The sequence below is a fragment of the Mirounga angustirostris genome, unplaced genomic scaffold (genome assembly GCF_029215605.1).
Source record: "Mirounga angustirostris isolate CCGP_5_RB_7025 unplaced genomic scaffold, mMirAng1.0.hap1 SCAF_7, whole genome shotgun sequence".
Classification (NCBI taxonomy): domain Eukaryota; kingdom Metazoa; phylum Chordata; class Mammalia; order Carnivora; family Phocidae; genus Mirounga; species Mirounga angustirostris.
The window spans coordinates 64,169,751-64,313,929 of NW_026991715.1; the positions used below are offsets into that span (position 1 = coordinate 64,169,751).

A 144,179-nucleotide genomic window follows, 5' to 3' on the forward strand; every position below is an offset into this window, starting at 1 on the left:
ATGTACATGCATACATTGTCCTCTTTTAATATTAATGCATCTGAAATTTCCCAGATATGCTTCGATAAAAGAAATGATCTGCTTTTATTTACAATATTTTCTCTAGATAATGTATGGATATAATTATGGTTTCATGGGCTTCCAATTGTTCTTATACCTTCCACACATGTAACTCTATATCTATAGAGTAAATTTATTAGAATTATTACAGAGCTTTCAATGCAACCACAATCAATTCAGGAAACAGATTTATTTACTCATGTTCATGGGAGGAAAATCTACATAAAAACATTGATGAAAGCATACCAGCTATGTCATACTTGGATTCTTATATTAAAGCCCATTTATTAGAATTCATTGTAAAACAATGGGAAACCATGAAATGTAATTTGAATACAAATATTGGTCCCTGCAGGGTCTCAACAGTCATAAAAATATAGGAAAACAGAACTTTATTTAATATTGGAGCTGCTAATGTCTAAAGTTGTTTTTCTGAAGCTGGCTTTACCCTTTCATTTAAAGCCCTGAAGATTTTAGTGTAAACTCTTTGATGGGAGCTTCTGCATTTCATTTAAGCCTAATGATGACCGGCAAGGAAAGTGACATCATTGACCGCATTTTCTATATGGAGGGAGGTTTAGAACGACTTTGTTCACTCATTTGCCCTCACACAGGCACCAGTTGGGCTTTCTAGTAGATATACAAAGAAGAGTAATGGGAATTTTGAAAGTTGGGTCTGTATTTCTTGGTTAGGCAAGTGTATAGTTATCCATTCCTTTTGTGATTTAAATTTTTTTCATGGAAGGTAAATAAGAAGGAAATATTAAATAGTTTAAAGTTATTTTTATAGGACAATATATTTCATAGGCTAACATAAAATCAAGCTGCTAAATTTTACAATTTTTCTGTCCAGCAGTTTATCTATATAACTGCCCTGAGTAGATGCTAATGCTGCTTAGCAGACGGCCCTTAGAATTTAAATATAACTCAGTAAAGCTACTCAAAAGATTTAACGATTCTTCTCAGGTATGTGTCATTTCAATTAAAAGAAGATTGGAGTCTCTCATTGGTTAAATATTATCTGCGTATTCACGTTTCATACTTCATATAAATGGGGTTATTAAGGAGTTTTAACTGTGCTTGTTACTATGCATTGGAGTCCATATGAATTTATTTATTTATTTTTGGTCAAAAAGGCAGGATTTTAAAGACTAAAACGTTCTGTTTATTGGAGTCTTGAAATAATACCTTTTAGAAAAGTGTAGATTGTTCCCTTGTGAAACTGAGTTTCGTGCAACCTCTCAGAATCTCAGTTTATGTAAAGAAGCCTGTATTTCAAATCCGTTGCTCTAATTTGTAGATTGTAGTGCATTTCAAAATTGTACAAATGTGTAAAATTTGTGCTTGTGGAAACTGCTGCTCTGAGTAGCTGTACTTTCCTTAATTTAATCCTCGCAATCCTCAAGCTATTGCATGCCCCGTTCATGAAAGGATACTTCACTGGGAACAATGTAGCCTAAACAATTGGGCTCTAAAACCTCCTTATCTAGCGCTTCCCTTAAAATTATATTAATTTATAATATATATTGAATGATAGCTTTACAAAAACAAATTCATGAATTGGTCTTTATGAAAATGACTCTTTCCAGTAAGTAAAAAAGGGTTATCACAGTTTTGGTAACTTGCATGAGTTCGTGTTGAAAAAAAACGAAAAACAAACAAAAAACACAAAAAACCCCTTTCACATGTTCTTAATGACTTTAAAACTGATGTGCTCTAGGGGCACGCTCAGTTGTATGCTCTGAAGCAGTAGACACCGTACAGCTTATGCTTTTTATCTGGGAACCCCACGAAGCGCACGGCAGCCTCGGTGGGACTGCAGCGTCTCCTCGGCCTCGAGATGGGGTAGCGGACACTGCCATCCGCCAGCCAGCCCGCATCGCAGCGGTCGTATCCTAGAAGTTTCCAGGCGGCGAAGATCTGGCCCACTTTTGCGATCTGAGCACCATCGTTGAGACAAGCCTGCACCGCTTCGTCGTAGGTCAGCTTGGTGGGATGGATCAGGTAGTAAAACCGGCCTGTGGAGAGAAGCAGAGAGAGTCAGGGGGCCTGTCTGCCCCTGAGCAGCCCAGAGATGGAAGGAGCCCAAACGGAAGTGTTTCTCAGGGAAGGGGGAGATGCAGTGTCTGTCAAGTTCGGGGAACATAGGGTTGTCAGTTAAACCTAGCGCCCCTCGGTCATTCTCCCATTTTCCTTGCCCCTTAGTATGTGTTCAGACATGCCCTTTTATAGCTTTGAAACCGAGAAGGGAAATGACAGATGCGGTTTCTGTTAGCTAATTAGTGACTAAAAGGGCCCTTCTGTAGTACCAGAGAAGACAGAATTCCATGTTAAAAGCAAGAGCTATTTAAATTCTAGCTGTAGCAAGACTGAACCCTAGCACAAGTTTCTGGAGAGGCAAAATTTGAATGTGAAAAGATCAAAAAACATTCCTGACATAAAAGTCCATTTAAAAAAAATCAAAAGCCCTCAAGTCCTTTTCATTACAGGTATCAATAAGACATTATTCTGATTCAAAGACTACAGTATGAAAATGCAAAAAATACAGGAAGTCACTTGCCATAAGTAATGCAGACCCAGAATGTGAACCCAGTCTGTTCAGTTACTAGCAAAGGGGATGAATTTATTTATTCAGTGGGAGCCCTGACACCTAACCATTTCTTGATTGCACAAGAAAGAGCAAATGAGTCTTAACCACTCACTGAATAAAGTTAATTCCTGACATACCTTCCATGTATATTAAAGATGCAGACAGTGTATAAAGTATGGCATCAACTGGCTGAAGTGCTCTGAAGATTTCCTCAGACTTGAGTCTCAGGTAGACTATCATCAGACTCTCTTACCTGATTACACATTGTAATGGGATGTCTCCTCGCCCTCCATTACATATAGTATAATGACTGAAGTATAAGTTAATGCTGGCCAGTTCTTTCTGGCAAGACTAAGACAATGTGATTTGGAGGATCGGTAGAGGCCACTGGGAACATGAGTTAGAAGGTTGGCTCTATCGTCCATACCAGAGGTCCACAAACTACAGCACAGGGGTCCCCAGAAGTTTTGTTAAAACACAGCCGTAGCCATCCGTTTAATACAGTCTGTGGCTGTTTTGCATTACAACATACAGAGCTGCATTGAGTAGTTGCGACAGAGACCGCGTGGCCCACAAAGCCAAAGACACTTATCATCTGGCCCTTTACAGAAAGTTGGTTCATCCCTGATCCCTTGCTATTTTTCCCAAAGCATGTCGCCAGGGGAGTGAAATAAAAAATGATGGGGCCGGGGTTTGCTTTGTGGGCGTGTGACCTGGGCAGTTGCACAGGGCCCCGCGTGTGTTGAATGTGCCACTGTCACCATCTTAAAATTCATAGTTTTTGGACAAGGAACTCATGTTTTCATCCTGCACTGGGCCCCACAAGTTGTGTGGCTGGTTCTGGTTGGGGCAAGACAGGGTTGGGAGTTACACTGAAGGCAACAGATCAGTCGTCAACATGGAGGCAACCTGGATCTCTTTTCTTCTGCTTCCATCTCCGGTGTTATTGCTACTTATTTATTTATTTTTTTTTTGCAAAGTTGTCTTTACTACTCTGAGCTTTCTCTTTATTTGAGTTTTGCTGATCAGCTATGAACATAATCGACTTTGTAATTTAGAGAAGGAGAGCGTGACATAGAGACTACTCTCACTTCCATTAAGAGATCTGTATCCCAGGGCACGCATCTCTATCACACACAGCGGCAGCATCATCTTCGTCAATAAGAAACAGACCCCATAGAATATCTCAGTTTAAACTATTTTCTAACTATAATCGGATGCAATAACACCTAGGAATAGTGGAAATACGCACTTTTGCTCACGTGGGTATTTTTGAAACTTATGACGTTAAAGAACATTGCTTCTTCTCAAACTAAGGGCGATACATCAAAGCCGTGTCCTTTTCTTTTTTAAGTAGATAAGATTAAAAACGGAGTGTGGTGTTACAGCACGTATTGGTCCCCAGGACAGGAAAGAAGGCGGTACCGTTAACAGCTTACCATTGAAGTTAGATGTAAAACAGAAAACATCGTATCTGCTTTTGTCTTTATCCCAAAACCCGTAGTTCCTGACACCGGGCACCGTGTTCTGGCCTCCGCAAGGCTCTCTGGGCTTTGTGATGGGATACTGCACAGACCCGTCACTGAGCCAGCCGGCATTGCACCAGTCCAGCCCGCCCCGCCAGGCATTGTAGAGCTGGTCGAAGGAGGCAATCACAGCATCCTGGTCCAGACAAGCCTGCTGTGCCTCGTGGAAGTTGAGATTGTAGCGCCCCAGTCGTGGAAAGTAAGGGAATACCACACCTGTGCAAAGGAGAGACCGAGGGATTAGTGGTACAGAAAGTACCAACTGTGAGCAAATGTTGCTTGACTGGTGAAAACAGAATCTCCAGCAGAAGAAGTTGCAGGTTCTGGTCAACTTGCAGTGGTTTCTTGTGGTCCCTTTCCCCTACAAACAGCCTCTGGGCTCTGAGCATCTCACAGTGAGATAGGCGGTTTGATGACTTCAGTGATTTACCTTTTCGCTAAGAGTTCAATACAAGCCTTAAAATTCTCCTTTCTGGAATGATTCACCCATAGATTATCTTTTTCAAATAGCCTCCTTGAGAATTTACCTTCTGCTACTTCTGTTAATAACCTTAAAATGGATTACTACTGAGTCCTTTTCAGCTAGGAAAAAGTCAATATTGAATACTAATAGTGGTAGAGGATGTAGAAACAGTGCTCAGAGAGAAGGTATTTATCAGGATTCTCCATGTTTTTTCTTAGTAGTTATTCTTATATAATTAGTAATTAGCTTAGGATAGCCTTCATTTTTTATCTGTTTTTTAAAAGACTTTATTTATTTATTTAGAGAGACAGTACCATGGGTGGGGGAGCAAAAGGAGAGGGGGAGAGAGAATCTCAAGCAGACTCCATGGTGCAGAGCATAGTGCAGACTCAGGGCTTGATCCCAAGACCCTGAGATCATGACTTGAGCCAAAATTAAGAGTTGGATGCTTAACCAACTGAGCCACATAGGTGCCCCACTTAGGATAGCCTTTTAAATGTATAAACAAATATGGTAACAAATGATTCAAATGTAGATACATATTTTCTTTTACATATGCTCCTAAAAACTTACTTGTCTAAGTAACTTTCACTTAGGAGGTTTCTTTTTTTTTTTTTTTTTTAAAGATTTTATTTATTCATTTTGACAGAGAGAGAGAGAGAGAGAGACAGCGAGAGAGGGAACACAAGCAGGGGGAGTGGGAGAGGGAGAAGCAGGCTTCCTGCGGAGCAGAGAGCCCGATGCGGGGCTCGATCCCAGGACCCTGGGATCATGACCTGAGCCGAAGGCAGGCGCTTAATGACTGAGCCACCCAGGTGCCCCCACTTAGGAGGTTTCTTACTTGGAGAAACTCCAAAGTGAGTTTACATATCTAACAGAAACCTAATTAAGCAGCCTTATTTCATATTAATAAGCCAGTTCTTTACAGTGGGGGCATACCTCACTCCATATTCCATTAAGGGTATCCTGGCTCTGTTATCCATTTCAACTTTTAAGGGTAGCCCTTAATCTTATTTTTTTTCTGTCCTTGAACAGCACAAACAAAATGAGAGCTTTCATTTAAAAATAATTCTTCAGCTTCCATATTCATATGTTGCCAATTGAAACCAGCTTTTAAAAACATTTTTATTACAAAAAAAAAAAAAACCTTCCCAAAGCTTGTCCTATACAAGGTGGATACAGCATAAACATCAGTTGAGTTAATGCCAAAGAATTAAGTTAACTATTTGGGCAAAAACCCTTAACAAATGTGAACAGTGTGACTTGGCACTTGACTTTGCCTGGGAAGATGCAATGGCTTCCCCAAAGCGTTCTTTTTGGTCAAATAATCACTGGAGGTGACTGAGCCACCTCCTGACTTTTGGGCGCATTTTCTTGAACCACTAAGAATTACATCAACAGAAAGCAAACTTGTATCATTTGCTGGACTTTCAGAAGGACCCCTGCATCAAAATGTCTCCCCGTAAAAGACAATTAATTCAGAGTGGTTAGTCAAGGCCTTGCCTTGGATTTTTGGTTATAATTAGAAATAATTAATACTTTAGCTTGTGGAATATAAACAGTTGTCCCACTGACACAGTAATTTGGTGGGTTATATCGCAAGTGCTGTTTTATGAGACCGCAGACCCTATTCAAGATGAATGGACAATTCACTCATCGTGTAACCAGGACACAGGAAATGTTTTCTTTTATAAATTGTCCTGGAAGACTCTACCAGAAGAAATTTCAATAGCCTAAATCAAGTCGTGTTCCCCCAAGGCCTCCGCAGGACACGTTTGTCCCTCTGGGGTAGTCCAGCTGGCACGGTTCCGTAAGAGGCAGGGATCCAGGAAGGCTTCCTGATCTCATCCTGCCTTCTCAGGTTCTTGGCTGAAGGATCTGTAAGCTGAATCAGTGCCACAAGGAAGGAGGAAAAGACTCTCTCAGTTGCCACTGCCCCCTGCAGTGATGGGGGTGGAGGGGAGCCTGAGATGGTTCTATCTAAGAAGAGCTATTTCCAGGCATCCAGCTAAGAACCCAGTTAGCACTGGGAAGGAACTGCTATAGCTCTCCCTGTCCCCTCGTGCCTTTCATCCTCTTTCCTCAGAACCCCAGCAATGCCAATGAAAATAAAAATATTTAATTTATCCAATTGAGATTTCCTTGGCAGCTAGACCCTAAGTGAGAGAAAAATCTCAAAGTGTTTCAGTCTGGAGAGAGAAACCATTTGGGTTGGATTCCGTTTCCCAAATGTCTCAAGAAGGGAACAGTGGAGACTGCAGGATATTTTAATTTACAATGATTTTCAAGACCTAGACAGCCTTTCTGGTTTGAACTCACTGTGGTGTTATTTGGTGGACTCTCATGGGCATTAGGAAAAAATTTTCTTGAGTAGTTGGTTCTTGATTAACCATTGAATGTTACTGAACCATGATTGATTCAGTTCCAAATTCAGTGTAATGTATTTTTAAGTTCCTTTCAAATTTAACATATTTTCATGCAAACATTTCTTAAAGTCACAGTGAAACCCAGTACTGAAACTTCATTATTTTTCAATTGTAGAAATAAATGGTCAACTTATCATTATATTAATTCAAAATATTTACTTGAATTTTAATTAATGTTTGATGATTATGGAAAGAATACATCCCAAGTAAATCGAGGTCATTTTCTGTGTCTCAGCCAAAGTTGTAAAAGTTTCACTGTATTGTGCACATTTGGTGCACAGATTTCAATAATCAGATGTTTCTTACAAGCAGGGGCATTTCTGGAACTGCATGTTTGTTAGTATTTTATTTATTTACTTATTTTACTTTCAGCGAGTTAAGATTTCAACATCTAAGACTATAATCGCAGAAACCTGTCTCAGTGGAAAAACGTGCACTTCCTGCAGCTGAATTATGGAGCGGATGTTTATTGCTTTCATCCAGTATTACAAAAATACAAGTTAAACTTCCATCGGTGAAAACGAAGGACATGTGATTATTTTCCAAGTATGATTATTTTATACTCCTATGTCAAAATGTAATCAAAAGTTGTTTCTTTTCCCATGAAGAGCTGGTATGCATCACGACAAAGGGAATTAATAAGGATGATCTATTGTATGGAAAAGAATGTGAGTAGTTTAGTCAGTAGAAATATGTTTTGAAAACACGCTCTTTAATATTTATAATTGCACAGTCAGTTCATCCTAGTTGTTGGCAAATATCAATTTGTTAGACATCTAAAAGATGTCCATACCGTAGCCCATGTAAAGCTAACGTAAATTTCAGGAACTTGAGTAATAGAAAGACAGACACCATGGAGTATAATTTTACCTTCTTCAGTGCCCCTTCTATTGCCTATCAGTGCTATACACATATCTGATTTTTTTTCTATTTCTAAAACCTCTCAGACTATATTTTTGTGTATCTAGCCCCATTTTCACCAGCAGAAAACCAGTACAATGGGAGATTGGAAAAAAAGTATCACGTTTTTCATATCCTTATTTATTTGTTAATTGCTGGAATGAATTCTGTAGACCAAGCTACTCATTAATTTCCAGTGACCTGAATCTCTTCGTTATAGTCACATAAGGCTAGTCTTGTTGGGTGTTGTTTCTAGCAGTGTGGGTAATTGGTAGTAATCAGAGGGTGTTACCCTATCGGAGATTCTATATGAAAAAATTGTTTCTGCAGCTAACTCCAACTCAGTCTTTCAAAAAATCTTACAATTTTTTTTATCAGTATGATTCAAAAAAAAAAAAAGAAACAATTCTTAAGTCACAGCTAAGAGTAAGGCACTGTGCTGGGTGCTCTAGAATACAGGTTTGGGGTGTGGCCTGTTCCTTCAAAGGGCCCATAATTTGATATGCAAACTATACATATATATGTATATATATATATATATATTAGTTTGAATCCAAGACAGAATAAATCTTGTACTATAAATACAAACCATATAATTTGGACATCTTAAAGAAGAATGATTTTTTTCCTAATTGGAAAAATTCTTTGGAGAACATAGCATTTAGCATGTTATTAAAGGACCAATATAATTTAAAACATTGTACAAGTACAGCTGAAAAACCATCATCATGACATTTAAAATGATATGCTTCCCTGGCCTTATTTATGTACATTAGAAGATTGACAAGGAGTTTGAGTGAAACTTGCCTGATGGTCACATGTAAGAATGTAACTGATAATGAAAAAAAGTAAAAAACTGGGTTGAAGGTATTAAGGGATAACCACAAAATCTCTTTTGCCACATAGCCCTTAAACTCTTAGGTATATAATCACTGCACCTTGCTCATCTGTCTCAGACTATGTGGAAATTACCAAGTCACTTTCAATGTTTATCCTCAGGTTAGCAACCAAGCTTCTTCAAATGCTATTCTACAGTGACTATCTTAAATTTTTTTTTTTGCAATTTCATTTAAAAATGAGTCCTTATCTCATATTGCAGCATATGTAGAGAAAATAATAGGCTGAGTTTTTCTTGAACATTATTCAGTGCAATTGGGATTATATAAAGCAAGATAAAATAAGGTGTCTTTATCATGATAACTTTTGAGCTGGACAATGGTATACGGGGATTCAGTATATGAGTCTATTTTTCCAAATGCTTGAAATTGGCTATGATAACAATTTTTATCTTATCCTATTGCCAAGCTGAGAGCCTTAAACCAGTCCATGTGGATGCAGACTCTCTATGGCATCTGTTGTTCACATTTTTTCCCTTTGAGAAATTTCTCTCAACCCCACGATGTCCTGTCTCTTGCTTTTTCATGCCCTCTACCTTTGGAAGGACCAGGTTTACCTTCCGTGGCCCCAATCAAGTGTTCCTTCCTTTGCGGGCCTTTCCATAGCCTCTCCATGGTGTGCATGCTTTTTTTGTGTATTCGAAAGTTTTAACCCGTTGTATCCAACATTCAATCACTTGTAAGCTCTTTGCTGAGTACTAACTTTGTTCTTGGCCCCTGACTGCCTTCGAGTAGATTGTAGTTAACGGGTGGAGAAGGCAAGTTGGCAAACCTTTACAAAACAAAGTGTGATGAGAGCTATAATGGAAATCTCTGTAAGGGGCTTGGAGAGCATCACAGCTGTGGAGCGGAACTCAGATCTTACTCTTTGAAGATTTGTATTTTATTCAGTTGTTCAGAAACGGATTTGTGTGTATAGTGCTACATGTTAAAATGTTAGCTATTTCAAGGCAGGCCCTCTGGCTAATGGCTGCTTCTACACTTTCTGCAGCACAGAAGAAAGACGGAAATGCACGACCTGCAGGGAGGGGAATGGAAGCGCTACCATGAGCGCACCAGTTAATGCCGTGTGACCAAAAGACAGCCTGTAGGTTGTCACCCAAGTCCCTGTGGGGCCGTTAAGAATCCCCTGCAGCTGGTGGCTGCCCTTCTGCCTGTTCGAGGTCTCTGGTCTTCTCTCCACCGGAGAATCCTTCCCGTGAGCCCCCAGATCACAGTGGATAAAAGCGTAGGCTTCTTCCAGTGTCCTTGGTATCAGATTCCAGTTCTAGCTCTTACTACTGGCCATGTTGCCTTAGAAAAGAAGTCCTCCCTGAGTCTCATCTGTCGGGGGCGGGGGGGGGAGGTTCCTGAAAGTGAGCCAAGCACAGCGCATGGGATTATAGCAACTGCTTTGTACCCGCTTACTTTATAACCAAATTCTACCTCATTTACTTTATTTATTGTATCTGAAGTGTAGTTGACCTACAAGATAATAATTTCTGCCTTATTTTAAGATTCTTACTCTTGAAAGTATATTAGAATCTTTAGTAGCCTGTCAGACTATTGAATGAAAAAAACCAAGATTTGGAAATCTTCACATCTCCTGGCACTGAAACAGTACTTATAAAAATATTTATCAGTTCAATTGGTTTCTTGGACACATTTCCTTGGCTCATATGCTAATGGGTTATATGGTAGGGAAGTGTACCAATAGCATGGAAAGCGTGGTGATTTGGGATGGTGAAGGGCCTAGGCAGGAAAAAAATTACTCTTTATAGTTTCTCTTCAACACCTCTAATTATATCTGGAATGCAGTTTGACCTTGGAGTGCATCATCCTCTGACACATTGTAAATCTCCTTTTTAAACAAAGGTATAGCAGGCTCCATGCTTAAAGCTATTAGCAAGCAGGTATCCAGGTGGAATATGGAAGTATTTTTATATTCGTTGTATTTATTTTTATGGTTCCCTTCTATTTCTGGCAAGTCCTACTGCTTTCTATTCACTTAAAATTTCATTTTAAAATAAATGTAGGGAGACAGTAAATATGGCAGGTGAATTACTTAGGTTTAGGAAATACATGGTATATAAACAGAACTTTAGATGAAAAAGTAACTGAACAGGTAATATCATTCAACCTGTTATTCATAGTTGAGGAAGCCAGGTATAAGGATTAAATAACTTGCACCAGTTACAAAACTCATACTGGTAGAGTTGGTACTAACATAAAAGTCTTGGTTGGTACTACTAGCTTGAGGGTCTGTCCACTGCCTGATGCCCCTTCAATCAGGAAAATCGGCTGTCATTAATATTTGATAATTAACTGTTTTCTCTAAGGCCATCACTTCTTTCATCTTGAATAATGCCAATGTTTATGGATATTCACGTGACTCAATAAAAACTGAAAGTACAAGGTGGTATGTAATCAGGAGCCAAGAACTACAACTAAGAGAGACAAAAGAAAAAAGGAGAGACAGGAGAAGGTCACAAAAATGTATTTTATGACATCGTGCAATTTATTAGATACATAAAGCTAATAAGTCTCCATACGTGTGATGGGATTCTGTGGGATTCAGAAGGTCAACTCTTCAGTGATACTCCAGTGGACCAAACAGAGTCTTTCCCAAAGGCACAAATCTGTCCTAGGATGTGAAAGGAGCGTCTAGCAAACACACACCTATAGTTTATGTGCATAAGGAAGGAAAGTATTCTATCAATGTAGCCAAAAAAATTCATCCTTCAGTGTAGAGAAACACTGAAATTCGTGAACATAAGATGTTTTGAGATGCGTGAGAAACAGAGAAGAGTTTCCCTCTTGGTGGGGCATATAGAGGGTGGGCTTTGGGCAGCGAGCACACTTTATTGTTTAGCATTCTCTACATTTTAGTTTTTGGACCTACTGAGTAGATTACATACTTAAAAAATAATTCTCCCAGAATGCCTATATTGTTTGGTATTTGGTGTCTAAAAGACTCTGGAGCATTAAAAGAGTTTACTTCTTACTTATTTAAATAAACTTGGAGGGCACTTTTTTGTTAAGATTTCACAGTTACTTTATAGAATACAATTACACGTATTTTAGTTAGCAGATGTCCTTCACAAAAGTTGCCATTATTTTGAAACTGAGATAATTTTAGAAGCATAATAAAAATGCATCCTATCTGAATTTCTCCATAACCATGTCATAAGATTTAAATTTTGAATAGCATAAGGCCATTTCCAAATATTAGTAATTCAGTTCCACTGCACGTTTCTCCTACTTGCAAATAGCTTCAATTTTGTGTATAACCATTGTGTGTACATTTCAAATATGAAAGCTGGAATCATTGACAGACTGCAAAATACAAAAGAAAAGAAACCCGCTATGCATGGACTTCTGATTTCTCACATCACTATGGTAGCCACTAGACATTACTTGTCGTGAAAAATGATTAATTATCATTTCCAAGTTTAAAATGATTTATAGATACCTACCTTGTAAATCTAATGCTACCACAGCAGTGTCATCTTCCAATCCTTCAATCACCTCACACTTATATTTCCCATAGTCCTCCAGGGTGAGGTCTGCGATCACCAGAGAAGCATCGTTATCACTGCCTCCCTTCAGAAACGCTCTACCCTGGTAGCCTCCATAGGCTTTCTTGTGATATCCCATGGAAACAAAAACGTCCACTTCCTTGAGGTAATCTGAAGTTAGCTTGGTCCACTTAATTCGGATCTTGTGGGTTCCTGAGCCAAATGCTGTAGGGTCTCGGTAAAATTTACATGGCAGTGTAACATTGCCACCTCTGTATGAGAACACCCTGGCTTGTTCTGCTTCCACGAGTAGACGGGGGCCATTTTCTGCTATAATTAAAAAAGAAGAAGAAGAAGAACCATTAATATGCTTTTAGGCTTTTTTTTTTAATAAAATGAAATATGCTACCTATACAGGGTATCTGACAAAGAGTAGCATTGGGTGATAAGCTTCTCTGCATTCTTGTACAGTAATATTTTTTGAACCACATAGAAAGGTAACCTCTAATACCTAGAGGGCACCTACAAGGTAGTCATGTCTTGTAAACCACTGATAAAAAGAAGGATGTTGGGCGCCTGGGTGGCTCAGTTGGTTAAGCGACTGCCTTCGGCTCAGGTCATGATCCTGGAGTCCCAGGATCGAGTCCCGCATCGGGCTCCCTGCTCGGCAGGGAGTCTGCTTCGTCCTCTGACCCTATCCCCTCTCATGTGTTCTCTCTCTCTCATTTTCTCTCAAATAAATAAAATCTTTAAAAAAAAAAAAAAGAAGGATGTTAATTACAATAACTGAAGATTACTGAATATAAAACTCCACAGTCATCAAAGTTTGATAACTTAACAACAAATTCTGTTTTATCCTACATTTAAATATCAAAAATGTGGAATCAAGACCAAGTGAAATGACATAGGTTATGATGAATTTCATCAATACAAACCAAAAAATTTCAAGGTAGGCAAATTTCTCTTCCCACTTGAGCTTTCTAATACGATAAATCTCTATTTTATTTACAGCAAAATTATAAAGCAACATGATCAATTTTCATCCTATTCTGGCCAAAGAACTTAGAGTATCCTCACATTTGTGGTTTCAATTCAAATATACACTTGTGATATGTCATTCTGGAGCAATTCAAGCAGTATGTATGTATTTTATTTTCACACAAAGAGTAGACATCAGAAAGGTATTTTTAGCCAATGCTTAAAAAAAACCAAAACAACAGGGCGCCTGGGTGGCACAGATGGTTAAGCGTCTGCCTTCGGCTCAGGTCATGATCCCAGGGTCCTGGGATCGAGTCCCACATCAGGCTCCCTGCTCCTTGGGAGCCTGCTTCTCCCTCTGCCTCTCTCTCTCTCTCTCTCTCTCTGTCTCTCATGAATAAATAAATAAAATCTTAAAAAAAAAACAACAACCAAGAACAACTCCAGGTTTTGAAATATATTCCTCAAAACTTAATTGCTGAAAGTATATCCAAAGTTATATTTATTTCCTGATTAACCACATAATTATTTGTTTCTTTGTTCCCTTAAGTCTCTTTCTACCCCTTCTTGTCTTTGCTTTCCGCTACATCTTGTTTTATAGTCTATCTTCTCGCTCCCACCTTTCTCTTCCTTGCCCTTTCGTTTCCCTCCTCCCTCCTCCAAGAATGAGCTAGCTTTCCAGAGAGCACTGCAATAGTCCAATCCTGCCAAGTCAGCGGGGCTGCCGTTCTCCAGGGAGCCAGCTCTACTTGTCACATCTTAGCTTTCTCTGGGGTTTCCCCTGGTTAGCTTACTGTGCTTTTGACCTTGACAGGGTCTCCTGGGGATGTGCAAGATTTGAAAATGAGAAAGCAATATAAAAACTCCCGGACACAGACACATCTTCGCATCTACACACAGCTTTCGAAGCTTGCCAAAAGCTGCCTTTCATGAAGCCCTGCAGCCCTTCCTGCATGGGGCAGGTAGGAACTGAGTGAATCTTGGCCGTGAATCATTTAGGATACACAGCTCAGGAAGAGCTCCGGACAGATCCCATAACTTAACTTAGTTAACGGCGTACACAGAATTCAGATTTTAAAATAAGAAGTGTCCAAAAATAGACAAGTGGTTATATTTTTAACATACGGCAATCAGAATGAGTATTTTAAAATGGCCATATTTCATTTATAAGTCAGCCCCAATCCTCAGAAACTGAAAAGTTTAACAAAGCCATTAATGCCCCCTCTTGGAATAGATAATAAAATAAGAGGATAATGGCTTAATTAAAATGAATCATAAATCCAGCTCATTAGGCATCTCCTTTATATTTTATTCTTTATCTTTTTATTTAGGATCATAGAATCCTAAGGGATGAAAGGTAAATCTCTCCAACTCTACCCTACCTGTTATCTTCCCCCTTCAATATCCCTAATGACTGCATCCACGTGTCCTCTTTCCAGGAGGAGGAAAGTGCTGTAGACTGCTCAGTAATGCTTGAAGGTTGTAGGGAACAGCTTCTACCTCGTACCTGGAAGGACACTTCCAAGGCTTGAGCTGAGACCCGACACAGAGCTTCAGGAGGTTGTGGTTTCATGATTCTCACAAGATTTTTACTTTAAAGTCAAAACTAATGTCCAAATCCACAGGGATAAGGGGTATTATAGTAGTTAGGAACAAGGGTTGCAATGTGACACCTTGTTATAACCTCACCTCCTCAATTTACTAGCTCTGTAGCCTTGAGCAAGTTGTGCAACCTCTAAGCTCCAATTTCTTTATCTGTGAATTAGGGGTAGGAGCATCTATCATATATAGCTGACCTCATAGACACAGAGAGCACTTAGAATCATATCTGATCAAAAGCTGAGCATGCACTCCTGGCTAACTGTTCCTACTGTATAGATCTTCCAGTTTTTCTCAAATATGATACTGCCTGATAACGAGGATAGTTTTGGCATACGTTAACCTTCTACTTTCTTATAAAGCTTTGAATCCTGCGGGGTGAAAAATACATAAAATGCCACCTGTGTTATAAAGGAGATGTAGAAATTATTCGGTGGTTTCACATAATCATAAGGTGTTCCAGAATGAATACAAGGTCTGAGTGTTTCATAAATTAAAGAGTTAAAGCAAAGATCAAAAGTCTTGTACAAGGCACTGGGACTTCTAATTTTTTTTCTGTGGTTTACTGTACCTCATCTTGTAGTATTTTAGTAGTGTAGGCTTCTGGTTTTTTTAGGTGATTTTTTTTTATGAGTAGATGATGACTTACGTGGTATAATATTGAGAATAGAGCAGATACCAAAAATCCACTGATTTCCCACAAAATAACTTTTCTAACAAGCCTGCCAGAATGTATAAAATTCTACCATTCTTATTTGGGGGGGCGGTGGGGGGCGGGGCTGTGGCGTGGAAGTAATCAATGCCAGAAGTGCATGGCTGAAAGCCTAAGAAAGATGTGTAATGTGTAACACATCGAGTGACTGAGCGCCATCAGTGTTCATTAATCTAAACCACCAGCATGGTTTTGAGAACAATGTTTTTTGTTGGTTTGCTTGTTTTTAGAAGATTGACACTGCAGATCATACAACACTGAGTATTTTGGCGAGCGTGGCCTGTTGCAGAACAAAAAAGACATAGGAGGGAGCACTGGTCAGTGAGTCAGGATCTTTGGGTGTTTCACTGACTGGTCTGCCTCATGGAAACATTGACTTTGGAATTTGTGTCAAGCTCCCCATGGCGGGTAGTCATGATGGGGATGAACCAGGAAACACATCAGCTGGAGAGGGGAGAGCACAGGGACAAAGAGCAGAAAAGGGAACTGAGCATGAATGCTGATGACCAACTTTGCACCCGGCTTGCCTAGAGTAAGTCTCAAATCTCATCTCTGGATGCAAAAACTTAAGCAGTTTGAAAGTAATGTTTAAATCAACCTGTTTGATCAATAGGCAGTTGCAAAGCAAATAAAATGCAAAAGATAAAAATACAACTCGATCATCAGAATGAGCACTGCTTGTTTTCCTGTTTTTTTAAACAAAAAATATAAAAGAATAAATAAAACTAGGCAGCATACATATGCTCATTTTGGAAGGACTGGATTTTTTATTTTTTATTTTTTTTACTGTTTTTTTTATTACATTATGTTAATCACCATACATTAATCATTAGTTTTTGTAGTGTTCCATGATTCATTGTTTGCGTATAACACCCAGTGCTCCATGCAGAACGTGCCCTCTTTAATACCCATCACCAGGCTAACCCGTCCCCCCACCCCTCCCCTCTAGAACTCTCAGTTTGTTTCTCAGAGTCCATAGTCTCTCATGGTTTGTCTCCCCCTCCGATTTCCCCCCCTTCATTTTTCCCTTCCTGCTATCTTCTTCTTTTTTTTTTAAATGATTTTTTTTAAAGATTTTATTTATTTATTCATGAGAGACAGGAGAGAGACAGAGGCAGAGGGAGAAGCAGGCTCCCCGCGGAGCAGGGAGCCCGATGCGGGACTTGATCCCAGGACCCCGGGATCATGACCTGAGCCGAAGGCAGACGCTTAACCGACTGAGCCACCCAGGCGTCCCCTTCTTTTTTTTTTAAAGGACTGGATTTTTTAAAAGTTTAATTTGTAAGTCACAGAAATTTCATATTTCTATTAGTGAGTGTCAGTGACCATGACTTGAAAGATTTGATACCCTTCAAAGACCATAGTTGTCTCCAGGGGAAACAGCAGGGCCTCATTATTATTTTACAAATTCTGCTGTGAAATCCAGAGGACATCACTCAATTTCACCAAATTATGAAAGCAACTGCATGACCAAACAACTCATCTTTGTATTGCTGTGTCATTTAGATGAACTCTTTCAGACAATAGGATACAAGTAATTAGCTGCAGAAAAACAATGTAGAAATATGGTATTGGACTATGATCTATTGTTCTTAATTCTTTTAAAAGTATAATCATTTTTTATGGCAGTTCATGGCCAAAGAAATACACGTGATGGAAAAAAGAGAAGGTGTTATGGATTGAAGTTTGTCTTTTTACAGTGAATTGTGGACTGTGCAAAATAACCAGTGTTAGTGTTGGTTACTTTCTCATTGGGGTATGGATGAATTAGGGTCAAGATTTTTGAATTTCCTAAACTAATGTAAAACGCAAAAAAAAGAAAAGTGGGCAATATATTTTAGATGGCTAAACAAGGACATTAAAAATACTCCTCTCCTGGGGCTCCTGGGTGGCTCAGTCATTAAGTGTCTGCCTTCAGCTCGGGTCATGATCCCAGGGTCCTGGGATTGAGCCCCGCATTGGGCTCCCTGCTCAGCGGGAAGCCCGCTTCTCCCTCTCACACTCCCCCTGCTTGTGTTCCCTCTCTCGCTGTGTCTCTCTCTGTCGAATAAATAAATGAAATCTTTAAAAAAAAATACTCCTCTCCTAAGAAAAAAACTCTGCCAACATCATTTGAATTCTTTTTATTGTGGTAAAAATGTACATAACATGAAATTTGCCATTTTAACCATTTTTAAGTGTAGAATTCAGTGGCATTAATTACTTTCACAGTGTTGAGAAACTACCAAAATTTTTTCATCACTCTGAAGAAAAAGCTAATTCCTTCCTGACATTCCAAACTGGTAGGCAGAGACTCAATTGTCAGCTTCATGATGAGTCATTTGAGAAAACTGCACCAGGTTTAAAAATGGTTCCTTATTTTTGTGGTATTTGTTGCCACATGGCGGGTTTGGATGTGTAAGACACACTGTGGAAGGTGCTAGTTTCCTGCGGGTAGACAGACTGGTGCTAGGGGGTTTTCACTGGAGCCTTGCTTGCCAGCAGGCATTTTTGCGGCAAATCTTTAGCTGCATAAATAATTGGCCATAAGGCAATTTTGCCATAAAAGATAAGACAAGACAAAACACAACAAAACAACTGGTTGCCCATTTGGTTTGATAGTTTGTTGGTTTTGTCAATTGGTGGACAGTTTGGTTTCATTTCTCCATTGACGCAATATTTCCATTTTATGTCATATAAATCTTAGCCTTCGTACAGCGACACAGAGTTTGAACCCATGTTTCCCATAGAACTTTGGAATGTCTATTAAGGGACAGGTAACAATATGCCAAGAACTAACAACAATGTAGCAGGCTTTTACAATGCAACACAAAGCTCGGTTACAGGGCCGCCTGTATGGCTCAGTTGGTTAAGCGGCTGACTCTTGATTTTGGCTCAGGTCATGATCCCAGGGTCGTGGGATAGAGGCCCTTGTGGGGCTCCGTGCTCAGCAGGGAATCTGCTCGTGTACTCTCTCTCTCTCTATATATATAAAATAAATAAGTCTTTAGAAAAAAAACACCTAAGTTACAAATATGCATCCAAGTATTTGGAAACTGGTCAGTCTCTTAATGAAGGAAGACATTTTATCGAAGAAAGAAAAAGTAAGATGCTGAACAAGGAAATGGACCAAGAGCAAAATACATACATACATACATACATACATACATACATACATACATACCACACACACAAAAAGGCATAATACCATGAATGAAAGACTCTGAAGATGAGTGCTTAGGTGTAATCCACAGAATAAAATCAGTTCTTTGCTCAGATTTGCCATGACTCTACACACATTTTAAATGTATTCAAATATTTTGTATTTCATAATAAAATCTTTTAAATTTAGTATTCATATTTCATGTTTCATTATATCCTTTTAAATGAATGTCCCTTTTTAAAAAAGATTTTATTTATTTATTTGATAGAGGGGGAGAGAGAATGCGCACAAGCTGGGGCAGAGGGAGAAGCAGGCTCCCCACTGAGCAGGGACCTGATGCAGGGATTTGATCCCAGGACCCCGGTATCATGACCTGAGCTGAAGGCAGATGCTTAACGGACTGAGCCACCCAGGCACCCCATGAATGTCCCTTTAAAACATTTTTTTTTGTGATTTTATCTTTTATGGCACAATTGCCTTACCACCAATCAGACCATGAAAATGTTTGCAGCAAAAATGCTTGTGGTGAAGACACTCACGGCATGCTCTTGGGTATTGACCATATCCATCTGCCTTCCTTGCCTTAGAGCTAAATTGATTCTGTAATGGGAAACTGCCTAACACCAAACTATAGTATTGTTTTGAGTGATGTTTATCATGAATGTGGACCATGTTATTTTATCCAAGTTTCATAGTAAAAAATAAGGATAAATGTTATCATTGTTTCGGAGCCTCAAGGTTGATCTATGGCACTGTTTGGAAAAAAAAAGATTTTTTTTTTTTTTTCTGGGATGGTAGAACTTTTTCTTCCCACAGGATGTCTTAGACAAAAATTTGCCACATAAATCTGATAAAAGGTGAGCTTCTTTGCTTGAAACAAGCACTGGGAGCCTCCAAGCAGCTTTAGGGGATCTACTGTTTAAAATTCTTTGTTCTCAGAGGTAAACCTGAAGCTGTGTTAGTATCCTGAAAGATTTTCCGTCTCTTCTTCAACTTTTTTTTTCTAGCAGGAAGAAGTAAAGTGTGATGAGGGTGTTTAACTCTGTCTGCTAAGTTCTTTGTGGGTTTTGTTTTTCCACGTTCATGATTCTTTCATCTGTTTTTTTGGCAGTTATAATTTACTGGTTAAGCTTATGGACTCTCGAACTGTGTTATTTAACCTTTCTGTGACTCAGTTTCCTCATGAGTAAAATGGAGTTAAGCCACCTTCTGCCTAGGTTTCTTATGAGAGTTAAGTGAGGTGATTCATTGAGAACTTAGCATCGTGCCTGGCACACCGTGAGTTCCCAGTGGCTCTTACTGCCCAACATTTACAGAGGTCCAGAGTGTGGCAGGTACGCGAACCGGCTTCTATCTTCGACATTGACTTCTTTCCTGTGCTCTTTCTGAAGTCAGTTCCTAGAAGGCATTGGTTCCTGAGAAATCCACATCTCATCAACTTTTGATGATTCTTCTAACCTACTAGTGCTTAACAGGACAGGAGTGACTTTAGGAACACCATCTTGAAGACTTTTCAAAAAACCCCAAATCTATATCTGTATAATCCAACTTCTTCATGTCTCCTCCATTTCCCTGGGGGTTCCAGATAGTCTTCATTTGCGGATAGGGATGGCATGTATTCATTTGCAGTCACCACCCCACCTTGCTCCTCTAACTCCTAAGAATCACCACGGTGGTCAGGTTTCTCCAAGAAATAGGAATGGTTCTTGGGGCGCCTGGCTGGCTCAGTCAGTTAAGTGTCTGCCTTCGGTCATGTATCTTCATACACAACACAGAATCCAGGCAAATTGTCTCACTTGAATTGTAAGACCAACTACTCACAAAGTAGCAGAAGAAAGGTGCTGTATGGGGCGCTAAAAGACAACAGAATTTAGGGGCGCCTGGGTGGCTCAGTCGGTTAAGCATCTGCCTTTGGCTCAGGTCATGATCCCAGGGTCCTGGGATTGACCCGGCGTTGGGCTCCCTGCTTAGTGGGAAGCCTGCTTCTCCCTCTCCCTCTCCCCCTGCTTGTGCAATCGCTCTTGCTCTCTCTCCCTCTCTCTCTCAAATAAATAACTAAAATCTTAAAAAAAAAAAAAGAAATAGGAATACCTGTCATAAGAATAGTTTCTCCAGGGGCACCTGGGTGGCTCAGTCGTTAAGTGTCTGCCTTTAGCTCAGGTCATGATCCCAGGGTCCTGGGATCGAGCCCCGCATCAGGCTCCCTGCTCCACGGGAGGCCTGCTTCTCCCTCTCCCACTCCCCTTGCTTGTGTTCCCTCTCTCACTGTCTCTCTCTCTGTCAAATAAATAAAATCTTAAAAAAAAAAAAAAAGAATAGTTTCTCCAAGGTCCAATACTGAACTTTTTTTTTTATAGTGATTTGATTTCTTCTGAGACATATTTATATCAATTGAATGGAATAAAATGAGAGCCATTTTTACCCACTGATTGACTCAACAGTCTCTAAGAAAAGGCTTAGGCGGAAGCTGTATTAGGAACATGAGAATCAGCCTGCTTGAGTTTGAATCTCAGCTTTCCACTTAATAACCATATGAGTAGGGGCAAGCTTTGAACCTCTCTCAACTTCAGTGGGGATAACCACCTTCATACAGAACTGTAGTGGGGACTAAATGAGATGACCTAGGTAGGGCATTTTCTCTTGGGCATCACACATAGTGGTTTTAAGTGTTAATATTCACTAATTAATATTATTGCCATTGCTAAGTCCAGTATAACTTGCCCCAGAACTAGAGACAGTATTGTTGTCAACTCAGGGTTATCTGCTCTGGTTAATAGTTTTCAGAGTTTAAATTTATCTATGTTATCAAAGACTTATGCATAAAAAATAGTAATTAATTCTTATAATTTTAGACTAAAAAACCAAATTGGATTATCACAGTGATAGATTAAGGAATATGTTACAGGAAAAAAATGAAAAATAAAATTTGAATATTTCACTAATATGGTCAATGGCATTCTTAATATAAACACACTTTCCAAGATTTTAATTGTAATACAGGTTTCTTTCAAAGGGTATGGGGAAACCAAAACATTCGCATGAGTCATTCTTCTTCATTTGGCTGTAATTAACCACACACTCTTTAATTATTGGAAATGTGTCTTTATGTGGTAAAGGGCTAGAGCTCAGATCTACTTGACTCTGCTCAGACCACTTCCACTTTGTGGTGAGATGTAAGGTCCAGTTATCCATAATTTGCAGAAAAGACATTGTTGGTTTTATACACTGGTATGGTTAATGTCTTCACTCAGTATGCAAGACATCAAGATAATACTATCACAGAATCAATCGTGGAGGCAAAAGGGATCTTTTGCTTCTTAATAAACAATGAAATTGATAACCTATAATGTGTCAAGTGTTGAGAACCGAAACAAATGAAAGCTAAATTGAACGCAAATACCCAGGTGGGCAGCAGGGCTGAGGGAAGTGACGGATGCACCACGGGGCTGAGAACGCCAGGGAGTGGAACAGACCATGCCAGTGCTGTGCACACATGCTCTGTTCTGAAGGGGAGCAGGGTATTGGTTCCCGCTGATGTTGTCCAATGCGAATGCCGGTGGAAAAATAGCAGGTCTTTGGACTTTACAACAGATGCCAGAAATGCAGATTTTCATGCAAATGTCTCCTATTTTTAAATGCTTGCAATTAATTTAGATTTTTTTAAAAAATTACGTGAGAAAAAATAAATATGTGACCTCTGCATCCTCTTTTCACCTTACCTGTTGGTGCTAAGGGTCTCCAAAGCTCAGACCAGGCTAGCTTCTTATCTCTACCTTCATTTCCTCCTTCTCCAGATGTTCTCAGCTGGTCTATGGCCAAAAATAGCACTGTGTGCTGATGATTCCAAAACTTTCTAGCAGTGTACTTTTCCCTGAGTACCAAATGAGTAAATCCATCTACCTGCTGGGCATATGTTGGATGCCGAAGGGACAACTTGAGTCCCTCTTCCCCTGCCCAGACCTGTCCTTTCCCCGATCTTCCTCAATTTATTTATGCCTCCATCATCCATGCATTTGTTCAAGGCAAAATCTAGAAGGTGTGTTTGATATATCCCTTTCCCTTAACCTCTATATCCAGTCTGTCAGCACGTGCTGCCATCTCTACCTCCTTTTTCTTTGTCCCCCTAATTGGTTGATCTCCATCTGTCTCTACCACCCATCTCTACTGCTAGCATCCTGGTCCACACCACTATGATTTCTCACCTAAACTACCTCAAAACCCTCTGAAAGATCTCACCTTTGCTCTTGGCGCACCATAATCCAGTAGTCATGTAGTCTTTTGTATTCGTAAATCATCTTACAGCACTCTCTTGCTCAAAATCTTTAACCATTTTTCAATGTTTTTAGAATAAAATCTGACCTCTGTACTATAGACCAAATATAAAGTACTATGGTCTCCTCCTGCTTACTCTTTCCACCTCATCTTAAACCATACTCTTGTCACGGTGAGACTGCAGTACCCCCAGCTTCTTTCCAGCTTGAAAACACCATGTTTACTCCCATCTCAGAGAATTTTCATTTCTCACTCACTACCTGGAGAGCTTTGTCCCTAGCTTTTGATGTGACTGGTTCCTGCTTACTATTCAGATCTCACCTCACAGAACCCCTCCTGACTCCCCTCTAAAGCGATTCATCCCATGACCCTTTGGGGCCCCCCTCATAACATTTTTTCCCTTAAAAACACTTTTATATTAATTGTTTATGAGTTCATTTGTTTCACTGATTTAATTAGTATACAGGCCAATATTAAATAGATATAAGAAAAGTTTAAGAAGCTTGGTCTTGAAGCAAGGTTGATCTTAATATATTGTGGGCAGTCTATAAAAACCTGTTACTTTATTCATCTTTTAGGATAAGGTGTTTTTTTTACATGAAAATAATTTCAGCGAAGTACAGTACTAATCATCTAATCAGCTTTTCAGTACTTTAAGCCATAAGACCCTTTGTTAATGATTATGCCATAAAAGACAAAGCAAAGTGAGAATTAAAAATATTCATATGCAGGTTTTGGAGATTTAAAGCCTGTCAGCATAATTTATGACACTTTTCAAGAGAAAGTAAGAATTACTCATAACCCACATTACACTAGGGAAGAAAATTTTAAAATTTACCCCTCGCCTCTTAAAAAAAAAGCAAAAAACCAGAAAAAAAGAGACCCTTGTGTGAAAATGTTAATTATTTTTCCTAGTAACATTATTAGTCACAGATAATCATAAATCCATAGTGACAAAATACAGTCATATAACTAAGAACGTAAGACATTTACGTAATGCCTATTGCGACTTGTAAAGACACCTATCTTTAACTGCCGTATCTCTCGTTCACCTGTGCCTTCACCAGCATTCAGTAACTCTGGGCCAAATACACAAACATCATTCCCAGTGCCCTCTAGGAACAAGGCAAAGCAAGGAGGCAAAGCGAGCACCATTACAAATAGAATCATCTAGAAGTGGGAATCTGCTCACTTCAAGGATATGTTTTCAACGGTATTCTTATTTTAAATTTATAGTCTCTTTTAGAAACAAGGTAAGACACTCCTCTTTTTCCCACCTTCTTCACCTAATCGACACACTTGACTGTAGTGAACGCTCCCTGTTCTAAGACGCCTTGTTAATGCGATGGACTGTGGACTTGCTGTGTTTTTACCTGTAATGTCCCTGTCCCTTTTGAGTTGACAGTGTTTGGAAAGGTAGGGAGAATTCTTGTTTAAGTTGTTCAGTAAACTTCACAGAGTAATCTGTAAGTGTGGGAAAACATGCTGCTCAGAACTCACACATGTGTTAATTAGTCACGGAGTCAACGCTGAAGTCAAGTAACCAACATGTGTAATTAAAACAAGATTAAAATGGCTACTATTTGTATTGGCTACTTGATAATCATTTTGGGGGGCACACATGTTTATTGCTACTACAACACACAAAAAATATTTTTGAAGAAGTTTCATAGAACTTTTAGATTTCTTATGTTTTCAGTGTCTTCATTTTGAAATAAAAATATTTCCAAACCAAGATTTATCCCCCCTGTGTATCATCACTTTGATAACCTCTTAATTGAATATTTTAACTTAGCATTTTGGTAGATTTTCCTATGCCAGAAGACTTTCCTGAAACAGTAATTTTCCACTTTATGTTTAAAATAAAGAGCCAAAGCAATAAAGAAATCTAAATCTATTTTTTTCTTGATATCTAGTAAAGTCAGAGAAACAGCATGTTAAAATTAACGTTAAGCCATTAAGCTGTAAGTCAGTGCTTTAGCTGAGTCAACATTGGTTCTTGCAAAGTTGCAACCAAAGGGAAAGGCTTCTCTGTTTAATGGATTTTCTGGGTACTTGGGAAAGTTTCCAAATAATTATTGGCTTCCTGCATGATTTGCCCATTTCAGCACCCAGAATGGAACAGAGAAAGCAATAGCTGGTAGTATGAATTTTTACCCGAAGAGATTATTAAATGTAGGTTTTTATACCTGGAAATAGTATAATAGTCTAAAATGTATTGCTTTAATATGCTTTATAGCATAACACAGAATCAGCGTTCTAGGGTACTCAATAACAAGTTTAGAAATGTTCTTAAGATGTATTTTATGGATTTAAATCTACGTGATAAAAAAGTTCAGTGAGTATGGATATAAAGTTCTAAATAGTAAGAGTTTTTTTGTTTAGTAGCTGTTTACTACATATTTTACTCCTTTTTGTCACCTTTTTCTTGTGCTGATACTCTTGTCAGCAAGCTCACTGAGGAGATGGTCTGTCCTTCCTCAGAGAGTAACCCAATGCTTTGCATGAAAGAGGCCAATGTTTATTAAGTGACTGCAGATTTTCTCAAAAGGACACACAAATGCAGGGAAGACTAGGGCAGGGCTAGCAGATGCAAAGTTGGTATGAAAATATACATATTTCTGAATCCAGATGAAGGAATTTAGAGAAATTGTATATTAATCTATAATCATTTCATTCCTTGCCTTTTCTATTTATAACCATTATGTATGCATATATATATATACACATATGTTTATATATGGGTGTGTATCTAATGTAGCAACTATGTAGTTGAAGAAAGGTATTGTCATGTTTGACTTATATCTATGGTTTAAAGAAACTGATATTTTGTATGTTTCTGTTTAAAAAAAAAGTAATAACAAGATAATGCTGTCTTCTCTCTGTAGCATTCCATAATTTTCCATCAGTTATCATAGTCAGTAGTTCCATATTCCTAGTAATGTCTGTCTCTCACTAGATTAAAAGCTGCATGAAGACAAAGACCAGGTGTTTTTTCATCATTCTACCCCCAGTGCCTAATGGAGGAGGAGCTTGCTGTAGCCTGAATGTTTGTATTCCTTCAAAATTCATATGTGGAATGGTGATCCCCATGTCATGGTTTTTAGAGGCAGAGCCTTTGGTATGTGATTAGTTCATGAGGGTGAAACCCTCATGAATGGGATTAGTGCCCTTATAAAAAAAAGACCCAGGAGGGGTCCCTTGTTCTTTCCCATCATGTGAGTTCACAGAGAAAAGACAGCCATCTGTGCACCAGGAAGCTAGCTCTCATCAGACACCAAATCTGTCACAGCTATGATTCTGGACTTCTCACCCTCCAGAACTGTGAGAAATAAATTTCTGTTGTTTATAAGCCACTTCAGTCTATGGTATTGTCTCATAGCAGCCCAAATAAATGTATATAGGTATGTGTGCAGTGTATGAGTATTTTTACATATGTATGTGTATGCCTATATATACTTTGCCTGCATCAGGGGACTCATCTATTATATTCATATGGTGATATTCTTAGTTTGATCAAATGATAAGCCTGTGTTTAATATAATTGGTTCTTATTATCGTATTTGGCTTTATGTCCTGTCATAAACTAGTAGATTTTAGAAAGGTCATCTAATACTTAATGATGTTGCTAATTTTTATAATCTCATGATTAAGTTAGTTGATATTATATAGCCAATAATTTCTAGATTGAATTATTAATATTAATTACTAATAGTGTATATGTTCTAAATGCAGTTTGGAAAATATACTTGATCTTTGTGGATTTTGCATTTGTGGCGAATAGCATTACCCTGCCTCAAAAATATAAAAATGAATTAATTTAACTTTTCAAAACAGACTCAGAGTCCAAATGAGTTTTAAGTGGAAGAGAGAAAATTAAGCTGGAGTAACACTTATCTAGTTCTCACATGAAATTTTGGCTCTGTGGATCATTTGTGATCATACATTATTAAATTCACTCCACCCTCTTTGATCTACTCTGCACCACCAGATCCCGACTCTGCGGATAATACAAGGAACAGGATAGCATTGCAGTGGCCATTTGTAAATTGGATACTCTTCAAAGCTTCATGCACACATCAGGAAGATTGCTGCCTCCTGCCCTGGGTGGACTCTCATGGAGTGTAAGATGCTATGTGCAGTGTGAGAACCATGCATACAACCGAATTTGCTACCAAACTCATAATCCTCTTCCTCATCTCATTCCATGAACTAGAAAGACATCTCTGAGCTTTGGAATTCTGACTAGGACTTGATTAGGAAAAGTACCTGGATTTTGGTCCTGGATTTATTCAACAAACATGTATCGACCACCTACTATGTGCCAGGTCATCGTTTAGGTGACTGGGACACAGACAAAGATCCCTACCTACCCTTGTGGAGGTGAGGGACACACGTGGCAGAGATGGATACAATTACATAAAAATAAGTGGAATAGATAACCCCAGTGCTGTAGAGAAAAGGAAAGGAAGGTATGAGAGAGATTGGGGTGCCAGAGGAGGGGCAGAATGCAGTTGACAGGGAGAATTCATTAAGAAAGTGGGAAATGACCCCAGATTTGAAGAAGGGGAGGAGATTAGCAGAGAGAAACTTCCCCTCATCAGCCATGCCACCTGGAACAAGCAACATAAAAGCTGTGGGTCTTGATTTCCTCATTGGTATGGTGGGATATTGATTTAGATGATCTACACTAGTTCTTTTAAGTTCTTAAATCCCATAAATGATGATTTAACTTATGCCAACGTTACAGAATGGAAGCAGTCATACAATGTTCATCCAGCCCTTACCATGTGTCACTAAATGCTGTGAATGCCACAGGATTTCAGAAGTCCTCATTATGATAGTACTCATTACACTCATTCATTTTTCGACAAACATGTTAAGCACCTACTGTATGCCAAGCACTACTATACAGTTGGGGTGTTCCAAAGCGCACAGTGTGATGAGGCAAGGGAGGTGTGTTAGCATAAAGGGACACATGTTACACTGGAACAGAGGGGTTTTTTGGGACACACACTGGTTGGAGGGGCTAACCACACTGAGTGGGAGTGTCCACTTCCCGCGGGGCTTCCAGATATACATTATTTTTTCCTCTTATTATTCTTTCAAAAAATTTAAAGTAGCTTATATGTGTTCACCTTAAATATTAAGTTTGGAAAGCGTCAGTTTCCACAAGGAAAGTAAAAATGATCAGATGAGGGGAAATCTTAAATTGTGAAATTAAAGAGGACAAAGAAGGCAACTTAGAGAATATTTACTTCCTTAGAACTAAGGTAATGATATGGTTCTGTTAACAAATGAATTTGACAAGTTGACATCTTTTCACCAGTATTTGGTCTCCCTTTTATGTTTAGAAGTCATTTTTTTGTTGCTGTATTATTTTCATTAATATTTTCCCCATGTTTTTATTTAAATTCTAGTTAGTTAAAATATGGTGCAATGTTAGTTTCAGATGTGGAATTTAGTGAACACTTGCACACAGCACCCAGCTCTCATCACAAGGGCCCTCCTTAATCCCCATCACCCATTTAACCCATCCCCCCCAAGCCCATAAAAGTCAGTTTTCCATGATGGTTAGGAAGTAATAAGCATGACAACAACAACTATTATCTACCAGGAGCTTATTGTTTGCCAGGCTCAGTACTAGGCACTTTTCTATGTATTATCTAATTTAATTCTCACAATGCTCTGTGGAATCTGTGATCATGCCCAGTTTTCTAGATGTGGTAACTGAGACTTGAGGAGATGAAGTTAGTTGTCCAAGGTCTAAAACCAGTAAGTGGCAGTAAGGCTAACAACCTTGAACTTGCCATCAGAACCCCTTTTCTTGAACACCAGAGGCAGGAAGTGCTGGCTCTCCAATCTGGGTAAGGTCAAGCACTTCAATATTCAGTGTAACTGTAACTACTTTGCTTTTCACATTGGTTAATGGGCAAGTGGTCATAACATTTCTCTGTTGTCTTAAGACTTGTATTTTGAAAAGTATATTCATCATCTCTGAATTTCTATTGGAAATTGAAAGTCTACACAAAGTGTTTTTGGACCCGATCCAAATATTTAAAAAATTGTGCTTTTGTGTGATTTGGCACTCCATACAAAATTCTTCCTAATGATCTCAAGTTTCAAAGGATTTAGAAGTTGTTTGACGAGGCACCTTATGAAATGAGGAGTCTAATCCATTAGTTGAGAGTGTTACGGAGAAGACATTAGCGAAAGCTATCTCTTCCTGTAGAAGTAATTGAGGAAATTACCCTTCCCTACACTGAGGACAGTGTATGGTATACAAGTGAATATACTGACTACGCATTTTCAACAGACTTCATGGACAAGTGGAATTTGCTTTCTCGTGTAACCAAATTGATTGAACAACAACAACAAAAAAAATAAAGGGAATGAATTAGTACTCATGCAATTTTATTTAAACCTGTGTTTTTCCCCATGGGAAGATGGGAGGGTTCTCATCACAAGAAAATGCTTTTCACTAGAAACACTTTGCACAGGGACCCCCACTTGCTGTTTTTTCCCCCCTCTAACCTGACCTTTTTATTTTTATTTTTTAACCCAGATTAAGATTCTTGTGCCTCTATCTCTGTGAAAGCTCCCACAACAAAACTGGGAGGAAGCCCTCAGAAAAATAATTAGGTAACTCTTACGCATGTGACTCAAGAATGTCTTAAAGTGTTGAACATCTTTATCATGGCAGCCAAGGAGAATTCGAGGATGATGGGCATTATTCCTCTGGTATTATTTAGGCCTGGAGAACTTATAGTACAAAAATAGAAATTTAAACAGGAGCTAGAAAAATTGTTTTTGTAGTAACATGAATTTTGAACAATTTCTTATCACTGAGAGAAGCTCATACTGCTTATCAGTCCAATTCAGGAATTTGAGATTTAGATTACTAATTTAATCTTCTGACTGTAAAATTCATATAAAAATTTAGGAGGATTTCAGCTCCCTTAAATTCCTTCTGGGCCAAGTTTGATAAATAACAGTTTTAAATGTGAGAAAATAATATAGTATTTCAGTACGTAGTAAAGGTCATCCGCTTCAGTGATTATTTACTGTGCTCTATGGTTCACTTTTGCATTGTAAAAGACAACTGAAAGTATGGCAGACCACTTGGGCGTATTTTTCTGAAGGACTGAAGAATATGAAAGTTCAATCTGAATGCAATCATGAAGGAGAAAGAAAACTTTTTATTGAATAAAAAAAACGATGATGGGTATTTAGAGCAATTTTAAAATAAATTCCGACTCATGGACGTAGCATCATGATCTTGTCCCAAATCACATTTCAGTATCAACTTCCACAAGCAGGGTATAGGCCTTGTAGTTTTATTACTTGAAAGCCGGGAGTAACTTTCTAAGCATATGAATTTACAATTAAAATGAAGTGGACTATTAAGTCACTTAAAAAAATTGTGTAGTATATGCAAATGATCTGGATAATTATGATCACTTGTGTCAGAAATGCCTTTGCACTAAATTTCAGCAGAGTATATGGGGCTGGAAAGGCTGGAGCAACAGAACTTTTCCTCACTGAGAACACTTGAGTCTGACTTACAGACTGCCCAGGAGTATTTTAAAAATGGTATTTTCATACTCTGGGTGCAACGTAGACTAAATGTTTTATACATGGTTAATAATGTAACAGGAATTTAATAATTACTTGAAACCACAGCCAAAATTTATTTTACAGAGGATTTAAAACTGCTATTGTTAATGAGTAGGTATTACTATTTTGGCTGAATTGAATTCTGCGATTAGATGTTAAAGGATGTTATCCCTCCTCAAGAAATCTTTTTGTGTAAATACCGTAAAGCCTTTGGGAGACCGCTTGGATTCTACTATACACATTAAAAGAGATAGCTGAGTCAGCAGCTTGCATAGTAAAATTTATGATTATATAATTCCTTTTCACGGTCCGACATTGGAAAACATAAAGCTGTGGGAAGCAAAGAGAACTGTAAGAGAGATGTCTAAAATAGCTAGACAGTGTCAAATTCAGAATTCTATTTGTGTAGTCATAATGTAGGCAGGAAAATACTTCTAGCAAGACTCACACTATCATTTGACCTTCACAAATCATACTTTCCAACAGTGGATGGCAGTTTTCTGAGAGTACACTTTTGACCTTGAAGATATAACTTAATGTTTTATGTCTCTTGGCAAACTTAGAATGCCTCTTGTCCCCAAACTGAGTTCATCTAAAATTAATATCATCATATGTTTAAGCTGTTATGGTCTATAATTCTTATTTGAATTATTCAGCATCCAAGGGCAAAGAGAGACGCGACAAAACTCTCTTTTTCTTATTGCATAAGTCTCTCAGTTTTCTTAATGCAGGATGTCCCTCATCTGAAGCTGGGACTGAGGAGACAGCTGCATTTTACTGCAGCCTCAAATCTTGCTACAGCTCTCAGGCTTAGCATTCAGCTGAGCTGAAAAGAAATAAACAATGGATCGTGGATCACCACATCAAAAACTAATGATGTATTGTATGGTGACTAACATAACATAACAAAATTTAAAAAAAAGAAAAAGAAAAAGAAAAAGAAAAAAAAAACCCAAAAAACAACAAAAAAAGAAATATGCAGGAGCAATATACTGGATCGGAAACTAAAGCTTTAGCAGAGGAGAGTGTCAGAAAGTGAGTTAATCTCTCTTGAACCTTAGCTTGTCTGACTTTCGTTTTCACATTGTTTTTCTTAATGATCACTCTCACAGAATAACCTTACATCCTAAGTTTCACTTCCTCTGTCTCCCCCCTCTCGCTTACATTTAAATAAATTGATGCCCTGCATTCTACTTAGAAGACAGCAACTGTACTACAAAGCCTTGAACAATGGCATCAACCCGCCTGCAGCTGGACATTCATAAGCCATTCCACTTTAATCATCCTCAATTCTCAACCCTACTGTAATGCAATAGCAGTCAAAAGCTGGAGAGCATGTTCACCAATTAACAGAAAGGAAAAGAAAAAGTCAATGCAGCAGAACTAAAATTCAGAAGCACCAACCAAACATCCGAACTCCAAGTGACTTGAAATTAATTTGACTTTCATAAGAGAACCTGTGTTTTCTTACCTTGGATGTGAATAACTCTGTCATGATCTAGAGTATAGTTGTCTGAATGATCATCAGCCCAGCAGATTGAAATCAGCACCAGAAGAAGTAGACTCTTCATCTTTATAACCCAGGGAGTCTTCTTCACTGTGAGAGCATCACATACAAAGAGGCTTGTGAGATTTGGAACCCTTTGGAGTATTGCACTGCACTACCTATTACCGCCTTATCATCATAGAATGTGTCTGTAAAAATATTTAACCCAATCTGTTCAGAAAGTTACTGTAGCTGTCTTTGGGAGCTGAAGACTGCAGCTTTGAAAAATTCCAGTTTCCCTTATGTAGCCAGAGTCCAAACAGTGTTTAACTCTATATCTGCAGAATTGTAAATCTAGAAATTTAAATCAGTATTGTTTTGATATAAAGAGTTATAGTTGGTTACAAAAAGCTATGGCAATGATATAGAAAGACTTTATAAAAAATATTTAAATCTCTGAATTTGAAGTATTACTTGACAGAACAACCGTTTGATGTATCTATAGGGGAGTGATCCCCAGTCGAATTAGAATCTTCAATCGGGGCAAATAAAGAATACGTGCTTGAAAGTTGACATCATCATTCATTTTACATGTAGCTTCCTGAGCAGGTTAGATTTGCTTGTTCTGAATAAAAAAAGAAGACCAAAAAAAAAAAAAAAATCCCTGGTGAAGCAAAAGCAACACATTTATTACAGATTCACTTACCATCTTAAACCTTGCTTGGGTCCATGGTGAAGAGTTGAAAATGAGGGACAAACTAGGTTCGGGTTGTGCATGCTACCACTGCAGTCATCCTGATTGATTTTTCATTCATTTCTACCTGAAATGCTGACGCACCAACTCCGAGCGCCAGGTAGGGTCTCTGCAGAGGGCCGAGGCACGGCCGGCTGCAGGCAACGTCCCTGCCAGCCTCCTGGGGCAATGAGGCGGATGGAGAGCAGAACCGGACAGCAAAGCGCAGCTCTGGTCGTAAGTGAAAGAGGCAGGGCCATCGCTGGGTTGTCCTTTATTGCAAGACCAATTTGAGGAAAAGGGACATGGTCCCCCCAAACTTTGTCATCTGAAGGACTAAAAAGTGACTCCAAGGGATACAAGCCTCATGACCTTGGCCGTATTTGCCAGGCAAGAATTTCAGGGTCGCTCCTCCGTTTTAATGTGAAAGCTGAGGCAAATATTAACAAGGGCTTTCTTTTTCTCTCGTTACATAGCAGCCCTAACAACACTTGGCTATTTTTAAAACTGAAATTGCACAGTACTGGCTTCTCACACTAATTTGTTTTTTCCAGGAAAGCTTGACTCCCTGGAATACTTATTAAAGAGCTTTGAGTCTGTTCCTGGAGGTCCTTGTAGGCCAGCCTCGACTCCGGAGCGTGATGATAACACGAGTCACGGGTGTCCCCTGTCTCTCCTGGGACAGAGCCACCTCCCTGCATTCTTCCCTCTAAAACTCAGCATCGCTGGGATGCCTACGGCTTCAGTCATTCGTGTTAGCTTTATTCCTTTTCTTTCTCTTCCTTATGTCACAGAAAGAAGATGATGGATGCACAAATTAAGAAACTTACTTTTCTAGGAAGCTCAGAGTGTCACCTTCAAAATTCTACCTGAGTTGCTAATCTTATTTTCTGAAGTTCACTTGCTTGTTCCTCTGAGGGTTTTTGGGAAATAATGATTTTTTTGAAGCTACAGATGTTTGTCCATAGAAATATTACTTACAAATATTATCAGTTTTCAGCCCAAAATTGCACTTTGGGTGAATAAACATAATAAAGGTGATCTCCTGGAATTTGGGATATCATTGGGGCAATTATATACACAAACATAAAACAATGAGCAAACCAGCACAAGAGGTATCGGGGGCTCTCTGCTTGCCACAGGAATCAAAGGAAAGGAAAATGTAGAAGAGAGTGTGAGGAAAGCATACAATTTCAGCAGTTAAAGGAGAAATTCGAAAAGTGAGGGATCAGAGGAACAGAGGCAGAGAAGTTGCTATATTAATTTTCCCATTTGTGTGGTCATTTACAGTATAATTTACACACACACACACACACACACACTTTTAGACTTGTGCATCATATCACTACAGTCATCCTGATTTTTATTCACTTTTCCTCAAAATATATTACACACAAATTTATATATCTCCTTTAATTCCATACCATAGTATTAAAAGTTATATCACCAAGAGTTCATCTCATTGAATTAACATACTAACTGTCCAAGGACTCGGTTTTTAATTGCAAACATCCCAAGTGGTGTGGGGGTGATAAATAATAATTCTGACAGCAATTCCTTTTTTTTTTTAAAAGATTTTATTTATTTATTTGACAGAGAGAGACATAGCGAGAGAGGGAACACAAGCAGGGGGAGTGGGAAAGGAAGGAGCAGGCTTCCGGTTGAGCAGGGAGCCCGATGCGGGGCTCGATCCCAGGACCCTGGGATCATGACCTGAGCCGAAGGCAGACGCTTAACGACTGAGCCACCCAGATGCCCCTAACAGCAATTCCTTTTAACTGAAAGTCTATTTGCCAAGTGCTATGCTAAGCATGGTACCGACAATGGTTCATGGAATGCTTGAGCTCATGAGACCAAAACTTCCGTATTTGCTGATTCAGACAGTTACCTTGCTGAAGGTCCCATATCTAGTAAGGAGTAAAGTTTGTATTTGCTTTCAAGCCAAAGCAACACCTACTATAAAAAGTTGCACTTACTTTTGTGAAAGTGAAGCTTAATGTGTTGTTTAATTGCCTTGTTTATTCAGGCTCTTTAACTTGAACCTACTATGGTCTTAAATCCTTAACTTGTGTTATATGTGAATATACACTTTTTGCCCCAAGACTTACATGGGAGAAGTTAGATGGTATTTTCTTTAACATGACTGTGCTCTGCCTCATTTCTATTCATTTATAATACCATCGGGTGTCATGAACACTTCCTTGGTGGCTCACATGCGTACACACACACACACACACACCCCATCATCATCTTCAATTTAAAAAGGATGTTGCACATCTTCAGTGATTTGTGATTAGAAGAGAGGCGCATGTCAGTGAGCGCTTCTGAGTGCCCACCAGGCATTCAGACACTCCTGGTAGGAGAGGGTGGGAGTTATCTTTGCTACCCCAGCAGCGTAACGACTGTCTTACCAAAAGAGGTGAAACTAGACAAACACACACTAGGGACACGATCTTCAGTGTTCAAGCAAACAGCAGTACAACATGAGGTACTGCACACCGGATGGAGGTCCTTGAGGACAAGGGCTGTGCCCGTTGTCTGAGCTGAGCGCTGGGCCTCAATGAGGGATGCCTCAGGCATAGCGGGTGGTCTTGCGAGTGAATGAAAGGACTCCTGTTTGTTTGCACTTTGTAACAATGTTTTCTCCGGGTATCCAGCTACGTTAGGTAAAAATTTTTCATTTTTGATATGAGTAGAACTTGGGAAATTTGGGGGACTTTTATACAACCTGTTATTACCAGCCTTGAACTAGCGCTCAGTTTAGCTGCAACTCACACATCAATGGTCTCTTTTTACAGCCTCCCAAACCTTGCCGCCCGATGCCACAACGAGTTTCAAGAGGAGTTCACGTGGAAATATCTGTGTTCTTGGTCAAAGACCTATGATAGGACTGTAATATTACAGTTCTGCTTGGGTGATAACTAAACCACTATTCAGAAGCAAGATACTGTGGCCAACATAAAAGTCTAATAGTTTGATAGAAATAAAGATAAACTAATACCAACAGTCTAATACCAAAGTGGCCAATTGCTAGTCCTTAAACTACTGTGTTAAAATTAGTGTTAGTGGGGCGCCTGGGTGGCTCAGTCGTTACACATCTCCCTTCGGCTCAGGTCATGATCCCAGGGTCCTGGGATCGAGCCCCGCATCGGGCTCCCTGCTCAGCGGGAAGCCTGCTTCTCCCTCTCCCGCTCCCCCTGCTTGTGTTCCCGCTCTAGCTGTCTCTCTGTGTCAAATAAATAAATAAAAACCTTTAAAAAAATTAGTGTTAGGATGGTAGCTACACTTGTGAACACAAGGTAACGTATAGACTTGTCAAATCACAATATTGTACCCCTTAAACTAATGTAACATTGCCTGTCAACTATACTTCAATTAAAAAATAAAATAATAAAATTACTGTATTAGGTAGTGGGGAACTAAGCCAGTCGGAAGGCATGCATGCTGTTTGCTGTGCCACGAGAGCTAGGCCACATATTTCCTGAGCAACTGCTATATGCTAGCCACTGCCCTGGGAACCTCACCCATTTAATCACTATTTCTCAAAACAACCCAATTGAAGAAGGATGTTATTTTTTTTAAAGATTTTATTTATTTATTTATTTATTTGAGAGAGGGGGAGGGAGGGAGGGAGGGAGAGCACAAGCAGGGTGAGGGGCAGAGGGAGAAGCAGACTCCCCACTGAGCAGGGAACCAGATGTGGGACTCAATCCCGGGACCCCGGCATCATGACTTGAGCTGAAGGCAGACGCCCAACTGACTGAGCCACCCAGGCGCCCCAAAGAAGTATGTTATTATACACATTTTGTAATTCCTGCAATAGAGTCAGTGTGGTGGAGTCCCAAGCATGCAGAGCGAGGTCCTGGGGATCTGGGCACTCTGACCCCAGAACTTGCACTCTCCAGCACCATCCATGGGGTCCTGTGTGCCCTGAGGAACACTTTCAGCTGTCCTAGCTGGTTCTCTCAGATCTCTTACAGTTCACACAAGTCAGAATGCTGTCCCTCATCCCTCTCTCACTGGGTTATAGGAGTAGCACTTATCACAGCCCTCTTTGCACAAGGCATGTTTGAGTGCAAAGTCTCAATGCTCTCCTCACTGTGTGCCCAAGACCCAGGACCTCCGTGTGCCAAGAGAAAGAATGAATGGAAAACTGGACCTGGGAGAAACAGCTATAAGGACTAAAGCAGCCAAGACTGAGGAGAGTTTAACACTATTTCAAGAGTTACCTGTATTATTATATGGAGGATGGTGAGAGTTACTTTTTTCCTCCACTGAGGACATAATGAACTAAACCAGGTTTCAATTTAGCACTTGAAATGTAGTTTAAAAATTATAAGAATCAATGCAAAGGTTGCTAAAGATTGAATAAGAATCTCATTTAACAGAATTACATTGAAATAGACTGAATCTTTTCCTCCTTGGTATCTTTTAAATCTGATCCAGTTATAGGCAGAAGAGGGTTCATGATCAGTGTTTCTTAAAAATTGGTCAGCGGTGCAGTGAAATGAAAAAAAAATACAAAAGAAAGAAAAGAAAGAAAGAGAAGGGACTGCTAAAGTGCACTTCTTCATTAGGTTACATTAATTCATTTAAAATTGGGGGTTTTTGTGAAGTAACTTTTTTTTTTTTTACCTTATTGCTGTTAGAATGGCCTCTATTTCATGGAATTAAAAATTGTAGGCTTCTCAAACTGTATATTTTTTTCATGTTTAACGATTTAAAAAAATGATAACCTTATGCTGGCTCCTCAGGTGTTCTGCTGTTGTTGGTCGGCTTTGGTTTCTGCTTCGACTCTCCAGGTGTGTGCAATCCCGAGGTCAGACCTCTGACCCAAAGGATAGCTAAAGAATTCAGACTAATGATGTATTTGAATTGTTCAGTGTGTGGAGGGACAATTGGTTCTTTACCTAAGCCCCAGGATTTATCGCACACAATGGGGTAATGCAGAACTGCTTGGAATATACCCAATGCTCAAGAGAGAAGCCATAACTAAAAAAAAAAAAAAAAAAAATCTCTGTTGAATGATACAACTCCCCTCAGGGAGTGAGTCTATATAAACTTCAAGTGAACATAGTTTTTCCCTATTATCTTGCATTGTTCTACGAAAGCACAAGCTACTGAAGAAGCTAAAGAGCGTTTATGATGCCCTGAATTAGATGGCCAGCCATGGGCCCTTTCTAATCTGGTCGTGCTCAGTCTTTGCTTTCTAGGATCCTCATGACTCTCAGAATAATCTGCATCTTAAAATTTATGGGTTATTTCTTTTTCTGTTCTTCTTCTGTATTTTGAAATCACCTACTTTACCTCCATTTTTCCTCTAAATTTTCCATCGTTTTATCTTTTCTTGTTTTTCTTCTCTCCTTCTATTTCTCCATTCATTGCGTACAAATCTCACCCAACCTCTCCATTTTTCTCTCCACTTTTCTCCTCTTCCTATGTTTTATAATATTTATCACATTATTTGATATCTGACACAATTGTATGATTTATCATCCGAACCAGGGCGCGGAGTGAACACGAGAACTATTTCTAGCTCGATGGAAAGCCAGTAGCATGTCCATTGGAGCTCTCCTAGGCCAGGTGGGGAGATATGGTGTTAAGTGTAAAGGAAGAAAGGGAAAATTTTGTTTCAGTCCTGGCTCTGCTATTTTCTAGTTGTGTCATCCTGACAGAAGTCATCCGGCTGCTTTTGGGTCATGTGTTTTTAGCCATCAATTGGAATAGTCAATGACAAATGTCACTGTCTTATACACGGTAGTTAATTAGTTACTATTGTTATTATGTGATGTTTTTCTTACTGGAGAGTTCAGGCCCTCCATTCTACTCATATCGCATTTTAGGACTGTCCTCAGCAAATAAATTCATGGATTCTAAAGGGATAATATCAGTAATGCTTGTTGAAATAGCAATTCAATTCACTTGCTGCTTTGGGCTGGTTGTTCTTTGCCATCTCTCTCTCTCGGAGAATACTGAAGGAGTTAGGGACAAACTCAGCATCCCTTCCTTTAATCAAAGTGCATTTGTTCATTAACCCATCTGAAACTGCTTTAAATAATTCTTGAGATGAGAGTTAGACTTCTCCCAAACCAGTTTTATGAAAGGATTCTGCAGTGGTTTTGTTTATAGGTTTTCCAAAACAAATTGAAAAAAGGCATACATGAATAAAAGTACAACTTGTATTTGGTGTTCCATATAGTATTCGATTCTGCAAGTTTTTGTTGAATACCTAGGGTGTGGGGGGGAAGCAGTGCGGACACATATTAACAAGTGTAGGGCCTTTTCTTGTTTCCAAGTAACAGTCTGGCATTGCTGGTTGAATAAATGAATAAAGCACATACAGTAGGATTCTGACACTTCTAGGTTGTAAACTATGTAAAACCCTAACCTTAAAGTGATGCTCAAAAGTTGCAAACATTTCATTCAAAATTTATTTGCATGCAATACCTTCAGTTGGAATTGTGTTCTCTATCCCATCTCACACTGAGGTTGGGGATGCATTTATAGGTATAATAAAGATAGTATTATGTACTTATTTTACATCTTATTTGACTCATTTTTTCTACTATTAAAACAGTAAGCAGAGTACACTAGGCCTCTCCAATTTTGTGGTGTGGCCTTTTCAGCCAGGAATCTCTTAAAATGGGTTAATACCACTGGACAGGTAGTTTCAAAATTCACTCCTATGACAGGAAGGAGAGAATATAAGTTGTAACTCTAGTAAAAGAGGACTTTCTTGTCATTGTGTGCTCTTAGTGACCTTTGCGTGTAGCCACATCATACAGGTGGGATGGCAAGTGTACTCAGACACACCAACTCATTCTGACATTACATACTTAAAAACGTCTGTTTCCCTGTGCATTTACATGGGCAGTCAGCAAGACTCTCCTCTCTGGTGGCTCAGAGGTTATCACAGACTTGCTCTCAATATATTCCAATATTCTAATTCTAACTCTAGTGGATAATTCACAATATGTTGGAGAAAGAACTGGTACATCAGGTGGACAAGAAGACCTATGGTTTCCAAGTTCTTGAGGGTAGTAGAAATGACTCCAGCAGTTTTGGCATGTTGTGGCCAGCTCTGTCTAGATATCATCCGTGGGCTTCTCACCATCTACTCAAAAGCTTTTCAGTTACATGAGATTTCTAAGTTTTCAGGGTTGGGCGGGAACATGTCTTCTATAATTAATAGTTTTTTCTTAACCAGATAGTTGTCAGTAGAGGAAGTCAATAAATACATTGTTAATGTATTAACAATAAATGCATTTTGATGATGACAGTAATATTAAAAGAAAATCAACCTCTTCCCTTCTATTTATCTTTGGAGAATGCAGCCTACATTTGGTGCCCTGAAAACCATAATTTTACCATAGAACATTAAAAATTAGACTGTAATCAATACGAATCTTATATTGCTATGCTCTTATAAGTGCATCCTTCATGGAATACAGAAGAAAATATTCATTTTCTATCATTACACATAAAGAAAATGGTAAAAAAAATCAAACCACGTCATGAAAAATTCTTAAAAGAGAACTAAATCTGTCAGCATAGAAATTAACATTGCTACCCCTTCTCAGGCTATCTCAGAGTTTCTTTATATTTTAATGTGCTCAATGCCGACACAGCGTGTTGGCATTATAACAATGACTGGATTATGGAACTAATAATTACTTCTATGTAGTAGAAGTAATTTTGACTAAAATAAAAGTTTCACTAAAATTTTCTTCATTTCTTCTGGCCAAGAGTAATTTCCTCCAAAACCAACAATAAAGCATATACATATGTTAGCGTCATTCTGGGGGAAAAAAAAAAGTTTTCTCTAAAAGTGAATAAGCGTACTCTAAAGACTATTCTTGCTAGGCATACTTGTGTAAGAAAGACCTTATTTTATAATTTATTCTTTGATTCCATGATCAGAAATCTCAGTAGTGTCAACAACAAGGCATTATATTGAGTAATATAAAATTAAACTTCAAAATTTTTTTCTTAATGTAAAAAATCAAATGACTTATTGTCATTATCAGTAACAATAAATGATTTCTGAACACTGAACAAGGAATTTGGCCCTACATTAAGAACTCCGCAGAGGTAGACATATTTCCTAGTGAATTGCAATTCAAATAGAACTTAAGCACAGGCATTTAAAAGAGATCGAAAGGCCCCCTTTAACCAAAAATGTAGAGTAAACAGGTTTTTCTGAAACACTCTAATAGAATGAATATATATATATATATATATAAAAGAATATTAAGAGCTTAGATTGTTAACTCATTGTTTCCCTTACAAATAACAAATCCAAAAACAGACTATAGCAAATAAAATAAAACAACTTCCATTTTTTTATTACTCATTGGCATCATTTTAAAACCATGGAAAATAACTCTCTTCTTTATATTTTAATGTGCAAATATCAATAAAATTGACAAGTGAGAGGACTGCTTTTAAATGTGGGTCATGTAAAAATGAATTTAGAATCGAGCTCACATGCCTCCAACTAAATGAATGGAAACCTCTACAGGCCCTTATAATTTGAAACAAAAGTTTTTAAGTAAAATATTTAGAAGTAGGGTTTATATGAGTAGAAAACTGATCATAACATCACTTTTAATTAACCTGTTTTTGAAAGTATTTCTAATTGAGCCAGCAAAACAGTATTTTTAAGACTGTTTCACTCACATGGGCGCCCGGGTGGCCCAGTCGTTAAGCGTCTGCCTTCGGCTCAGGTCATGATCCCAGAGTCCTGGGATCGAGTCCCACATTGGGTTCCCCGCTCAGCGGGAAGCCTGCTTCTCCCTCTCCCACTCCCCCTGCTTGTGTTCCTGCTCTCGTTGCCTCTGTCAAATAAATAAATAAAATCTTTAAGACTGTTTCACTCACAATTTTAGCATTTCTTAAAAAGTTCCAAATTCCAACAGCTCTCAGGTAAACCTTATATGAATACTGGATCTAAAAATACAACTGCAAACCATCTACAAGATAGCTTTGTGGCATCACAGATGCAAGAGTAACAAGCTTTCTACATAACACAAAATCCAACTCTCAACTCACCACTGAACCCCCCATGTAATTCTAAACTAGTTGACAAAAAATAAGAATCAGGTAACTCACATATATTTTATACGGTGATCAGACTCTGAGAAGGTGTAGAAAGATTTTAAATATATATCAGTTCTGATTTTTTTACAAAATACAAGGAAGAGTTTTATGATCGATGATTTACTGAGGTATCTGATTGTACTAAGTCAGGATAAAAACAAAAAAAATCCATTAATGTTCAGTAGCAGCAGAAACTTCTGTCTCCTCTGGGCTTGATGCAATCTCCACCTCTTTTGGCTGCCACTTTTAAGGTCTCTTCCAAGACCCTGAAGCAAGTTTACTATTGGTTCACATCCTACGTCAAAGCATGATCCTCATCAGAATTCAGTTCATTGGCTTAAGAGTAACAAAGCCTGTTCCAGTCCAAAAGGCTGTGTCTACACAGCACAAAGAGGGAGAATACAATACTCTCCAATTAACTTGGCAAATATCAACAGCTAAGCTCATTAAATTAAGTTTCCAAATTGGTTTTATGAAGTGAGATACAGCCCAAGAATTCACATTGGTAGCTTTTTAAGAGACAGTGATCTTTGAAAGTGTTTAAGAAGCTTTTAAAACTAAATAATCCTCGTTTACATCTTTAGCTGAGGCATTTGTTCATTCTGAAAACAACCAATACCATTTAACCAACCTTCTTTATAGGCACAGAAGCACTGATTTACTTAGTCACTTAGAACTGACTACTCTAGATCCAAAGATATCTACATAATTTATAACTTTCTTTCATAAATAACAATGCCATTTAATACTTTTGAGATACATAAGTATTAGGCTCATCTTTGACTCAGAACCAAATAACCATCTACGAGTACAAAACGTAAAAATATGGACAGCATTCTCCCAAGAAGTAGGGACAGTATGTACACCTAAACCTCAAAGGTTTTTCAATCCGCGAATACCATGAAATGACCACCCCCACCCTCCCCACAGACCCTTCCTTTCAACCTGGCTCCAAGTTCCCACCCCTAGAGTTACCAACACTAAGTCGCCAAGGTCTTTTCCATTTCAGACGTGACCATGGCTTTGTAAATTTTCAAGGAGAGTCTCAAGTCCATGCCAGTGAGAGCAGTGAGAGGAAACACTGTACCTGGTTGGGTTCTGTCAAAGTTCAGAGGAAAGGAACAACCGTAAAAACCACCTTTTTTCTCTTCCATAATTTTCACAGAAGGCAATGATCATTCCATGAACATAAAAGACCCAAGTTCTCATCACTGCTGAGCAAAGGACAGTTGAGGATTATTTGTGTAGTAATGACCTTTGAATATTCTCTTTCACCTTGTGAACTTTAGCAGCTATGCAGCTGTTTTTATACCTAGGTGATGAAATGTAATCCTGAGAGTATAGTACCTAGAAAGCAAGAGACATGGTAGCATTGCACAACTCTTCAAAAAAGAAACCGCTATCCCAAAACAGCACATACGCACCTCACACACACAGTTCTCAGACATTGCATTCAGACGTTGGTAATAACTTCACACCCAAAAATAATTTTTAATGCATGCCATACAACAGATACCGAGAGAACCACTAAAGATACGAACGTCATGGGAAATAAAATGTCAATGGCTGATTCAGAGATTGGCTTCTAAAAACGCATGCATGCTTTTGTAAGCAATTGTTTGAAGGGCAAAAGCCCCTACTGCTGAGAAGCCCTCAGAAGAGGAAAGAAGGAGAGAACAAAGCAGGGGAGGAGCAAGAGGGGAATGGGGAATTGGGGAGAGGGGTGAGAGAGAGAGAAGAGGAGGTAGGAGAGGGAGAGGAGGAGTTGGGAGGAGGGAGAAGGGGAGGAGAAGGGAGAAGAAAAACACAGCAGCTGGGAAGAGGAGAAGGAGCAGTGTTCCTTTGTGCTAATGGACACCTGAAAAAAGCGGCCAGCAGCAACAGTCCCTGGAAATGGGAGAAATGACCTGAAGGACAGAAATCACAACAAAGAAAAACCCGCCAGATAGGCTAAGTGAACAATCTGAGCAGATTCCAGGAGCGAAAACCCAGCCTCATATAGCTTAAGGGCCCCTGAATTAAGTCCTGTGCCGTATTTAGCCACAATTCAAGTACTTATCCACGGAGCACCAATTTATTCAAGTAGACATACGGCTTCAGATCCCAAAGCAGTCACCCTTCGGGGTGGCTGCGAAGGAGTAGAACAGAGCGGAATGCTAAGTGCATGGAGGCATACTCAGGACACTCCTGGAGAAAGAGGAGGGGTTCCCCAGTATGCAATGGGGATGGTCCCCTCCGAGGTTGTGCAATGCAGCAGGCTTGGCAGGCCCCTCACCCAGCCTTGGGGGGGGGATGTGTGGGGGCAGGAATGGTTTTACAAAGGAGATGATGGCTCAGCAGGATCTGCAAGACAAGGAGATCAAGAAGAGGGCGACAGGTATTGCTGTCTCTCAGGCCTTGGGCTGTTGGATGGCTGCGCACAGCTCCGCGGACTGCAGAGGAGGAGACTCCGAGTGATGACCTAGAGAAGCTGGGGCCAGGTTGGACAGGCAGCCAGGGCAGGGACAAGAAGGCCTTGCATGTCACGCCTATTTGCATTGTTCCTGATGCTAGCAGGTAATCTAAACAAAGCTTCACCACCACCACAAGTTATTTACCTTATCTTTACATACCTCAAAATAATACCCTAAAAATGTAACTGTTAGAACCCATTACAAAGAAGGATGGTCTTAATCGTGTCATGTATACTCTATTTAGTAAGGAAGATTGTCAATGTTTTACAAAAGTAAAATGTAAAAATTTCAAAATATATCAGGCTAACTTTTAGTTTTGGATTTTCACTTACTCTTCAGGAATGCCAGATTAACACAGATATTGCTGTAAGTTCAGCATCAGTGTAATCACAGAACACACCAAAATTTTAGTACATTTCCATATCGGGCTCTATCAAAAGATGGTCAACTCGTTTAAAGTAGTTCTAGGAATATTGTATGGGATTCAAGAGCAGAATCCAACCCGTTGCATGGGTGCATATGGAATGCAAGCTCCAAAACGGTAGAAACTATGTACCACGATACCGTCTGGGACCCACTAGGAGCTCAGAGGCTTTGGTTTTGTACCGTGCACTGCAGAGTGAACGGTAACCCCTGGTATTGTATAGTACGCAACCTGCACAACCCTATACTGTAACCCCCTAGATATTAGACATACCACACACATACACACACAACTTACCTCTTGAACAAATCATCACATTTCACACAAGTGAAGGAAACAATCATATAATTTCCAAATGATTAATGAAGCACCTAAAAGTGATTCCATGCTAAAAAAGTTTATACCCAACTGAGGACAAAAACCATCTTTTGTGAGTTTATGATATTTTATAAAGGTACTCCTAGCATCTAGTGAGTTTTCAGTGAGTGTACAATGAAGGAATAAAGGAGACTGACATCTCTGCGGTTCTAAGCACAGCTGATGCAAGGGCGAGCCAGAATGAACTAAATTGCTATGATCCTTTCCAGTCTGCCCCAACCTCAGCCTGCCATGGGCAAATCTTGCACGTTTGCCGCTCATCTGAAAAGCATGATCTCCTCTAACATAAAAAGACCGCTTTGGGCCAAGGGCATACATCTGCCCTTACCTTCCTGCCAGAATGTATGTCTACACATGTTTCTGCAGGCCATTTGTGGGAGAACATAAAGCATACAGGGACTAAGGCACTGCCACAAGCTCTCGTTGCTAACTGCCTGCCTCCTCTACCTCCACAGCCGATTCCCAGCCCATCTTATTGAGAGAATATTCTCACGCTGATGGAGAAGAAGCAGAGCATAAGCCACTGAAGGCTTCATGGGAGTGGGTTGATACTTCGTCAGTATTTACCATTTTATTCCTTCGCCTTGATACTCTGGAGAGAGTTGGAAGTTGTACCGTCGCCGATGTAAAATGTAGTCCAACGGGGCGGGGGGAGAGAACAAGACTTGAGACCAAATTACCTATCTCATTTCCTCCTATCTGCTAATTTAAAACTTACTTAAGGATTGTGCCCTTTGATCCACTCCTTGCATGATTTTCCGACCTTGTCTTAAAAAGGAAAAGTCATGGCAGACCCCACAAAGACGCAGCTGCTACTTGTGGTGGAAAGGTAGAAGAGGGAACAAGACAAGTCGGTCTAATATAATCACCTCAGTGAGGCTTTCTGAACTCTGCTTGTCTCTTCCTACACAGCTTCTGGAAACCTCCCTTGGCTTGTATAAGAGGCAAAGACAGTGAAATCCCCAGACTTGAATTCTTACCTGAGTTGGTAAGATCAAGAGCAGCGATGAAATGAAAAGGCTCAATATCGCTGAATTTCAGGTGGAAATTTCCAGCAATGAATTCTGAGGCAACCGTGTCACCTCTTCATTCTGCTAATGCTGACTGAAAATGGGATAGAGCAAATCCGATGCCAACACAGACACGTGCCCCATCCCCCACCCCACCCGGGCCAGTTTAGAGACTCGGCAAGTGAACTTAGGAAAGCCTTTGAATCCATGTTGCTGGGGCCAAAGTGTTGGAGAAGAGAGTAAAGCAGGTGGGGTGCAAAGTGACACAAAACAAAAAGAAGGTCATTTAAATTTCAGGAAGTTCAAAGCAGGATAGGGCTTATTTTCTCTACATCTGGAAGGGTGTGTTGTGTTTTTTTTTTTCATTCCTGAATTTCAAGGGAAGAATTTCATTCTGTGAAAATGCCATTGGGGGGGAAAAATAGCTTAAGTTGGCTGTAAGTTAAGGTAGTTAAGGTGAAAGGTATTTTAAAATATATACATTGTAAAATATATACAAAAGAGGAAATGTACTTAAAAATAATGAAAGGCCTACAACATAACTGGTATAGAAAGGGCAACTGGTTATTAAAAAGAATTAAAAAAAACACAGGAAAAGAGGAAAAGACAATGATCTCATTGAATCATTAACCTCAATGATCTTGTCAAGTCAACATCAATTTTTAAAAACTGTAAAGTTGGCAAATATTCTCTCAGTATGTAGTGAATGGCCTGAGGAACAATCTGCTGTTTCTCCCAGTGAGAGGAATAGCATGGCCCTCAGTTAAGGAACCCTTGACCATAATTTGCATTTTTAGTGATAGTTTAGGCAGGTCTTTGCAAAATAACCTATTCAGCAAAAGCATAAATTTCTGTTTTGTCATCTGCATAGACAGAATAAATATCTTCTTACTGGCATCATATTCAAAGCATTTATTCAACAATATTTCAGAGACAAGTATGTAAAATACAATCCATATCTCCAAATATCTCTCACCATTATGGAATCCAAACCAGGAATGACTTCTTTAAAGCCCATTGGATTGCATTTGGTGTCATACTAATGTGATTAGATTATCATTTTCCTCAACTAGAATGCAACTGCCTTGTCCAGAGTGTGTATCAGTCCTCGAATCTCCAGCATGCAGGCTGGAAGAATGCCCACATACTATTTTGCAATTTATTTGTCAATTTTAATGTTTTAGAACATTCTATTATTTAATCTGGATAATGGAATAAAAAAGAATCAGGAGAATTGATTAATTTTTTATTTGTGTTCTTTGGTGTTCCAATATCTAAATTATGGAAATGCATTTATAAGAACATTTCCAGTTACTGCTCTTCAACTGACACATCAGAAGGCTGGTTTTACCCCCTTGGTTTTCATTAGGATACAAATACTGGAGAAGCAGGAATTTCTAAATCACAAAATAGGCCAAATGGGATGAAAAAAAATTTGCTCTCCTATCCATCTATTCCTTCTTTGTTTCCATTCTTTCTTCTTTCTCTCTTTTTTAATTTTTTTTTAAAGATTTTATTTATTTATTTGAGAGAGAGAGAATGAGAGAGAGCACATGAGAGGGGGGAGGGTCAGAGGGAGAAGCAGACCCCCTGCCGAGCAGGGAGCCCGATGCGGGACTCGATCCCGGGACTCCAGGATCATGACCTGAGCTGAAGGCAGTCGCTTAACCAACTGAGCCACCCAGGCGCCCCTCTTCTTTCTCTCTTTAAAACATCCTGATGTCTGGCACATTTTAGCTACTCATGGATCTACACTTCCAGGCTCTCTCTTCAGACCTGCTTTCCTGACCCAAGTGATAGCTCCTTTCTGACCCCCTCTGCCCTTGAATCCAGCATTTAATCTTTAGTCTTCTGTTGGTCTCTTGCTTCTCTAACAATGCCTTTGATTTTTATCTTCCATAGTGAACATTTTAGGCAATGAGAGAACTATTTCGCTCAAGAAGTCATCCCAGTGAACACTCAATCACACTGTCTGCCTTGGCTGCCTATTCTGAGGCACAGGCTGTGGTTATCTCTCTGTAGCAGGGTAGTTCCTGCCATTCTTGATTTGGTTCTCTTCACAAGTTAAACTTTTCAGTATCCACAATGGCTCTGGCATGAAATCACTGGCATAATCCCCACTGTAGGAAGCCTTCATTCTCAATTGTAAAATGAAGTTGCTTCAAAATACTACCATAATTGGCAAATCAAATTCTCTCCAATAATTAAATGCACATGAAAAGCAAGTGGTCGTTGACCTCTTTTTTGGGCACCCACGATTGTGGATAATTTCCTGGGATAGTATATGCCAAATGCAGGCAGCTTTGTGTCTTTTTTTTTTTTAACTTTGGATAATGGGTATTTGAGGAAAGCTTATTTAAATAGGAGGCATTAATATAGACTTGGGAGACAATAGCAGTGGAAAATGATGCATTCCAGGCAATGGTGGAGAGAGGCAGAAAACTTCTATCACTTTCTGCTTATATACAGTGAGAAATAGTTACTAATAATTCCACTATAAAGCCATAAACCAAGAAAACTAAGCTGAAGGCCGTGGCAATATTCATTTGCCAACCAAGGCCCATTTGGCCAATAGCTGATGAACTTAGCACCACGGGGAAACTTATTCAGGCTGATGTACAATTCTTAGTACAGACATGCATTAGTACAGCCCAAAATGCCATTTCAAATGAGCTTGCCTGGAGGATTTGCAAAGTCTACAATGGGTACATGGTCTACTTTATTTGAATTTGCTCAGTCCATTAGCCAATCATCCCAACTATTAGGGAAGATTTTCTTTTTTCATGACAAAATTAATTTGATCATTCTTCCTGTTTGGGGCGGTTGGTGGGGAGGGTTGGAGTCACTGGATTTAGCCAAGGCCCAAACTGAACATTCTGAGCCTAAACGGTGACTGTTTTCACCGTCCAACTCTTAGGTAGACACCTAAGTAGTGTAGTAATGAAAACCACAGTTACGGGTATTTGAGTAGTGAAGATTACGAAGAATGTCAGCCTGTCCTATGTTTCTCTGGAGGGGATAGCTGCCTAAATGGTTTTTTTTCTGGGCAATAAATGGCCTTGCAGCTGAAATATAATTGTTTTTCACTGACCAGCCAAGAAGTGTAAAAAAGGAAAAAGGAGTCTTTTTAAGAATGGGGTACTGACAAAAACAACTTCAACAACTTTAGCAATTTTGCCTAGGGCAGACTGTAAGTGGCAGGGGTTGAGGGTGGGTAATATCTGTAGAACACACAGGGCTGATTTCAGTCTTGAAACTGGACTCAAATATGCAGACTAAGGCCAAGTCATGGACAATTTTCTCAGAAATGGAGGGAGTTCTTTATTTATTACATATCCTTAGATATTTTAATTTATCATACATTGACTTTCATATAAAATGCAGTATGTTTGTAGGCATCTATTTACATATAAAAATAAGTAAACTAAGTCATGTGGGAAACAAAGACAAAAGAAAAATTAAATTTCCTTACTACCTACAACCCACTGACAAGTCCTTGAAACAGGCAGTGTGACTTTCCTCTAGGATACTTTGCTAAGGGCAAAGAGCTCTTAATACTTTGTTAAGGGCAAAAAGCAACCTTAGCTTGACCCCCAGGATCCTGTAAGCTTACTTTAACATATAAAAATTCCTTTGGAAACTTCCTGTATCTCTACCTCCCAAGACACATATTGGCAAACATCCCCCAAGCATATGGCCCACTAAAATACATCCGAAGGGTTTCATGACTAATAGATTTATTAGACAGTAATAAATGACATTTTACTAACAATAGTTGGCCCCCTCAAGATCCTGGAAACCTTGCTTCCAAAATTCCTTAGAAATTTACTCTATCCCTAATCCCCTCCCAACTTGAGAGTATATAATCAGCCATTCCACATGACTCCAGTGTAGCTCTTTCTCCCCATGGGTCCTGTCCCCGTGCTTTAATAAAACCACCTTTTTCCACCAAAGACGTCTCAAGAATTCTTTCTTAGCCATGGGCTCTGAACACCAACTTCTTTCCTACATCATTTGGCAACCACAAAGGGAGACACACAGTCTTCTCATCCAGACTATGAGTCTTGGTGCAAACTTGGGGAGTACTTTCTCTTTTCTTCCTTTACTTTCATTTCAGGGGCTTTTCAAGGAGTAAGGTCTTATTGGTCTTATTGGAACAATTTCTTTCCTTTTCTTTTCTTTTTTTTTTTAAAAAGATTTTATTTATTTGATAGAGAGAGAGCAGGAACACAAGCAGGGGGAGTGGGAGAGGAAGAAGCAGGCTTCCCGCCAAGCAGGGAGTCCAATGCGGGGCTTGATCCCAGGACCCTGGGATCATGACTTGAGCCGAAGGCAGACACTTAATGACTGAGCCACCCAGGTGCCCCATTGGGACACTTTCATGTTGGTTGCTCAGCCTGCATTTTGGCTGGAAGTTAGTACCATGGCAGGGATGGTAATAAGACCCAGAAACTTGACACCTTCTTTTTTTTTTTTTTCTGTCCTTATACAAAGTTGTCTGTCTTGAGCACAGTACAGCCACCTAAGTCACCAGGAGAGTTGCCAATCATGAGACTCCCGTGTGAGGTTTCCTCCTCATTGGTCTAATGTGATCCCCTTCACCTCCCTGGTCTAGCTGCTTCTGACTGCTGGCCCTCTGCTCAGAGCTGTCTGAAGCCAGTACTCGATTGAATTAAAACCCAGCCAGGGACATTTCCTAGAGGAGATGTCTGTAAAGACCATATGTGTTAGAATATCTCTTAGATCATAATGGATTTCTATCTTTACTGTTTTTTGTCAGTGTCCTCTACTAACTACTTAAGTTACAAAATTGGGTAATTTCCCCTTTTAAAACTTTTCTAGTGTTTTCCATGGGTTAAAAATGGCAGGTTCTTCAAGGCAAGGTAAAATAAGGCACGACCCTCAGGGCAGGGCTATAATGCAGGCTTCAGGGCATGGGATGGCATGGTGCATTTCCTAGGCACCCATCTGTAGCCTAGGATGCAATGGAGAAGCGGGGGCACGCTAGCATCCCTGTGATGGGGCCTTTTACGACAGGAATGCCTTCATGGTAAGGCAGGGTGGTGATCAGTAGCGATTTTTGTTAGAGGGATGCCTCCAATCACTTTTGACACACAGAATCTTTGACATATCCTGCATGGGACACCACCCGGAAGTCGGGGGCGGGGCAATTTTTGGTAATAGACTTTCTCTACTTTTCTAGGAGTATGGCTTCAATGGGCTTCTTCAGTCCCCAAGGACTCTCCCTTGGGATGCCTTTTAATCCACTGGAAACAATATGAATTGCAAAATTTAGGAAAAGACTGATCTCCTGTAACACTGCATGGCCTCTGTAGAATCTATCAGTTAGATCTCTTCTGCAGGAAACAGGGAAGAATATGTTTAGTCAGTAACCAGACTAGTCAACTCCCTCCGGACACACTGGATGATAATTATCTAAATAGGCCTCCTCCTGGTAGAACCCAGATTGGAGGAAACACAGGCCATCTGTGATGGAGGGGACGCAGACTCTCTCTCACTGTTCTTGCTCCTAACAGATGTGGTGGTTTCTCCCTCATTTCCCAGGTTAATAGGTATAATTGGAGCTAACTATGGTTACTCTACCTCAGGACTGGGACTTTAAGGAATATTCCCAAGCAGCGGACAACACTCCCTTTGTTTTGGGCAAGTTCCGTCTTCACCCAGCGGAGGTGGACTGCAGATTCCCACGTTGGTGGAAAAAACCGTGGCGTCTGTTTAGAACCGGGAACCCTCTTTCTCTGCCTTCTGGCAGCACTCTGCCTCTTCTGCCTCCCCCGCTCCTTCTCCTGTCTCTGCACCACCTTGGGGTGCAGCCTGCACACACCGCCCACTTCTGATTTCCCCACCGGTGCCCCAGGTAAAAATTGATAACGGAGAACAGATTGATTGACTTTTTTTTTTACGTAAGATTCTATTTGCTTCTTTGAGAGAAAGCAAGTAAGAGAGAGAGCATGACCAGGAGAGGGGCAGCGGGAGAGGGAGAAGCAGGCTCCCTGCCGAGAAAGGAGCCCCTTGTGGGGCTTGATCCCAGGGCCCCAGGATCATGACCTGAGCCGAAGGCAGATGCTTAACTGCCTGAGCCACCCAGACACCCCCAAATTGACTGACTTTTAAGTGGCCTCAGGTGGAACATAATTCAGTATTTAAACTAAGTTAAGTTTGTTGGTTTAATTAAAATAGATATATCTTTGGAGTTACCGGCTTTAAATATCAAACTTGTTCTATCTAGTTTTGTTGAAAGTCAAATAAGCTTGTGTTATCTCTGTTGCAATTTGTTAGCAAAAAGATGACTTAAAATGATGGTTAATCTTGTCTGTCTCAAAGTTTTCATGCGTAATTTTTAAGATAGCTTTCAGTCTTTGGTAACCTGAAACTTTTTAAAGTTTGCTTGGGTGATAAATGGGATTAAATTCACTGGACATCTAAGTCTTTTCCAAATAAGCTAAAGTGCTAAAGCATTGATTAGTGGATATAGGTTTGTGCTTTTGACTTCCTATTGCAAAGAAACTAAGGGTATTTGGGTCTGTTGGTAAACATGCTTTGTGCTTAACTGATTCATAAATTTGCTGTCTAAAGAGCTCTGGTGTAACAGTTCACAATTGGTTACTACTTATTTTCACTAAGGTTTCTAAGAGTGTAAAATTCTGCTAAATGTAATTAAGACTGATGGAAATAAGGGAAGCAAGTCTGTATGTGTAAGAAAGATCTAAGGAATGGGAATACATTTTTGGTGAAGGTAAAAGAAAGTAATTTTGTCCTAAATGAGACTGGTTGTTTAGAGAAAAATGGCTTGGTACAAAATTTGAATACGAAGGAAAGTTGTAGAAGGTTTGTGAAGGGAAATCTTTGGAAAGGTATTTTATGTATGGTCAGGATGGACTGAGTTTGAAATGAATGGTTTTTAAAAGTACGTTGGTATAAGATTGAAAGTCAGCTTTCTTTCAGTTAAAAAGACAAAGTTTTCTTGAATTGTCACAAGTACTTTACACAAACACACACACAATTAAACTCAGCTAATTCTAAGCCCAAATATAGACACATCTTTAAAAAAATATTTTTTGTTCCATTGGATTTATGTAGAATTTTTCCCTCTTAAAAGTTAGAGATGATAAATTCTGTATTAATAACCAAAAAACACTAACTTGCAATTCATTCTTTCTTTGCTTCAAAGTTAAAGAATTAATACAATTTTATATTTACAGTATTATTAGTTCACTATTTTCTGCAAAGAGCTATTTTTTTAAAAGACCACCCAGAAGTTTGAGCTAATTGAGGAAGCAATCTTCAGCTTACTTAAGAGGAAAGATTGCATGGGACACATTCCTGGCACTAGTCCTCTGTCATATCTATTTGGATATAATGCAAAGGATAATCATTTTGAAAATAGCTTGGTCTTTTCTTTTTGCCCTTAAAAACCCAAAGCACCCATAGTTAAGAATCTCTGATGCTTTTTTTCAGAGAAATTGTTTCATAATTTGAGGTTTAGAAATGCCAGGAATAAGCGAGCCACCCAAGGAGATCATAAAAGCCAAAGTCACAGATGTAGAAACAGGTTTTAGTAGTGTGATGAATCTGATTTTGGGGAAAGTGCAAGATGTTATTCAAAGTAGAGTACTTAGGCCATGGAATTCTCATTAGCTGTTTGGTCATGAGAGAAACATCTGTAAATGGGGACTTGAGGGAACACATTGGAACCTAGAATAAGAAAAATGTTGGGTAATTTAGAGCCAAGTTAATGTTATTTTCTTAAGTACCATTGTAGCATTTTAGGGTTTTTAAACATGAGTTTTATGTATCTAAAGAGCCACATGTCTTTTTTAAAGATTTTTTCCCATTTTTCATCCTTAAATTATGATATTTGTGTGCCTTTGATTTTCTCCTCCAAGGGAAAAGCTATCTGATATAATTTGGATGTTGGTGAAAAAGTTGAAAACAATCTAATTATTTGTTATATATTCAAGCATGTTAATATGACTAATCTTCAAATAAATCCTTTAATATGATCCTGTCTCCTTTATTAAAATAAGTCACATATTTTTATTATTACAAGTTTCTATGTATATGTGTATTATTTTAGAAAAACTACAAAAATGAAGAAGAGCAAAATATGAAAATAAAACCATATAGAACTTCAGCTTCTGATCAAGATGGAGTAAGAGGGGCAGGATTTACCCTCTTGTCTAAAATAACTAAAAGAGAAGTGGACAAAATATAGAAAAAAAACACAGCACTCAAAATATTGAGGTGAGCTGTGTGATTGTCTCAGGTTATGGCCTAAAGAAATTTTCTATGCTTCAGTGCTGGATGATGGAATCTACACCAATGCCACTGGGAAGCTTGAGTTGAGGGGATGGAACCCAGAGTTCTGGAAATCCAAGGAAACCAGAGATCACAGGGCAGAATAATGGGGAAGAGAGAAGAGAGAGGAGAGGAGAGGTAAGAAGAGGGGAGGAAAGGGGAAGGAGGGGTGAGGAGGAGAAGAGAGAGTGGTTCAAAGAAAGAATTTAAGTAATCTGTATCCCCAATGTGGGGCTTGAACTCCAGCCCCTAGATCAAAAGTTGCATGCTCTACCGGCTAAGTCAGCCAGGCGCACCAAAATTTTTTTTAATGCAAAAATTAATCCAAAAAAAAAAAAAAAAAAGAAGAAGAAGAAAGAAAGAAAAGAGGGGGGAGGGAATGAAAAATAGAAGTGGCAAATAGAAAAATTAGCAAGCTGATAGAGTCAGAACCAACCATATCAATATTTATGTTAAATGTAAATGATCCAAGAAAAACTATTAAAAGGCAGAGATTGTCAATTGAATTTAAAAGAAAGATTTAACTGTGTATTTCCTAAAAGATATTCATTTCAAATGAAAAGGACAAAAATATATTAAAAATAAGAGGATGCAAAAGTATATAACATGCTAACGCTAATAAAAAGGAAGCTGGGGAGACTGTATTAAAATCAAACAAAGTAGATTACAGAACAAAAAACATCAGCAATGAAAAGAGAATAATTTTATAATGATAAAATAATAAAATCATTAGTAAGACATTACAGTCTTAAAAATGTATGCCCTTAATAACAGAGTTTCAAAATACATGAAGATTTTAACCTGATACAATTATAAGGAGAGATTAGAATATCTCTTTATCAATAATTTATAGAATAAGTAGTCAGAAAAATCAGTAAACATGTAAAAGACTTGGGCACTATAAATCAACCTGATCTCATTGATAGTATACAACATTCTTTCAATAACAGCAGAATATACGTTCCTTTCGAGTGTATACCAGGTATGTACCAAGATTCTACAAGATATTACATTCTAGGCCATAAAGTAATTCTCAATAAATGTAGAAGGATCAAACTCATACAAAATATACTCTCTAACCATAGTAGAATTAAGTTAGAAATCAATAGCAAAAGGAGAGATGGATACATCGATCAATGGAACAGGATAGAGAGTCCAGAAATAAACCCAAACTTATATGGTTAATTAATCTACAACAAAGGAGGCAAGAATATATAATGGAGAAAAGACAGTCTTTTCACTTAAACGTATTGGGAAACCTGAACAGCTACATGCAAAGAAAAGAAGGAAGGAAGGAAGGAAGGAAGGAAGGAAGGAAGGAAGGAAGGAAGGAAGGGAGGAAAGAAGGAAGGAAGGAAGGAAGGAAGGAAGGGAGGAAAGAAGGAAGGAAGGAAGGAAGGAAGGAAGGAAAGAAGAAACTGGATCACTTTCTTATAAAATATGAATGAAATCATTCAAAATGAATTAATGACCTACATGTTAGACCTGAAAACATAAAAGTCCTAAAAGAAAGTAGGGGCAGTAATCTCTTGGACATTGCCCTTAGCAACATATTTATGGATGTATCTCCTCAGTGAAGGGAAACAATAGCAAAAACAAATTATTGGGACTACATCAAAATTAAAAGCTTTTGCACAGCAAAAGAAACCATCAACAAAATGAAAAGGTAACCTACTGAATGAGCAGAGAGATTTGCAAATGATATATCTGATATGGGGTTAATATCCAAAATAGATGAAGAACTTATACAGCATAACACCAAAAAACCCAAATAATCTGATTAAAAATGGGCAGATGATCTGAATAGACATTTTTCCAAAGAAGACATACAGATGCTCAACATCCCTAATCATCAGGGAAATGCAAACGAAAACTACAGTGAGATACCACCTCATACCAGTCAGAATGGCTAGGATCAAAAAGACCAAACATAAGTTTTCGTGAGGGTGTAGAGAAAAGGGATCCCTTGTGCACTGTTGGTGGTAAATTGTTGCATCCATTGTGGAAAACAGTATGGAGACTCTTCCAAAAATTAAAAATAAGACCACCTTATAATCCAATAATTCCGCTAGTGGGTGTTTACCCAAAGAAAACAAAAATACTAACTCAAAACGATATATGTACCACTATGTGTTATTTACAATAGCCAAGATATTTATTGCATACCTTTAGCCAAATACAAATGCTCCTTTTATTTTTACTGAAATAAAACCAAATTATATGGTGTTTCAAAAAGTGATCTTTAAAATTGAATATATATGGGCACCTTTCCATTTCATTGAATCTTCTTTTACATGGATGCCAAAACTTTATGTGTATAAAATATATATGCCAAAAATATTTACCTATTTTTTGATATTTAAGTGTATTTTTACTGTTTTTCTCATAAAACATTATAGTAACATAAATATAGGTAAATTTTTAGCAGTCTAAATTTATTTTCTCAATTCTACAATGTGAGATTACTAAGTTAAAGATATACGTCCACAAAGTTGTGCAACCAGTAGAACTATCTACTTCTGGAACGTTTCGTTACTCCTAAAAGAAACCTTATACCCATGATGGTCACTCTCCATTCTCTGACAACCACAAATCTATTTTCTGTCTGTATGAATTACCTATTCTAGCCTTTTCATATAAATGGAATAATACAGTATGTGGTCCTTTTATGACTGGCTTCCTTCATTTAGCATCATGTTTTCAAGGTTCATCCATTCTGTAACATATATAAGTACATCATTTTTTTCATAGTCCTTTGCATGAATATATCACATTTGCTTATATTTGCAGTTGGTGAATATTAGGGTTATTTTTTCACTTTTTGCCTTTGATGAATAATGCTGATATGAACTAGTAATGGCATTGCTCTTCACCCATTTTACACTCCTACAAACAACGCACGAGGGTTACAATTTCTCCATGTCCTCACCAGGACTGTTTTAATTAAACAAATTATTGTGTGTCTTTTTAATTATAGCCATGCTAGTGGGTGTGAAGTGGCATCTCATTTTGTTTTTTGCTTTTCTTTTTTTAAAGATTTTATTTATTGGGCGCCTGGGTGGCTCAGTTGGTTAAGCAACTGCCTTCGGCTCAGGTCATGGTCCCGGAGTCCTGGGATCGAGTCCCACATCAGGCTCCCAGCTCAGCGGGGAGCCTGCTTCTCCCTCTAACCCTCTCCCCTCTCATGCTGTTTCTCTCTCTCTCTCTCTCAAATAAATAAATAAATAAAATCTTTAAAAAAAAGATTTTATTTATTTATTTGAGAGAAAGTGTGCATGCATGGGGGGAGGGGCAGGGGGGAGGGAGAGGAAGAGGAAGAGGGAAAGAATCCCAAGCAGACTCCACACTGAGCCCTCCCGACATGGGACTGACCCTGAGATCATGACCTGAGCTGAAATCAAGAGCCGGCCACCCAACCGACTGAACCTCCAGGTGCCCCTCATTTTGGTTTTTATTTGTGATTTCCCAGTGATTAATGATGTTGAGCAACTTTTCATTTGTTTATTGCTCAGTTGTGTATCTTCTTGGGAGAAATGTCTATTCAAATTCTTTGCTCATTTTTAAATTAAGTTGTCTTTCTATTGTTGAGTTGTAAGTGTTCTTTATATATTTTAGGTACCACTTAATAGATACATGATTTCAAATATTTCTTCCAATCCATCTTCCAATCTTTTCTTTTTCTTGACATTGCCCTTTGGAGCACAAAGGTTTTCAATTTTGATTAAGCCATATTTATCTGTTTTTTCTTTGTTTGCTTGTGCTTTTACTGTCCTATCTCGGAAACCATTATCTGACCCAAGGTCATGAATATCCATTTCTCTGTTTTCTTCTGTGAATTTTGTAGTTTTAGCTCTTACATTTAGGTGTTTGATCTATATAATTAATTTTGTGTATGGTATGAGGTAGAGGTCCAACTTAATTCTTCTGTATGTGGCTATTTAGTTGTCTCAGTGTCATTTGTTGAAAAGAGTATACTTTCTCCATTGAATTGTCTTGGCAGTCTTGTTGAAACTATGCTATTGATTTTTAAAAACTTTTTGCATATTAAGGTACTGCTCCTTTTGTCTTCAATGCATATTGAAAACATTTTCCCTTCATTTTGATTTATAGTGTTTTTTATGAATAGAATTACAAGCATTTACGTTAACTAAATATATTTCAATGATTTGTTCTGTCACTATTGGCCAAATATTCACTTATATGTCCCCTAGTAGTAGTTTATGAAAATAATATAAATAGCTATCAACTTTTTATTATTTTATAATAATAAAATACATGTATTTTCTTGGTAGATTCTCAGAACTACAAACACTATGAGGCAAATACTATCAATCATTCTATTTTAAAATGGATAATGAAGCTCAAGGCTTGAATAATTTGCACAAGGCACTCAGCGGCTAGTATATGGTAAAATCTGAGTTAGGATTTAAATGCAGGTCTACCTGAATCCATAGGACAAGTTCTAAAACAACTGAAATAACTTAAACTGGAGCTTCATCAGCATGGATATAGAAGTTACCCCCAAACTATTCTAACTTTTCTAATCTACATGTTCAATTTTATTTATATTCTATTTTAGTACAGAATATGCTATTTCAATTTTTAAAAACAAGTTAAATAAATTAATTTCCATGTAACATATTGGATAAGAAAAATCAAATTCACTGTTGTGTGTAAGTTACCAATAAATGATCAAATAATAGAATGCTAAGTCAGTGAAATGTAAACTTTGTCAGAATATATAAAATAGAGTTGAGGTTTTCAAATATACAGTTCAAGTTGTAAATTATCAAGGCCCAGGATGCTGTTGTTTTACTTCAAAGAGAAATCCTATGGGCTCTGTAGAAAGAACCATGATAGAACCAAACAAATGTAAAATATTCAGTACGATGTAGCTTACCATCAATAAACTACTGACAGAGTTTTTTTATTTGTTTGGTTTTTGGGTTTTTTGGTAGAATTTATTCCTTCTTTCCTCCATCTCCTTCCATACTGCCCCTTAAAATAAGCTTCCAATCCCTGTTACACTTTGTATCTCATTCAACAAGCAAAGGATGTATAGCCTCCAAATGCAAAGATCTGGCCTTACACATAAAGATACAGTTTGTTTTCATCTCCCTTACCTTTTCAATTTGCTATTCAACCAGTTAGTAATCGGCCAAGAGCAGAGAATCACGATTTTTTTTTTAAATCAGATGTATCCAAAATATTTTAGGTGACTTTATATGATGATTACTGTCATTAGGGTAACTTATATGGAGCCTGCTCATGCTGAATGATACTCCTCTGGTCTGGTTGTCCTTAAGGAGTAAGTCTGTAGTTCAAATTGTAAATTATCAAGGCCCAGCATGCCTTTGTTTTACTTCAAGAGAAATGCTATGGGCTGTGTAGAAAGTTGCTCTGCTCCAGAACAGTCTTCCTTAATCAAAGGATTGTAAGCATTACACAGAGCACGAATGCAATTATATCAAAATCTCAACTTCACAGGCAGTCAATACACTGTAAGACATTTTGTGTATATGCTTAAATAATTTTCAATTGTATATCAGGGCACAGATGAAGGGAAATGTTTCTACATTGTCCATTCAAACTTGAATTTCCTGTAGTGTTCACCCATGCACCAAAAATTTGGATTTACAATTCATGAGAACATTCTGATACATAAATGTATAAACAAAAAAAGAACTGATTCCTGATATATTTAATAGTAAATCAATCCTGTTCCATAGTTTAGGATAATAGGCTTAATCAACAACCAGTTAAAATGTTAATAATAACAGGAGTGTAATTCAAGTTATACTTTAACATAAGGAGCAGAATGCTGGCATTCCTTCTGTTGGTAAGTCACAACACATGCTTTATTTAAAACTACACTTATTGGGGTGCCTGGGTGGCTCACTTACTTAGCATCTGACTCTTGATTTGGCTCAGGTCATGATCTCAGTGTCTTGAGATCAAGCCCCGTATAGGGCTCTGCACTGGGGGTGGAGCCTGCTTAAGAGTCTCTTTCTCCCTCTCCCTCTGCCCTCCTCTCTACATAAACAAACAAACAAACAAACAAATAAACCCAGGAGTTTTAAAAAGTGGGAACCCTGGCATTCTAGGTAATGCAGATGTCTCATCCTTGAATGACCTTCTCCCCTCCTATCAGTTTGAGGTGGCAATTTCTGGCCTAGAGAAAAGCCATGGAATAATAGTTAACTAGGAGTCATAGATTGTTTACTTCTTATCCTTAGCATGGATATTTTCATGCTGGGGCAGGCAAAGAGGGATGAGGGGAGACAGTGCATTTTTTCACAGGATGTATAGTAATGCGAATTAAGATCACATTTTGCTTTTTACCAATCATAGTAAATCGGTATTTCCCTTTAATGTTTAGATCTCAAAGTCTTTGAACTATTTTGGTTTACCTTTGGGGAATTAATGCTCTACCACTAATGGTAACTATTAGACCAAGCTACATGTCAACTTTTGATATAACCTAGCATTTCATGGATGCAGATATTTAAATGATGATGCATTGCTCTTCTCCTTCTACCTGAAGATTAATTTGAAATAGTAACAATACGTAATGAGATAAAATCACAGTAAAGCAGTGCAGAAGATCAATGCCTTCTATTTTAACAATAAAGGTTTTCAACTCTGCATTGACATTTATTTTCCATTTCTCCGATGTACCAGATATTTGTTTAATAAAAGGAGACCTTTCCAGTGACAAGGACATTATCTTTTTCATTTCTATAATCCTGTGAGCACTATCAATCAGGAGGTTTGCTTTCAAGTCATGTTAATATAAATTAGGTTTTTCCTTTTAGTCATAGAGTTTCAAGACTCAAAGCCTGTACATGGGCTGTAAAGCTAAAACTAAGAGTAATTGCAATGTGACTTGGAAGCTAGAAGAAATAAAATAATCTGTAGGGTTTGGAATGATGTGCCCCAAGTAAACTTTTACAGAACAAAACCTACTGTTTTACATTTAGAAGTAAATTGCCCAAATATGAACTAGGAAGATAGTGAACTTATTCAAGGTAGCTTCACAGGACAAAGCTAGAACAAATGGATGAGGGTTAAGGAAGTCCATTTTGCACAATGTCAGGAAGAACTTTTTGGTAAGCCCTCTAAAAGTGAATTGAGTTGCCCTGTGAAAGACCTAGTGCTTTCGGCCACTGCAGGGGTTGAAGCAGATCAACAGATGATATCACATGAGGGATTCCTGCAGTGGGTGGAACGCTGGAACAGATCAGGTCCTTTGAACTCTGATTCATATCTAACCTTTGAGGTCAAAACTCTTAAAGACATCAGGTGGATAAAACGATCTACTAACAAGGAGACTTCAAATTAGTGAAAGACGTGTCAACAATTAATTACAGCATGAATACATAGAAAGATGTGTTAAGTAGAGTAATGGTGGTGCAGATAAAATATTAAGAGGAAACTGAGAAAAAAGTGACTTATTTCGGGGAGCAGTACAATGTAAGGGTGCCTGGAGGAAGTGTTTTCTATTAATGATCCTGGCAAGAGCCACAGTTCAGGTGGGAGGGATCAAGTGTGAGGGATTCCTCCTGAGAGAAGTGAATGAGCAAAGAATTAGAGTAGAGCTGCGTGAATGTTTGGAGAGAGAGGAGAGATAATCTGGAGACCTGAATTATCATCATCTTTGTGATAAATTTGCATTTACTTTAGCTACCAAGACCTGCCTTTCAGTGCTTTAAACAAATAATTATAGCATTGTAAAATATCCTATATAAATCCTAAACTTTGCAATCATTACATTGATTTCCTCTTTGTAATTCAAAGTAACATTCGATAGTGATAAAGTTACAAAGTTAGGAAGCTTCTTCCCTCACATGGAAAAAAAAAAAAAGAAATGATGTTTTAAGTCATATACTTAGTTCAAGTTTGCTCACAAGATCCATTGGGTCCACGATTCAGTTCAAGTAACTGTAAAATGCACGTGGCAGTTTGTGTTTAGCATGACTCTGTTTACTGAGTTCCATCCTTCAGTTATTCTCTGGAGAATTTTTTCTGGTTAACTGGGGTCTGCACTTTCCACTTCTTCAACAACAGGGTATCCCAGATAATCAAAAGAAATACATAGGTAACATGAGATAGTGATACAGATGGATACGAACCTCCCAAACTTGTCCAGAATTTTTCCTCGACAGCAGTAGGACAACATCTGAAAACACACTGCGGGAACTGAGTCACCACAGAACTGGATCAGTCCAGCTCCTTCAGGCAATGAGGGACACTGATAGCCCTGTGGGCCTGAAGATTCTGCTCTTTCAGAGAAAGTAGGCCAAGCAGATAAGAGCTACCCAGAGTACAGGCAAGCCCACCTGCTGACGTTGGGCATTTTCTAATGCGGAAAGAAAAGCAAAATTTCCAACTGGTTAATTTTGCTACCTGTTCATCTACTTGAAGTCTTTTGTTGCCGGACGCTATTGATAGTCTCTCTTTGTTTTTGTCAGCAGTTTATCTCTGCCATGCCTGGGTGTAGGTGTTTTATTTTTGTTTTGGTATTTATCCTGTTGTGGCTTTGGAGTGCTTGAATCTGTGACATGGACAGTCACAGCTATTATTTCTAAAAAATTGTTTCTGCCCCATTTGCTCTTTCTCCTTCAGGGATGGCAACGTCTGTATCCCATAGATCTTTTACTCCTCTCTCCTGTGTACCCCGCACCCTGCACCCCAGTACCTTCTTCCCTTTTCCTCTTAGGTCTCAGTCTGCTTTGTTGTTGTTGTTGTTGTTGTTGCTTTTCAGACCAGTTTTCCATTTACTAATTATCTCTTCATTGTGTCTCAACTTTTTATAAACTCATATATTGAGTTCTTAATTTTAGTTTTTACAATTTCCTAGTTTTAGAATTTCCATTTAAATCCCTTTTTTTTTGGTAGTTTCCAGTTCTTTGGTAAGAATCTCTTCAAGTCTAATTTCTTAAACATATTACTCACATAAAATCTGTACCTGGTAACTTTGATATTTAGATCTCCTACTGGTCTGTTTCTATTTTCTGTTTTACTATCTTGATTTTTTTGTTTGTTTGTGTGTTTGTTTTGGTCCTTTTGGTCCTATCATCTGGTATGCTGGATAATTTTAGATGAGGGGAGATGACACTGGAAAGGTAAGCTAGAGCTGGTCACTGAGAACCTTGTAAATAATATTAAATAATTTGAACTTAATTTTCACAGCAATAGATAAGTGTTGAAGGGCTTAAGCAGGCAACTGTTTTCAGATTTATACTTGAAAAACATTACTCTAGCTTCAGTGTGGGGGAATGCAATAGAAAGAAAGAAGATGGGAGGGCAGAAACCAGTTGGTAAGGTTTGCAAGAATTCAGGCAAGAGAGGATGGTCACAGAGGGTAAGGTTTATGCTAATGGAGATAGAAAAGGATGCATATATATTCAAGAGATACTTATGGGATACAGTCAACATGGTGACACCCTTCTTTCTGGTTTTGGAAATAGAGCGGAGAGGAAATGGTGTCATTTACTATACTAGATAAAATTGGAAACAGTTCAAATTTAGGAGAAAGAAAACATACTGAAAACAAATCATTGGTGACCCCAATGAGGAGCGTTCTATTGGAGTAGTTGCGGGAGAAAGCACATTGCTGTGAGTTGAGGAGGGGATGGGGTGAAGAGGTAGAGAGCGAGCATAGGTAATTCATGAAGTGTGGCTTTGATGGGAAGGAGAAAGATTGGTAGGTAGAATGTATGTGAGATTAGGGAGAATTATATATTTTCAAGACAAAAAGATATGACCGTGATTAAGTGCCATCAGGAAGAAATAATCAGAGTGGGAGAGGTTGAAGATGTAAGAGAGAAAAAGCTTAATTAATAGGGACTCTCTCTGAGAAGGGGACATGGGATCTAGAGTTCAGGGTATAATGTCTGCCTTAGACTCTTAGAAGTAAAGGATAGCTTTTTCTCCTAATAGAAGGGAAAAAAGAATATATGGGGGTGCTGGTGGTCAGGGACTAGTTTTGGTGGCAGGACAGTGACAGAGTTCTTTCTAGGTGGCTTCTATTTTCAGGGAGGCTTGGACATCTGCTACAGGAGGTTCAAGAAACAAAACTTCTAAGAAATATAGTAGAATTGCCACACAGCATTAGAGATCCAGCTGAAGTCAGATACAATGGTTATACAGTGGCCCCATTCTGCAGGGTGGTTATGGGTTTTTCCTAGCAGTTCCCAGCAATTTAGAGCAAGTATGGAAGAAGTGGGGCAGTTAGATTTTCCTGAAAAAGGATTTTGGGCTGGTGGGTTCATCTGCTGACAACAGGACCAAGACAGTGAGAATGTTGGCAAGCTGATGGACAGTGGAGGAGAATATGAAAGTAAAAGGGAGCAAACAGGTAGAAGGAAGAGAGGAAGTCTGGGATGGAGGTTCCAGGTCATTTTGGTGGACCAGTAGTCTAGAAATCCAAGTATTCTAGTTTGGATGACTGGGACTATGATGATTTTTGACTTACATATAAGATAATCAGTTTGCTTGAGAGAGTCTTGGTCTATATCACTTTGCTGGAATAATTAGTAAGGCACCCCATTTCATTTTCAAAGTGTTCTAGTTTAGCTCATAAATTATATGGCCTTGGTATCTATGTAGAGATGGCATGGACGAGGCTTGGTATACAGGATATAATGATTTCAATTTTGGACATGTTAAATACAAGTAGCTTATGGGAAATTCAGGTTGAAAGGTCAAGTGAACTTAATATACATGCAGATACAACCAAAATTCAGTCATAAAACATTAAACAGTACTAAATGATTTATAATTTATTATCTTAAGAATCATTTATTAATTTGTAGACAATATATTAAACTTCTAGAAAATATGTGCATTAAATACTTGAGAGCCCTTTCTAAGTATAACATGTATGGCATTCTTTGGTAAAATGAAAAATATTAATCATCTGAGGAATAATTTTAACATTGACCAAACGGTCAAGCTGGGAAAACAGGTTAATGGACTGGTGAAGTTGGATCATACCTCAACACATCACAAGGTGGCAGCACAACTACAGTCTGACGTAATTAACGAGGGAAAAGATCCCTTTCAGGTATTTCTGCAGTTAGAATACTTGGGAGTTTAGGGCGCCTGGGTGGCTCAGGTGGTTAAGCGTATGCCTTCGGCTCAGGTCATGATCCCAGAATCTTGGGATCGAGTCCCGCTTCAGGCTCCCTGTTTGGCGGGAAGTCTGCTCCTCTCTCTGTTTCTCTCTCTATCATGAATAAATAAATAAAATCTTTAAAAAAAAATACTTGGGAGTTTATACCCATTTTACATGTATGTATGAATGGAGGCTTTTTCATTTAAAAATGATTGCTTGTTTTATCATTACCAACTCGAAAAAGTGAATATTAAAAAGCTTAATTTTTTAACGTACATTATTTTAACACATTTTAGATAGACTGAAACACATGATCACTAATATACATTTATGTCATTCTTAATACAGCCCTTAGTGTATAGGCTATATATATAAAACACCATCATTATAAATGTTTGATACATTTGCACTGAATGGTATATCATAGTTAATTTTATTTCGATTATCTTTTCAATACATTTAACTTGTGAAGATAGATTCAGTAACTTCATTTGTTGACTTTAGAAGGAGAGTGTTCAGAAGTTTCATGGGGAAATTCTTGTTTGCCATATTCTAGTAACAGTAACTTCAAGTGTCGGGTAGTGTTATCTAATTTAGCCAATAAAAAATACAGGGCACCCAGCTAAATTTGAACTTCAGATGAACAACAAATAATCTCATTAGCATAAATATGTACCATGAAATATTTGAGACATACTTATACTAAACATCATTCAATTATCCTTTGGATTTTATATGGCAGTTGTAGTATGGAGGGCGGAGGGAAGGAGAAGAATTGGGGGGAAAAAAGCCAGTTGCTGGGAAAACCAGAGAAATTCAGGGTTCTGGGCTCCAAATCTGCTCTAAGATTAGGAGGTCTTCAAGATCAAGGAACTAGGAAAAGAATTATAAATGGACCTGAGCTAGGCTGCATTCTGTGATGAACTCATTTGTATGCTAAGCTAAACAACATGGGCTGAGGTTAATCAAGTACTCTGGTGAATTACCATCTACACCACACATTGATTACTGATTTTTAAACAACAAAATGCAACAACATATATTTAAAGCTAGCTCAGTATTGGACAAAATTGAATAAATAACTACAATTCAGACATTTTGGGGTCTTACCCAGGTTCAGAGTTATCATTATGAAAAATCTGTCTTTAGAGTATCAGGGCTTGGAAATGCCATTTTAATTTCATTTAATTCAACAAACATGTCTGGCACCTTCTATATGCAGAGGACTAAGACTGAGATATAAAGATTAATAACACTGATGTTATCCAACTCAGTGGACATTTATAGTTGATAAAATACAAGTTAAGATCATGCACAAACAATGGCAAAAGTCATTTTTATCAATTTTTTTCTTGTGTTTCAGTTCACAGTCAGCTGTTTTCCCCTTTGCTTTTTCCTAGGTGATCTCCTTCTCTCTTCTGTATGATTATCAACTACCATTTTAGTACCAAAGACTTCCAAATCTCTATTTTCAGCCACAACTTTCTCCCCTGTGCTGAAGATATATACATTCAACTCACATGGGTTCTTGGATGTCCCATTGTTCTTCCTAAATTAGATTTACCATATTCTCCCAGAAACTTTTATTCTTCCTTCATTCTTTTGTTTGTTTGTTTGTTAAAAGATTTTATTTATTTATTTATTTGACAGAGAGAGACACACTGAGAGAGGGAACACAAGCAGGGGGAGTGGGAGAAGGAGAAGCAGGCCTCCTGCTGAGCAGGGAGCCCGATGCGGGGCTCAATCCCAGGGGATCATGGGATCATGACCTGAGCTGAAGGCAGACGCTTAACGACTGAGCTTAATCTTAGTCTGTCACATCTCTCTTTGTGTTACCGTCTGCCCTGGAAACAGTCACACTATCCTTGACTTCTCTCTTCCATCCAATAAATGCATCCTTATTAGATCATGCCTACACTGGTCCAAGGCCTCTCTCAACTCATTTCCAGACTCTAGTCTTGCTTTCCTTAATTTTAGAGATTTATTGAAATTATCAATTAATTTTATGTATATTATTCATTTTATACCAATTATATTATTTAAATCTGGGAAGATTTTATGCATTTAACAACACTGAAAGATCAGAAGACAAAAAAGGAAACAGAGGCTGAGTCAGGGAATGGCCTGAGGTTGGGAAGTGTTCCGACATCTGGAATATAGGCACTTGGAATAAAAGGCCGGGAGACCCCGAAAGCCCCACGTTCTGCCCTGTACTGGGCATTGACAACAACAGTAAGCATTGGCAGGGCACCTACTGAATTTCTGCATCTAGATCTCCCAGCTAGGTGAAGAATGCAGACCAATGATCCTTCTACTTTAGGCCACAGGAAGAAGGGGAAGGAAAGTCTCTAAATCTGGGTTATCAGTCCTGGCATTATAAAATGTGGTGAGCACATCTTCATATAAGAACAGATCAGTATCTTATAGGAGTACCAAACTATGGTGGCATAATCAAAGGAATGTAATCAATGAGAACATAAATCTGAAACAACTAATAAGATATGGCTATCATTATGCTATATGTTAATTAAACAAAAAATGGGAAGGAATTAACACAAATGACTCTGATTAGCTTTCTTTATATAAAGGCAAAGCAGATCTTCATTTTCCCCCCGTAGTTAGTTTTCCAGAATCTATAATCAACATCAATGTCAAAATTTCTCTGTAACCAATTGTAGTGAAGTACCTTTCATATTTTAAAAGATGTTGACTTTGACCCACATTTTCAACATGGTGGCTAATTCCTATGCTTACCCCAAGCATATTTTGTCTTCTTCCCTTAGCCCCTTTACTTAGAGGAGTCCTCGGACCAAATATTCCCTCCCTCTAGACCTGGACATTTAGGGTGGCCCAAGGGCTCAAATGGTAGAACATAAGAAGCTCTAGGTGCTTTACCTGTCCAGGGGCAGTGACCCAAGCATGGCGATGAAGGGCTGAGAGGACTTGAGAGCAGGTTTTGGCAAAGTAAACGGAAGGGTTCAAAGGGATGGGCTTTGGAGGCTCCTCCAGGTGGGAGAGGGGACACTCGGTCTGGGCACAGCTCTGGGGAGAGGGTGAAAGGACAGGTTAATCAGGCTCAGCTAAAAGGAGCCAATCATTAACAGGACTCAAGATCCTTCAAGTTTCTAGAAACGGGCCTTGAGGGAGTCCCTCTAGCCTCACATACGGAGTGGGGTAAATGAGAGATTGAAGACCATGGAGGACTAAATCAGCTTAATTACACCCTTTGGTGTAACGATAGGAAGGCCCCCGAATGTTTGAAATTCTTTTCACAGAAAACAAAACATTTACTTTAGAGACATAAAAGGCTTGAAATGTAAATGCATGAGTGAAACTCATTCACACTGAAGTGTAATCAGTCAGTCAAGAAATCAATAAACCAGAGAAGTATCAGATCCTCTGGGGTGGGGGTAGAGAGCAGGAGTCTCACTTTATGAGATAGAGGCAGGGGGGAAAGTTTGGATAAAGGCAAAGAAAAGAGACCCAGGAGACTATGAAGACAAACTTCACCTACGTGGCAAATTTTACTAGTGATTCATGATGTGCATCCATCTGTCTTCCCCACCAGCTTGTGAATTCCTTGAGCCAATTACTCTGCAACACCTAGCATGGTGTCTGGTGCAAATGGTAAGCACTAAATCATTCTGTGTTCCATCTGAATTTTAGATGCAAACTGGCAGACAGCAACTGTGTGCAAATGAGTTTTTGCTTTTCCTGTCCATCCAAGCAGACAGATTATTGGAAGCCTCACCCTCCTGGAGGTCTGCAGAGCCACCCTCCCAGGCCCATCTGCGCCCACACAACCAAAAACCGAAGTTCTTATCCACTCAGCTAGATAGCAAACACGGAACATGATTTTAAAGATGCATGCTCAAAATTCTCTTAATACAAAAACTATGAGGCTAGAACTTTCTGCGTGTTTCTGTTGCTCCATGTACCTCAGGATCTTGCAGTGTTTTAGATTCATTATCAGTCAATTTTGACTTTCTGAATTTTTTAGAATGAATTTTCATGGTATAAAGTGAAGGTCCCAGCACATAGCGCTAGCACAGTGCCTGGCAAATAGCAAGGATTTAATACATTTTTGTTGAATGAACAAATGAGTGCATGAATGATCAAATGAGGTGATCTCCAAATCGAAATAAGAGAGTCAAAATGAGAAAACTTCACACGGTATAGGTGGAAACTGATGCAAGATATTATCCACGAAACTTTCGGGAAAGTTTGGGAAAATCCAGATTTACCATAAAAATAATTTGAATGTTATTTAACTTAATTGGATTTTATTTAGTACAGTAAATGTAACTGGAGTATCGTAATTGGAATTTAGGAACAAATCAAGTGATTTGTGTTCTCTCTGGGTTAAGGTAGGTTGGACAAAAGGGGAAATTTCTGTTGCCCTTACAAGTTTGAGAACCACTCCCTGAACAGTATGTAGTCAGTGTTCTGTGACTTTCATTTTGCGAGTTTGTTTTGCTTGTTTTTGTTTTGCCTTGTTTTGCAAATAGCCCCCTGGCCTTCTATTGTTGCCCCCCCACCCCCACATCTCAGGCGTCACTCTCTCACTCCCCTGTTAAACTATAAAACAATGAATAGAAGCTCAAAATAGTTCAGCACCGTTTGCTATTTTAAACAAATCCTGGCTGGATCTGCATGTGCCTAAGAACTCTGCACTAGGAGCAGCCCCCTCCGGGTCCCCATCACTGGGAGAAGCCATCAGGTGGACCCACTCTGTATGACATCACCGAGAACCCAGTAGCAGCAGACCATTTCGGAGAGCTTGGCGGGTTCTCGCTCACAAACTTGTTCTTGTCTAGTGTCACTAAGCCATCTGAAACCACGAATGACACATTTCCAATCCATGTCTAAAGTTCTGCTTTCATGGCCTCTGACTTTTAGGTCCTCGAAGTACAAGTATGGGATTCGTTCTAAATCATGAGGATGGTCCGATGAAATTGTTAACAGAATGGTTTGTTTCTGGTGGATAACAACTTATTGGAAATAAGAATTAAGATAATATGCTTTCTTTTACATGATTGATAGTGTTTCCAGCCACCGCCTCTGATCGACTCAGGCTATAATTTTGTGGCATTAATGATAAAGGACTTAATGAGAGGCTTTCCTTCTTTCCCCATGTAGGTCTCACTGCCATACACAAAACCAAAGTCCCCTAACTAGGAAGCTTCCATTCCACACAGGCAGGCCCAACTGGATTTATGGATTACACCACTAGAGCTCACTCAGCAAGTAACACATTAATCATTTTTTTTTCTTACCAAGGCATTTTACCTTCCAATGTGAATTTCAGAACTTGTCTTGATTAATGCTGATGTGCTGAACACTGTTGCCATTAAGTCATAGATCTTGCAAAAAGCCACTTGGAATAATTCACATACCTCCTGGAGAAAAGTTTTTCAAAATTCTCAGTGCAATATTCTGATGGATTAATCTATGATATCCTGATGCTTCTTTCAAACGGTGGCTTTCCTTCTAATAGTTCTTTTCTAGGATTTTTTCCCTATCATGTCAATTTAGTGAAAACAGTCTTCCTGCTTCAAAGCTGTATATGAACCACAGATATTGAAGTTGTTCTCCATGCTAATTTTTAGGGTTTGAGGGCAATACCTCTAGGACCCCCAAACAAATTTTACTACTATCCTTTTACATTTAATGAAAATATATCTAGAGAAGATGTAATATGTGCAAGTATCTGTGTGCTAGCCTTTTTTTTTTTTTAAAGATTTTATTTATTTATTTGAGAGAGAGAATGAGAGAGAGAGAGCATGAGAAGGGAGAGGGTCAGAGGGAGAAGCAGACTCCCTGCTGAGCGGGGATCCTGATGCGGGACTCGATCCCGGGACTCCAGGATCATGACCTGAGCCGAAGGCAGTGGCTTAACCAACTGAGCCACCCAGGCGCCCTGTGTGCTAGCCTTTTAAGCTAGTAATTATTTACCCATTTACCCTCAGCAACACTGAACTTTACAGAAGTGTATTTCCATAGGAGAAACAGTGATTCAAGATTCAAAGTCTCCCCATCCTTTCTTGAACTAGGTCATGACATCTCTGTAAAAAAAACACATTCTCTATTAGAAGCGAGTCACAGTTATTAAACTATATCCTCATGGAGGCAGAAAGTTGATGGTAAATTACCCAGGAAAGAGTAAACTGATTTTAAATGCAACCACCGGGAATTTAATCAACAGTTAAATGGCACCTTGATTTTTAAATTATATAAAAGACACTTGCTATATTTTCTACTGTGAGCACCTACCCCAACGTCTGCCATGCAGTTAGTGTTCAAAGTCAAGAGAATAGAAGTCTCAGAAGTTTTTAGTGAGAGGCTGGTGCGAAAGCCTTCTTCAATTCAACCACTAGGTGGCACACAGGGACCGCACTTCACACACTGAACCATCACAGACCCTACCTTTCATGGTGTAAATAAAGAGCTGCATTATTAATTTATGCCATCACGTCCACTCTACACCTAATATTTGTTTAACCAGTTCTTTCCTCTAATTCTCCTTAAACACTATTGATTAAAATCCTAAGTGTATTCAGGTTTCATCCCTCCTCATTTTCCTCCAACAATATTTTGTCACCTTTAAATAACAGACTAAGTACATTTAAATAACACAGACAAAGTACCATGGTTACTAATAATGAATCCAACATGTTGGAAAATTAACTAAAGGCAACAGAAGCCTCTGATGTAAAAGTTATTTTCAAATTTGCTTTGCATTTTGTTGGAATTTTAATTGGTGGAATATTATCTTAAAAAAGTAATCTGGAAAATAAAACATGCATGGGAAACAAGCAAAAGGAAATGAAAAGAAAACCAGCACTAGTGTTTTCTGGAAAAGGGAGTTATTTCCTGAAAAAGGATTCGTGTTCATTTTTCCAGAAACGAAGTACAGTTCTACCTTCAGATTTAAACCCTTCTTCAACTCTTCAGAAAATACCAGTATTCTGCAACCAAGATGTTAAAAGGCAGGACTTTGGTAAACCATCTACTTATAAAGTATCTTTCTGCATATTCTGCCAAATGTATTTATCCTGGATGTGTTACTTGCTCCCAAAGGAAGGAAGAGGAAGTGAAACCACTAGGGATATAATGAATTGATTCTTCTCTGTGAAAGTCTCTTCAGTACTTCTAAATTACAGTGTCAGTCATTCCTCTGAGAGACAGGGCCTGCTGACAATAAATAAATGGCTTGCTTTATAAGAACATGATGGTCTTCTCTTTTTTGTTTCTCATAGAAAGCTCAGACCCCCAGGACACTTCTGGAACACTGGCCTCTGGGTACATTCTCCCTAGGGACCAGCGATCTTTTGAGGTTGTTGCTTTTCTCTCACTCATTTAATTAAGTTTAAGGAAAACTACTTCTGCTTATCTAGTTTTCCCATTTTAAAAGCTGTTTCCAATTTTGTGAAGAGGTTACCAAAAATGTAACATCATTCTTTCAGCTTAAACAATTAAATTATTGAGAACAGATAGCCCCCAAATGACTAAAGACTAATAAATGCTCAATAGACCTCTGGCACACGTTCTAGTTTACTGAATGGAATCGAAAACTTCTTTATTAGTAGAAGTAAATGGGACTGAAGTTAAACACTGATGTAAGAATTATCACATTAAAAGTTATCCAGAGAGAGCTACTATGATACATTTCTGATAGAACAATGTTCCTATTTTATGATTCCATTGAAATATTGAAGTCATGGAAGTGTGTATAAAATTATTGCAATGTAGTACCCTGAAATAATCAAATAGAATGATTACCAGAAACTACAATTATAATGAATAAATATTACATTTCACTTAGAAATTAATTCACAGGCTTAATTTCTTAAAAACCGTTAACTTCCAAGATGCCAGCCAGTATGTTTGATTTTATGACATCACGTTGGAACATGTACAGGAACACTTTCCACCCTAAAAATTCCCAAATGTACTGGCCACTCGGTGTGTTTTTCCAGTGATAAATGAAAATAAAATAACTTATTTTCAAAATAATAAACCATCTCATTTTGAACACAACAGTCAAATTCAGTGGAAGAAAACAACTTCATTTAAGACCCAAAATGTTCGGATTTGCTTAGAGTGGTGAACCGTCTCAACACGTAAATCCTTTAAGCAACTTTTAATGGTAATCTTAACAACTATGATTTTAAAATATTTTTCAGTACCTTAAAATTAATTATCAAATCATTCAATGTATGAAGCACGTCATAACTCTATGATCTTAATTTCACAATTAACTGGAGCAGCAGGGACCAAAATTGGTAACATCTCAAAGTATCAATCTAACAGGTATTTCCTATGATTACAGTAACTTTCTTTTCCACACAAACCTATATATTCCCTAAAACAAAACTCTAAAATCTGGAATGGACATTCCCATTCCTCAGCATTTCCTTCAACCTATACTATCGTTTTTTTTTAAATCTCAGGTGCTATGAAAATGCTTGTTGAGACACAGATGGAAAAGCCACCGCTTGGAAACCACGCGCCTACCAGATTTATAGTAACAGGAGGAAAAGCCAGGATACTAGAGTTAATCCTTACCCCAATCTAGACTGAGCTTTTTTATTGCAATCCAGTATTTTATCTGACAATATGACTCTTCAAAAAAAAATTGAGATGTCATGTTAAACTCAAAAGAAAATGAGAGAAAATAAGAAAATCTGTTTTAATGTATATATACATCATAATATGTACTGCTCTCTGAAATCTTCAAGGCACTAATGTTTGAGAGGGAGAGTGAAAATTTTATGGAAGTTTTACCTTGTCCTGAAATCCAGAAGTTCAGATGCTCTCAAGTCCTGCTGAGGTTGGAGCCTGGAGATCAAGTGAAGCTAGGGCTCTTTCTCCTCACCTTAAGTTTGTCTCTGGGCAAGTGTGTGTGTGTGTGTGTGTGCGTGCGCGTGTGTGTGCGTGTGTGTGTGTGTGTGTGTGCGCGCAGAATGTCTCTTTGTGGCGCTGGATGGCAGAGGTCCTGGTCCTGGGAAGAAGGAGGCACTTTCTCACCAAGAGCAGAAGAAAAGCAAAGCGTCACCAGCAAAGTTCTCCTCCCAGATCCCCTAATTACAGCCTAACGTGCACTTCATGCAAACTTCAGGGAGGAAGGGAGGGGCAGCTCTGTGCCCAGATCTTGTGAAACAGCCGCTTCTTAGACGACTTTCCACTCCGCTCAGACCCCGGAGTATCCCGCTCAGGGCTTGGGAAAAGCAGCTACAGCCACAGCCCCCCCCCACACCACACCTCCTGCAGCCCCACCACTCCGGGGTCTGTACAGAGAGGCTGGGGCAAGGGGTCGGGAGAGCGAGCTATGGGGCAGCGGTGTGAGGCAGAAACGCCAGGACAGTACATTTTCGCTTTGATTTTTAGCCTCGGTTAAAAGGAAAACCCAAAGGTCGGAGATGTCCTAGCCTTTCCGTCTCCCTTTCCCCAGGAGATCCAGGGTGACTAGGTAGAGAGGCAATTATGGCAACAGCAGACAAAGTTTCCTAAACCGGAGGTGCCCTTCCACCCACATTGCAAGAAGTGTATTTTCTTGTTTATTGGACTCAATATCGATATTGGGTTTGAATCTCCGTTAACAGACAACTGCTATTGTATCCCTGGATGACGGAGCTCAAAGAACCTGGATTTATTTATAGAGTGAGGAATGCGAGGGGCGGACGAGATGGGTGGGGTTGGCTTATGGATCCATACCCAGGATTAGAACCAGATGGGCGCAGGGCGCGCGCGGGTGCGCGCACACACACGCACACACACCCCAAAATAACCACGGGGGAAGATGCTGGGACACGCGGGAAAACGCCTCCTGAACAAATAGACGTTTATTTATAACTCCGGGGAGGGTATATAGGTCCATTGATTCCCGCCTTGAGTAACCAAGGGTTTTGGAGAGGAAATGGCTTCATATTTCAATAACAGAGACACCTTTGATGGAGCCTGGGGGGGGGGGGGGGGGAAGAAACACACCGCAGGAAGCCAAGGGCTGTCGAAGCGGCCGGGAGGGAGCGGGGCCGGCCCGGGGGGGGATGAGGACAAGCAAACAAGCCCGAGGGCCCCGAGCCAAGGAGCGGGCGAGACGCGAGCTGGCTCGCCTGAGAGCCGGGGGAGCAGGGCACCCCGGGCGCGGGGCGTTGGGAGACCTCCAGAGGCTCGCGGCAGCTCTCCTGTTCCCGCCCGAGGGCCTGAGGGGGCGGGGGGCGCGGGCAGGACTGCAGGCTCCTCGCGACCCGCGCCTCAGCTTCACGGGCGCGCTGCTGGGGCGGGGGGCTGGGGGGCGGAGGGTCTGGCGGGCCGGCGGACTGATGCGCTGAGGGCTTGGTGCGGCCGGGGACTTGTGGGCAGAAAAGCCAAAGGAGTAGGGGCGTCCGTGGGACAGAAGCGCAGGTGAGACGCGGGGACCAGCGAGGCGGGGACGTCCGTGGGGCAGATGAGAGCGCTGGGCAGGGGGACAGGTCGGACGGGGGCGCGGGGAGGGCGGGGCGCGAGATCTGAGCTGCGCCCCAGGCGGCGAGAGGCGCTATTGTCTCAGAGATAAAGCCTAAGCCTAACCCTCGGCGGTGGCTTCGCCTTTGGAGAGAGGCGGGAAAGAGATCTTAAAAAAAAAAAAAATCTTCCCTGCTTTTCCTTGACGTATTTCACTGGTTCTTGCCCCCGGACCGTCGTCCTTGCCATTCCGGTGTGTGGTAAATTAACACGTGCCTCTTGGAAAGATTTTGTTACGAAAACACACCCAACACCCACAGATCCTCCCTAAATGAAGAGTTATATTCAAACTGAAAGAATTAAGAATGAACCCTCCAACAGTCAATTCAACACCTTTCTTGTACAGTCATTCCAAAACCTGGGCAAGACGCCTCTTTGGTCATTTTTTCTATTCCCCCCCCCCACAGAAAACAAGCCGCTAAAGGTTTTGCAAAATTCTGTAGTTAATTTAAGGGCTATTTGAGACAGCTGTTATACTGTAGGCCCCCACATTAACTGCCAACTAAAATAGGATACATCTCTGCTTTTCAACTATAAGAAGAGTGTTTATGCTATTTCTTGTAAATGTTCAGGATGATACGGATTTTGAGGAACATAAAGGAATTAGGGTTAAAAACAAATATCCTACAATTTTTATATCAAAGCTTCATCAAGATGGTGAGGCTGGTGGTATGTGGTTATGAAATCATATAAAGATAGGTTAAACACTAATCTTGTTCTTTCCACTTAAAAACCTAATTTCTGGAGGTGGCCTGGGGAGCACATCAAATCAGCTGGCCCATGGATGGTACTTGTTCCCTTTATTCCAGTGGGGCATTAAGAGAATGTACTGCATTCTCTTCAGAAATTGTTGGCCACACAAGACATCTGTTTGACAATTCTGTTGGACCACTGTAAGTTACTCTAGAATTTTTGTTTGTTTCAATTTCAGGCATAACCCCACCAATTGAGATAAGCTTTCCAGAAATAATGGCAACTACTTTACCACTGATATTCCAGACAAGAGTTATCTTGTCAGTCCTTTCCTACCTCTATTTCTTAGCTCCCTTTCCCAGGTACCTAGTTACTAGTTTTTGTTAAAAGATCTCTAGTATTTTTAATCACAAGTACTTAACCTACCAATAGTGTGTGTTTTTAAGTGTTATTCAGACTTAATTTAATTGACATGATCTACATTTCCATTCATTTTCATTTTTTTAAAAAGATTTTATTTATTTATTTGTCAGAGAGAGAGAGAGAGAACAGGAGCACAAGCAGGGGGAGCGGAAGAGGGAGAAGCAGGCTTCCTGCTGAGCAAGGAGCCCAATGCAGGACTCGATCCCAGGACCCTGGGATCACCGCCTGAGCCGAAGGCAGACGCTTAACAGACTGAGCCACCCAGGTGCCCCTCATTTTTAGTTTCATATGCTTTAGTAATTATTTAAAGTTTACAGTGGAATCAGCTTTAAGAGTCTTAAAATTTTTTTATGTTTAAATTAATTAATGTTCACGTAAATAATGCTTTATAGAGGTAGACATTACTTTGATCAGTTGTTAAAATTATTATACAATTATTACAGTAATATGCATATTAATAAGCTTTGGTTAAAAAAAATCAAATCAAGTAACTAACTAAATAAATACAAATATATTTCATGACCAAATATTTTACAAGGGTATAAGTTGTAAAAAAAAATTGGAAGACCCAAATATCTGTATTCTGTATATGAAGATTCTCTCTAATTATTAATATTAATAATGCATGTGGACACTCATGTCTTTCATGGCATATGAGGTATTTTTGGGGTTTTTTGGGGAAGGCAGGGTGACCCGCTTTTTTAAGTTTTAAGAAAAACCAAATATTTTCTTTAATATTAATTTTTAAAATGACTTACATGCTTAAAATGTATGTCACGTTCTACCTTAAGTTACCTCGCTAGTGCTAGAGATACAAAACCTAAAAATCAAAGTGAAAATCAAGGCCAGTGCAAGGAAAAATGCACACAAATTTAGAGTTAATGGATATCTATATGTCAGCACATTTTGAAAATATCTTGCTTAGCATAATGCAAAAATATTTTTTAAGAATGAAAATTAGGTCAGGATGGTGTTATAAAATGTGACTTTCCATTCTTTTGCTAATTGTAAAAAAACTTGAGTAATCAGGTTGAACCAGGTACAATGGAATATTCAACCATTTTTGACCTACCAAAAAAAGTCAATTTATCTGACTTAACCTAATACAAACTTAAATATGTGCATAGTATAAACCTAGCAGAAACATTTTCAAAATTTAAAAAGTATCAATCTAAAATATCATGAATCTTTAATATGTGATACATTTGCAAGCAGAATGGCATTTCTCCTGGCATATTATACCTCTAATGAAATATAGATTTGTATTCAAATGATGATTATCTAAATTCATCTGCTCTTCAAACTCTGAAAGAAGTTGCTCTATTATTCACTGAATTCCAAAGATCTCCTACTCTGGGAGTTCATGTTTCCTGGAATTTTTACCTCAGGCTAATATTATACCTGGTTGAACATCTGTGAGGATAAAGGTGCAGCTATGTGCACTTTGCAGTACTGGGGGAGCAAAGCCGTTTGACCTTTCCTGTTTGAGGGCTCAGAACATCATTAAAGCATCCCTTGGGATTGCGGGCATAACCATGAGAAAGACATCATTTGTAATTAAGTCCTTCCCACTGGCTATATGCCTGTTGAATTCCATGATTAAAATACAAATTCAATATTCTAAATGGTCACAAAGCATTTGATAAAAGGTTATTTTGCTTTTAATGCAATGGGGGAAGGATAACTTTCCAAGGGCCCACTTTTTGTGCTCTCACTCTCAGAAAGTGTCCTGCAGAGAGACTCTTCAAAAGGGCAAACGAAATAATTTGGCAATAAATTGTTCAAATGTTAAGAGCAGAGCTGTTCCAGAAGCTAGTGAGGCCATATGAATATCCTATCAAGTGATAAATATCTTGAGAAGTAAACGCCAACATGTTCCCCTGCTTGCCTGTTGGACTGGTTTTGGTTTCATAGCACCTTTTTTGTAACCTATTCTCTCAGTGTGTTTCTTTTGTCCAGAACGCCCCAACCTTTTCTTCATTTTTTTCAATAAATTGCTATTTCATTATTAACCAGCTTCTACTTATTTTGCAGTGAGGCCCAGATTCAATCGCAGGACTTTTGTTATGTTGTCTTTGATTGTCCTAATGTCAGGAAACTTCTTCCTCCTTCACAATCCCGTTACTGTTAAGATCACCCACTTGCCACTTGTATGCTGCCTTGCATTTTATTTGTATTTTCATACAGTCCTTTAAATCAGCTATCTTGTAAACTTCCTGAGAGACAATAGTGTATCTTTACATGTTCAGTTTCTAGCACACAGCCTTGCTGTTAGAAGCTGATCAAATAATGTTTATTGCTATTGTTGAAGATAATGAGGAAATTCTCTATATTCAGGAGAGAAAGTAAAAACAAAGAGAAAAGCTAATTATTGAACAAGCTAGTTCAGAGTATTTTGTATCTAGTAGCCAATGGCATACATAATAAATTATCAAAGGTTGATTAATAATTTGGGGGGTGCCTGGGTGGCTCAGCCAGTTAAGCATCTGCCTTTGGCTCAAGTCATGATCCCAGGGTCCTGGGGTAGAGTCCTGAATGGGGCTCCTTGCTCAGCAGGGAGACTGCTTCTCTCTTTCTTCCCCTCTTGTGCTCTCTCTTGCTATCTCTGTCTCTCTTTCAAATAAATAAATAAAAAATCTTTAAAAAAATAATTTGTATCATTTTTGTTGATCTTATAACATTAAAAGAAACATAATACATATTTTTCTTCCATGCTTGGCTGATGAGTGATTGTATAAATGATAATAAACAAAGGTAAACTATTTTACTCTTATTTTAAGGAACTAGGTTGAGGTTAGTGACAAATAAGGTTATTGTCCTAGAATTACAATATCAGCCACTTGAATATTGATTTTTTCTCTTGCATTTATATAGTTATTTTAAATTTAAACCAATTGTAACTATCAGTAAATGTAGTCCTTATTGTATTTTCTTATAACCTTCAAAGAAAAGGATGTCAAGTCTAATTGGGCTGATTCTTAGGGTGGAATGGGTGAATTAGCTAATGCACCAAGGTTGGCATAAAGACTGCTCAGGAGAGACTGAAGTGTAGGGCTTTGATTATTTGAAAGTGAAGGAAATGGTCTAGAATTGTCAGAAAGATGGAGAGAAAGGATTATATTGTATCAAAAGCCTATGAAGAATTTCAAAAAGGAGAGGTTAGTTGAGTGCCAAGCTTAGGGACATCTCTACCAGAAGGCTAGAAGAGAATATTAACATAAGTACTTAGAACAAAAATGCCTCTTAGTAAATTTTGAGTTAAGCTTGGTTTGGAATAAACATCGAGATGTTTTGAGATTTTATATACAAGTCTATGCTAAACTTGATAGGTAAAATCTTCTTTTTTCCTAATATCACCAGAAACACAGAATTGATTCTCTCCTTACATCCAAGTTTTAGGCAGGCACTAGACAGTATTTAAAAGAATAGCTAAGATTAATATACATACATATACATATATCATATATATATATACACATATGCATATTTATATTTTTTTGCATTAAGATCATTAGAAAACTCACTTGTGGTTTATTTTAAGCACTGAGGAAGTAAAAGGATTTTAGAAGGGGCCTTTGGACAGTGCAAGTAGAAATAGCTTTACATGCATTTATCTTCAATACTTCCTTTCACAGACTAGCTCGGCCAATTCATTCTACTGTAAATAGGAAATCTGTACTTCTTTCTTAACCATAATCTAGTTGTTCCAACATATGGCTCAATTAAGGCAGAAAAGATTAAACTGGAAGAAAGACCCTATGAGTAAATTAAGAAAAGAAAAAAGAGGAAGTATTTCTCCATTTTGTGTCTAATTGCTACTAGCCTTGTTTCTGAACACACTGTAATTCTTCAGTAATCCTGCCCTAAATGTCAACTAGAAAATGCTTGCTGGTACAAATACCCAGGGTCGGATCTCTTTTGAGCTTAAAGGCCGGTAATTTGAGAACATGAAAACTTTTGAACATCGGCAAAGTTGACTGTCTTTCAACTTGTACAGGAAAACCTTAACAGTAACTTTAGAAACTGGTGATCTCTAGAAAGTTTTTCCCTGTAAAGATCCACTACTCTAAGCCCTCCTTCCCCCCATCTAGTAACACCTAAATAGAAGTAGAAAATTTTATAATTACTGGCTAAATTGTTTTAACTCAATTCTTTACTTTCTGGATAAGTAAACTGAGTCTCCTGAGACTAAGGAATTGTCCCAAAGTCACCCTGGTATTCTTGAATGTTCACAGCCAACTATTTCTGTAAATCAAAGTACTTAGAATGCAGTTGCAATTAATGTATTTCTTCTAGAACATAGCTAGGAATTAATTATTTCTTCTCTATTTATTACCGTAAATCTCTATTATGGAATTTTGCATCGTTTAACACATCAGTTACGTACGTCTCTCTACCTAAGCGCATTGACTGTTTCTGTCAAATTTATTTTTAAGCCTTCCATGTGGCCAGCTACTCATCCCAAGCACAGTGCCTTGTACATGTAGGGATAAAGAAAAGTTTGCTGAATTTAATCACATCAAAACCATAGAGGAAGTATGTTAGCAGGAAGAAATTGGAAAGTGATTTCTGGTTGAACTTTCAGGTTTATTTTCTATAAAAAAAAATAACAATAGGATTTGATTTGGGATGCAACTTGACTCATTTTTTGGTCTCTTCTCTCTTAGGTTCTCTCTTCAGAGTGCCTTACCGCACAAATATTTGATCGTTCTTACAAGTTGGAAATTACCATGTCAGGATTCTATTGCTTCTAGCAGGAAGTCTGAAGTCTTTCTCACACCTGTCACCTCTTTTTCATTTTGAATATCCTTTTCTTCCCTTGAACCCCACTCTTGGAGTAGCATCCTGGTTGCCTTCCCTGACTCTTAACTCTCTTCAGGAATCCATTTCTACATGCCCATAATACTATTTCCCTCTCTCATAGCTCTGAACATAGCACTTCCTTCATCAAAACCTTTTTGACAAAGCTTATTGGATAGCTAAGCTCTAAAAACCTGAAATGCATATTTGGTTTTGTGACCTAGATGTTAAAAATCTACATTGCTTTACTATACTTGGCCTGAGTGTGGCATTCTTTACTCTTTGAATTAATTAAGTTGTTTGGAGGAAGTAGAAACTACCTTTGGATAAAGTTGAATGAATATAATTATTCATCCGACTCTGGCAACTCCAAATATATTTTTTGGTTATCTAAATTATTATGCATGAAACTGAAACAAATAGGTCACTGCTGAATGGAATTTTGTACTCCCATTTCATAGACAGTCACTATGCTCTATTTTTGTGTGTCTAAACCCAAAGCAATTGAGAAATATTTATAGACCAAAAAGTATACTTGATCATTTTGTATTATGCTTTGATCCCTTTGTGGATTTTCTTGTGAATGTTACGCTTGAGCTATTTGAGTATTACTTATTATTTGAGTATCACTATTAGAAAAATGTATAGAGAGTTCAGAAGCTACCACCCTCAACTGGAATATCTGTAAGAAATAAAAACAAAAAGCTGTACATTACCTTCTTGAGTCTCTATTATAGTATCACTCAAAATATTTTCATTTCCCTAAAAATCCTCTGTGGTCAACTTATTCATCCCTCCTTCCACCTAACCCCTGGCAGTCACTAATGGAGTTTCCATTTTTTATGCTTCTAGATAATTGAAGAAACTGCACTGAGCTTCTATGAGATCCCATCCTGAATGAGAATGTATAGTCCTAGCAACCACTTAGAAAATACAATAAAGCACAAATTTGGGAGCTTAAAAAACATGTTACCTATTTCAAAATATTTCCTACTATTATCTAGCTTCTGTATAGGAGAGGATAAATAAAAGTTTTTTAGGTAAAATCAGTGCAGTACGAGTATATTCCTGGCCCTTTAATAAGAGTAAAGTTTCTTTCTACCTAGTGGGTTGTCACGAAGCCTCCTTCACTACTCCTGATAATTAATTCAATAATTAACCTTTGACTCTTTATTCATGGTGGTATTATTTTGTTTTATAATTTTGCTATTAGAAATCATGAATTATTTTTTATGAACTACATAATTGAAGGTAAAATTAAGGTTCATAGCCTTATTTTCGTTTCAATATAAAATATGTATGTCATTTTGTGACTACTTTTTTTAAAAGTTAACTGTGAAAATGACTTCTTTTTACCATTTTTAAAAATAATTGAATTTGAAGCGTATTTTGTCTCACTGATTCTTCAAAGTTCTGGTTGTCAAAAGATATCTTTTTTTCCTTGGGGTTTAGAGAAAAAAGATGACTCTTAAATAATAAAACGCTTAAGTTTAATGCCTGTAATCTTTCTGATATTATGTATGCTAGTATTACCAAATAATAAGAAAAATAATAGACAATGGCTATTATTTCAATTCTTTTTTTTTTTCCTAAAGATTTTATTTATTTGACAGAGAGAGAGACAGCAAGAGAGGGAACACAAGCAAGGGGAGCTGGAGGGGGAGAAGCAGGCTTCCCGTGGAGCAGGGAGCCCGATGTGGGACTCGATCCCAGGACCCTGGGATCATGACCTGCGCTGAAGGCAGACGCTTAACGACTGAGCCACCCAGGCGCCCCCATTTGTTTGTTTTTTAATGAAAAAGTGATCATGGCATATTATAACTTTTTTTTTCTCAAAGATTTTATTTATTTATTTGACAGAGAGAGAGACACAGCGAGAGAGGGAGGGAACACAAGCAGGGGGAGTGGGAGAGGGAGAAGCAGGCTTCCCGCCGAGCAGGGAGCCCGATGCGGGGCTCGATCCCAGGACCTGAGATCAAGACCTGAGCCGAAGGCAGTCGCTTACCAACTGAACCACCCAGGTACCCCTATTATTTCAATTCTTCCCTTGACCTCTAGGAAGGGGGTAATTTGTTATAATTCATCTTTGTTGTTTTGAATCAATGACTATGTTGGTTAAGATTTTTGTTGTTTTCATTCCGAAATGGAAGCAGATTTTACCTCAAACCATGGACTGGGCAAGGACATTAATTGACTGATCAATAAAATAAAATAACAATAATCTGTTCTTTATGCTTTGAGTCATTCAGCTTGTGTTCTTGTGTCAAAATAGTCATCAGCAATTGTTCAGGCTGTTTGGATTATTCATGCAATGAAAATATTAACAATTCATAGAATAAAAGCCATATAAATATATACATATGTTAGACAAGTGAGCATTACAGCTGTTCTGTATAGTTTTGAGGCCAAATGCTTAGAGGGACTTCTACTTTATTTATTGGTAAAATCATTCTCTAGAGAAGACTTTGTGTTCTCCTATTCAACAGAACATGTGTTCTGTCAAGGAAAAGTTTATACCTGTGAATATTTGGTGCTTGGAAAAGTTGTAGGGGGCAGTAATTTTAGAACCCCAATTGCCTTGCCAGATAAATTTCTGTTGGTTTTTCTCAGAGACAGTGTATGATTTTTCTAAGTGTTTACAGGCACATTGGTAAAAGGGACTGTAATCACTTCTATTATTTGTACTTGAGGAATAGTTTTTGGGGAAAACCATCCACCTGATGTGTCAAAATACTGGAAAACTTCTGCTTATGCTGTCTTTGAATTTCAATCTCTATAAAATTGTCACGGTTAGAATATGTTAGATTACTACCTACCATGTTCTAACCGTATTTAGAAATTAGGAGAACAGGAATCCAAAAAGGACCTCAATGAAGCTCTCTTTTGCTTCTATTTATTTTCTTATGGTATTTTTCACATGAGGAATGATAAACTATGGACACTGTAATAGATTTGGAAGTAACTGATATCTATATTTTTCCTCTTAAGAATTATAGCTTCACTGGGGCGCCTGGGTGGCTCAGGTGGTTAAGCATCTGTCTTTGGCTCAGGTCCGGATCCCAGGGTCCTGGGATCAAGCCCCACATTGGGCTCTCTGCTCAACGGGGAGCCTGCTTCTCCCTCTTTCTCTGCCTGCAGCTCCCCCTGCTTGTGCTCTCTCTCTCTCAAATAAATAAAATCTTTAAAAAAAGAATTACAGTTTCATTATCTAGAATTATTATGCTTATTAATATTTCTGTAGGGGTAGTGGCTTAGAAAATTTTCAGTTGAATAGGACACACTGTGATGCAGTGGATACCAATAAATTTTGGAACCAACACACACACACACACACACACACACACAGAATGATAGTTTCAGTTTCCCTGTCATATACTTCCTTAGCTTCCTGACCCCCTTTACATCATAGTTTTATGGCTTGTTTGAGATTTGTCTTCCTTGGTTTAAGCTACCCTAGGGCAGCACCTAAGTCCATTTTGATCACCACTTTATCTTCAGTGACTAGCGTGTGGCACGTTATTGACAAATATTTGACAAATATTTTAAAAATTAAGTTTACTTTAAAAGTAAAAAATAAAAATAAAAAAGAGCAAAAACCCCATAACTAAAATTAGATTTCATGTCCACAGTGTCCTTAATGGAATCTTTGAATGACGTTGACAGTTGAGAGAAAAAATGTTTTCCTACTCTAATTTACTTGTTCCTCATTACAAATCTTTTTCCAGATCTATTAATAAGAAATGGTACTGATGAATCACAGACCTGTACCTCTGAAACAAATAATACATTATATGTTAAAAAAAAAAAAGAAGATAGTAGGAAGGGAAAAATGAAGGGGGGGAAATCGGAGGGGGAAATGAACCATGAGAGACTATGGACTCTGAGAAACAAACTGAGGGTTCTAGAGGGGAGGGGGGTGGGGGGATGGGTTAGCCTGGTGATGGGTATTAAAGAGGGCACGTATTGACTGGAGCACTGGGTGTTATACGCAAACAATGAATCATGGAACAGTATACTCATCAAAAAGTAATGTTGTAATATATGGTGATTAACATAACAATAAAAAAAAGAAATGGTATTGAATTCATTTGAACTGGGGTGATTCCACTTATAAACAGAGAGGGAGGCAATGTCAGTGGTACAATTTGAGGGACAGCGAGAGGCCTGTCTGTTCAAAAATAGCCCCCACCTGGTTACCACAGTATTTGGAATCCCCATCATTGGAGTAGTGTGTTGTTGTTAAAGTGTCTCCAGGAGGCCCATTTTAAGCTTACTTATTCTGCTTTTTGTAAAAACAGGACAAACTTACCTTCTTTATGGGGCAGGACTTGTAATTAGGAAAGGTAGCCTTTTGATCAGTAAAATGACATCATATTGTGCTATCATTTTGTTGACTACCCAGAAATTTTTCACCTGAAAATTTGAGAAAGAGAAAAAAAAAAAAAAAACTGTAACAAACTACCTGTTAAGTTTCAGGGAAGGCTTAGAAGGCATTCCTCCATGAAGGGTAAATGGATGAGATTAAACAATATTGGGTACAAGATTATTTGTGTGAAACTTGAGAAAAAAACCCAGAATATTCCTGAAGTATGGAAGAACCTTGGGATGTGGAAATTCAATGTATTCTTCATGTATTTGGCTTATGCAATGAGTAGGATGACAGGGCTAGAGTTAGATGAGCAGTGATGGGTGAGACAGACATGGGGGTGAGAAAGATAAATTGCTTAGCAACACAAAGGCCATCAAAGCAATGAGACCTTGTGAGAAGAGATGCCCTGGCTTAGGCAATCACCATCTGCCCATTCACCTAAGCCAGGAAGCAAAGGAGAGTTGGGGCTGGGGGTGGAACAGATTTCACTTGTTTTACATAAAGCTAACTATGTTACTGTGATTTATGATAAGAAATATAGATTTGATCTTCATCCCTGTTGCTTGCAGAGAGCTCCTAAAACCCTTGGAATTTCCTGAGTGATGAGAGCAACAAAAATGTCTTTTTTATGTTAATGAGGTGACTTTTGTATTCTCCCCCCATCCCAGGAAGGGTGGGGCTAGTTGCCAGAACCAACCGTGATTGGAGGGTTAGAACTTTCAGTCCCACCCTAGACCTCCTGGGAAAGAGGAGGGGCTGGAAGCTGAGTCAATCTCCAATGGCCAAAGGTTCAGTCAATCATGCCTATGTAATGAAGCTGTTATAAAAATCCAAAAGGTGAGGGTTTGGGGAGGTTTCAGGTTGGTGAACAGCTGGAGGTTTGAGGAGAGTGGTGCACTCTGAGAGGGCACAGAAACGCCATACCCTTCCTGCATACCTTGCTCTATACATCTCTGTCATCTGTCTCTGAATTTTATAATAAACAGGTAATCAAAGGGGAAAAAAGAGAGAGAGGGAGGCAAACCAAGAAACAGACTGCTAACTATAGAGAACAAATTGCTGATTACCAGAGGGGAGGTGGTGGGAGGATGGGTGAAACAGGTGATGGGGATTAAGGAGGGCACTTGCTGTGATGTGAACCAGGTGTTGCAAAGAAGTGTTGAGTCACTATATTGCACACTGGAAACTAATATTGCACTGTATGTTGGAATTTAAATAAAACCTTAAAAAATTTTAAAATAAGCAGGTGATCGGGTAACTAAAATGTAGTTCTGTGAGCTAGCTACTCTAGCAAATTAATCAAACTCGAGGGAGATGGGAGATTTATAGACAGTTGGTCAGAGCACAGGTAGCAACCTGCCCTTGTGACTGTTATCTGAAGTTGGGGGTTAAGGGGGGCCATTGTTGAATTCTTAAACTTGTGGGATCTAATGCTCTCTCCAGGTAGAAAATGTCAGAATTGAGTTGAATTGTAGGACAGTCAGTTGGTCTCCTGAGCATTGCTTGGTGAGGGGAACCTCTCACCCCCCATACATTTTGGAATTGAGTGCTATTCGGTGGCATGGGAAAAACCTTCACACATTGGGTTACTAGAAGTGAAGTGCTCTCTGTGAGTCTGGTAGTAGTGTGAGAGAAAAAAGAAACAGGAAGGACTGGGTTTTTCCTTGCACCAGTAGACTGAACTGAGTTTTTCCTATTTACTGACTTCCTTGTTTTGAGTTTACTATTTGCAGATGACCTGATACTTGATACTCTATATAGAAAACCCAAAAGACTCCACCAAAAAATTGATAGAACTGATACATGAATTCAGTAAAGTTGCAGGATATAAAATCAACATCTGGAAATCTGTTGCATTTCTATCCACATTGACCTACGTGTCTATTTTTGTGCCCGTACCATACTGTCTTGATTCTATAGCTCTGTCCTATAATTTGAAATCCGGAATTGTGATACCCCCAACCTTGCTTTTCTTTTTCATGATTGCTTTGGCTATTCTTGGTCTTCTGTGGTTCTATACAAATATTAGGATTGTTTGTTCTAGCTCTGTGAAAAATGTTGTTGGTATCTTGATAGGGATTGCATTAAATATGTAGATTGCTTTGGCTAGTATTGACATTGCTAGTAACAATATTTGTTCTTCCAATCCATGAGCATGGAATGTTTTTCCATTTCTTTGTGTCGCCTTCAGTGTTTTTTAACACTCTTTCATAGTTTTCAGAATACATGTTTTTCACCCTTTTGGTTAGGTTTATTCCTAGGTATCTTACTGTTTGGGGCACAACTGTAAATGGGATTGATTCCTTGATTTATCTTTCTGCTGTTACATTATTGGTGTATAGTTTTTATTTAAATTGCGTTAACACACAGTGTAATATTAGTTTCAGGTGTACAATATAGCGATTCAACACTTAAATACAACAGCTGGTGCTCATCACAACACGTGCATCCCTTAATCCCCATCATCTATTTACAAAGGTTAACCTGTTTGGGGACTGCTAGGGGAGGGCATGCTCAGATTTGAATGTAAATAGTCAGAATCTATACACTAAGGCTGGTTCATTCTTCGGCTTCTCCTCTACAGGTACATCATTCATTTATTCAGTGGAGAATAAGTTGGGTTAAGAAAACAAGTGAAAATTGACTCAAATTTGTAATGATTTAGGAGTCTGAATATTTATTATGGGAATAATTGATCTATTACTTTCCTTTTTTCCTGATTTTTGCCTAATAGCCACTGGAGAAGACATTATCACCTTTAACGAAGGGAAAGCAGAAAATAGAAAAGGTAAACTAAACCTACTTTGTTGAGGGCTTTTATCATGAATGAATGTTGGACTTTGTCCAGTGCTCTTTCTTTTTTTTTATTTTTTTATTTTTATTTTTTTAAAGATTTTAGTTATTTATTTGAGACAGAGAGAATGAGAAAGAGAGAGCACATGAGAGGGGGGAGGGTCAGAGGCAGAAGCAGGCTCCTTGCCGAGCAGGGAGCCTGATGCGGGACTCGATCCAGGGACTCCAGGATCATGACCTGAGCCGAAGGCAGTCGCTTAACCAACTGAGCCACCCAGGCGCCCTGTCCAGTGCTCTTTCTGCATTGAGAGAATCATATGGTTCTTAGCCTTTCTTTTATTAATGTGGTATACCACGCTGATTGATTTGCAAATATTGAACCACCCTTGAAAACCAGGAATAAATTCCACTTGATCGTGGTGAATGATTTTTAATGTTCTGTTAGATTCGGTTTGCTACTATTTTATTGATGATTTTTGCATCCATGTTCACCAGGGATATTGGCCTATCCTCTTTTGTAGTGGTGTCTTTATCTGGTTTTGGTATCAGGGTAATGCTGGCCTCATAAAATGAATTTGGAAGTTTTCCTTCCTTTTCTATTTTTTGGAATAGTTTGAGAAGAATAGGTATTGACTCTTCTTTAAATGTTTGGTGTAATTAGCCACAGGGCTCACTGTCCTTACCAAAATTTAGCTATTTTTCTTGAATAAACACACTTGGATTCTGGCAAGCATTTGTTAATTTTTAGAGCTCTGATTAAGTCAGTTTTGTCAGTGTTTCCATTACTTCTATGGAGATCTTTATCCCACCATTCCAGAAATCCTAATAGCCTCCTTTCTTCCCAACCTTGAACAAGCATGTTACTTAACATCGGTGAGCCCTAATTCCTCATCTGTAATGTGAAAACTGTAACATTAGCCTCATCAGGTTGTTGTAGGTACTAAGAGAGAAGCTATTGACCATTGTGCCTAGACTGGAGTAGGTTGTTTAGAGAGGTTGTTTCTCCCCTCCCTCTTTCATACTTCTAGGTCATTTTGCACCACTAAAATCTTTCCAAGGTCTAGCTTAAAAACCAGAAGTTATTATTCATACTTGTTAAAATTATTCATACTTGTTATCTCTCATTGCCTTTGATGTTTGTATCCCAACTCACCTTTTCTTTTATAGTCCTCTCTGTATTCTGGCATTAATGTTTGGCTCCAGCAACCTGTTTCATTCAGTTGTCCTTGGATTGCATATGATGTGGAGATTTTTTCAACTATTTATGTTTATTTTCTGGATTTGCTTCTCCTTTATCTCTGCTCTCTCACTGGTACCCTGCTGACTATATCCCCCCCCGCCCCCCGCTCCTTCCCAAACCAGAGCGGAATCAATGAATCAAGACATTACTTACTTGAGTAAAAGGTAAAAAAAAGCATTCGGTCTCTGCTAGCAGAGCTGTTCCTGAGTGCCCAACCCCTTATTTAAACAGCCTTCAAATAAATCTCTCTCCCTATCCTATACATTTTTTCAGAACCTCAAATTCCACGATTTCCTTTAAATCTCCTTCATGCCCAACTTGAAGCTCAGTCTGTTTTTGCACATGATTGCAATCAATTTATTTAACTACTTTATCTTTTGGTCTGTTTGATTGCATTATGGCCAAAGCTTTGGCAAGGCCTGTGTATTAGCATATCAGTCCAATGTTAAAAGCATCAGAAGAAAACACAATTTTAAAAGGTTTGAGTATAAAAATAGGCAATATTTCAGAGAGGTATTTATAAAAGGAGTTTTTGTGCAGTTTGTCCCTGCATAATTTTGCCCATGGCTCCCAAAATAAAAGTGAGTTATCTTTTAAAGAACGCCATTCAGAAAATGGTAACTTTAGACAGTATCAATTAAAAACCTGCTGTAAACAATTAGGAAATCAATTGCACACACATTTTGCCACTTCTTACCAAACAACTTCGTACTACTTTTGTAGTACATATTACTTCTTTTTACATTTTCAAGGTTTATAGTATACACATTCTTAAACTGGCCTTTTAAACTGGGCAACAAAATATCTACATCCTTTTAAGATAATAAATGTATTTTGCAGTCTTTGTTCTTGGGATGCATAATATTTTCCATTGCAAGGCTGTACCATAATTTATGTAACCTATGTCCTATTCTGGGACATGTAGGATATCTTCCATTTTTCTCATACGAGCAATAGTTTGATGATTACTCTTACAGAATTTTGCTCACATAAATTTTTTTTCCTTAACCTGAAGAAGAAAAAATGAAGAAAAATTAAAAAATTTAAGTCTGGGTAATCATTGGCTATCAGGTTGACCAAGCATACAGGAATTTCAATTAATGGATACTAAACCTACCATAGTTCACCCAGAAAATTAAAACGTAAATGCTTTTTTTCCCCGGGGTTTTGAACGTTGCAGTTAGATAACATCTGAAAAAAGATATGCTATCAAACGGTGCAGTATCTGACTAATTTCATTGTTGAGGCAGGTTTGTGAAATCACTTTCACCAAGGCTCCGCTTTGATGCTTTGTGGCTTTTTGACGTAAGTGACTACTTACAAAAACTGAAACACGATGAAAATGTGAGGACAGTCCTGGGTTCTATACATCCCCGGCTTTATAGACTCTAGCAGATTGTGAGGTTTCAAAGCAGGCTATTATTAGGAATTCCTAACTCCTACCTTTTTGGAACAGTACATGATACTGACTTTTTCAAATATTTCATTTCCTATCATATTATAAATTATAAACCTACAAATTTCATATGCATATTATTGTTCCTGTAATTGTAGTACATTCCCACCCATTGTCGTGATGGCATTTTGTGCCTCATCAGAGGCTCTGCATGTACAGTGTAAATATAGACATTAAAATAACTTTTAGCTAGTTAGTACCTTTCATACTATTTCCGAAAATTGTACTGAAACACAGGACTTCACAGAATGGGTTAAGGTTAGAGGAGTTTATTTTTAAGAATCTACCTGAATATGTGCTTAGGTTAAAGGAGAGACAATGTGCATTAATAATTCAAAATGCAACGTTTATACTTGCCTAATTAGAAAAAGCTCTTCACTGAATCCGTTGGGTGGAGTGGAGTGTCTGTATGTTACTAAAGTCTCTGCATCATTAGCTTTCTTCTTCTGTTTAGAAGTGTTAACAGAGAAGCAGATAGTATTGTAAATATGCCAGGACTTTGCAAGGGATAGATGGTTAAACAAACATGTATTAAGATCCTACTCTGTAGCGAGCCCTAGAGTAGGTGCTGGAGGGCCTAAGATCGATGTTTTGTGGTTTCTGTCTCTTATGAGTTTATAGTGTAGAGAGAGAAACGGACCCACAGACAGGTCATCTTAATACAATTTTTAAATTAGTATTTAGGCAGAAGCATTACAAATATCTTGGGGAACAGAATCTTGACCCTGTCTGGTAAGGTATGGTGTTGCTTGAACTCAATTTTTCAAGATAAAAGCGAGTCATAGAGGGTGGTCCATGCAGCTGGAACGAGGGAGCAATTTCAACCTGGTTTTTTCAAGTCCCACTGTGGCCAATATATTGAGTGCAAGTGTGCAGGCTGTGTGCTGAAGTCCAGCCCGTGATGTTCTGACTTGCTTTCTTAGGCTCTTCTGTAATTCATCTGCTTAGAGGAGGCACCTTTCTGTAATCTCTCTGTTGAGAATGGTTCCTTTTTGTATTTGTTCACTTGGAAGGGGCACTTACACATTTGTACAGACTGTTTATATAAATTAAGCCATTTAGACGATGCTACTCTACTTCTGGCTTTGCACTGTTGATCAGAGGGTGAGACCTTCTCTTCATATCATCTCTAACTCACACATTCTCTAGGCATAGTACCCCTTACTTTCTCTTCTGGAAGCCTCCAAGTATCCTGAGCTTCCTTCCTGTAGGTAGCCAAGAGCTAGCAGATTGAGAAGTAGATGGAGAGGGTAGGTCTGCACTCTGGGCTATCCGTGGTCTAGATCGAAGTCCGTACAAACTGAAGGAAACTTGGGCAGCTGGCTGACCACTCAAGGGAGTGATTCTCAAAAGGCAAGAGCTGAACAATTAGTTTCCAGAAAAGTCAGCTTCCAGGGACTCGTGGTCTCCCCACTTTCTTCTCCTTTGTACATGGTGTATGCCTTCCTCCCAATGGGTTGCTTCTAGAGACTCTGCCAGGGGAAAACTTCCCGTGCCATAGCTCCGAATCTTTCTGTCTTCCATTGTTCTCAGGCTTTATTTATGTTTCTGCAGTGGCTGATTCTCATCCACCTGACCCTCTGCAGCCTTGGGAGAGGGAAAAGCTCCCCGGGGCAGGGGCGGTGGGGTGGGAGGGGGGAAGAACAACTGGAAAAGTTCAGAGAACTAAGTTCAGAGGTGTGTATATAGGCAAAAACAGATTAAAATTTGGAATTACTATATTGCCATGTGTGTATATGCTAGAAATCACTAAAAAAGAATGTTTTTGGAAATACTTAGGATGGTAGCCAGTGTATACAGTCACTTGTTTTATCTGAAACCTTCATTCAGTAAAACTAAGTCTCTAAGAAATAGGTCTACAGTACTGGAATGAACAGTGTACAATAGAATATCAGAACTCCAGTAAAGAGATAAGCTTGGTCAGTCACTATCTTTGAAGTTGTTAGGCAAATATTAACCCCATAGATAATAAAGAATTGATAGTAGTTTAAATTGCTCTTCTAATCCTTGAGGGAGACAGACAAGAGGAGCCTTAAGAGTATTCAAAAGCCTTTGGGGCACCTGGCTGGCTCCGTCAGCAGAGCATGTGAATTTTGATCTCGGGGTCCTAAGTTTGAGCCTTTAAATTTCTTACTAGGTATCTCTAAGGAGCTTCAAGGAAAGGGTTGCAAACTGGGAAGCATGACTTTGAACAGAAGTGGTGTGATCTTTGGGAAATCCCAACCCAGCAAAGTCTTTTTTTACTTAAAAGTTGGACACAAAAGTCTGATCCTTAGCCAAGAAACCCAGCAGTTGCTGTTCAGCAGCAATCAATTGGCAAGTAAAATACACATTTCAGAGAAGATATGTGCTGGGATAGAAGTATCCGAACAAATTGGAGGATGAGATCATTTGATCAGGTCTCCTGGAAGAGGTGGTTATTGACATGGAAACATGATCTAGAGCGACTGAACAACTACTGCTCCTTAGAGTAGGCCAGTTCAAAGTAATTTTTGGCACGGTGACCAAAATCCTGCAGACACTCTCCCACCACCCTCTCCATCACGTTATGATAGTGCTTCATAGGTGCAGGCTGAAGACCCCTTGTAGTACAGCGGTCTGCACGCCTGGGGTACTGGAAAGCATCTGCTTACTAGATCCTACCCTGCATGTACAGCACTGGTATCTCTGAGATGAAATTGGAGAATCTGACTGTTCTTGTAATGACCCCGAGTAATCCTCAGGTCCATTAGCACTCGAGAGTCATTGGCTTAAAGAATATGGTATACTCCAGACAGTACTGAGACGAGAACATTTAGGATCTGTTTTCACAAAGAAGCCGCAAATGTAGACTTTAAGATGCAGATATTCCATGGTAAGCAGATATCTCTTCGTGAGAGCCTACAGAGCTGCACTGCTATTTCAAAATAAGAGTGGATAGAGGAGAAAGAAGGGGAAAAAAATCTGGTATTTACATAGTAGCCTGCCTATATTTAAGGTGATAAATGTGCATAAATAAATTGCACCGAATATTAGGGTGGTATGCTGGTAAGTGTGGAACCACTAGCTTTTTTGGGGAAAAAAGTCCTGATTTGTAGCATTTGCTGACTTTTGGGGTATACATACTTCCACGTTCATCAATTTCAAGCTACCAATGAGTTAGCAACCGCTAGCAAATTCTTAAGATTTTAGTAAGTCAGTTCTTATGAACCAGTATCAGCCAGCTCCACTGATTTTATATGTAAATTACTATTTATATCTATAATTTCAAAGTTAACTTTGTAACTTATTTATTACATTGGAGAGTACATAGTTTCTTTTCCATGTCCCTGCCAATATTCATATGCCCATGAATTTTTTCCCCCTTTGCTGCTCTTTGCACATCATTATGATTTTGCAGTCAGATGCTCTACCACTGAGCTATACCCCCATCATTATGATTTTGATAAGCTAACATGGCCAGTACACTTTTCATTTAAATTGCTTCTCTAGAATTATACATCTTTAATGTGCTTTTGAAAAGGAACAAAGAGGCCTTATATTAGTGACAAAAAACAATGACTACTAGACGAAGTTAAAGGTTTTTTTTTTTTTAATTTTATTTATTTGACAGCGAGATATAGCGAGAGAGGGAACACAAGCAGGGGGAGTGGGAGAGGGAGAAGCAGGATTTCCACTGAGCAGAGAGCCCGATGTGGGGCTCGATCCCAGGACCCTGGGATCATGACCTGAGCCGAAGGCAGATGCTTAACAACTGAGCCACCCAGGTGCCCCGTTAAAGGTATTTTTAAAAAGTATTTATAAAACTAAGTGGCACCAATATATCAGATACCATCTGATTCTTTTTTTTTTTTTAATTTCTCTTGAAAAATAATTTGGTTCATCAACTTGGAGGATAAGGAGGTATCTGGCTCAATTGCTAGAAAACTCTAAATAACTGTGCTTGATATTCACTGAGAAGTGGGGGCTGATGTGCTCTGGCAGCCAATGGGTCTGGCAGGGAAATATTTGTTGTATAATTTTCTGAAGAGAGGAAAGGCATGGGAGAAATCTGGGGAGTTCTTAGAACAGTATCTAAAGATATCCACATAAAATTTTTTAGAGTTGGAGAGGTTAGTGAGGAAGTTCCTCAAGATAATTCTGACTTATTATGATACGATCTATGGGCTATTCCCCATTTCTCTGCCCAATCCACTCTCCCTTATGAAGTATGTAGGTAGGACATGGGCAAATACTGGACTAGAGTCCTGATTAATTCAGTTCCACTGAAAATTGTTATTTTTAGAGGAAGTTAGGAACTAGGAATTTTACAAAGCATCATTAAATTTTTCTTCTGAGTAATTCAGCTAAAGTAATGTGGGCTAATTAGTAGGGAGGAATATTGTGGTGAGACTGGTTAAAAATGTGAAATATCTGGATTATATGTTGTTAAGGACTGAATGGGGTCCCCCCTTCACAATTTGAAGCCTTAACACTATGTGTGACTGTATTTGAGAATAGGGCCTTTAAGGCGGTAATTAAGGTTAAATGAGGTCATAAGGAGGGGCCCTAATTGGATAGGACTGATCTCCTAATAAGAGAAGGATAGCTTCACTATCCCACTTGCCGTCCTCCCGCTCCCCCCCAAACCATCCCCATGTGCGTGCACAGAAAACCCAAGAAGAGGGTCCTCACCAGAACCCAACTTGTGATGCTTTGATCTTCATGATGCCAGAACTGTGAGAAAATAAATTTCTGTTGTTTAAGCCACTCAATTTGAAACATTTTGTTAGGACAGCCTGAGCAGATTAATATATGTATTTTATAAAATGCATTTTAGTACTTTTAAGCACATAAAATAATTAAAAACAGGCCAAATATTTTTTTAATCACTATCAAAACAGTAACCGTTTACACTTATTGAATTCTGCTCTTGTTGCTTCTTCATCTTTTTTGGTCAGGCAGTCTCAGTTTCTCTGCTAGGATCAACCCATTTAATTCTCACAGGGCTATTAAGCTGGTTCTCACATTATTGTTGATCCTGTGTTACAAAATGAGGAAACGAGGCACAAGGGTTTTAGGAATTTGTTCAATGCCACAGACCAAGTAAGTGGTAGCGTCTTTGAACCCATCATTCTGACTCAAGAGTCCAAGCTCTTACTCATTATGCTAGAAGAGCGATTTGTTTGTGAAATAGGGTCATTTTGTGCTTGTTTAAAGTTTTATCTTCCTAAATGCATGAAGCTTTTTTTTTTTTTTTTTTTTTAACCATGAGGCTACCCTTTGTACAAGTTATTCCTGGAGGAATGGGGGTGAAGGGTAATATTAAAAATTCGTCTAGGCTTTTTTAAGATTTCATCCCTCTTGACCCCTACACTTAGTGCAGCCATAGTGAGCCCCTGCTACCAATAGAGATGTGTCACATAACCCTGGAGTGCCGGGAAGCAGAATGTCTGAGAACCACTGGTTAATATCATTAGGTTTTTTATTACTAATAATAATGATGGGCCTGAATGACTCTCTAGCCCATAAGTTCTGCTTACTTGATGACACATGCAGGAGAATATGCACAAACATAATTACTTTAACAACAACAATGTTTTTGGATGTCCAGCAGTACCTACAGGTGTGAGTAAATCCAAGAAAGTGGATCAAAATCTGTTTTCATTGAGTTTCTGCATACTTAGTGAGAAAAGTCTAATATACCTTGGAGAAAAAAATGTTAATGTGAAGAAATACATTTCAAAATTGAGATGGAAATAGTTTAAGGCAGGACTCTGTTGCAGTATTTGATTTTACAAAGAAATCTTACTCTTCCCAGAATAACTTCAGGTGGGTTTTAAAACAAGTATGTAATTGTGATAGGGTTCTTGTGTATATTCCTATGTGTGGGAGCCTTAACGATAAAATGTGAAGTCAGAAATCACATGGTAAAAGAAAAGTAGCTGTTGTGCTCACCAGAGATAAGATGGTCTGTTACAAGTGTCTGTTGCATTGGCTCTGGGAGTCTTGGTATTTTAAGGAAAATACAATCTAATAGCTTGCATAGATCTCCCTGAAGGTATAACTCGCATTATCACTTTGCCGTACATTTTATTGTCCAAACTCTGGTTAACATTCTGCTGGGGAACAGAAATAGTTGATTTCTAAGAATAAATAATGATGGATCTGTAGGATTCATTAATTTACCGTGGTGTGGGTTTTCCTTGTGGCCTTAAATGTTCCCCTACAGCTGGGTGATTGCAGTATTCCACATGTTCTGGCTTCATAAAAAGGAAGAAAGGGCTGGTTGCTGCCCAGTTGTTTTTTTTTTTTTTTTTTTTTAAGTATCTATATCTAATACACACACACATTTCCTGAGTAAAACAAAGGGTGACTCGGTGGTCATCAAGAGCCTTCCTGTTTTTGCTATATTTGGTGTCTTCCTGCATTCTTCCCTCTGGCTCCACAGCTCCTTCAGATCCTCTGTCATGCCCATTTGCTTGAACTTTGAACCTCCCTTGGTACCTTCTCCCAGTAGTTAAGCTCCCATCTCTGACTGTGTAAGATCCTCAGTATTTTTGAGGATTCCTCTTCTTTTTTTTCATGGAATCACTAGGTAGCAGTTAACTTTTGGTTCCAATAATTAAAATGCCATTTATTAAAGTTATAAGTTCAAAAACTTAGTACTTCTTGAAGAGTGACTTTTTATGTTTGGCTTACAAATCTCACTATTAGAATTTTTAAGTCTAGCAACTTGTAACCATCATTTAAAAATATTTTGGGAAGAATATTTGGCACCATTTCAAACTTAATACCTTCAAATATACTTAGCTGAATTTATAGATTAAATACTATATGTTCAATATTCTTCCTAAATATTTCAATTGTCCAAAAGGAAAGACATGTCCAAAATTAAAACAAATGATCTTTCTGGATAGTAAATATCTCCAATTAATATGACAAGCTTATAAATACCTTCAATTTTCTTAATAATTACACAAAATAGTATAACTTTGATTGAATGCTGTCCTGTGTTCCCTCATCCTCAAAAGCCTGCAGCTTTCTGCTTGGGTTCTACCTGACTGTCATGTACTGGTGAGAATCTCCTTTAGAGGAAAAGCCATGTAGATATCGATATCCCTCAGTGCAGTTCCTTTTCTCAGTTTCTGCCTGGTTTTGGTCCCCCTCCGTTGCTTTCAAAAAGTTGTTAAATAATTTATACAGTTTTAATTGTTTTATGTAAGAGGGTTAGTCCGATATCAACTCCTTTGTCATTCCCTGAACTGGACCTCTTGGACCAGAAACTCTTGATAAATACAAGGAGAAGGCTGAGCACAAATAAAACATCACAGATAATTACCCAACAACAAATAATGTCTTCTTTCATAGGCAAAGGTAGAAGATTTAAAAGCAGAATTCATTCGTGTCTTGCATCATACTGATAAAGTAAAATGGTTGAAATTTTGTTGTGCGGCCAGAAAAGCTACTGACTTACTAGCAAAACTAAAGGGAGGCTGCCATTTCATTTGTGTGACCAGCGGGGCTCTGGAGTTGGCAGTGGCTCAAAATTGGTCTTGAAAAACCTTGCTCTAGAACTCGTGTTTTTTGTTCTTCCTTAAGTGGCTTAGATACCTGACAAATAGAAGATGACTGGTTTGTCAGCCTGCAAAAAAAGAGGGATATGCCTTTAGCATATCAAGACACTTATGCAGAGTTTCATGACTGTAAGTTCTGTGAGTTTAAACTTGTGGGAGAATTTGTTATTCCATTTGAAACTTTTCTAAAATGCCTCATTAAATGCTATGGATAAAAAGTAGCAAGGAGTAGGTACAAAGAAGGATGGTGGAAGAGAAGATAATTTGCAACAAAACATTACACATAAAATGTATTTGAGGGGGGAAAAAAAGGAACAAAGAAAAGTAGGGAGCTGGGATACCTGTCTCAAACAAAAGAGTCACCACTTTTGTGAACTAATCTAAGCCAATCTGGCTGGTCAACAATGTCACATCAGATAAATAGAGAAACATGGGAGGAGGCTGCCTTCATGTTACCAGGTGATATTTTATGATGAAAGCAAGTCTTAGCTAACCCCCATTTCTGCCTAATGTACATTTATTAGTGAACTGGAACAAACAGTCATAGAATCTGCTCTTGTTTCCTCTGGAACATTCATCCCTCTGGCCTCAGCCACTCCGACAGGTAGCTTACATGAAAGATTTAACCTGGGCGCCTGGGTGGCTCAGTCGGTTAAGCGACTGCCTTCGGCTCAGGTCATGATCCTGGAGTCCCCGGATCGAGTCCCGCATCGGGCTCCCTGCTGGGCAGGGAGTCTGCTTCTCCCTCTGACCCTCCCCCTGCTTGTGTTCCCTCTCTTGCTGTGTCTCTCTCTGTCAAATAAATAAATAAAATCTTTAAAAAAAAAAAATTTAACCTGAAGCCAATGCAAGAATATTTTGATGGCAGTGTCAGCCAACACTTGCTGGGGTCAAATGAGAGTTGTCCCCAGGATGGAGTGGGCCAAGGCCCTTAGAGTCTTGGATCTCAAGTGATTCCCAATCTGGATTTGTTGAATTTTGATGCTATCTTCCTTTATTCTCACATACTCTCTAGCCAACCATGTACTTCAAAAACCATTCATTTTAGCAATGAAAATTTACTGCTAAGATTTCTCTGTGATTAACAAAACTTCTTGTGAAGATTTGGATAAAATATTTGAATGCTTAAGTGTACTTCCTGAGTGTGGATTCCTCTTTAATCTATTTCAAATGTTAACGGAATGCCCCTGCCTTGAATATTTTAAAACTGGCCTCTACCTGCATATAATACCTACTTACTGATGGATTTTAAAAGCCTTTTTCTTTTCTTTCTTTCTTTCTTTTCTTTCTTTCTTTCTTTCTTTCTTCTTTCTTTCTTTCTTTCTTTCTTTCTTTCTTTCTTTCTTTCTTTCTTTCTTTCTGAGTACCACCGCCACTGCCATGAGGTTGGCTTCAATGCTGATGAAGCGCACAGTATCGTTAGAGTGTGTAGATGTGGTCTTGGGTGGTGAAGATTATAACCAGAACAACATCAACCAATGGACTGCAAACATAGTGGAACAATCCTTGACACATTTGGTTAAGTTGGGAAAAGCTTATAAATATATTGTGACCTGTGCAGTGGTCCAGAGGAGTGCCTGTGGCTTTCACACAGCCAGCTCGTGTTTTTGGGATACTACATCTGATGGAACCTGTACCGTAAGATGGGAGAACCGAACCATGAACTGTATTGTCAATGTTTTTGCCATTGCTATTGTCCTGTGACAGATTAAAAATGTTCGGCCAAAGCCATTAACTTAAAAAAAAAAAAAGCCATTTTCTACACAGATAATAAAACAACTCTCGGTGACAATCAGATTTGTTCGGAATCCCTTCACCCAAATGAACAGATTTGAATCCCCACCCATGCACTGAGGGTAGACATGGCTAATGAATAATTAACTGCTTTCGGCTTTAGTTAGATACAGAGTCACAATGTTCAGTTATCAGAAGTTTCAGTCAAGATACAACTTGTCATCCTAGCCTCAGTCTTCCTCAATTTAATTCAAACGTTGATTTTATTTCAATTTCTAGGTAATAACCAACATTCTCCATTTCACATAGTGCATTGGGAGCAGCTTCAAGCAATACACATTTGACATTTGTAGTCATTAAGCATTTGGGTTTTTTCCTAATGGGAATGGATAAAGTGGGAGGCAGGCCTGTCCTGAGTATCACAGCTTTGAGAAGTCAACATTGCAGATGATTGCTCAGGAGCTGTCGCAGCAAGAGACCACCTATGAGGAAAATAGAGATAATTACAAACAACAATCACAGCTGTTAGCGGCCGCACTCAGAACACATCCTCAGCATGAGAAGATTGCTACTGATGCATCAGACGTTGAGCCGCACTCAGTCACTGGGATGGACCCACAGTGGAGACAATCTAAGACAAAGCCAACACTAATAATAGCAGGAGAGGTCAAAACTGAGTCCAGAGTTTGCCTTGCATGAGAAAGTTTTAATCATTTCAGAATTAAGGGCTAAAGGCTTGACATATTTTGCATAAGAGCTTTATTATCTAGAGGTTACTTACCAATCAACTCTGCAAGCTTTCTTAACATACTTTAACATTTCCTATAGATGGCACTTGAATCATTATGCTTATTTTTCCCAACCGCATAAGGAGCCACTCTTCATGCAGTTACTGGGCTCTGCCATTCAGGAAACATTTCATTGCTCCTTGACAGGGACATATAATTTTCAGTAGCCAAGGCTTAGTTATGTTTGATGCTTCTCCAGAAAAATAATTATGATTTAAGAATATTCATTTTTGGAAACACTTGTTCATTTTATTTCCTGTGAAGCATATTTAATCCTGGGATTGTTTAGTAACTCTTTTTTCCTCTAATTTCTTTTGCATTAATATCTTACCAGATCCACAGAATAACCAGCAACCATGACAAGTTGAAGGATACAAAAAGATAAAACGTGTAAAAATAATAATAGCATAAGTCAAATAGATTAATTTAAATTCTGATAAAAATCATATACTGCTTTGAAATAAGCAGCATAATCAGAATATATAAAAATTTATAGAGTAAGATAATATTGCCATCACTGTTCTTCTCTGTGTCCCAAATCTGCATATCCTATTAACATAAATTATATATATATTCAAGCATTTGAAATGTTTATTGTCATGTACAGAAAAGATATTTGAATTTGGCAAAGTGTTAGTAATGTGTTTGCTTAAGGAACACTGAATGCAAAAATATATTGATGAATTTTAGGTTTTGTTTGAAGTAAATGAGGGTTAGCTGACCTGTGGTGAGAATTAGCTGGAAGTATCTATTTGAGAGACAAAAATATACAGATTAGTTGTAGCCTTGGCCATAAATGAGCTTGCACGGAGAATGTATAGAGGAACATCTCTGATCCTAAGGCAAGCAAACAATGATGGGTGTAGATTTAGTTAACTAGAGGAGAGGGATTTTAGGGTAATTACTGTATCATTCCTATTCTCTTTGCCTTAAAAGAAAGGTGAGGTCAGTTCCAAACTCATAGTGGTAGTTCCTTCTTAGAAGTCTGGAAAGTAGTCCCATTTCTTTTTTCAAATCTTAGTGTTTTGTTTTGTTTTTTTTCCTCCCAAATCTGATTTTCCTCCTGTTAATGCTGATTTTGGAAGGAACTTACTGGAAAAACGTATTTTTTCCATGCTCCTGGACCCATATCACTGTGCAGCTAGGTCATGAGTAAAGTGAAGACTATGGGAAAAACAGCACACGTTCCTTTCCTGCATCTTCCATCTGTGACAATTAATCAACAAACTAAAGAACTTCTGAGTGTGTCCAAGTACATTCTAGGTATAAAATATTTTAAGCATTGTGACAAATATTTTACTTGATCTGAACAATAATCCCAAAAGAAGAAAGGGAAAACATTCTTACTATTCATCAGACTCTAAAAGCAGCTCATATTTATAGAGCATCTTATACTATGTAAAGTGTTTTAATACAATTTTCTCAATCCAGCCTCAAACAAATTACCACGGTATCAGGACAATTTACAAGAGAATAAATGTGAGTAGTTAATATTCACAAAAGTTGTTCAAGGTCACTTATGACCAAAGAAGTACAAATTAAAATTACCAGAAAACATTTTTACCTGTCAAATAATTGAGGACATGATGCACTCAATTTTGTCAAGGGCATGTGTTGGCAAAAAGGTTACTGCTGCTATAGACTGCTGGTGAACTTAGAATCTGTTATACCCTTTCTGAATGCTATTTTGGCACTAAGAATTCACTCAGGGTAAATAGGAGATAGAAACAAAGGTTTATGTTTAAATGACTACGTTACAGACTTATTTCTAATACAGAATATGAGAAACCATTTATGTGACAAATGTAATGTGAGGCAGTCATTTTGGAACATGAGGAAATCTTGCAAATGGAGACTCTATAAAGTGAAGCAAAAGTTGGAGGAAGGGAGCAGGGCAGCCTAATCATCTGTAATGCCCATCCCCTAAGTTTTAGATAAGAAAAATAAAATACTTGCATAAGGCACTATTCTTTTGGGATTCAGGTGTTAGAGCCCAACCTAACTGTGGCATAACCATACTTGCTGGCTTATGCTATGTATGAATGCATTTACTTAATGTTTAAAAATAAGTTTGTGATGATGCATTGGAAGCAAAGACATTCACGCAGCCATCCTTACCCTGTGTGCTTTAGGCCTTGAATTCTTTTTTTGCCTGATATTAAAATCTGGCCCCTGCTTTCTTTCTGTTAGCGTTTTCTGATGTATCTTTGACCTTCGTTTTACTTTAATCATCTGGTGGAATTTTGTTTTAGGTAGTTTCCTTGTTATCAGTATCTCACTGGATTTTGTATTTTGACCCATTCTCCAGGTCTGTTTTTCAACTGGAAACTTTCACACATTTGCATGAAAATATATTCATTATATATTGTGAAGTAAAACGTAACAGGTTACAAAGCGATATATTTAGTATCAGCTCACATATGTAGGATTAAATCCCAAATTTGTGTGCGTGTGTGTGCGTGTATGTGTATACATACAAACATATATCAGAAACGTAGCTGCTTATTTCTGTGTGGCGTGAGCTTTTTTCTTTTTGCTTATATGTATTTTTTCATGAACACATATCACACACACACAAAGAATTAAAGTTTTATAAGAGTTAAATAGTTTGCAACCAGCTTCTAAGGGCAATGAGGGCACCTGAACTCTTGATGGAAGAACTATTAAAAAAATGTAAACCTCAAGTTACCTCTGGATCTCTTAGCCAGAGGAATAAAACTGGCAATTATTACAGATAAAAAAAAATAAGTTTTAGAAAACCTCAGTCCCTTTATTGTAAGGTGCAGAAACTGTGTTATTATTAGGGAAGCAGTAGGAATGAACCTATCTGGTAATCACTGACTTGGTAACCACTGCAAAGCCTATAGATACTGAAAATCTAAAGTTATTTAAAAAACTATAGAAATAAATGTCTCTGATTAAGCTGCTTAGGTAATACCCTTTATTCTGATTTTAAGACTTGATGATCCTGAGATTTCTTTTATGAGTCTATGGTTGATTTAATAGCCACATTTATTATTTGAAGAAAGTGAGAAAGATGGTGTTAAATGTTCCTCAAAGTGGAATTGAGGTTTTAATTATTACAGGACATATGGAAGAAAGGGACACTGAACAGCTCAATTCCAAGCCTGAGAATTTTTCAGTGAATATTTAAAAATACAACAGTGTGCCTATTCAATTAGGAAGCTGTTGGTATTCATTTGCTTTCACTGGGCAAAAATTTGGCCACTCAAGTCATTGCAGCACTTCCAAATTAATAAAGAGAAAACTTTTTGTAAAGTACTGATTAATATTCCCTTAATTTTCACTTACACAAAATCAGTGCTACAAAAACTATGTAACATTTTTGGCTATGGACGTATATCTTGTGATGTAAATTTTAAGGGCACCATAACAGTTAATGAAATCTGCAAAATTAAATTCAGTATCCTGGGCTATAGGAAATTCTCAAGTTTCTTCTCGTTCTGAATTACTGTAGTGAAGATGGGAGACTTCTTGACTACTAAAACCACTTAAAGAATACAGTGTTTCTCTTCCTCAGACACCCTCTCAGAAGACTTTTTTTTTTTTTTTTTGCAGGTGACAACGCTTCTATTTAACTTTTCTATAGCATCTTACTTTATGTCACATATTCTCCTTTCTCCCTGTTTTCCTGCCTTTCTTCTTTCTTGCCTCTTTTCCTTCTCAGTTATTGAGATTAAAATGTTGATGCTACTATGGACAAAGTGCTATATTTTGGCATCCAAGGGGGCCTAGAATACTCCCTCAAATGAATTAACGCACCTGGATGCTGGCATAGATGAGCCTGCGGGGCAGTTTGTACCTGCGACTGTACACAGTGGAGAGCAGAGGATGCTCTGTGTCCTGAGGACATGTGGCCCCAGGGGGAGCTCTGCCTTCCTGGAAGCTGTGCCCAAGCCTGTCTGCCCTTGATTTCTGTTCTGTCCCAGCTCACTTCCTGTTCCTCACTCCCTCTATCCCTCTCCATCCATCTAGTTCCTTTCTTCATTGCTGCGTCTTCTTCCTCTAACTTGTCTGAAGCTTGGCTATTCTTGAGGCTCCGTCTTCTTCCTTATATACCCACTCCCCTCAGGGGCTCTTGTTATACTTGTGGCTTTCCTTATTTATGAAGGCAGACACCAAACGTATTTCTCCAGCTCTGGCTCTGGGCTCCTCACTGGACATCAGTACTAAAACTCATTTTTTTAAACCAAACTCCTTCTCTTTCCCCCTATCCAAACCATCCCTTTGATGTCACATTTTTGCTCCTGTATCACACTTCTCTAGTCACCCAGACGCAGAAAGTCTGATAGGCTTTCCTCTAATCAGACATTCCTTTGCTGTATCTCCTGCATCCATCCTTTCCTTTCCATTCCCGCTGATATCATGCTGGCTCCATCCGCTTCGAGATCAGTTGCACTGAATTTGAAAGGTCACACAAAGATTAGCTTATTCTTGCAGCATTTTTAGCCTTTCCCTGGTCCAGTTCTCCCTGCATATATCAATCTTCTTTTAAGGTTAATCTCTCTTGCCTTTGGGACTAAATCCCTTTATACTGCATATGAGGGCTCGCACGATTTACCCTTTATATACCTTTGGAGCTAATCTACATTTCTCACACAAACCTTCCATTCCAATCCAATTCCTCGAACATTGTTTTTTTCCTCCATGTCTTTGCTCACTCAGTTCTTCCTGTGCTGAAATCTTCAACACGTTTCTCTAGCAAAATCTTACCTTTCTTTAAGGTCCAACTGAAAATTTCACCCCCTCTCATGAGCTTCTCTCAACATGAAAGGATATGTGCTGCCTTTTAAATTCAATCATGTTCTATAATGTTTTTGGTTATTTCTCAGTTTTATGATGCTTGGTAGCTTTATCCTGTAATACATTTTATTTCTAGTTTTTGATTATAAACTACATGTGGCAATGTGTTTATTTGTATTTTCCACAGTTAATAATAAGGCACAACATATTAGTTTACTGATTGCTATCTAGAGATTATGTCATCTATTATAAAAACTTTTTCCCTCCCTTCTCGCCATGAGTGATGAGTAATTCTGAAAGTTATTATTCAAAATAGCTACCTACAAAATAGGGATTGAATTTTTCCTGATGATATATGTACTTAGTTTTTTCCCCACTTGAATGCCAATGTGGGTTTTGGTCTATCATTATTTTCTTCCACTCTTGGGGAACTCTTGGGGTATTTAAAGCTCTAGAGCTCTATTTGTCATTGGTAAGTAGTAACATTGTGCACAAAATAGTCTCAGGATATTAGCAAAACAAATTTCTTCATTGTATAACCAGAGGCAAAATTGCTGGATTTAAACTATCTGAGGACTCAGGACTGGCCCTTAAGACTTTTCCATTACAATCCATAAAAGTGAAGAAGTTTCCAAGGCTAAAAGTAACACATGATCAAGTTGGGGGCCAGCAAAACTAATGCAAAGACTTTTCCCAGAAAGATAGTGTGGTCATCTTTGTCCGGGGAAATGATCCCCCTTTCTGCTCCGTGATGTGTGCTGACAGTTAAGCTAACAGCAGTCTCCTTTTCAGCTTCTGAAAGCAAAGGTTAGTAGTTGGCAGTAAAAAAAGAACCAGTACAATTAAAGTAACTGTCTAATAAAAAAAGCCACATCGTGTAAATTTCAGCACGATATAAAAAAAAAATTAAATACATGGAATTCATGTTCTAAAAAGCAGTTCACATAATTTGCGTACTTAATCTTTGCAAAAAAGTGTAGAAGAGCTTGACCAGAAAACGATGCGGTAGCTTCGAGAGAGAGCTCTTTGTTCTCAGATGTGAAGTAATTTTGACTTTTTTATATACTGAAAGCAGCATTGAATTAGAGCCACCCTGGAGTTGTAAAGATCTATAGAATCCTCTTTTTAAAATCACTTTTATTGATTCATCTATAAGCAGAAATATTAGAATTCAATTTTGTATAAACTGCTTTACATCAGGTATTCATCAAAATATGCCATGAATATTTTCCATAGCCTCTTTTTTGCATTTTCTTTTCTAAGCAAACTGAATTACTAAGTGTTCACTTGGTATAATTGCCCACCTCTGAATCTCTGTTCTCATTATCTTTCCATCAGAAATCCTGAAGGATTAGGTATATAAGCAACCCAATCTTAAGTTCGTTATGATAGAACTAACCACCCCCTTCTTGTAGCAAACAAATCTGGATCCAAGTTCACCCTTAAATTCTCTCACACACAGTTGTGTGGCTACCTGATAAACATCATCTTAAAACTAGCAAAGGGAGGACCTCTAAAGGGTTAAAATAGTGGGTTGTACAGATGATCTTTGCAGTTGTAATGGTGACCTTAGAAAAAATATCACGTCTCTAATTTTTGGATTTGAAGATATTTGCTGAAAGAGCAAGAACATACAGTTTTTAACATCTAGATTTCATTTTCAGGACTCCATTCAGCATTTTTACAACACACCAAATCTGCAGTCATTTCGATTGCTGTTTATGGCCTCTTGTCTCAGCCAGTTCAAGTGGAGGTTAAAGTTGACTGCTTCAGTAGAGTTCCCTATTCCGAAGTGGGACAATTTTCTGGTTTTTTGTTTTTTGTTTTTTTGGCAGTGTGTGACTTTTAGTTTTGTTTGCAATCTATATTTTGATCGCGAAGGTTTTCAGACTTTGTTTTTGAAGTAAGAACTTTTGATTATCTCTTTGAAGGTTCTAGCTTTAATCATTTTTAGCATGCTTAGAAATTAAAGAAACAGCATCTCATTAGATGCTTATGAGAGACCGCTGAGCAAAAGGCAAAAACCTCACTTTTGAGTAAGTGGGTAAAATGCCTGGATGGAACTGACTTATCTGTATAAGTATGGTTCTTAATAAAGAATTTCTGAGAGTCATTGTCGGTTGCTTTGCTGAAGTCCTGCTGTGTATCACGGTGATTCTGTAAAATAGGAATGTGTAGGTGATACTGGGGACTTCTGCAATTTTTAAATGGCATCTGTTTTTTTCTTTCTGGAACGACCTCTCCATGTAATTCTGATGGTGTGGATGTAAGTTTGCCATCATTTCTATGTAACATAGATCAAATATACCACTTTGTTCTGATCTCAGTAACTAAATTATTGTCCCAAGGGTAAGAACAGAACTCAAAAAAAAAAAAAAAAAAAAAGTCATCCAGAATCCATTCATGTGGCTCTTAGGGGAGAGACACCTTGCCATTTTATCTGGGTTTTTAGTATGGAATATGTATACTTCAAATGGTAAGGGACCATCTTCGCTGCTCCATGGGAAGAATCCTCCTGGAAATGAAGCCAACCCAAAAGAAAGCAGAGTCAATAAATTATGGTAGTCAATACATTTTTGTTCTTAAACCAATTTCAGTATGGTTTCTGACATTGACAATCAAAATAATTTTTTTTTAAATTTTTATTTATTTGACAGAGAGACAGCGAGAGAGGGAACACAAGCAGGGGGAGTAGGAGAGGGGGAAGCAGGCTTCCAGCGGAGCAGGGAGTCTGATGCAGGGCTCGATCCCAGGACCCTGGGATCATGACCTGAGCCGAAGGCAGACGCTTAATGACTGAGCCACACAGGCACCCCAAGAATTCTAAGATTCCTCTCCCATTTCATATAGAAGAGGTTACCTGACTTCACCTAAAATACACAGCTAGTCGGTGGCAGGCCCAGGTTTTGAATACAGATCTTTCTCCTTCCAGAACCATAGTCCTATAGTGACTCTGAAAATAGCTTGGGGAATCTCAGGACCAGTCAGTTACTTAAGATGTCAAGATGGCCATGGGCTCTGACTCCAAGTTATGCAACCATTTTCTTCCCAAAAGGTTTTTGTATATCCTGAAATGAGAGGAATAGTTTTTGAAGGATGGATGTAGCCCAGCAGATTCTAGCACATAGCCTCTATTTGTGTGGAGACAATTTTGAAGAATGCTTGCTTATCTTAACCTTGGCAAGTGACAATGTTTTGTAGAAATTGCTTTTTTACCTCTGTCAGTGTTGGCTTGCACTGGTTATAAATTCCGGTTTACTGTGGTGCAAATAGTCAATATAATCTAATACCTACTGATGGGAGCTGGGGCAAAAATCCCTTGATTTTGATTGCCATCCTCTCCTGAGATGGATCTTCCTCATATGCACTTCCATAGGCTGAGCAGGGGCTGTTACTCCTCTCTAGTCCCCACTGTGTTTTGATGACCTAGTTAGTAAGAGGTCTATGCTTGGATGGCATTGATAACTATACTGTGGGAATGCTGCTTCTCTGTTGTCTGAGACATTGAGTGAAATCTTACCGTCTGGTAAATATTCATGGACCACTATGTGTATCTTTTGTTGAGATATAAACAAGTATAGGAATTCTTTTCAAACAAGAAGATTTCAAAACTTGTTCTACAATTTCCTCAGATTAACATATTGAAAGAATTTTCAGTATTAAGATAGCACAGTTCTTAGGTGTAGGGAGAAGTACATTTCTTCCTGGAATTTAAATCTCTTAATAATTTATGGGGATAAGGTTGCAGGTATTAATAATATAAGTGTCTCAGAACTAGTGGATACAATGAGAACTTGTGAATGGTAGATGTTTGGGTCTCACAGATAATCAAGTTTTTGTTTTATTGTTGGACCCTTTGGTTTACTCGAAAGGAGAAAGAAAACGTTCAGTACACTGATTCCAAAAGTTAGGATTCAAATATTCAATATTCCTCAGAGTGCCATTTTAAAGTCTGTTTATCCAAGTTCCCGGATGGAGGCTGAATTAAATACTGTATCAAAATTACTTTAAAGTGCATTTGTACTGCCTGGTACCCATTTATATTTAGTTAAAAAAAAAAAAAGGAATCCAACTCTGTTGCTAGAAAATCTAGTGTTTGGGGATTACAATAAACAGACATGGCTAGCTTAGCCCTAATTTTTAAAGTTTTAAAAAATAAAAGTATAGTATAAAATGCAAATTGAACATTTAAATACACTGAGGTGAAGAAGCATTAGCCACTGCTTCCTCCTGAAAATGCAATAAACTAACAGTAGAGGTAATTTTTAAGGTTATAGATAAATAAGGACAATGAGAGAAGAGGAGATGTCTGCAATGAAATGTCGGAAGCTGAAGAACAGATGGAAAAGTTACAACTGACTTCGCAGATGCCAGAAAATGGAGTCCTGATTACACAGTGGAGAAAGCCAGTGAGCCAAATGATTTAGACCATGAGACCTGAAAGGGGTTCTAGAATTGTTGGTGCTGCAAAGTACTGGAAGTAGAGACAAAAGTGGGCTGAAAACAAGAGTTTTGGTTCAAAGTCTTTTAAGGAAGTCAGGCGCCCAGTTCTCTCCTCTGCTGGTCACTGCTCCCCTCCAATGCTGGCAGATTTGTCCTCTAAAGAAGGTCTCTAAGCTGCTTCTATTCAAAAGCACATTTAGTACAGAATGGCCCATGGTTAAAGCAGGGGAATGAAGTGAAAATTTATATATGTTCATTCTCCAAGCTTGCCTGTTAGGATTATCTCTGCAAGCAAGAATTGAAGAAACTCCCTCTGGGGAATGATTGGCCCACTATATGAAGATGCCCACTATCTTCAATGGATTAATTTAGGCAGACAACCCTAAACAGAATCCACATTCAACACCCCACCACCGGTAGACCTAATCAACAGTTTTCTGGCTCAGTCATAACTTTGAGCAGACACTCAAGGATCACCAGGTATTTGGGAAAGCCTCTAATGTGAAAGGCATAAACCAAAATAAAGGAACAGACAAATAGAGTAATTCAGAGGAAAGAGTTTCCATTGTATAGAAAAGGCAAAATAATCCTAGTATACCACAGCTGAAAATGAACACTGATCTAATAAAAATGTTTTGTTCTCTTGAGTGAAAAGGAGATGAGAAGTATGAACGCATGGGTGGGAGTCACATCTTCACAGTGGGAAGTCAATAGTGTCTAAAACTCAAAGGTCAAGAAGAAGCAATTTAAATTGCTCAGAATAATAAAAAATTAATAAAAAATGGTAAAAGGATTCAAAAGTGGTTGCCTCTGGAAATCAGGAAGTAGTGGCATATGGGAGGTCACAGGCATGCTGTTTTTTAAAAACGAGCTATTAACTCTAAACTGTGTTCATGTAGAACTTTTACAAAAATAAAATCAAGGTAAAAATATATTACATGCTGGAAAATTTCAAAAACTACAGAAATATCTGGAATAGGATTTTCACAGACCCCTTTCCCATTCTATATCCCAATATCTAGTCATTATTAACTATCTCTGCATATATACATATATGTAATATATATTACATACAAATACTTATTCTAATATTTCTTTTTACTAATGAGATTAAAGCTGGTTAACTTCCTTAATCATATAACCTTATTAAATTTTTATACATATGGATATGTATACATATATACACATACTTTATACATACATACAAATAACTGTCTTGTGATTTAGAAATGAGGGTCTCCAGAAGGGAAAACAACAGAAAAACTTCCAAAATTGCATTAGAGCCCCTCCTGACACACATAAAGCATAAATGTTCAATTATTTTACCCATGTGTTAAGGCCCAGCTCAAATGCCACTTCTGCAAGCCTTCCCTGACCCACCCATCTGAAAGCAAAGTGGACTGTCCGTTCCTTTACCTTTTTCTTACCTTTCGACATTCGTCACAAGCAATTGTCTTTCTGTTTTTTTGTCTAATCTTCTGTTGCCATTGATAGTCCCCTAGCTTTACCTCTCACAAATTCAAACTCTTGGCGAGACTCCTTGATTATTCCTTCGGTTCCAAGCCCCAAACCAGCCTGAGTCAGGTACCCCTCTCTGTGGCCGGGGCTCAGGGAGGGTTTGGTTGAATGAGGTGGCTCTTCTTAAGACGTCCGTGTGTATGAAGGAGAAAGGCTGTTTCCATAAGGAGGTACTGGACAGATGCTTCTTTGAGTATTTTTTACGCCACTTTGTTATTACTGCTTTGGGAAAGAGGATGAGTAATTATTGGTAAAATCAGGTTGCATCAAAACTGTTAAAGTAAGAAGGGAAAAGTGTCTTGACATTTGTTAAAGAAACTGGCCCTTACAACTGGCCCAATGCCTTTCTATTCATTGATTAATTTGTTCCCTTATTAGGTTTAGTTAATTTGTATAGCATTATTTTTAACAGTTTGTATTCTGTCACAAGTGACTATGGTAGTCAAAGCAATAACTTGCCGAACTATTAATTTTCTTTACTAATAACATTTTTCCAGCACTGCAGTCTTCAGAGGCATGTTCTGAAGTGTTTAATTCTTCTTAATTTCTGTAGAAATTCCAGTGAAAGGTTAGGATGGATCATAGAAAAATTATAATCTGGAATCTGGTCAATAGAGAAAGGGTTATGACTATAGGAAACAAAATATTTGGGCAAACGTACAGTTTACCAGTTTAATGTAACAATAAAATTGTCCAGCACAACCCATTGATTCAAGAATTGTCACTGCAGATTCTGTAACTGAGCAATGAAGTATGACAATAGAGATTTTAGAAAATCTAGGTGATGTTTAGATTATAAACAAATATTGACTTATAAATATTAACGCATTGGAGGGGTACTGACCTCACTAAGAAATGATTCATGTGAATAACCAACCATATTCGGATTTGTTGGCATTTCGTGATTCAGATTTCACATGGAAAATACGTTGTCCTTTGTCTAAACATATGTCAGTTCCGTTATATTTAGTCCTGAGCAGGAAAAAAAAAATTTCTTTTTTTTAAAGATTTTATTTATTTATTTATGAGAGACAGAGAGAGACAGGCAGAGGTAGAAGCAGGCTCTCCAAGGAGCAGGGAGCCCGATGAGGGACTCCATCCCAGGACCCCAGGATCATGACCTGAGCCGAAGGCAGACGCTTAACCGACTGAGCCATCCAGGCACCCAAAAAACAATTTTCTTTGAAGAAATTTTTATTCTTTGGGGAAAGTTGCATTTTTATGCTTGATTCTTTTGTAATTAATGGATTAATTCTTAGTTCCTCTTACTTCTGCACAAACGAGTATCTGATTGCTTACGTATTCAGAGTACATATTCCTAATTTAGAATACAGAACCTAATCATCCTATTTCCCTTGCCTTGGGAGCCTTGCTCTCCCAGCTAACCATTCATCACTGGCCTTTAAATTGCTATAGGCAAGCAGAAAAGGATTTCCTTCTTTGCATTTTCTTAGTATAGTTTCACAGAAAGGAAAATTAATAGAAGTGTAAAAGACTCCCTGAGAACTTTTGCAGCCACTGCAATTTAGAAATGTTACAGAATAGGTTACAAAGTATGAAATAAATGAAACAAAAATATTAGGCTAAAGAAATGTGCAGTTTTCTTTTTAAAATAATTCTGTAAGGAGGTTCAGTCTGACCACCACAGACCTTCAGAGTCTGCCGCTCAGCAGAGAGTGACGCCGCGTCACACACTGTCTCACCACAATCGTGAGATGACAGTGACACACACAGACACACCCAATCTCATTCTGCATGAAACGCAAGTAAGTCACAACTGTAATGAAATACTGTTTCCGGCTACCAGCCTGGCATAGGTAGAAAGGTTTGCTAATACACTTGGAGAGGGTGTGGAGGAAACAGCGTTCTGCCCTCCCACACTATTGGGAATGTGGGTTGGTACGACCTCCACAGAGGACAATTTGCAGTATTTACCAAAATTAAAAGTGCTCATACTCTTGACCTTGAATTCTACTTCTAAAAACTTACCCTTTAGAAAATGTATCCATATGTACAAAGATACTCATTGTGACTTTTATTTTTGCAAATAAAATAAGGCAGGGAATCCTTGAAATGTCCATCAATAGACTGCTGGTTAAATAAATTATAGTAAATTTATGACAGGGAAAAGTCTGTACCATGTGCAAGAGGTATTATTAAGTGCAGAGCAGTGCGTAAAGGCAGAACAGTACCATTAGTGTTTTTTTCTCCTTGACTTTTTTCCCCTTATTTCTAAAGACTTACAGAATAATTCCGAAAGGTAACCTAAGAAGCTGAGTACAGAATTTGCCTTGGGAAAGGAGGCTCGAGGGGGACTGGGGTGGTCTGTTTCCATGTATCTTTTGATATTGTGAAAAAAAATTATGTCAAACACAACATTTTCTGCTGAGTTGAGAAAAAATGGCAAGCACGGTTTCATGGGCTCATATTCCTACTGGCCACTGCAGCTCTAACCTGTCACAAACCCCTAAATGTCCAGTGGCAGGCTCCAGAGCTGACAGAAAAGTGGGAAACAGTTGGATGGAGCAAATGCTGTGACAGGAGTTACAATAGGAATCATGATACTACCTCGCATCTTTGGATTACTTTTTGGATGTGCCTGGTATTGTAAGTATTTTACATGCATTAACCTACTTAACCCTTACATCTATCCTAGAAAGTATATACTGTCACTTCCCTCATTTCACAGAGGAGGTAGACCCCAGAGACAGAGAGGTTGAGGAAACCCACCCCAGATCACATAATTATTAAATGACTGCTCACAATTTCAAGACCTGCCCTCAGCAAAGTAGAGAGCTCCGTGCTTTACAACCAGAACTATCTTGCCCTTTATGTTCAACTGGATTCCCAATCCAATAAAAAGGTATTTTTCTCCGTATGCTCATCCTCAAAAAGGGAGACCTGTTTTGGTTCATTATTTGAATTTGCAAATATTTGCAGACTCTGTGGCAGTATTAAAACTTTTCAGTTCCTTGGAAATTGAAAGACTAAATAAACAAAGAAATGAGTGGAAGATATGCTGAGCAAATGCCAAGAGAAGGATAGTGGGTTGTCAATATCAGAAAATACCATATGAAAGTCATTAATACAGAAGAAAGACTTTTTATATATTGACAAAATACTAAATATCCATGGTGAAAAATTCCATAGCCATGGATGTTGAATCATTAAATGAAATATATGAAATATGTACAACCAAAGATATTGAAAATTCAAAAAGGGACAAAACCAGTCATCGTGGCAGATTTTAACACACATTCCCGTCTGTCACTGTCACATCAAATATAACAATGATGATGGTATCAAGAATAACAAAGAAATGAAAGAAAAGGAATTAAAACAAGTTTATGTACGATTTACAACTCTACATCTCCTAAAATTTGCAGATGCATTTACTAAAATTTTTAGTGAGCTGGGATTTTAAAGATTTTATTTATTTGAGAGAGAGAGAAAGAGAAGGAGCAGGGGGAGGGGCAGATGGAGATGGAGAAGCAGGCCTCCCCGCTGAGCAGGGAGCCTGATGTGGGGCTTGATCCCAGGACTAGGGCTCAATCCCTAGACTCTGGGATCATGAGCCAAGCTGAAGGCAGACGTTCAATTGACTGAGCCACCCAGGTGCCCTGTGATCTGGGATTTTGATGCTAATGTAACAGGGTAGAATTTCTTTTTTTATACAATTTTTTTTAATTTAAATTTTAGTTAACATATAGTGCAATATTGGTTTTAGGAGAATTCAGTGATTCAATCACTGCCCTCTTAATACCCATCACACATTTAGCCCATCCCTCACCCACCTCCCTCCACAATCCTCAGTTTTTTCTCTGTCGTTAAGAGTCACTTATGGCTTGTTTCCTTCTCTCCTTTTTTCTCTTTTCCCCTTCCCATATCTTCATCTGTTTGCTTTCTTAAATTCCACATATGAAGGACATCATATGGTATTTGTCTTACTCTGGCTGACTTATTTCATTTAGCATAATACACTCTAGCTTCATCCAAGTTGTTGCAAATGACAAGATTTCATTCTTTTTGATGGTTGAGTAATATTCCCTTGTGTATATATGCCACCTCTTTATCCATTCATCAGTTGACAGACATTTGGGCTCTCTCCATAGTTTGGCTGTTGTTGATTATGTTGCTATAAACATCGAGGTGCACGTACTCCTTCAAATCTGTATTTTCATATCCTTTGGGTAAATACCTAGTAGTACAATTCCTGGATCATAGGGTAGTTCTATTTTTAACTTTTTGAGGAAGCTCCATACTGGGTCCAGAGTGGCTGCCCCAGTTTGCATTCCCACCAATAGTGCTAGAGGGTTCCCCTTTCTCCACATTCTCACCAACACTTCCTGTTTCTTGTGTTGTTAATTTTAGTCATTCTGACAGGTGTGAGGTGGTAGCTCATCATGGTTTTGATTTGCATTTCCCTGATGATGAGTGATGTTAACATCTTCTCATGTCTCTCTTATCCATCTGGATATCTTCTTGGAAGAAATGTCTATTCATGTCTTCTGCTTATTTCTTAACTGGATTATTCATTTTTTGGGTGAGTTTGATAAGTTCTTTACAGATTTTGGATACTAACCCTTTATGAGATATGTCATTTGCAAATATCTTCTCCCATTCAGTAAGTTGCCTTTTAGTTTTGTTGATTGTTTCCCTCACTGTGCAGAAGCTTTTTATCTTGATGAAATCCCAATAGTTCATTTTTGCTTTTGTTTCCCTTGCCTCCAGCGACCTGTCTAGTAAGAAGTTGCAACCTGAGGTCAAAGGTTTCTGCCTGTGTTCTGCTCTAGGATTTTGATGGTTTCCTGTCTCACATTTTGCCAGGAATGGCCAGCAATCCCTACACCAATGGATGAATGATGACTCCAAACTTTGCCATGAAAGAGAGGAGAAGGCAAGGGAGTCAACGCTCAGAGACAAAAACCCTTTGCCCTGCTTTGCTCCCACTTTTATTGGTCCTTCAGGATAATCACAAATTCTTTATCACTGTTTCTCAAGCATGTGATGTGTGACAAGGGGCTTACTGGAACTAGGGGGATCTGTTTCCGGGAAAGATACGATATGCTAATCTGTGTGTTCTATGAATTCTGCTAAACATAGCCTAAGGGACAATGCAGACATCTCTTAGATCACAAGGCAGCTGTTTGTGCTAAGAGAGCTTGGGGGAAGGCAACTCCCCCCAGCATTCCTACGGCAGAGTGGTCACGCAGGCAGGCCTCAGCATTCCAAAGGCCTATGGCCTTCTCCAAAAACTTCCCTTGCCCCCAGTACCTCTGTGTTACATTTTAGCAAGCCAGGTATTATGGCTGATTTCATCCTCTACATTTACCCCCAAAACATTTAGGTCTTTAATCCATTTTGAATTTATTTTTGTGTATGGTGTAAAAAAGTGGTACAGTTTCATCCTTTTATGTGTTGCTGTCCAGTTTTCCCATCATTTGTTGAAGAGACTGTCTTTTTTTCCCTTGGATATTCTTTCCTGCTTTATTGAAGATTGGTTGACCATAGAGTTGTGAGTCCATTTCTGGGTTCTCTGTTCTGTTCCAGTGATCTATGTGTCTGTTTCTGTGCCCGTACCATACTCTCTTGATGACTATAGCTTTGTAATAGAGCTTGAAATCCAAAATTATGATGCCTCCAGTTTTTTCTTTTTTAGGATTGCTTTGGCTATTTGGGGTCTTTTGTGGTTCCATACAGATTTTAGGATTGTTTTTCTAGCTCTGTGAAAAATGCTGGTGGTATTTTGATAGGGATTGCATTAAATGTGTAGATTGCTTTGGGTATTATAGACATTTTAACAATGTTTGTTCTTCCAATCCATGAGCATGGAATGCTTTTCCATTTCTTTGTGTCCTCTTCAATTTCTTTCATAAGAGTTCTATAGTTTTCAGAGTATAGATTTTTTTTACCTCTTTTGGTTTATTCCTAGGTATCTTATTGTTTTTGGTGTAATTGCAAATGGGATTGATTCCTTGATTTCCTTTTCTGCACTTCATTTTTGGTATTTAAAAATGCAACAGATTTCTGTATGTTGATTTTATATCCTTTGAATTTGCTGAATTCATTTATGACTTCTAGCAACTTTGTGGTGGAGTCTTTTGGGTTTTCTACATTGACTATCATGTCATCTGCAAATAGTAAAAATTTGACTTCTTCCTTGCCGATTTGGATGCCTTTTATTTATTTTTTTGTTTTCTGATTGCTGAGGCTAAGACTTCCAGTACTATGTTAAATACTAATGGTGAGAGCGGACATCCTTGTCTTGTTCCTGACTGTAGGAGAAAGGCTCTCAGTTTTTCCCCACTGAGGATGATATTAACTGTGGGTCTTTCATACATGGACTTTATGATGTTGAAGTATGTTCCTTCTATCCCCACTTAGTTGAGGGTTTTATCAAGAATGAGTGCTGTATTTTGTCAAATCGTTTTTCTTTTCTTTCTTTCTTTCTTTTCTTTTTTTTTTTAAAGATTTTATTAAGAGAGAGTGTTTGAGTGGAGGGAGGGAGAGAGGGAGAAGGAGAGAATCTCAGGCAGAGTCCACGCTTAGCATGGAGCCCAATGTAGGCCTCAGTCTCACGACCCTGAGATCAGGACCTGAGCTGAAATCAAGAGTTGGACGCTCAACTGACTGAGCCACCCAGGCACCTTTCAAATGCTTTTTCTTCATGTATTGACAGGATCATATGGTTTTTATCCTTCCTTTTATTAATGTGGTATATCACATTGATTGATTTGTAAATATTGAATCACCCCTGAAGCCCAGGAATTAATCCCACTTGATCATGGTGAAAAATCCTCTTAATGTACTGTTGAACTGATTTGCTGGTATTTTATTGAGAATTTTTCATCCATGTTCATCAGGGATATCGGCCTGTAATTCTCCTTTTTAGTGGGGTCTTTGGTTCTGGAATCAAGGTAATGTTGGCTTAGTAGAATGAATTTGGTAGTTTTCTTTCCATTTCTATTTTTTGAAACAGTTGGAGAAGAATAGGTATTAACTTTTCTTTAAATCTCTGGTAGAGTTCCCCTGGGAAGCCATTTGGCCCAGGACAGAGGTTTTTGATTACAGATTCAATTTCTTTGCTGGTTATGGGTCTGTTCATATTTTCTATTTCTTCCTGTTTCAGTTTTGGTAGTTTGTAAGTTTCTAAGAATTTGTCCATTTCTTCCAGATGACCCAGTTTGTTGGCATATAATTTCTCATAGTAGTCTCTTAAAATTGGTTGTATATCTGTGCTGTTGGTTTGACTTTTCCTCTTTCCTTCTTTCATTCGTGATTTTATCTATTTGAGTCCTTTCTCTTTTCTTTTTGATAAGTCTGGCTAAAGGTTTATAAGTTCTGTTAATTCTTTTGAAGAGCCAGTTCTTAGTTTCATAATCTGTTCTATTTTTTGTTTGTCTCTATATCATTTATTTCTGCTCTAATTGTTATTATTTTCCTTCTCCTGCTGGCTTTAGGCTTCATTTGCTATTCCCTTTCTAGCTCCTTTTGAGGTAAAGTTAAGTTGTGCATTTGAGACTTTTCTTGCTTCTTGAAGTAGGCCTGGGTTGCAATATACTTCCTTCTTAGGACTGCCTTTGCTGCATGCCAAAGGTTTTGGACTGTTGTGTTTTCATTTTCATTTGCTTCCATGTATTTTTTAATTTCTTCTTTAATTTCCTGTTTAACACATCCACTCTTTAGTAGGGTGTTCTTTAACCTCCATGTATTTGAATTCCTTTCAAATTTTTTCTTGTCGTTGACTTCCAGTTTCATAGTGTTGTGGTCTGAAAGTATGCATGGTATGATCTCAATCTTTGCATACCTGAGGCCTGATTTGTGACCTAGTATGTGATCTATTCTGGAGAATGTCCCATGTGAACTTAGAATGTATATTCTGCTTTAGGATGAAATATCCTGAATATATCTGTTAAGTCCATCTGATCCCTTGTGTCATTTAAAGTAATTGTTGCTTTGTTGATTTTCTGCTTAGATGATCTGTCCATTGCTGTAAGTGGGGCATTAGAGTCCCTTACTACCATTGTATTATCAATGAGTTTCTTGATGTTTATTATTAATTGATTTATATATTTGGGTGTTCCCAAGTTGGGGGCATAAATATTTACAATTGTTAGATCTTTTTGATGGATAGACTCCTTAATTATGATAAAATGCCATTCTTCATCTCTTGTTACAGTCTTTGTTTTAAAATCTAGTTTGTCTAGATTTTGTCTGTGGCTAGTCTGGCTTTCTTTTTATGTCCATTTGCATGATAAATATTCCCCAACCCCCTCACTTTCAATCTGCAGATGTCTTTAGGTCTAAAATGAGTTTCTTGTAGGCAGCATATAGATGGATCTTGTTTTTTTTTTTTTTTTTTTTTTTTTAATCTATTCTGATACCCTATGTCTTTTGATTGGAGCATTTCGTCCATTTACATTCAGAGTGATTATTGAAAGATATGAATTTACTACCATTGTATTACCTGTGGAGTTGGTGTTTCTAATGATGTTCTCTGGTCCTTCCTAGTCTTTGCTACTTTTGATCTTTTTTTCTCCATTCAAAGAGTCCCAGTTAAAATTTCTTGCAGGTTTAGTGGTCAAGAAGTCCTTTAGTTTTTGTTTGGGAAAATTTCTCCTTCTATTCTGAATGACATCTTTGCTGGGTAAAGAAATGTTGGCAGCCTATTTTTCCCATTCAGCATGTTGAATATATCCTGCCACTTTCATCTGGCTTGTGAAGTTTCTGTGGACAGATCTACTGTAAACCGAATCTGTCTTCCATTGTAGGTTAACAACTTTTTTTCCCCTTGCTGCTTTCAGGATTCTTTCCTTGTCTGTGTATTTTGTGAATTTGACTATGATATGCCTTGGTGATGGTCAGCTTTTGTTGAATTTAATGGGAGTTCTCTGTGCTTCTTGGATTTTGATGGCTGTGTCCTTTCCCAGATTAAGGAAGTTTTTAGCTATCATTTGTTTGAATAAACCTTCTGCCCCTTTTAGTCTCGCTTCATCTTCTGGGACTCCTATGTTATGAATGTTAATACATTATAGTTAGTAGCTGAGTTCCCTAAGTCTACCTTTGTGATTCATTACCTTTCTTTCCCTCTTCTTTTCAGCTTCATTATTTTCCATAATTTTATCTTCTATATCCCTGATTCAGTCCTCTGCTTCATCCATCCTCATTTTTTTGCCATCCATTTGGATTTGCATCTTGGGTATAGAATTTCTAATTTTGCCCTGACTAGATTTTACTTTTTATCTCTGCAGCAAGGGATTCTCGAGTGTCTTCTATGCTTTTCTCAAGCCCAGCTAGTGCCTTATAATTGTTGTTTTAAATTCTAGTTCAGACATCTTAAATCTGTATTGATTAAATCCCTGGCTGTGAGTTCTACTTCTTCTTCTTTCTTATGGGGTGAATATCTCCATCTCATTTTGCCCAGAAAAATAAAGTAGGAAAAAAAAAACAAAACAAAAAGGAAACAAAAGCAAAAACCTAGATCCTGGATGTGTTTTGGTCTGCTGGTTAATAAAAAATCTAGATCCCAAAAAATAAAAAAAATAAATTGAAAAAAAAATAAGAAAATAAATGAAAAAAGAGTAAAAAAAAAAAAAAAAGGATAATAGTTAGAAGGAAGCTAGATTCTATTTCCTCCTAGAGCTGAAGCTTTGTAGCATTCTATGATCATTAGACTTGGTCCGAGGGAGTGTGCTGTTCTCTTGGGTGAGGGGCCTGTTGGGCTGATTCTCAGGTAGACTTGCCCTAGTGGAAATGTGCTTCCAGGCCATGGGGGGGTGGGGTGGGGGGAGCTTGGTGTAAGTGGCTCCAGCCTCCACTAGGTGGCACTGTTTTGCTCCCTGAAGGCTTCAGTGCTGATGGGGCAGGATGACTATGGCAATGCCCTGCTCTCTGGCCCTGGAGCTGAAAGTTGGAGCCCCCCACTCTTCAGTGGGTCCTCACTGAAGAGCAATCAATCACCCTTCTTGTTTTCCCAGTTTTCATCAGAACTCTGCCTTTACCCTGCCTGTGTCCAGCATTATATATATGGGAATATTCCTCAGCCATAAAAAAGAATGAAATCTTAGCATAATACTCTCTAGTTCCATCTATGTTATTGAAAATGGCAAGATATATATATAAAATGTATACCAGCTCTTTTTTATATATTCATCAGTTCATGAACACTTGGACTGTTTCCATAATTTGGCATAATGTTGCTATAAACATCAGGGTGCATATATTCCTTTGAATTAGTATTTTTGTATTTTGGGGGTAAATACCTCATAGTGCAATTGCTGGATCATAGGATAGTTGTATTTTTAACTTTGTGAGGAACCTCAATACTGTTTTCCAGAGTGGCGGCACTAGTCTGCATTCCTACCAACAGTGTAAGAGGGTTACCCTCTCTCTAATCCTTGCTAACATCCTTCTAATAGCTGTTGTTTCTTGTGTTGATGACTTTAGCCATTCTGAGGGTAGTGATGTGCTATCTCATTGTAGTTTTGATTTGTATTTCCCTGACGACTGATGTTGAGCATTTATCTTTTCATGTGTCTGTTGGCCCTCTGTAGGTCTTTGGAGAAATGTCTATTCATATCTTCTGCCTTTTTAAAAAATTAGATTGTTTTTGGGTGTTGAGTTTGAGAAGTTCTGTATATATTTTGGATACTAACCCTTTATCAGCTATGTCATTTGCAAATATCTTCTCCCATTCTGTAGGTTGCCTTTTAGTTTTGTTGATTGTTTCCTCTGCTGTGTAGAAGGTTTTTTTTTTTTTAGATGATATATCAATAGTTTATTTTTGCTTTTGTTTCCCTTTCCCCTGAAGACATATCTAGTAAGAAGTTGTTATGCCCGATGTCGAAAAAGTTACTGCCTGTGTTCTCTCTAGGATTTTGATGGCTTGAAGTCTCACATTTGGGTCTTTAATCCATTTTGAATTTCCTTTTGTGTATGGTGTAAGAAAGTGGCCGAGTTTCATTTTTTTTTCCATGTTGCTGTTCATTTTTATCAACACCATTTGTTGAAGAAACTGTCTTTTTCTCATTGGATATTTTTTCTTGCTTTGTCAAAGATTAATTGGCCATGCAGTTTTGGGTCTATTTCTGGGTATTCTATTCTCTTGATCTTAGTGTCTGTTTTTGTGCCAGTACCATACTGTTTTGTTCACTACAGGTTTATAACTTGAAGTCCAGAAATGTGATGCCTCTAGCTTTGGTTTTATTTTTCAAGGTTGCTTTGGTATTTTGGTGTCTTTTGTGGTTCCTGTACAAATTTTAGGATTGTTTGTTCAAGCTCTGTGAAAAATGCTGTTGATATTTTGATAGGGATTGGATTAAATGTATAGATTGTTTTGGGTAGTATAGACATTTTAACAATATTTGTTCTTTCAATCCATGAGCATGGAATGCCTTCTATTTCTTTGTGTTTTCTTCAATTTCTTTCATCAGTGTTTTATAGTTTCTAAAATACAGGTCTTTCATCTTTTTGGTTAGGTTTATCCCTAGGTCTCTTAGGGATTTTGATGCAATTGTAAATAGGATTGATTCCTTAATGTCTCTTTCTGCTGCTTCATTACTGATGGATAGAAATGCAACAGATTTCTGTACATTGACTTTTGTATCCTGCGACTTTACCAAATTTGTGTATCAGTTCTAGCAGTTTTTGGGTGGAGTCTTCTGGGTTTTCTTTATATAGTATGTCATCCACAGATAGTGAAAGTTTGACTTCTTCCTTGCGATTTGGATAACTTTTATTTCTTTGTGTTGTCTTATGGCTATAGTTAAGACTTCCAGTACTATGTTAAATACCAGTGCTGAGAGTGGAGATCCCTGTCTTGTTCCTGACTGTAGAGGAAAAGCTCTCAGTTTTATCCCCTTGAGGATAATATTAGCTATAGTTTTTTTTTTTTTTAATATGGTCTTTATTATGTTGAGGTATATTTCCTCTACCCCTACTTTGTTGAGGGTTTTTATCAAGAATGGATGTTGAACTTTGTTGAATGCTTTTTATTTTGCATCTATTGAGAGGATCATATGGTTCTTATCCTTTCTTTTAAATTAATGTGGTATATCATATTGATTTTGGGAATACTGAACCACAGTTGGAGGCTAGACATAAATCCTACTTGATTGTGGTGAATTATTGGATTTGGTTTGTTAGTATTTTATTGAGAATTTTTGCATCCATGTTCATCACGGATATTGGCCTATAGTTTTCTTTTTTAGTAGGGTGTTTCTCTTTGTAGCAGGGTAATCCTGGCCTTATATAATGCATTTAGAAGTTTCCCCTTTCTTTTCTAGTTTTTGGAATAGTTTGAGAAGAATAAGTATTGACTCCTCTATAAATGTTTGGTAGAAATTGCCTGTGAAGCCTCTTGGCCCTGGACTGTTGTTTGTTGGGAGAGTTTTGATTACTGATTGAATTTCTTTGCTGGTTATGGGTCTATTCCAGTTTTCTATTTCTTCCTGTTTTGGTTTTGGTAGTTTTTATGTTTCTAGGAATTGGTCCATTTTTTTCCAGGTTGTCTAATTTGTTGGCATATAGTTTTCCATAGTATTCTCTTAAAATTGTATTTCTGTGGTGTTGGTTGCTATTTCTCCTCTCTGATTTGTGATTTCATTTGGTGCCTTTCTCTTTTCTTTTTGATAAGTCTGGCTAAAAGTCTGTCCAAGTTAACCCCTTACCCAGGGCGCAGTTTGGATAATTCTCTTGGTGACTTCCTTAAGAGAATTTCCTTAGTCCACTACTTGGATGATTTTTCAATTCTCATTCAGTCTTTGCTTTGCTCTGATGCTAATTTTCTAAAACCTGCCAGCAAGCAAGAATAACTACAATTGCTTTATCAATAATGAGATATGGAGTATCTTCATTTCTGTGTCAGATTTTACCTCTCCCTATTACTATTTATAATTTCAGAATGTCCACTGCCTAAGCAACACATCACTAAAAATACACTCACATTAACATCCTCTTTATTACTCTCCCCCTGTGAGATGTCCACCCTTCCATTATGCCTCACTGATTCATGGCCCTCAGTTGGTCTCTTTAAATGGCACATGTCACTCCAACCAGGTGGTGAGTGCTGTCTCTGCTCTGCACCTCATATCAGACCTCACCAGTCTTTGGAACTCCCTTGCATGGACTTTGTTCTCTCACTGCTCTATCAGGCATAGAGTTCTCTCCAGGTGATCACCTTGAATCTTTGTGGTACCAGAGCTTTGAGACAGTCCCACAGAGTGGGGAAAAAGAGTCTTTTGCCCCTTTGTGTTATACCTTCTTAATATAATTTAAAAGCAGAGTTTTTTGATCCCAATGACACATTGTATTCAGTTGAGTAACTTAGTTTTGGTTCCTCAAAATGTGACTCTGAGAACAAGACTTAAGAACCTCCACATTAGGTTTATTTGTGAAGTATTCCAGGAAGCACAAGTAAAGGGATAAAGAAAGAGGGGGAAAGAAGATGCACTGATAAAGTTTCATTCATAAGCTGGTTATGTGCTCAACCTCACTATGGGCTGTCTGAGATATTGGGTGGAATACACCTCAAAATTGTCCACTGAGTGTTTAGGAAGCTTGGATATTTATCTGCTGACCCCCATTTCTCATTTGTTAAGGGGTGCTTCTGGGGGTGTTAAATCTCCAGCTACCCTATTTCTGGGCAACCCTGTAACACTGGGCAAACTCCTGTGACTCTGGAGAAAGCCTTGTGACTGAGAAACAAAGAGATGGAGGCTCTGTGGTGAGCTGGCAGTGCATATGGGAATGTTCACCATGGCTACCAGTGAATGGAGCAGGACATCAACAGCATCTGCCACTGAGAAATTGCACTTTCATTTTATTTTTTTATTTTTATTTTTTTTAAAGATTTTATTTATTTATTTGACAGAGAGAGACACAGCGAGAGAGGGAACACAAGCAGGGGGGCTGGGAGAGGGAGAAGCAGGCTTCTGGCTGAGCAGGGAGCCCGATGTGGGGCTCGATCCCAGAACCCTGGGATCATGACCTGAGCCGAAGGCAAACGCTTAACAACTGAGCCACCCAGGCACCCCCGCACTTTCATACTTAAAAACTGCTTGCACCATCAATGCAAATATATTTTCTCTGAGCCAAGTTTACCACGAATGCTGCTGTTCTTTGTAGAATTCACTTGCTATCAGCACACTCTGCACCCTTCTCTTCCCCTGCTCCACCCTGTCGGCCACTCCAGTTTTTCAGGCAGACCTGAGGATATCTACAGCCCATAAATGGATACCAGCTCAGTTATTTCCTAGGAGCCCCAGGAGACTTCCATACAAACAGATTTCCCAGTAGTTCACAAGCTATGCCTCCGACATATTTGACTAGTGGACACAGTAGCCCTCCAGCTGAGAATCACACCATACAATCTCAAAATAAAATTTTATCTTTTATGTCTTGCTTTTTTTCCTGACCTCTGCTGACTGGTACTTGACTTATTCTATATAATGTAATGATTTACTTACAGTTTTTTTTTTTAAAGATTTTATTTATTTGACAGAGACACAGTGAGAGAGAGAACACAAGCAGGGGGAGTGGGAGAGGGAGAAGCAGGCTCCCCGCTGAGCAGGGAGCCCAATGCGGGGCTCGATCCCAGGACCCTGGGATCATGACCTGAGCCGAAGGCAGACGCTTAACGACTGAGCCACCCAGGCGCCCCAGATTTACTTACAGTTTTAACAGTTTTCCCTAGATACTCTTAGCAACAGGTTTCTTAAAACTTGCCTTTAAGGGCAGACTTAAAGTGACAGGATTCCTTTAAAAAGGAAAGAAAATTAATTGGTTAGATCATGCTTAGAATGCCACATAGTCATTGCCCCTTCTTTGCTATATAAGCTGGCTTCATTTATGTGACTATTTAGAAGGAAATACCTCAATAGATTTTAACTTTGGCAAGTGACATTCTGAACAGACAGAAGAGAATGATGGGGACTCAGATGATTACTGAAGGTCTCCCTCTCTCATTCTCTCTCTCTCAAAAATAAATAAAAAATAAAAAATAAATTGAAGGTCTCCCTCCATTCATTTATGTTGAAGCTCCAGAGAAGTAGGCCAGCTCCTCTATGTTGCATTTCCCTCAGTTTTAGTATGGAAATACTTGTGTGCTAAAGGATGCTAGGGAAGGAAAACTGGAAGTGTAAGCTGAGTTGCCCATGGCAGAATGGGAAGTGGAGCCACTTGACAGAGGGACAGTGTAGTAGTAGAGTCTGCAGACTCCTATTAGCAATCCACGTTAGGTGAGATTAACTTGTGTTGGGAACACCTTCCCAATTAGCAATGCATCCATCTGAAGTAGTCCTTGTAGGGCTTAAGCATTTGTTGTTAGGGTGGCATGAGCTTTAATATTGTTTTCTGTGGTTTGGTGTCTCTCTAGACCACTTAGTTTAGCACTCTGTCCATGCTGTACCTACTAAATGCCTAGTGATGCATTGCCGTACGTTGAGGCTATGTTAAATAGCCTCAAACACCGGTCTAATACGCTTCTCCATATTAGGGGTGTGTATGTGTGTGTGTGTGTGTGTATATGTGTGTGTGTGATAAACTTGTGGAGAAATATAGACGTTCTTCTTTGCTATAGCTGTAGAACAGAGGGAAGACTAAGCAATCAGTCCCTGTTTTCTCTTCTTTCCAGTTCACATCTGTGTCTCTTTGTCTCCCTCTTTCTCTATTTCACACACATGCACACTTGTGCCTATACACACACACACTACTTAGATTTTTCTCTTCCCTGCCAAGGATATTCCCTACACTTAAATTTAGTCTTGACCTGTCCCCTTGAGACCCATGAGGGGGGCAGTGTGGTATGTGTAAAAAGCAGAGGTTTGGGGGCACCTGGGTGCCTCAGTTGGTTAGACCTCCAACTCTTGATCTCAGCTCAGATCCTGATCTCAGAGTCATGGGTTCAGGTCCCAGATTGGGTTCCATGCTGCCCCCTCCACCTCCCCCCTCAAAAGGCAGAGGTTTTGACAATGAACAAAACATTTGGAACCCTGCTTACAGGGTGCACTCTTTGCTTGGCTTCTTTCACTCAGTGTAATTATTTTGAGATGAACATTTGGGTTGTTCCCAGTTTGGGGCTATAGCAAATAAAGCCTCTTTGAACATTCATGTACATGTCTTTGTGTAGACATATGTTTTTATTTACTTTGGGTAAATAGCTAGAAGTGAAATGGCTAGATCACATTATAAGTTTATATTTAACTTTTTAAGAATCTGCCAAACTCTTTTCCAAAATGGTTACCATTATGCATTCCACCAGCAGTGTATGAGAGGGCCAGTTCTACATCCTTGTCAACATTTGTATGGTCAATCTTTTTGAAGTAGAGCCATTCTATGACATACATATCTCATTGTGGTTTTAATTAGCATTTCCCTAATAACTCACAATACTTAGATTTTCATATGCTTATTTGTACCTATGTATGTTCTTTGGAGAAGTGTCTGTTCAAATACTTTTTTTCATTTTTTATTGTGTTATTTGTTTTCTTAAAATTGCATTTTGAGAATTATTTGTGTTTTCACAATATAGGTATTTTATCAGAAATATGCTTTGCAGATATTTTTTCCCAGTCTGTGGTTTGTCTTTTCGTACTTTTAAGAATGTCATTTGGGGAGCAGAAGTTTTAAATTTTGACAAAGTCTACTTTATCAATTTTTTAAAGGATACATTTTCAGTGTTTAAGAAATTGTTGCCTAACCCAAGACCATATAGGTTTTCTCCTAAATTCTCTTCTGAAAGTTCTATAGTTTCAGGTTTTACATTTAGTTCTATAATTCATCTTGAGTTAGTTTTTATTATAGTGTGAGTTAGGGATCAAAGTTCATGCTTTTGCATATGGACAATTGTTTCTGCCGCTATTTGTTGAAAAGACCATCCTTTCTCTACCTTCACAACTTTGTTGAAAATCAATTGTCTATTCCTTGGCTATTGTGAATAATGTTGCAATGAACATGGGAGTGCAGTTATCTCTATGAGACAATGATTTCAAAGTTTCCTTTAGACATAAACCCAGAAATGGGACTGCTAAATCACATGATAGTTTTATTTTTAATTTCTTGAGGAAACTCCATACTGTTTTCTATAGTGGCTATTCTGGTTTATATTCCTTTCCTTAGGTTTCAAGGGTTCCTTTCCTGCACATTTTTGCCAGCATTTGTTATCACTTATCTTTTTTAACTAGACATCCTAACAGGTGGGAGGTGATATCTCATTGGGGCTTAATTTGCATTTTCCTGATGATTAGTGATGTTGAGCACCTTTTCATGTACCTGTTGGCTTTTTGCTTATTTTCTTTAGAAAAATGTCTGTTCAGGCACTTTGCTTGTGTTTAATTGGATTTTTTGTTTTTTTTTTTTTTACTTTTGTTTTTGTTTTTGCCATTGAATTCTATGAATTCCTCATGTATTTTGGATATTAATCACTTATCAGATATGTGGTTTGCAAATATTTTCTCCTATGCCATAGATTTTCATTTCATTTTGATGATGGTTTCCTTTGATCTGCCAAAGCTTTGTAGTTTGTATAGTCTCACTTGTTTATTTTTGTTGCCAATTAAGAAAATTATTGCTAAGACCAGTGTCCAGGAGCATAACCCCTATGAAGAAAATGTGATATATATATATATACACACACACACATATACAGAATGGAATATTATTCAGCTTTAAGAAGGAAATCCTGCCATTTGGGACAGCATGGATGAAACTGAAGGGCATTATGCTAAGTGAAATAAGACAGAGAAAAGCAAAAACTGCATGGTATCCCTTATATGTAAAAAATACATAGTCAAATTATAGAAACAGAGTAGAAGAGTGGTTGCCTGGAGCTATTGGTGACTATAGTTAATAACACTATATTGTGTAATTGAAATGTGCTAAGAAAGTAGAACTTGACTATTCTTTTTTTTTTTTTTAAAGATTTCATTTATTTATTTGAGAGAGAGAGAATGAGAGAGAGCACATGAGAGGGGGGAGGGTCAGAGGGAGAAGCAGACTCCCTGCCGAGCAGGGAGCCCGATGCGGGACTCGATCCCGGGACTCCAGGATCATGACCTGAGCCGAAGGCAGTCGCTTAACCAACTGAGCCACCCAGGGGCCCAGAACTTGACTATTCTTAACCAAAAATGAAAAAAGAATAAATAAAACCTAAGGTAAATATGTGGAATAGTAGGTATGTTAATGAACTCAGTTGGGGTCCCTACTTTGTCGTAATCTGTTATGATTTTTTAATGTGTTGTTGGATTTGATTTCCTAAGATTTTGTTTAAATGTTTGCATCTATATTCATGAGGGATATTCAGCTCAAGTTTTGTTTATGTTTTCATAACATTGTTAGTTTTGGTTTCAGGGTAATGCTAGTTACATAGAATGATTTAGGTAACAGTTCATTCTCCTCAGTTTTCTCAGAGTTAATGTAAAATTGAGATTTTTTTTTCTTACATGTTTGGTAGAATTCACCAGAGAAGACACTGTGTTTATAGTTTTCTTTGTATGAAGGTTTTTAACTATATATTGAATTTAAGTAGATAGGGGTTATTCCCATTATATATATTTTTTTCTTCTTGAGTGAGCCTAGGTAGTCTGTTTCTCTCAAGGTGTTTGTTCATTTCATATAAGTTGCCATATTTGCATGAAGTTGTTCATAATACTGCCTTTTTAAAAAATATGTACAGAATCTTTAGTGATGTTATTCCTCTAATTTGTAATATTGGCAATTTTGTGTTTTTTTCCTGATTCGTCTGACTAGAAGTTTATTGGTTTTGCTGATCCTTTCAAAGAACCAGTGATGGTTTCATTGGTATCTAAAATATCTAAATTTTGCATAGTTCATTTGACATTGCAATTAATAGATTTAAATGTGGCCTTTAAAAACATAACCAGTTCTTTAAACTGTTTTATATTAGCTCTACTCTAAACATCCGTGACTTTGTCTTATGGTTTTGACCTGGAAGCTGACTACAGTTGGCTACCAGTTAGTCTAGCTAGTGGGAACCAGGCCTACTCTCTGTCTTGTATATGTTTCAGGAACTGTTCCCTCTTATCCTTACAGATGGGTCTGTCACTGCCTTTGAGAAGTTTCCATACATGCATGCATGTGCTGATCTAAACTCTCCTGAATTTTCAAGAGGGACCTTCTGCAGATCTCCAGTGCTCTTTTTTTTTGTGCATCTGGCTTCCCTCCAGTAGTCTGTCTTGAGAACTACACCCTCTTGGTCTCTTTAGGTCTGTCTCTCCACCTTAAAGAATCCACCAAGCTCCACCTGGTCTCCCCTGCCCCATAGCACCATCTGGAAATGCAGTAAGCTGGGCAGTCATAACGATCACTTCATTTGTTTTCCCATCCTAAGGGATCACTTTATTCTTTGCCTAATGCCCAGAGTCCTAAATCCATTGTCTCAAATATATTGTCTAGTGTTAGGATTGTTTCAGGAAGAGGGTATATCTGATTCCTATCTCTGCCTCTTCCAAGATGGTAGAAGTCCCTTAACAGTAATTTTGATTATATAATTTTTTTACCTCATTAAATCATTTTAAAAAGTTAATTGATTTGATTAAGACTGTGCTGCTAGTAAATAAAGCCTAGCTAGGAACAGCTAGGCCTAGAATTCACAACCCAGTCTTCATGCCATTCAGCAGTGAATCTCCAACAAACTTCAGTTTACAAAATTTGCATGTAGTCCTGTGTATGTTTGGGCACATAAGCACAAATATATGAATTTCTGACTCTTGATAACTTTCAAGTAATTCACACATATGCCAGTAAAAAATAGCGAGTACAAGTACAATAATAAGATTTTTGCAAAACCTATTCCAGTCTGCATGCCTACAGTTACTTTAGTGTAAATTTACCATTACCTAGTGTGTTACGGAGCTAACAGATCTAATTTTATGGAGTTTTTCCAACACTAATCATACAAAGCTGTCAGCTGTCAGCTATATATTTATTTTGTATCAAGTATATCCTAGAAGGTGAAACATATATCATAATTTCTATGCAGAAATAATACTTAAATTATCACATAGGGAGATTTAATTTCATTTACATATTTTAACATTATGAGAAATTACATCTGCCAGATTTTGTTGGCAAAAACTATGTTGTAGACTGATTATTTTTAAAGTAGAGTTGGCTCATTTTTGTTTGCTATTGGCAAATACATAATATTAATTGCTTCCATCTGGGAACAACCATTAGTGCTGAATGAAATGTATCATAGGAGAGTTTCTGGCAAGTGATATATATATATATATATATATATATATATATATTCAAGAATATTTACTGAATGAATGAATACTTGCATGCTTCTTCAAGCCCCTGAGCACACTTCATCTTCTTTTGTTTTTAATTTTACAAACACTCAGTTGGTGCTTGTATTAAGTACCACAAAGATAAGTAAATTTTTTTTTTTTAAGATTTTATCTATTTATTTGACAGAGAGAGGCACAGCGAGAGAGGGAACACAAGCAGGGGGAGTGGGAGAGGGAGAAGCAGGCTTCCCGCTGAGCAGGGAGCCCGATGCGGGACTCGATCCCAGGACCCTGGGACCATGACCTGAGCCGAAGGCAGTCGCTTAACCAACTGAGCCACCCAGGCGCCCAAAGATGAGTAAATTTTAGTTGCTACACTGGAGGAGCTGATGGTTGAGCATATAGCATTACCCAGAAGGTACATCCTATCCAGTACAAGGTGTGTGTGCAGAGTTAATGGCATAAAAGAGTACAAAGAAAGTTCTATAAAGACTGGTCACCTCAAAATCAGGGAGCAGTCACCTCCACTCAGGAGGCCTTTGGAAAAGAGATAAGGCAGTGGAGATGGATTTGGAAATATGGGTAATGTTTTGATAGGTGAAAGAGGTATCAAGAAAATTCCAAGCAGAACAATATGTGTACACACAGGCCTGCTTGGGTGATCAAAATGTTCCATTTAGGGGCGTGTGCGTGGCTCAGTCGGTTAAGCGTCTGCCTTCTGCTTAGGTCATGATTCCAGGGTCCTAGGATGGAGCCCAGTATCTGGCTCTCTGCTCAGCGGGGAGCCTGCTTCTCCCTCTGCCCCTGCCCCCCATGCTTGCTCTCTCTCTCAAATAAATAAAATCTATATTAAAAAAAAGTTTCATTTACTGGTGAACCCAGAAACTGCAGAAAGGTTTGAGGGATAAAGCTGGAGTGACAGGGGATAAAGTGGTAGCGATATTGTTAACAGCCATGAAAATGAGCAGGAGGAGTTTGTACTCGATGCCATTAGACAGCTGGAAGCCATCCATTTATTTTACTAGGGATGTGCTGTATGATCAGAGTTGTGTGTATGAATCTAAACCAACACTTGAATGTAGGAAAGAAGTAGGCAGTGGTAGGTGTGTAAACCCAGCCAGATCAGTAGCGAAATAATCCTGGGAATGAATAGCTGAAGTAGGAGATGGGAAAGACTATAAAGACATCTCAGAGGCAAAATGCTAAACAATCTGGCAACTGGTATGAGTTGTTAAAGTGAAAGAGAAGGAAGGGATTTGCTGCAGAGAAGGAATTTTACAAACAAGAAACCACAGAATCCTGAACACGAAAATGAAGTTTGTGTGAGTTCATGGTAATCTGAATGCAAGCTGTGTCCTTAAGATCTGTACACTAAATGGAGGTCAGACGCATTAAACCAACACAACAGGATAAATAAAGTTTTGAAAAGCATTTCATTTGGTAGGCTCCCTCCACCTCCCCTTTTTTTTAAAAACACATATATACTTGGAAGTTCTGAGCTTATATGGCTAGTGCAATAGGTATACTATTAATGGAATCTGGGAATCCAAGGAGCAGGCCAATATATTGATTACTTCCAAACATATCTCCTTAGACTCCTGAATGCACTTGGACCACCAAAACATCTTTCTTCTTTTTATACTCCAAGAATAAATTTGTATTCGAGCTGCCAGACATAAGATGAAGTCACAGACGTTTATAGTAGAACTAATATAAGACAGTTTAAAGAATAGGTTATGTTTTTAAAGGCCACATTTAGGGCTAGTCATTGCAAGGTCCAAATGAACTACAAATACCTAGACTTTTCCTGAATTAACATTGAGTTAACAGATGTCTGATTACTGCTGCTCATTTTTAAATTCCAATAATCACTTTTGTGTCTTATTTCTGAATTTTCTAATGCTGTATGAGAACCCCTTTTGTCTTTTAGAACTGTTTCTAATTTCAAATGTTTCATCCCCTACCCAACCATCCCCATTTTCCACCACATTCAATTATTTTATCTTTACTTTTATTTTCAAAAAAATATATCTTTCTTACTAGCACTTTTAATGTTCCACTGAGTTTTCATATGATAGGATTTATATTCACAGAGCATGACAACAGCAAACACACTGTAGGTGAGTAAGTAGTATGACAGACACCACTAGAAGCAATGCACATAACTGCTAACGTCCTCTGTTGTTTATGTGCTGAAATGAAACCACTTCGCTCTGCCTGTAAAAGTCAGTAGGTTGAGAAGTTCATGAGTATAGAAGATTTGTATATTATGTGGCCCCAGGCCTTCTATCTCCTGAGTACATAGTGGAAGTGAGTCTTTCTTTTGCTGCTGGTCAGCCATGACAGTGTAAACTGAAGGGATTAAAGACTTTTCTTTGCTAAGAGAAGAGGCAGGCTCAGGATGATGACTACTTCATTAATGTTTGAGCAATATCTGAACCCTCACATGAGAAAATCACAAGAAACATTCATGAAAGGATTATTAGGGAACTTCTCAGTGAGAAAATGTACACAGCTCACAGCTCACCAGCCTCTCTTGTGGATTTTATTTGAGGAGATCTCAGGACTTGGGGACTTTTGCCAGGCACCAGTAGGTGCCCTGTGACTGGGGGCGGGGATTTCTCATCTTACCAAGCCTGTGCTGGGACAAACTCCTGCTGTTATAATAGTTGTCCTACTCAGGGAAAGAAGCAGGTATCTTAATATTCTCTTTGATTTTCATTCTTCTTTGTAAATTCCTTTTATTCTTTTCCCCCACTACTTAAGCTTTACTTTTCTTTAAATTGCAGTGGTTCCTGATGTGCAAAGGAAGGGAGAGTTTAGAGGGAACTTCTGGGTCTTATAAGGCATCAGAAACCTTGAAATTAAATGACCACAACAAAAACAGGGAAATTGTGAGGCTGGAAATTGAACTCAAAATATATAGGAGAATAGTTTGCATGAATTTTTTTAATCCTTGATTAATTGTCCTTTGTTCTAGAAAGCAAAATTTTAGAAAGTTGCTTCTGTATTTTGAACAGTGGAAGTTGTGTTTTCCCAGTCCAGTATCATTGATGGTTTCAGAGAATTGGGTGATACTCAATATTTAGTCAGATTTCATTTTACCTATAAAGTTAAGTGGAAAATTGAGAAAATGCCTCTTTAAAAATTCAGATTTCTTGGGGCACCTGGCTGGCTTTGTCGGTGGAACACAAGACTCTTGATGTCAGGGTTGTGAATTCAAGCCCCACGTTGGGTGTAGAGATGACTTAAAAATAAAATCTTTAAAAAATAAATACTCAGATTGGTTAATATATAAAAAAGTAAGGGGCACTAGGAAACCTATGTAAAAATAAAAATTGGTCTAGATAAATATGACTCATTTTCCTAAATCATATATTGGGTAATATTTGGGCAATAGATTGCCTATTGACAGTGCCTAACATCTTCAAACCAAAGAGCTTATGTGTGGCTGTGGCATTGTTTTGTGTTCATACTTGTATTGTTTTCTTAATTTTTAGAGCTAAGGGACTAGTAACCATATGTTCAAGATTTTATAGAACTGTCCTGATTTAAAACAGGGATTCTGAACAGAGGGTGATTTGACCTCCCCAGCCCCCTGCAGGGGACAATGTCTAGAAACATTTTTGCTTGTCATAATTCAGAAGATGGGGGTGGGTTGTTAATAGCATTTGTGGGTGGAGGCAAGAGAGCCTGATAACTGTGCTAAAATGTACAGGTCAGCTTTCCACAACAAAGAATTATCCAGCCCCAAATGTTAGTAAGACACGAGTTGACAAATCCTGATTTAAAATATTCTTTCTCACTGTCCTACTATATACTTATCAGCTCACGCATTCTGATACTCCTAATTTGGAGTTCAATAAGTATTATCCAGTAATTTTATTCCATAGTGAGGTTCATTTAAATCGGATTTTGCAGTAAAAGTACTTAAAAATATACTCATCCTTACATGTAAAATTGCTGCCTAATATAAAACATAAATGTATTTTTTATTTCAACTCTGCATTAACATTTTAATACAGTTTGTGCAAGCTTATTATGCCAGTTATCCTTTGAAAACACATTCTAAACTGACAACAGAATGCTTCTGCAAACATAGGTTGGAATACCAAGTTAATACCAGAATTATCATGGCAAGGAAATCTCAAAAACTTAAGAATTCTAGATTCTAAAACATGACTTTCTTTCAACAACATTTCATTTGCTCTGGCTTTCACAACCGTATGGAAGAGGTACTGACATTCTTAAACTTGGACTGAAGGTGAACTTCTTACCCAGTGGTTGCAGAATGACTGAACATACTGTTCCTCCTTTCCAGGCCCTCCTCCTTACAAAGGGGCCATTTTGGGTGTATGCGTACCTGGTGGTGGGAGTGCAGCTGGGACCTTTGAGTGGGTGTGAATAATCTTTCTGTGGGTTGAGTTGCACCCAAGAATAAAGTAAGACCTGAGCTTCAGAATGCAGCCTCTGTACTCTCTTCTAAAGACTTTCATTTATCTTTAGGTTAAATAACATTCTAGAATATGTAAGCAAAGTCCCCAAGGTACATGGTGTAGTAGTTAGAACAGACTGCATAAAAGCAAAGCTTGTATGAGGCATGTTGTATGCCTGGTGTTCTATGGACATTCCAGTATCATGTGCATTTTCAAAAAAAAATTGGGTGTTCCAGCAATAAGCTAATTTCTTAAGGGCCATAAATGTTATGCATCTGGAAGTATAAATGCAAATTCATATCAAAACATAGCTGGTCTGTTAAAAGGTCAAGAGAATTACTACTTCTCCGGCTCCCCACCCACAACCCCTTTGGCCTTATAATCAAAGCTCACTGTGTATTGACATTTAAAAAATGAATGTGACAAAAATTTATTTATTTACTCTCCTGAGTTTCTATTCTACAGGGAAAACTCATTGTCTAGGGTTTCTATCTTTTGATGCATGATACAACATTCACATTACAATTGTGTGTGCATTTTTTCCTATTTATTCAGTCAATGAGGAAATTGAGATATATAACCTCAGAAATAGCAGATTCAGTATAAAGTGTACTCAATCTAGGTTAAACTATTTCATTGTTATTTGTGGAGAATAGGCACATGGTATCAAATTTCAAAATATGTGTATAAAATTGAAAATATAACACATTTTTTTCATAAAACTGAAAATACATGGCTTTTCAGTTCTAGGCTATAATATTTTTAGAAATCACTTAAGATATTTTAAGAGCTTTAACAAAACCAAGCCTGACTTAGTTGCCAGAATAAGCATAGTTTAAGTCTCATATATGATAAGTTTTGTTACTGGCTTCCTCAGGAAAAATAGTTTTAAAATCAAACACATTGTTTTTATGGTGTGAGAGAAAGAATCCTAAGGAGAGAAGAAGGTACTGAGGAGATAAGGGAGTATGACAGAAACAGAATTTCCAAGGTGCTGTATCCAATATTTGTTCATTTCTTATTGTCAATTGTCAATACCTTTCATGGAGTCTCTTCCCTTTTTCTTTTGTCCTCTTTTGGGATTAAAACTTTCTTTCTGGCCTGACAAATTAACAAACACATACCTGAAACAAACTTCTCTATATTTATTCCTCCCCTACTTCATTGCAAGTATTTAAATATTTAGTGCAAGACACTGTATTAGGCCTTATGGGGATAGCAGATATGTGGGCCATGTACTTGTTCCAAAGAGAACTCAGCACATCTGCAAAACTGGCTGACTAGCAATTAGAGAGGAGCTAAAACATAGATCTCCCTTACAATCCCACCTTCACCAGCACACTGCCCTCTCTTTTTAGCTTGACTTTATATTTCCACTATGAGAATTCCTATTATTCAGGGTTGCAAATTTCCCGAAGCCTATATAGCTGTTTAGCAAATGTCAGGTGTTTTTTGGTAAATGTCAGAGAGTTAGGGGTAGGTACTGATTTTCTGCTACCATCTCTATGAACTAATGACCAGATGGTTAGTTACAATAAAAACAAATCTGAAGCCAAAGTCTGCCAAAGGTACCTGCATTTATTCATGAGCTGTCGCTAAAACTGTCAGACTGTTCTTGTAGCTGGAGGAATGCCAGACTTATCCTTAAACCCTCTGACTAGCATGATACATGAAAAGTTCAGGGGTGCCTGCATGGCTCAGTTGGTTAAGCATCTGCCTTTGGCTCAGGTCATGATCCTGAGGTCCTGGGATTGAGCCCTGTGTTGGGCTCCCTGCTCAGCAGGGAACCTGCTTCTCCTTCTGTCTCTACCCCCTGTTCATGCTCTCTCTCTCAAATAAATCTTTAAAAAAAGGAAAGTTCACTTTGAGGAGGATGCAATGATATTCTTTTTTTTTTATTGTTAAGATATAATGAAAATATAATCGTGTTAGTTTGTTGAGTTTTGATGGTCTTATATACCCATGTAACCACTATCGCAAATAAGATACAGGATATTTTCATTCCCTGTTTCCCAGAAAATAACCTGATGGTGTTTTCCAATCAAATCCCCACCCCCCAACAACTGCCTGGTTTCTATCTCCATAAAGTAGTTTGCCTGAATTTAGATTTCATGGATGCAACTATATTCTTTATTTTCATTTAAATTCTATTAACCAACATATAGAACATCATTAGTTTCAGATGTAGAGTTCAGTAAATCATCAGTTGCATATAACACATCACGTGCCCTCCATTATGTCCATCACCCAGTAATCCTATCCCCTGACCCGCCTCCCTTCCAGCAACTCTCATAGTTAAAAGTCTCTTATGGTTTGTCTCCCTCTCTGATTTCTTCCCATTCCCTCTTTCCCTCCCTTCCTCTATGCAGCTATATTCTAAAGCAAGTTTGTAGTTGAATTAGGACAGAATCCCTGTGAAGTAAAGGGATGCATGGCTGGATGGGGCTGGGTTCTTAATCTTCTTCCATCATGTCAGGGAATTGGGTCTATAAAGTCCTTCTAACCAACTACATATCTTAATTATCTTAAATATCATGAAAGAAGAATTATTTCTTACATTCATTATGCTACTTAACAAACCCTCTGGCACTGATTACAATAACAATATCTGAGGCAGCTATCTTGGGGAGTGCATTAAATTTGTCAAACCCACCTCACATATCAGAGACAGGATTGACAGAGAAAATTGTCTTCTGAAGATCTTGCTCCCTTAAATGTACAGCTCAATAGACCTGGCCCATCACCATAGCAGGGTTTATTGGTTCTTCTATTTCCTATGATTCTTTGTATTATTAACCTTCATCCTGGCACATATAAACTGAATTTACCACAGAATGTGCTGTATCTTTCCTGGCATGTAGATTTTCTCCTCAGAGATCGGATCTTAGACATCTCTGTGTTTTCCATGTAAATCACTGTACCCTCCAGCATAGAGTGCTAAATAAATATTTGTTGCTATGGTATATAGATGTATGGATGGATAGATGAATAGTTAAAATACTCATATATTATCTGGGGCTTTTTCAAAGAGTAGTTTATCAAGAATTCACGACATCATCTAGTTGTTGTCTAGCTGAAATTCCAAGTTCAGTGAAAAGAGGGATTTCAACTACAAATGCTCTCTGGCTGGGTGGGCCAGGATGATGCCACCCCCTTAGGAAATATACCTCCCTAGGGAGCTAAGAAGAGATGGATGATGGTGAAGTCTATAAAAGGAGATTTGTCTTCCCTGCTTTTACCCAGGGTAAAAAGACATTGCTTCCTTGCTATGATCATTTTCCTTATTTCCTCCCTTAATTTTTATATTAGGTTTATTATATTATAAGGAGGATGTAAGAGGTTAATTAACTCAGTGGATCAGCTAGAATTCATTGCCAAATTTGAGATGACTGGCTTAGAAGAAAATATTCCTACAAAGTAGTGATTTGGATACCCATGACCATCTTTTTCCTATACATGACTTTCACTTTCTGAAATGATAGCTAAAGCCTTCCTCTGAATAAAAGGGCTTCTATATTGACATAGCTTACTAAAAAACAAAACATAAAAAAACCTCAGTGTCTATTTTATTTGCTTCATGATGCATCAGAAAACAAAATCCTCAGTATCTGTTGCAAGTTATCAATTAATTGATTCTAACTTGGTGAAATAAAAATTAATTTTTTCTTAGTTTCACATGTAGGACATGTGCTCTGTAACTAGAGAGGGAATTTTTATTGCCTAATGGATTCTTAGCACTAATTAGGGTTATACAATTATAGTTCAATGAACTAAAAAAGAAGGCTCATGAGAAAAATAGTACACTAATTGGGGTTTTAGATATGAAAAGGATAAATGCCTTTATCCAAAGAACACCAGTGTTTTGCCTCTCCTTCTAACTCAGGAACACTCCACTTCTAGCTATATACTCCTGTGCCTCATCTTTCAATCTCATGACTCCCTCCTTCTGCCCTGGTCTCCTTTGAGCTATTTTCAACCCAGAAGCCAGAGTGATTCTATTAAACTGCAAATCAAATTATGTCACTCCCTTGCTGAAAACCTCCTAGTGACTTTCCATCTCACTCAGCCCTCAAGCCTATCACTATCACTATGGCTATATCCAGGGCTATAAGAAAACCTGACCTTGCTCTGGAACAAGAGACTATATTTTTCAAGTTTCTTCACTGTATAAACATTCCTGAGAAAATAGCCCAGAACAAAGGCAATCAGTACCTCTGATCACAATATAGGTGGAAGTGTGAGAGACCCATGGAGAATTGTTTCTCAACAATTATGTACTTTGTCTTGTTTGTCTGTCTCTCCCATTACCTTTTAAACTCCATGAAATAGGGATGAATGTTTGTCTTCTCTGCCCTCCACTAGTCTATCTCCAGCACCTAGAAGAATACCTAATAATAGATATGTAACATATACTTGCTAACCTCCTTCAGAGGTTACAAAGGAAGCTGGCTGATGGAACCATCCCTAGTTCAATGATATGAGCATAAGGCAGGCTTCTATGTCAGCTAAAGATATTTGGCTACCAATTCTGTCTCCTGCTTAGGGCACTGTCAGACTCAATGGTAGGTACTTAGCAATTATTTGTTGAATGAATATATGTAAGACTTATTATAAAGAATTGGTGTATGTGATTACAGAGGCTGAGAAGTCCAAGATCTCCAGTCAGCAAGCTGGAGAGCCAGGAGGGCTTATGATGTAAGTTCTAGTGCAAGTTCAAGGGCCTAAGAACCACAGGAGCTGGCAGTGTAAGTTTATCCTTGAGTCTGAAGGCAGGAAAAGACCAATGTCCCAACTCAAAGAAAGAATTCTCTCTTACTCAGCCTTTTATTCTATTCAAGCCTTCAACAGATTATCCTCCCCAATGTGGGTGGGCCTCAGCCAATCTGTGCTCAGGTTGCTTAGAGCAGAAAGTGAGGGGCAAAGGTCAGGAGATGGGGTAGTTTGTAGGATTGTAAGTGTGGCCAAGAAGTAATAGGGTAAAGAGAGACTGGAAGGGCAGGGAAAATACTATGGGGTCCCCTTCCTGGCCTGAAAAATATGGAAGACTACTGTGGTATCTATTGGAAACTTCTGTATTCTTTCCTTCTCCTAACCTAGGGAGAGCCCTGAGAGGTGTGACTTCCTCTCTTAGTTTGTTCTTAACTTATCCTGGGAGATTTAGACTTGGGCCCCATCTCTCTAACCAGCTACCACTTTCTTTGTGACCAAGTTCCTTAAGCTAGGTGGGGAAGGGGGACCAGGTTCACTGTACAGGGGAGGGTGGAAATTGAATTAGCCCAAGGGTATAATTAGGATTCTCTCTTAAGTACTTGGTCCTAAATATATCATACAAAGGGACAAAGTTTTAGGTTTAGAAGTTAAAACCGTATTTGGGAAAAAAAAAAATCCTCATCTTATCCAGAAATAGTCGAAAACAATGTTCAACCACATACTTGGTTTTGGAGCACTGCGGGGAGCATGTTCAACTGAGTGTGAAGAAGAATGGACAAAACAAGAGAGAGGACCCAAGGCCCAGTCAAGTTGACAGATAAAGCGAACCATCACAACTGCTTTAGTCCCACCAATTCTTAATGGGCACTAATAAGTAAATTACACTGTTCTAAGGATCTGATGTGTTCAGACCACTCTGTTCAGGGTATCTTTTCCACACACAAAGATTAGATGATCAAAGGTGACAGAGGATTAGTCTTCCCTGGCAGATGATGGTTGTTGATGAACAAAGTCATGCTAAACAAACTAAAAATAAAGAATTTAGAAACCTATGGGAAACAAAACAATTATCTTGTTATTTTTTTTTAGTAATCTCTACATTCAACAGTGGGCTCAAACTCACAACCCCAAGATCAAGAGTCACATGCTCCTCAGACTGAGCCAGCCAGGCACCCCAAATGATTATCTTTGAAAGGGGCTATAAAGATAATTTTGATGTTTCATTACCCATGGAGTTGACATAATGACAGGAATAGCATTGAAAAACAAAATCTCCTTTATTGGAAAGTTTGAGGTAATGAGATGCCAAAACAGGTAAGTTCTGTTAAGTTGGGAGTGAAATAAAGGAGATTGCACAGAATAGAAGCATTGTGGAATGCATATCTGAGTGTGGAGAAGGAAGGACAAAGGCAGTAGAGACCACGTATGTGGCTAATAACACTGCTTAGGCGTTATCCAGCTGTCTCCTATCTATTCATATAACAAGTTATGAAATATGCTTTCTTTCCAACATCTTTTTTATCATGGTTGAACAAAAAATTTAAATTTCCAGTTATCTCAATCATGGAACTGAATCTTATTTTACTACTGTTGGACTTACAAATGTAGGCTATTAGGTTTAAGATCCTCATAACTAGTTATTTTGAAGAAAGAGCTACTTAATATCTGATTCTTGGGGCATCTAGGTGGTTCAGTTGGTTACATGTCTGCCTTCGACACAAGTCATGATCCTGGGTCCTGGGACTGAGTCCCGCTTCGGGATCCCTGCTTGGTGGGGAGCCTGCTTTTCCCTCTCTCCCTTCCCCATTCCTTGTTCATGCTCTCTCAAATAGATGAATGAAATCTTTAAAAAAAAACAACACAAGCAATATCTAATTTTCTTCCCATAAGGTAGTGCCAAATAAGAGTGAAGCTCTAAGCAAATTATTTGACCTATTTAATTTTTAGTGTTTTACAGATAAATTTATGGCTTAAGAATTACAATCATTATCCAGGTTTCTTCTAATATGAAGTTTTAAAAAGT

The 144,179-nt window shown here is 38.3% G+C and overlaps 1 protein-coding gene and 1 pseudogene across 1 annotated transcript; one reads left to right on the forward strand and one right to left on the reverse strand.

Annotated features, from left to right (window-relative positions):
• Window positions 1–245: 245 nt before the first annotated feature.
• Window positions 246–74,699, reverse strand: HAPLN1 (hyaluronan and proteoglycan link protein 1). Its single transcript, XM_045887062.2, has 5 exons — window positions 74,487–74,699; window positions 32,150–32,275; window positions 12,317–12,688; window positions 4,090–4,392; window positions 246–2,078 (listed from the first exon to the last, which is right to left on the reverse strand). Exons 2-5 carry the CDS (start codon window positions 32,247–32,249, stop codon window positions 1,789–1,791), a joined length of 1,065 nt encoding a protein of 354 aa, XP_045743018.1. The 5' UTR covers window positions 32,250–32,275; window positions 74,487–74,699; the 3' UTR covers window positions 246–1,788.
• A 26,056-nt stretch (window positions 74,700–100,755) lies between these two features.
• On the forward strand, window positions 100,756–101,251 carry LOC123835254 (dynein light chain Tctex-type 3-like; annotated as a pseudogene).
• The last annotated feature ends 42,928 nt before the right edge of the window (window positions 101,252–144,179 follow it).

What these genes read in the sequence shown, in the direction of transcription:
- HAPLN1 (XM_045887062.2), bottom strand. Translation starts at nt 32,249, where the DNA reads ATGAAGAGTCTACTTCTTCTGGTGCTGATTTCAATCTGCTGGGCTGAT. An exon ending in GGTAGCATTAGATTTACAAG is followed by an intron (nt 4,393 to 12,316) that starts GTAGGTATCTAT and finishes TCCTTTGCACAG; the next exon opens with GTGTGGTATTCCCTTACTTT. An exon ending in TTTTACATCTAACTTCAATG is followed by an intron (nt 2,079 to 4,089) that starts GTAAGCTGTTAA and finishes TTCTCTCCACAG; the next exon opens with GCCGGTTTTACTACCTGATC.